Genomic DNA, 144,179 nt, shown 5'->3' with positions numbered 1-144,179 from the left:
ATACACTAGAGAATCAAGCATAAGCAGTGACAAATGGGCCAGACCCATAACTAGCAGCAGAACTAGTGATTTCGGGAGACACACACCCCCCATCAGTTCAGATCAGATAATAATTTGGCCCAATAATCTTATTCTTCCCTCTTTTCCTCCATGCAAATCCTGACCTATGACACATTTTAAGAGTCTAACTTCTAAGAGACTTTTTAAAATTATTTGGGCATCTTTATTGGCAATATACTGGAGGAATAACAGTAAAGCTTCACTTCTTACAGGACCATCTGAGAAAGGGCCTTTTCTGAAGGAAACAGTCCTTTGTTTCTCTCAGCAAACAAGAAAGCCTCCCTGAAGAGCTTCTGCTATTCTGCGGGGTGTCTGAAAAAGGGAATCACTGTTAACAATGGAGCCTGAAAGGCATGGTTATCAGCATCCAAGTTCTCTCTTTGCCCATTTTCCCCTCGCCTTTTGCTATTTCCTCAGGCATAAATTTATTGCTTCTTGAAAATGGAGACCTACCTGCCTCATGGGAAGATTTTCAGAGGTAGAAAAAAATTCAGAGAAAAGTCATCTCAAGTTTTACATATGTTAGTGTAACCTGAAGAAACAATGTGTTCACTTTTCTCTTGTATATCTACACCTTCATTTTACAATAGACAGACTCACAGTATGGGAGTAAGGCTGCATGTAATTCCCCTCCTTATTCCTAGCTCCCCACGAAGCCTTGAGACACACATTTAGCCTGTCTCATACCATATCCTCCCAAGGTGTCAGAAACCTTAGGTTTTGTTGTTATTAACACCCGCTCCCTGTCCATTCTCAAATGCTAAAATAAAGAGGGGTGAAAAAATGCAGGTAAATCCCACTGGTCTTAGTTTTCACCAGTTCAAACTGAGGTTTGTACCCCCATTATAATTCTTTGGACACATGAATTATTCCCATTTAATAATCACAGATGTGTTGATATTGCTTTCATATGAAATAGTAAAATAAAATAAGTCACAAATCCTTTAATTTGTCTACAGATCAAATTGAAATCCAGGTACAATGAGTTTTAACTTAAATTGAATATCTCTGCTCTACTTCCAGTATCACCAAACTCAGCTGAGTTACTAGCTGCTGCAAAGTAACTGCATTGTGTTAATAACTACAAATTTTCAAAGAAAGGACTGATAAGTACCAAAATTTCTCCTCCACAAGAGAAATGCTTCTGCAATCTGAATGACCAATTTCTCTGCAAATCCAAAACAAAAATAGTCTAGACATACTTTGTAGCTAGCATCCAACATACACATTTTCACCTTGGTAAAAATACAAGATCAAAAGAACATAGCCAAAGGGTATAATTTTCTCCTCCTTTGTCACATCCCAAAATGTTAAGTACATGTTCTTTTCCAGCAATCCCCACACAAAAGGATAAAATGAACAGCAGTGAACTTCAGTCTATTAAATGTCACCCCAAAATAGGTAATTACCATATGAACATTAAACTGATGCACTCCTCTCCTTACGAGGTTCCTTTTTACTAGCTAAAGATATTACCAGATCTTAATTGGTGTGGAAATGAAATCTCTTGGAGCTGCAATTCTAAGACCTCCAAAACTTCACCTACCAGCTTATTCTAAACAGTGTTGATAAAACTAGGCCAAAATAAACATTAAAAAAATAATTACTAAGCACACATACATGGAGCACATGTTAGAGCCGGAATTGCATGCAGAACTCTGAATTAATGTCTATACATATAATCTATATGGGTGACTTCTCAGCCAGTAATTGGTGGTCTGTTCCTCTATGGAAATGTTTACTCTGCGTCCTTACCCAGGAGCTTCACAGTGGAATACAGATAATGAACATCGGTATGTTGTAGACTAAAGGAAAATAGGATATCAGCAACAGGCATCAGCTGAGCAGTTCAAATCAAAAGCTCCAGGCAAACTTAGACTGCACATGAATCTAGCACTTCGTTCATTCACTGAGGGGAAGAGAGGCAAGCCATGTATTTCAGGTTCTTTAAAAGATTTATCTCTAAAATTCAGAGCTATTTGGAGACAATCTGATTTAGCTTCACTCAAAAGAAATACTTAACAGGGAATCTCTTTTCTATGATAGTTCATTCATCAGCTCTTTCCTAAAATATAGAAAAGGGAGAGAAACCCCTGGAGAGTTGACAGGAATTGTGAGAATGGCTGCATTCATTACATCAAGGCCAGCCATGAGAGAAGTCTTAAAATTAGGTATCAAAGGAGAAAGAATGGAAAGCACTCCAGTCCAGACAGGCCAAAGCATGAAGCCATGGTACATCACATTGAGTTCAGGATGTCCTAGCCAGTTTTGTTCCTGTATGAACAGACACAAAGTTTGTTTTTCTGCTTACATAGTACTTCAAGTAGAGGGTACATATAAAAATACACTGACGCTGAGAGGCTAAACAAACCCTGGCACATTTGAGAGAATGATCTACATTAACTTTCAAATAGTCATCTACACCCTTCCAAATGTAAGGTGGCTAATGTTTACTGTCCATGGAGAAATTTTTTGTAGAGGAGTTGAATCTGAGAAGTTACTTCAAAAGGAAGCAAACATCTGAAAAGCCATATATACACATAAACAGTCTGTTAAGGTCATGTCATATTGTTGATCAGTCCATGTAATCTCCATGTTAACATGGAGAAGTCACATATGAAAACATCTTCCACCTTTCTAATAAGGTCTCTAATAAATCCCATATCCTTCCATGGACTCAGCACTTTCTTTGATGGTCAATACTCAAAAGCCATAGCTGGTAAAATTATTCTCCCAAGCCCACAGCTTTCCACTTAACTACAAATTTTCCTTAACAAGTGCCTGCGAGTACCTGTGTGCTCAGCAAGAAATATGTTTCCTTGCTTCCTCACCGCAGATTCCCATGTAAGAAACACCACCACAGCCCAAAAACTGGGGGAAAACTAGGAAGGAGGCACGTCAAAGCTGCAGCTCTCCAAAAACTTTCAACACAGAAATGAGCTTTCATATTTCTATTCCTATTTGACAGTTATTTTCTCCATTTCTGTCAAAAGACAAGTGTCATTGAGAGTCTCACAGCAGACCCAGTCCAACTGGCACTGCTAAGCTCACACAGGCTTGATGCACTAAGCTACCAACTCTGACATGAGTTACTGTCCCTGCTCTACAGACCTGCTTTCTGCCAGAGCAGCGGGGGGGGGGGGGGGGGGGGGGGGGGGGGGACACAAAAAACCACAAAACCAAAAAAAAAACCAAAACAGGGAACCAGTCTGCTTGTAAGGGTTTTATTTTTCACTCCTCAGTTTTCATCACCTAGGCATTTATTTGTTGGGACAATCACTGTCATCATCGTGCTTAAATTGATAGAAAACTGGGATTGCTGATTCATACCCACAGCAGAAAGATTCAAAAGCAGCACAACATACAATTCAACAGCAGCACGTACCTTCTGCACCCAAAACTTTATAGAGAGTTGTCTCATCTTACCTCCCTCCCAGCTGCCACAGTCCTCCCCTCTCCAAGCTCTCTGTGAGCTCCTGGGCCCCCACTCCCTTCCATCTGCTCAAGCCCGTGTGAAGCTTGGAAGTCAACCCTGGACCAACACAGATCTCACAAGCACCGCTTCCATAAAGGCTAAGTTTTACAGCTGCTCTTCAGGATCTAAGCCACAGCTCATAGGCTGATTCATCTGAGAATACCTTGCCAGCTACTGTACTTGATTCTGCCTGAGGAGAGCAGTAGCAGCAATAAAAAAAGGTCATTACTGTCACTGTTCAGCATGCACATTTTACATGCTGAAATAGTTTTTGCAAGAGTTAGCACAGATAGAAAAAATTCCTTGCTCCGGGATGCTGGCAAGGAAAATTATTCCCTCTACCAACATGTTGGCAAGGAAAATTTTTTTCTTTTTTTCCCCCTCACACTAGTGCTTTCAGATTGGAAGTTTTCCTTGCATCAAGACGCTGGCCAGTCTAACACAGCCCACAAGCATCTTAAAGCTGACGTTTTTTATTTGCTTAATGGTAAGACTGAAATCTTTCAACACCAGCTTCATTAACCAAGTTAGACATCAGTAAGGATTATTTTTAATACATATATTTTCATCTCCCTCACTAGCACCTTCATACAGACATTTTTAGGTATCTGAGCCATTCTACCATAAGGTTAAGAGGTAGCCAAGAGAACATAGGTTTTATTTTGTGCTTGTGCAGGGAGATTAATTGCATACAGGGTCTGTCACTGGCACATGCTGTCTGTTCAGATGAACTTTCTTCTCCGATCCATATCACAGACTTAATTTTTAAAGGAAGAACATTCTCGGTTTTGCTACTAACATGCTACAAGCCTTTAGGTTCAGGAAAAAACAGCCTCCACCTTGCATTACTCTTTAAATACAGGAGGATTTGCAAGAGCTTACTCTCACACTCCTCAGACATCACCCGGCACAACAGGCACAGCTTCTAGTTTATAGTACATACTTTCTGCAGCATTAGAAAAGTTGCAGTGGAAGAGGGAACTAGCCTACAATTTTTCTCATCTTAGACCCAGAAACTGAGGCTCTTGAAGCCTGCCCACAGCTCCAGAAACTCCATGTTCTCATTATCACACCCCTTAAGTGTGCTATACACTGCTTCTCAGCAGGTTTTATTGGATTCAGTTCACTAACAACTGCATGGCTTTTAAACAGGAGCAGGCTTGGGACATGGGTACAGAGCCTTACGCATCTGACCATATTAATTGATACCTGGTTTTATAGGCCTTGCGCATTGCAGTATCTACCAAGGGCTACTTTTGACTCCAGGCAGAACAGAGTCATGGTGAGCTTAGCAGCAGCATTTCACAATCAAGGTCTTCCACAAACAGTTAGTTTCTGCAGGATGAAAGCAGGCTCCCTGGACAGCAAGTAACTGGCTCCCTGCAAAGTTAGTGCTCTATGCACTTCAGATTAGGGAAATTGCAGATTTGTTTTCATTATGAGAAATAAACTGATTAGCAAATGGCTATTCATTTTTCCCCCTCTGTCAACTCTAATATAATACAAATGGAAATCTTACTTCAATGAACATTCAAAGAGCTTTCAAAAAAATCAAAATTCCTGTACATTAAGTGTATGGTTTTTGCAAATGAAGTAAATTAATCTTTTAAGAAGGAAGTTTGGTTTTACGTTTGACTGATAGCATGCAATATCATTAAAATACATTGACCTGCAAGCTTTAAACAGATGATTGAAGATTAACTTAGACATTAGACCCACTTAGCTAGGTTTTACCCACTGAGTGGATATTCTTCAGGCTGTGTTAAGTGCCAGTTGTTGTCTTTATTTTGGCTCAGTATCTTTATCAACATGGCAAACCACAATAGGATGTTAAAGGACAAAAACTCAAGCAAGAAAGTCCCACTTTAGACTTGCCGCACTCTTCAGGGCCAACAACTCTGAAGCTTTTGCCTAGACTTTGGTTTCACATTTATGCAGCATGCAGTGGAATGTGCATTTGAAATATGCAGGAAAGAGCTTGTGCAGGAGGCACACGGGTATGTGCAGGGAGACCTGAACCCATGGCTGGAAGAAGAGGTAGAGATGACTTGTCACCCTGGATATGTCATTCCATGTGTCTTTTATCTCCCACCATTTCTCTGCCTGCTCTATTTTGATTATAAACACTTAGTTGGGGCTGCTCACAATAGCCCAAGGAGGCCTTGGCCGCAAGGGGCTTCCCAAGCACAATATAATGCGAAAACAAACAACTCTGGAGGGGATTTACAGGACTACAAAAATACAGAATGCTTTACTTCCTCTGTAAGCTGTTGTTCAGAAATCACTGCAAAAGGACAAAAGTCACCATTACACTGGTGCCCTTCCCTACCCGTTCAGCAGACGCTACTTTAATAACGACGTGATCCAGCCTCGCTATAAAGTTGTACAAAAAATACCACAGCATTTCAGCGTATTGCTAGCATGTTTTCACATAATTTATGCCTTCTTGATCCCCAGCTATCACCTATCCAAGGAATTGCCATCAGCAAATACATTCTCCCAGACCCAGGGATGTTAGGGAAAGCGCTGCTCCTTTGTTTACAATAGTTTCCTTCTCTTGCCCAAACCCAATAGTACACCAGGCTCCAACACACCACCAATCAAAAAATATGAAAAGTTACTGTATTTTAGTAGCAAATACAAATCTGGACCAAATAGGAGACCCATGGAGCAAGACCCATAGTCAATGAGTGCTTGCCTCTCACTGGGAATATACCTCTAGTCAATAAAGCACTTAAACATACATGTAAGTCACATTGCAGTCAGTGAGCCTTAAAATGATTAAGTGCTTTCCTGAGCAACAGCTTAAAGAGGAAATAAAGTATTCTCTTGTATTTTTATAGTTTATTTCAGAAGAAGGTCCCTTGATTGAAGTAATACTGTTTGTGTTGTAACTATTTGAGTCATGGCTTGAATTTCCTGCCATATAGAGTTTCCCCAAAGAACACCTGGAAATGATGAAATAAGGATTTGTCTTAAAGGCCATTTCCAATCTTGCAGTAAGGGCATTAATTATGTTTCCTCCTAGACAATGAACAATAAAAATTTATCTAAAAAAATAAGTCAGATATTAAAACACATTCTGTAGAGCAGCATAAGATCTAGAGCTGTCATCCTAACCCCCGGTCTGGAAAGGAACTGGACATGAAGTCCTCAGGGGCTCTGAGGGAGCAGAGAGGACCCACAGGGCCTCCCAGTTCCCCTCTCATTCCCAGTATATTCTTATTCCTTTGATTCCCTTGGTGGTAATAGTTGTATCTCAGCTGAAAATTCCACAGGTCTAGACCCTTTTCCAAAGCCAGGTTTACCTGCCATCCTTAAAGTGTTCAACTCCCACCTCAACTTGAGCTCCAGAGCTCTCCAAAAATTACAGAAGAAAGGCTTGCCACCGTAACCCAACTGCCATCCTTTGGGTAACTGTTTAAAGCAGGCAGGGCTGAGCATACTTCAGCCCAGTCTGTCAGCAACAGCACTCAATCCTTCCTCAGGAGAGTGTGAGCTCAGAGCCCAGATCAGTCAGACACAGGAAGGAGTGTTGGGTTACGGGACCCGACTCATGGTCCACACTGCAAAGCCTTTTCTTCATATGATGCAGACCCTCCAGTGTTACTTTATCACCAGGGATCCTTACAACCTTCTACAATTTGCATGGCTTCAAAACTTTAAGAATTTCCTTGTTATTTCACCCCAAGAGAAAGAGTTAAAGAATTTTAAGGCCAAGAGACTGTATTTTTACTATGTGAAATGAATTCAACCGAACACAGCAACCCAGTGGAATCCCCAGACCTCTTTAAATGAGCCCCTACAGCAGATAATCTTTTCTTAATCAGTTTGATGCTCTGATAAATCGGCTCCTGTTTCCTAGCATGGGGAGAAAAGGAACAACTGAGTCAATGCTTGTTTGAAACAGAATATTTTGAGATGGAAGCTATTTCTGTATGTAAATGCCAGAAAGCCTCTAATTTAGAAACACAGGCAATTCATTTCTATTTCAACTCCATAAGTCTGTTTATCTAATCCTGGGATATTTTGAAGGATTTTATGTTAGCCCACGTGCATATCATTCCACTTGCCTGCACAGCAAAATTTGCTTGAGTACACAAAACATATAGCAACTTGTTGGGCTGAGTAATAGTAATAATCCATCTAATCACAGTCAATTCAGCTGCTGGTTGCTTATGGGCATCTTTTACACATTAATTTAAAGACTGAATAAGCAAGATCAGAACAGCTATTTAACAAAAGCATGCTCATAAAGCTCCTCTAAGCACCCAACACTCATTTTCAGAGGCTTGTGATCTGGGAGCATGCTTTTAAAATAAGTTTACCAGCTTTAACCTTTCTGCCTGTCATCAGAAAAACACTCTCAAGTAAGGGAATTTTACTTAATTTGTTACTAAATAACATACATTTCTGATCACTAATTTGGGCATTGAGGAAAAAGGACACAAACAATGTGGTAGGGTTTTTTTGAAGTTGGGTTTTGTTTTGTGGTGGTTTTTTGTTTGTCTTGGTGTTTTTTCAGGTTTTTTTGTTGGTTTTGGGGTTTTGTTTTGTTGGGTTTTTTGGTTTTGTTTTGGTTTTTTTACATAAAATATTGTGTCCATTCCCCAGTCTCAACTTGCTTTACATAAAATATCGTGTTCATTCCCCAGTCTCAACTTGCCTTATTTTCAGTGAGTTACACTCGGTCAGTCAAAATTACCCCAGTGAGGTGATGGGCAGCACAGGAGGTCTAGGTGGCACAAGCAGTTTCTTTAAGAAATATTTCTTATTTAAATATGTTTGAGCAGGGATATCATGTGCTCTAACTGGCTGAGGTTGTGGCCCATGATGGGTTGCCGCTGTTGTTTCCAGCTGCCTCAGAGCTGGCTGGCAGCAGTGGTGACCAGCACAGAGCAGTTCATGGCCTACTTAAACAGGTCACCACTGCAAGCCCCCACTGCTTAAACCTGCTGATTTGTGTCTGATTTGTGTCCCTTACACTGTCATAACAGGGAAATATAGTCCACTAGCTTGTGGCTTCAAGGATGGATGTGGAAGAACTGAGGGTCAAATTCTCTCAAACTGGGTGCACATTCCCATGTGAAACAAGCACTCCCTGGTTAAGGTGTCAGGACGTGGTACTGCAAAGCACACCGCTAAAAAGCATGACTCCAAATTTCTGTCCAAACTTGTGTCAAAGGTTGTTCTAATCCACGGCACTGTAAACAGGATCCAGTCACTTGGACCATGATTCAGAGTTGGCTAGGGATGATACCTCTGTATCACTTAAGTCTACTGCAGGAGTAGCTGTGCCTCAGCCACAGCAACCAGATCATCACAGGGACATGTGTATTTCCTTGCACAGGTGTTGTCACAGGCAAAAGTATTGGAGAAGATCAATTAATTCCTCCCTCAAGACAACAGCACAGCAGTTCAACTGCAGGAGAAGGTGCACTCATTGCTTAAACTCAACTCTAAAGGTACTAGACATCAAGCATTAAGAGGACAGAAGATCCCTCTGTCTTTCCAGGAGGAATATCAACAATAAATCAGAAGTGGGTTCTGTGAAGACTTGAATATACGAGGGGCTAAGAAGCACTAGTATCCACTGAGAAAGAAACCTCAACATGCGAGAAGCAAGAACAGCTCTTCCTGAGAAGTTTTTCCTGGCTTTTGCTTTAAAGGCTGAGACACTGAATGCAGACAAAAATTCCAAGGATGAAAAACAGATACATAGCAAGAAGTGAAAGCATCAGCGACCACAGATGTCTCTACCTCAGCATGGCAGTAGTTTTTCTGCAGAGTGCCTGGAACACCCCCAGCAAAATCCCATTCAAGAATCAGGCCTTTTTGCAATAAAACTGTACCAATTGGTGATATGCTTCCCTACAGGCCACAGTACCATCACAGCAGGTGGTTCAGATCCCTTAGCCTGTGGCAGATTCAAAGTGTTCTTTATAGTAATGAAAAGAAAGGCTGCTTAATAGCTAAGCAGCAGATTGATACTTGGGAGATCTGAAGTCACTTCTTTCCCATACACCTTTTGTTTTGCGGCTGCCATGCTTCCAAATATCTCCAGGTTCATCCCTAGTACAAGTAGGTGAAACTAATTAGACAGGAGCAAGATCTGGGACTCCTTAGATAAGGACAGAAAGTGTCAAAGTAACCCAGCCACACACTTGTGCAGTAATGTTGTTTTCCACATGAAAGAAGGGAAAAATAATTCCTCTCTAAATTGCCAACTGATTAGTCTTAGACAATAGGAACTAATGCACAGGTTAATCCAAGGAGGTTACACACCACCTCTGGTGCAGATACACCTTACACAAGGCAGCTTATTCCACCTTTCCTTTCAAAGTAAAATCACTTCACATCAAGGCAGTCTTAGAGCCCCAAGGATGTGGGCAAGTTCATGTTAGTGCAGTGTAACTTCACATCACAACTTACTGCTCATGCCTATCAGTGCCATATAGGCTGCTCTGTGATCCTTTGTGATTGTGCAGCTTCTGTTTCATGGCAGCTGAGGCATCCAGACACACAAGTAATAAAGCAGAAGACTTTGGGGAAAAACTTGTAAATGCTCATGGGACTCAACTAACCTCTCCCAGTGAAGAGGAGAGAAGCTATAGAATAAGTACTCATTCCTGTGTGCTTCAGCACCAGTGCCACCACCCCATCTCACACTAACTGGGGGGGGGGGGTTGGAACAGTGACCTGCAATTTACAGAAGCAGCAATATGGATCTCAGTCATATGGAATTAAAGATGTGACAGCAGAGACATAATGGAGGGATGTTGGCTTTGACTTCATAATTCCTTCAGCTCTGTGCTTCAGTAGACTTATTTAAAAACTTGCTTAATAAGAGAACACACCTTATGCATGTGTGCTCCTAATATACTATGTTGATTTCAGCCTTTCTTTGACACATTCCCAGGGCCACTGCAGTACAACTCACATCACACCTTAGCTTCAACCTTTTCATTCAATCAGCTGTCAAATACATACTATATGTTGAAATATCTTTCCTTCCCTACCAGAAAGCAAAACTTAAGATTAACAGAAAAGACCCCTGGGTCAGGCTTAGAAAAAAGGTACAGAAAAGATTTGGCTTTTCAAGCTTTCCTCTATAGCCTGTGTATGTTCTTCTACAGCTCTCCCAGTATCAGTAAGTCTGCATCTCAGGGGAATTACATTTGATAGCATATTTAGTTCACAGGACTAGCACAGTTACATTAAACAGAGGCTGCTAATAAAACATTACATCTCCCTCCCCCCGGCACTCCATTTGCCATGATGTAAAAGGCAGACACCCCATAGAGAAATTAATCAGAAAGAAGGAGAATGAATCTAAGGAGTGAAAATTAAAGACCCCATGACATCTACATCCATCTACTACATACAGATGAAACAATGTCCCAAAACTCAAGGATATATTAAGATCCTTCTGAGAGATGGAAGTGGTTATAGAATTCAGCATATTATCATCAATATAAATTATAGTTATTTAAATGGAAAGATTTCTCTTTGCTCACCACTGAAACTCCACAGAGAACACAATGTCTTTTAGAGGAAAGCACACCTGTTTTGCTCTGCAAAATGATGAAAAAGACTTTAAGCTTAAAGACAGATCCTATAGAGGCAGTGTCAGTCTGACTTCAGTAAAGCCATGCTCCTTTACCTCCACTAAGGATACAGCCTAAGAATCTACCTTTCTCCCATAAAGGGAAATCTGAAGAAGTGTCTGTGTTCAAAGAAAGAGACATAATTGGGTGTCCCCAAATCCCAATTCTTCCCCAGTTGGTCTAACTGCACCAGAACTATTCCAATATAAGGAGTGCCTAAAACCATCTTAAGGACATCTTCATTTCCATTTAGCCCTTAACCAGATACTCATCTGTCAGCATCCCTACAAAAAGATGTTTGCAGAATCTATTGAGGCTGTATATGGGAAAGATCCCAAATGCCTGGGGTAACAAATTTGGGTGAAATAGATTAACCTGGATAGAACGCAAAAGCAGCAATCTTGGCTTTAAGTACACATGCACTACTCTAACCTTTATAGACTTGAACTTGTAGTGCAGAGGACAGCTTTAACCAGCAAGGGAAATAGTAAGATGTGGGCCAAAGTGCATGCATTATGCAGCACGTTTTAAGCAACATGGAGGTATACAGGTTTTGCAACATCCTAACTAAATGCTAGGATTTGAATTTATGACATATGAGCAAAAGTATATGCAAGAAAAACCTCGTGAACCTTAGCTCTTACAGACAGCGTACTAGATTTATGACACAATACCCAAATTAGAGCTTCCTCAAAAAGGAACTTAGTAGAGCAGGGTGTGAACTGCTACTTTCAAATCTGTTATGCCTAATTGGGGTAGAAGACCTGAACTTGGAGTGGGGAGCAGGGAGAGGAAGACCCACAAGTAAATCGCATCCCTCTCCATTACAGGATACAGAGCAAACAAAATCCTTGCTGTATAAGTTAAGTTACATCTCTTCAGGTGTTTGCAGATGAATAAGGCTGAATCAACCATGCAAGCCTAGTTTTTTACCAAAGGCTTTTTTGTTTACTAAAATAAAAGCTTAACCTTATTTTAAATTTAAGCTCACCTCTTCTAGACACACAGCAACTTTAAGTCACTTTAAGGGAGACTACAAAAATCCCAACAGGACAAGAATTTTAAGTATAAAGCTGCTTCTATTCTGAAACACCAAGATTATTCCAATCTTGGCAGCTTTGGGTCAGAGATCACAACTCGGCCTCGAGAGATTATTAAACAAGTATTAAAGTAGGATGAGGACTATATTACATGCTCTTACTAGACAGGCTCATACTTCCTGTGTCACAAAAGCTGTTACTTTTCAGCAAGTGGCTGCACACCAGAAGATAAGTAGGAAATGGTAAATTTAGTTAGAGCTGACTTTCAAAACACGTCAATTTATTCAGAGTGAAAAAAAGCTTCTTACCTCATGCTCTTGCAGACAGCTGAGTTGAGGAGAATACAATGATCTCGCCTCCTCTGCAGGAAGGATGGTAGTATCACTGTTTGAGGGTGGAACAGGTCTTCCCACATATTAAGTCCTGTCCATAGCCACACTCCAGTAAAAATCAGTCACGGTAAAGACTGCAACCAAATAACAGGACAGATAGTGCTCCCATTAGCTGCTATAAGTACAAGCCCACTATTTGTCAGGAACATCTTTTGTACAGTCTTGCCTAGTTACAGAAGACACAAAGTCCTGCCACCAAAGCACCAGAGGAACAAACAGCAGCAGGCAACTACTTTACTACAAAATACAAGTCTGCCTTTCTCACTTTGTCTCCCCAAATGTTCCTTCTGTTTTCTCCATCTTCACAACAGCTTCCTTACCTTTCTGCTGCTGCATATGCAAAAGAAAGCCAACAACTAACCAGTTGCCCAGGCCCTGTGTTTTTCAGAAAAGCCCCTCTGAGCCTCTTGGCTTAAGGAGCCCCCTGCTTAAATTTACAAGACAGCCCAGTGACCAAGCAGACTCCTAGTATTTCAGCTCTAATAACAGAATGCTACAGACATTTCGTTTAACAAATTTCACTAGATCATAGAATCATTTAGGTTGGAAAAGACCTTTGGGATCGAGTCCAACTGTTAACCTAGCACTGCCAAGTCCAGCACTAAAGCATGTCCCTAAGCACCACATCTACACATCTTTTAAATACCTCCAGGGATGGTGACTCAACCACTTCCCTGGGCAGCCTGCTACAGTGCTCAACAACCCTTTCAGTGAAGAAATTTTTCCTAATATCCAAACTAAACCTCTCCTGGCACAACTTGAGGCTGCTTCCTCTTGCCCTGTCACTTGTTACTTGGGAGAAGAGACCAACACCCACCTCACTACAACCTCCTCTCAGGTAGTTGTAGAGACCAATAAGGTCTCCTTTCAGCCTCCTTTTCTCCAGATTGAACCACCCCAGTTCCCTCAGCCGCTCCTCATAAGACTTGTGCTCCAGGCCCTTCACCAGCTTCGTTGCTCTTCTCTGGACACGCTCCAGCACCTCAATGTCATTCTTGTAGTGAGGGGCCCAAAACTGAATTGAGGTGTGGCATCACAAGTGCCAAGCACAGGGGCGCAATCACTCCCCCGGTCCCACTGGCCACACTATTTCTGATACAGGCCAGGATGCCGTTGGCCTTCTTGGCCACACTGCTGGCTCATACTCAGCCGGCTGTTGACCGACACCCCCAGGTCCTTTTCCACCAGGCAGCTTTCCAGCCACTCTTCCCCAAGCCTATAGCATTGCGTGGGGCTGTTGTGACCCAAGTGCAGGACCTGACATTTAGCCTTGTTGAACCTCATACCATTGTCCTCAGCCCATCGATCCAGCCTGTCCAGATCCCTCTGGCGAGCCTTCCTACCATCAAGCAGGTCAACCCTCCCTCCCGACTTGCTGTCATCTGCAAACTTACTGAGGGTGCACTCGATCCCATCATCCAGGTCATTGATAAAGATATTAAACAGAACTGGATCACTACTTGCTTATAGATCAGACACTTGATAGTAACAATTCCTCCCAGTATTACATTATAATAGGCTTCCAACAATGCCATCAATGGAACAGCAGCAAACCGCATGAAAGCGCCGTGGCTATGTCCAAGACTGTCCCAGTATTTTTCTAAGTGATGAAATTTATCTTGGGATGTGGCAACATCTGCAATACCAAGATATCTCATTCCACCACTGCAGTGGTACAAAGGTGCTATCCTGGTTACATGATAGGAGAGAACAAGTACAAAGGGAGTGTTCAAGTAACATCATTTAGTAAAATTATTTATGCTACAATGTCTTCTGGGAGTTAAAAACCACCCCAAACACATCCTATAAACCTTATGGTGCTGTCTTTGTAAAAGATAGGAGGGGAAAGGATGAGAACATTTGTAACAAGTGTTCATGACAGATTAAGTGAAGATGACTATCTATGCTTAAGTGTTATTTGGAGGATGTTGGTTTATTTACCTGGCAAAAAACTTAGGTGGACTCGATCTTAGTACTGATCAGCACTACACATGCAAACACTCTGCAAAATATTAACTAAGTGAAATAAAGTGAGTTGGAAGTTGCCATGTGTTTCTGACTTTGTGTAGTGCCAGATTTTTTGTAAGTTAACTCTCACTGGCTTACTCTTGCCATTTCCCTCGATTATTTTTCACTACAGCCTTATGAAACAATAGGCATTATTTTATTACTATGTTCAATACTATAGTTTCCTCTCTTGTTATGTTACCATCACAAGAACAGTAGAAGGAGGGCTATTTGCTATACCTTTTAAGAAAAAGCTCTGGCCTGATAGGCACTTGCTAAATAGAAATGCAGAGGGGTTTTTGCCCTTGGTACATTAAACCGTTCCCTAATACAGCAGGCAAATGATAATTAAGATAAAGGCTTAGGTATATGAATAACTTTCACTACATGTTAGACTGAAGTCAAAGGTAACTTCGCTTAAGGGTTAATAATCTGCCCAGGGTTGAGGCCTGTGTGAAATGTCAGGGTTTATCTGAAGCTGTAAAGAAGACTTGTTCTAGCTTTCAACACCAGCAAATAAAACACCTTATTTTAACAAGTTCAGAAAGCAAAGCAATGCAATTTTGTTGCTACCACAGTTTTCTGCCTGAATGTGTGTCTGTGCATATAATAAAATGAATCATTTAGTCCACATCAGCTTTCCCCAGGAATGTGACAATATCCAATTGTAAAAATATCAGTGAATTCCTACCTGAGGCAAGTTTAGCAGAATTCAGATTTGCTAGTTTTACAGTGATGAGTATCCTTTTCTCAGAAGCACATTTTTGTCCTGTAAATAACATTTCTGCATTTGATTCAAGATGTTTGGGCAGGTCCAGGCAACATTAGACTGGTAGCTCTGGGATGTGGTGCGTTTTCCAACAGCCAAAGTGAGTAACAAGGAGACAAGTCTACTACTTACTAGCCTCACTGACTTGTGTGCCTTTGCTCTTCCTCAGTCTACCCTCAATAACACTCTTCTAATAATAGCTTGCTTCAGTGTTTGCAGAACCTACTGAGTGCTAGGTACTGTGCACCTAAATACACATAATAATGATTTCTCTTCACAGCAGGGTGCTCAGCTCTGAAAGTATTTTGGGATGCCATATGAACAGGAGAAGAGACTTAACTGAAAACCTTTTCTCAGACTAAATGCTTCGTTCAGACTGACAATTTACATTCACTTCAGGCTAAGCTGTATTTCAAACTAACATAACTTTTTTGCAGTGCTATGAGAATAAGAGAACCTTGGTGGGAAATACACACATCAGCACTTTCTTCTCCCTTTAAGCACAGTGCAGGCTTTGAAGTAGCAACAAATGAGAACAGGTGTATTTTGTAAACAAATTTCTACATCAGCTTTCAAGATTACCATGTAAAGTGATTAAAAGACTCATCATCTTCCTTACTGTAAGGGGTAACATAAATAAAAAACCCACCTTTTTTTGTTTTTTTTTGCAAAGATATTAGTTTTATCAATTAGGCCTACTGCAGAAAGACTTGAACTAGTCTGATTAGTCTCAGCTACTTAAATTCAGAAACAGATGCCTCACTTTGCAAGGCTAGTGATTAAAGGCTGCATTCACAAAAAAAATTGGATCACTCACACTTAAGACAATACCTACCATTTTTCAGCCATCCCCCCCCCAGCAGATGGCCAATACAGTTAGTGACTTCAAAAAATTCTCACTAAAATGCCTCCGAAGCTGAGACATGAGTGCCCTCACTTCTAGAGACAAAGGTATGTACAAGCCAAGACTATTTTCAAATGTTCTCCTCGTATTAGGACTGATCACACAGGTCAAGAAAGCTATTCAAACCATTTACACAGTGGTGCAAGTCAAAATACAGTGCGTGCACATTCCCAAAAGTCACCCATATGGCTACTAGCAGCATGAGAGAGGCAGAATAATAATATAGGAAGCTCAGCAGCAAATAAAATCCACATCTCACCTTCATGATGCTCCAGCCAGCAGAAGCAAGAAAGCCAAGACTCAGAGACACAAAATGGCTCATTATCCACCCCAGAAGGCACAGTATTGCCAACACTGCTCTTTATCAAGTCCTTAACAGGTGTAAAATTAGCACTCGTTATTAAAGACAATGGAGTTACATGTATTGCCAGCAGCTGAAGAACTGTGCTAGAATTGTTTTCACCTCCAGTTAATTCGCTACCATTCAATAATGCACATGAAGACCGTAAATTAGAAAAGTGCTTTCTGAAGCATGACAGTGAGCTAAGCCAGTGTGTAAGAATCCTTTCTAAACACAGGTGCTTTCCTGAATGAAGGCCTAAGGACCAAATCCTCTTTTCATCAATACTGATGTAAGTTCAAACAAACTAATTTTACCTGAGTGTACTCTCAGGTAAAGCTGTGCCGATGTAATCTGTAACCAGAATCTGGAGCTGTAAGAAATGCTTGTAAGCAAATTCCAGGACAGAGTTATTTTCAGCTTTTCTAACCCCACTGAACGCAGATCGACCCGCTGCACCGATATCCTCTCTTCTCAACTACTTACAATTCATTCCCGGAAGCAGAGGAAGGGGTTATTTACTGAGAGAAGCAAAACCCTATTTCAGATGTATCTCATTACAGGAGATGACCTCAGGTTTAGGACTAGAAGTCACTGAATCACTCAGGAATGTGTAGCTTCATTGCGTATTTTTCTGTTTTAATACCATGTTCAGCTTTGAAAGCAAATTATTTAGATTCATACTGCACATAGGAACTCCTCTAACTGCTGAGCCATTTTTATTCAATAGCACTGTATATCTCAACACTCTCCCCCTTCTCCCCAGTAACTGGGAGGAGGGTTGGCCAACATCAAACAAATCTGACCAAGGGCAGAAATCTCAGTGATAATTACATTCCCACAGGGTTTCATGAAAACTGGCAGCGAGATAGAGGAGGAAATTAACTCCTCCACCAAGGGAAGGGCGGACACAAGTCAGGCATCATGCAGTCCCCGTGGCAGCAATTGGCCAGGCAGCCGGCATGCGAATTGCTCTGCACTAGCTGCAGCACATGCTGCTTTTTCTCTGCTGGGATTGTCACTGGGAACTTGTCAGGAGCTCGACTTTAGTGGGAGGGGATGGAAGGGAGGTCTTCATAAGTCCGTAAGAAACCATGCTCCCCTGCTTCTCCTGCCAGATACCATCACAGCCTAGAGTGCAAACCATGGGGCAAAGCTCTCTTGTATTAATATCGTTTATCACTAGCATGTGTGGGAATGGTACTGGTCTAAAATAAACTCAGAGATAGTTACTGATAGCCGCAGGTTCTCTTCTGTTGTAGTTGTTCTGCAGTTTTCCTATTGTCATTTTATGATGCAGTCAGAACATGTCTGAAACACCCAATATAAAAAGCAAACTGTGTTTCTATTCAAAGGCCTCTGGACAAGTTCAAGTTTGGACAAAATGGGAAAAAAAAAAAACTGTTTGCTAAGGTATGAAACATCTTACCGCTGTCCTTGGTTCATCACGCATCTTAGAAAAGGCAAAAATCAACATAAAGCAAATAAAAAGAGCAGTCTGTCTTTATACAGAGGAACTCCCCAGCTCTTGTTGGATTGCTAGGTGTGGTGAGTCACCAGCACACTGCCAGGGCTGTCAAGTTGTCACTTAAGCTGGCTACAGTACAAAACTGAGTCCTCCAACATGGTCACCGCTCCCCTCTCTGTGTGCAGAAGAGCTGCACAAAAAAGCTACAGCCTTTTCACTCCTTGTTCCAAATGCACAGTGAAATCTGTTGTTTCTTCATCAGTCTTACACCCTCTGGGCAATGGGCGTGATCATCATCTGATGCATGTAAATGCTAACAAAACTCCCATCTTGACATTAAGTGGTTTTAAACTTAAGGTACAAGAAACAGCAACTGCAGTGCAATAGACAAAAACTGGACGGGTTCCAGGTAGCCCACAGGGCCCTGCCGCACTGGCACTGACATTTGTGACATTGCTAAAACTAGACCTGGGACTTTTCAACGACTGGGAACTAGCAGGAGAACTTGAATTATAGTCTGGTTGCCACAGATACTTCTGTCAACCAGTGGAGCTGCACAGTCATGCACTGACATTCTCCCCAGCCTACACTTGCGCACTCCAGAAACGAAAAGCAGAAAAAGGTCCCTTAGAAGAGTATGTGCCAACGCGCTGCAGGCTGGCAAAACACATCAGTCATTCGCTCTGATAAGATGATAGCACAACAAAGGCGAGGCTGATGCAACACATTTGTAAACACAAAGCCACGCTGGCTTTGTTGAAGTATTGGCACATTTTTAACTTACATACAAATAGCAGAACTACTGCCTGTGCAGCTTGTTGCTGTGGGAGATTACAGTTAAATCACCCCTTGCAAAGTATCAGGAGGTCTGTGTAAATAGCAACACTGTGGAAGCCACCTGAAATGCATGCAACAACTTGCATGGGTCCTAGAGTGCCGGGAGCAGCCCTACATCTTCTCAGTTACCGCCAGCTGGAAAATTATTAACTAGCTGCATATATGCAAGGGGCAGAGAGAGGCTTTTGCCAGAGAAGGGAAGGCGGGGTGCTAGCATTTCCAAAGGTTCCCAGTTAGTTTGCATATGGTGCTGTCAGACTGCTGTGCTCGTTTCCAGCCTGATTATCAACACTGCTAATGGGGAAAGGCCTTGGAGGGCAAGGTCTGCACAGCTGCATGCCTGGTGCATACGGAGCCAAAATTCCTGGCCATATTCCTAACATACACAGGCCTATCTACTATATTCACTGATCTTATAACATCAATGACTCGAATATCACATCCATACCATAAGCACCAAAGGGGTAAATTTTATGAAGCTTTCAAACTTGCATATAAAATTTACACACCCGAAAAGGGATCTTTAGCCCCTATGGCAAACCAGTGAGTGTGTTGTCAGTACATCTGGAAGTCCTTCCTGACAGAGTTAATCAGAATAGCTTTCCTAGTTTCTGATTTTAAAGAAAAAGTAAATGAGGTGTGTCATTGAAGTTTAATGCTTCGATGCTATTTCAGAGCTTGGTTTGTGTTGGGTCAGCTGTCTATCCAACCCCATCAAGTAACTTCAACACCCAGACTGGAGAAGGGGATTTTTCCAAAGTCACAGGAGCTTTGAAGAGAGCTCCAGGGCACCCCAAGAATATACCAGACCTTAGCTTGCTGATCCACTGCATTTTGTTTTTTACAAATAGTAGATTAATAAGGCAACATAATAAGCGCTGAAGATGTAAACCAAGAAAAATAGTTGGTTTCCACATTTAACAGTTCCCTCAGCAGCCTACTGGTTATTTTATAGAGACATCCCATGCAAATGGTGGCTGTCTTTCTGGAGCTCTTTGGAGTATGGATATGTGGTGTATATGCATTATTTCAGCAGTAGCCTAAAAAAGAAATCTTAAAAAATCATAGCAGTGTGAAGTTCTATCTTTTGAACTTGGATTTAGTAATTATCATAGTTTAATGTCTATACCCAACAGTGTAATGAAAGTATGACACAAAACTGAGTTCTCAAATACAGGCATAGCTCAGTGAACTTCGGGCAGAAGAAATTCTGACCTAGTATATATGAAGATGACTAATAAATGTCTCTGCTGTGCACATTGGTCCAATTCTAAACGGAACTTCACTGGCCCCAACACAGCTGAGTGTTTGAGTCCTAGGTGTGAACTTCATTCCCAGTTTTTCTACCAGGCAGCTTTCCTTTACCAGCCCTTCTCTTCTTATTCTGTATCCTCTCCTGGCAGGGGCCAGCTCCCGTTGCACAACATCTAATGGCAAACTGCATTTACAACTGGAATATTAGTAAAGAAGAGCTGGAAGAAAAGGTGGAGATACTTTAGATATCAAAGAGCAAATCAGAGACCAAGCAAGGCATCCAAAGAGGCAATAGCAAGAAGAATAGATGATGCCCTATAGAACACTAAGAACTGGGAAAAGGAGAAAACAGGGAAATCTCGTGTTTGCAAAAGTGTTTTATAAAATTGCTGCCTCAAAGCTATACATAGGTGTTTTGCAAATGATTTGGTTGGTAGGAGACTGAGCAGAAATGTGACCAAGGATATAAACGGGGTGGGGGGGAAGAAGCACATGGCTGCCTTCAGTCTTCTCCACCTCTTTATGCCTGCCCAGAATGGACAGCTTTTGCAAAGAAGTGCACAGTCTGGGCGCTGGCATTTTCTTCCATTATGGATGTATTTGTATACATTATTACATTTTCTTCCTTCTGTTTCTCTCCCAAAAGCTGAAGGGAAAGCTTTGCTTTCCCTCATTTCCTATCATAAGTAAATAACGTCTTCACTTTGAAAATTGAGCAGTTTGAAAATGGCATCCCATTGGAGCCTGTCTGTAGTGTTTCAGCTCCTGCGGCTGAAGGTTTTGCTCTGTACTCAGCAAAAAGGACATTGTGAGAGACATTTTTTTAAGAACTGTTACATGTTCAATTTGGAGGGAAACACAGTAGTCCACTTTGTCCTTCCCTCTCATACCCTATCTATTTAGGCTAAAAAATTGTGTTTGTACAGCACTTAGCCCCATGAGACTGAAGCCTTTAGGTACAAATGTAACTCATTTAAATGGTAATGTACAACAAAATGAGTGGCACCCTTCAAAACAAGTGGCATTTGTAAGTATATCTGTGCCAGGTACTGACAAATGGAGGGTCACTGTTACAGACGCAGGGAAAGGTCTCGGTAAGCCAATATTTAAAAGTCAGTTTTTCCAGTCAAAGGCCAAACTCTAAAATGCCTGCTTATTTCTCTGCTGCCTGTGCCCTGGAGCACTGTGCCTGCCTCCCAGAGAGCAGCACATTAGGACTCCAAAGGTATTTCCCATACAAGGTCAGATCAATTAAAATGTGCTTTAAATACAGTCACGTGAGCTGTGTCAGGAGCTCCACAGCCTTGATTAGGTCCCTGACACTCTGAAGGGCAGAATCTAAGGCAATCTGCTGACCTCGGGTAGGAGAGCCAGATAACAAGGAGGCATGAACCTGCTTTTTCACTACTCTGGGACCGAAGGCTTTGCTGCTTCTGGCCACATAATATTGCTGTAATACCAGCGATGCCAGGAGTTAACTAATGATCTGGTTCGTCTCCTACTGAAGTCAACAGCAAAGCTCCAAAACCAGGTCTTTCAAAAGTCAGGACAAGCTCTTTCAGCTGTCCCAGGGAGAACAGGCAGCACAGTGTGCGCTGCTGCCTTCCTTTGCCAGTCCTGATAGGAAGCTGCCACAGAAATGTTTACATTAAAGAAATAAATGAAGCAAAACCTTTGCAGAATGAAGCTGTACTGGCTCACGCCAGGTCCTGGGCTGGCCACTTGGAAGACAAATCAACCAACAAATGCTGGCTCAGAGAGGCCTCCTTACCTGCAAGATTTGAATAACGTCCTAATCTCTATAGAATATATTAATATAAAAGTACAGAAAGTGAATTATGCTACTAAGTGTTCATGCAATGGAGAGAAGGCAGAAATGCTATTTTTATCTGCTGTAAGAGCATCTCTTTACTGTCCATCCCCCAGTGAGATGTAGCCAAGTGACAGCTGCCCTTCCCTCTCATCTGGGAGCCACAGGAATATACCCAGGAATGACCTGTCTCAAGCTGAATGCAACAGTCAGAAGCAAAAGACATATAAAAAAGGTAAAACCAGGCCACTGAAGTGTGCATCACCCGGAGTCCCTGTGTGGGTTGCTCTGAAAGATTCCCCTCCTTTTGCCACCACACTCCTGCTGTGTCCCCCCCAGTTTGTGGGGAGAGTCTTGGGAAGGGAAACAAGTGAAGTAATGGGCTCCTATGTAAGCTGTTGTAAGGTTACTGTCGTGCCAAACACACCCCATCATCAGGCAGTTCCCCTGCAGGTCTGATGATAAATCTCTGTGAACATCTACACTGTCAAGAGTTATGTCTTATTCTATGTGCGCCACAAACAGATTTCTGCAAGTCAAATTCTGCATAAAGCCATGAGATGCAACATACAGGAGCAGCCTGGGAGGCAGTTTCTACTTTCTAATTTGCACTTGTGATAATCGTTGCACATCAACAGAATTATTCTTTCCTTTCTCCCAAATAATACCACTAATAAGTGAAATATTTTCAGCAGGATCTTCATCTGGTGAAAGTCAGCGTAACTCCACTGAACCATTGCTAAAGCAATTTACACCATCTGAAGCCCTGGAGCAAAAAAATCCAAGTGAATGGGATATAAGCCAAAATTGGAGTGTTTTTCTGGATACAAACCAGATTCACTTGCTTGCTTAAACAGGTGCCTAAGTGCTCTAGTGAATTGGGGCCCAAATACGGCACCATTTTTTATTTGTGTCCACTTCTGCCAGCTTGGACATCTGATACAGAGGTCATCTTATAGCTAACATTTTTGCCTTAAACCCTGCCTATAGCCACAATATAGAACAGCTGCCTGTGGAGTTATGTTCCACACATAACTTTAAAAATAAAATGCAAGTGACTGGAAAACACGGGTTTATAACTAGAAACAGAATACATGGGTACCTTGAAATAGAAATAAATGAAACACTTTCCGCATGCTGAGAAAAGAACAAATAATCTCATATTTCTATTGCATTCTCTTTTAGTACTGATGTTTCAATACTACAGTTAGAGTGTCCTAGAAATGCGTTAGCTGGAACTGGTTAGACCAGAAGCACTGTAAGGAAAAAGGTTTTACGCGTACATTAAATGAGTTTGTGCCTACACACCATCCAATTTCTCTATAGGGAATCTATGTTTGTAATAACTGTATTTCCAAACACTTCTAGCAATGTACCCGTAGATGTACCCTGCTTAGTACATGGGTAGCAACAAGCACAGCTTACAGGAGTGGCTACTGACTCCTCCAACTCATCCATTGAACTTGCAAATTCTGACAAGTGAGTTGAAATCCCACCTCCCAGGAGTAGTTTTATATATTGGACCATGACCATTGGATGGGAAAATGCAAAAGTAAGCTTGGAGACCATGTCCAGAATGCAAGGTTCTCCTTCCTTTCCTGAGTCCCTGGTCACCAGATAAGAGTCCTGCTTTCTCACTGGATTTCTGTTCCAGTCCATACTTCATCTCTTCCTGAAAGATGCCTGACCATGAGACTGAAGCAGTGGGGACCTCTCCTCTCCCTGCCCCTCACACACAGGCAAGCTCACCTCTGGCCTCCTGGTTAGTGAAACCTGGTGAGAGGTGGGTTTTAAGGAAAGGGAATTTATGTTCCACTTCCTGAAATTTAATCTTTAGGCTTTATTTAGAGTCACCATTGCATTGGTTTAAAAAACCAGCAGCCATCCATACATTTTTTCCTGTTGCCAGGAAATAAGCGTGATGTGAGCTGCTTGGTAAACTGGGCCATCGAGGGACCTAGACAGGGTTGCCCCAGCAAGCAGAAGGTAAGGGATTCCATGGGAAGAGCTGCAACCAAGGGAGAAAATATTCTAGTGTGAATTAGCCCTGCCAGGAGTAACTCAGTCAGTTCTCCACCACCAGTGGGGTTCTAAGGTTTTGATACCGTAACAAACTCAACAAGATCAAATCTTTAAGTGTGCAATTTAATGGCTATTTTAAACCATTAAATCTCAATAGAAAATTAATGAAATAAAGCAACCAGCTTAACTTTGCAATTATCATTTGTAACCTTATATAATTAAGCCTTTTGCAAAATGGGCTTGAATCATAAACTAAAGCATATATTTGTATAAATTTTAACTGGACAGAACTGCAAAATTAACCAAAAAAAAAGGAATATTACAGGCTCTGAGGCCTTGAGATATGAAAGATAATTTACTATCCACAACTACCAATAAACAACAGCATTTGCACAGGGAAAAGTCTGCTATTTCATCCATCAGTGCCTCACCTTATTTTGCATCTCAGGCTTGTTTTGTGTCACCAAGCCAGAGGCTAAATGCATTTAATATGCATGCTATTGCCATGTTGACATGGAACCAAGCAGCCCTGAAATGTGTCTTTTGCTACTTTGTGGAAAACATAAGCATAGTTAGAAATTATGGAGAAAGTATCAAAGGATGCAGGCCTGGTCAGCAAACACTATATAGCAGAATATTTCAACAAATTGTCAGGTTTATAAAAATTGGGATGGATGATTAGTGACTTCATTTTTATTTCAGAGGATTATAATATTGCCAGAGAGGGGGAGAAACAATGAAGACCTCTGAGGAGAGGATGAAGTGGCTGGCAGATCAAAGAAACAAAAACTCTTGTGTCCATTCAAGAGGGGGTTACAGGCTACCTTGAAAAGACTGTGAGCCCAGCCCTGCTGTGCTCAGGGCTCAGAGGCTACCACAGGTCAACTCATTTTGCAGCAGCACTATTAAGATGTACATCTCCAAAGGACAGTGCAAAACCTAACACCACAGTGCAGAGCTCCCCATGAATATATTCTCATTTGGCCCTCTCATTTGGAGGTTTTCCCCTTTGCTAAGAAATACTTGTCCCTCGGGGTGCTGCTGCCTTTTTTATTTTGATTTTATTTATTTATCTGATCCTTGTTCTGAAAAAAACCCACAATGTATTGAATCACTACACGGTTTTGATTTCATCTTTGGAAGAACTGTGACTTTCTGCACACATACAGAAAGTAAAAATAGCAGGAATTTACAACTTAATAAATATACCTTGTATTCCAGAATATCAGCAAGCGGATCCTCTAGAAATTCTAGATGCCACATTCCCCCACATACAACCCAAGGCAGTGCCAAATGTCAGTAAGCAAACACAGTGCACCCTTTTCCAGGGATAAATCACGGAGAGGTAGATAAGAGCAGGGCACCCTTTGTAACCTATGCAAAGTCACAAAGATACTTAAGCGTCAAATTCTTGCTCCCACTCTCCCACTTCTCCAGCTGCAGAATGAGGAGGAAAGCGTTTACCCCCCTCTCACAGGCCTCTTGTGAGGGTAAGAGAACTTGGTGCTTGGATGCCATGCTATTAGGGCTACATAAGGAGAGAAAAAGAGGGAGAGGAAGATTTCACCCACTACAGGCCATTTGGCCACACAGCTGGAAAATACTCGAGGTGGTGTCGTTAGAAGCACTAGCTTTACATTAAACCTGCCTGGAGTTACTCCAGCCAGCATCACTGGAAGATGAGGACCAGGCACAGCTACTGTCTAACCAGAGAGCAAACACAGCAGTGTCAGAGAGAAATGAATGTAGTCGTTTGCTGTGATGGACCTACAGGGCCCAGGGCTTGATTTCAGTTCCTAAAGTTTTCTTTTGTTTTTAGACCCATTTTTAATTGCTTTGTCTCATCAGGGAAAACAAGTATGTGAGCCGCAGGTCTTTGTTCTGTAAACTATGAAGTGCTAAGAGAATTTAAGTATTATCATCGCTATTTATTTTACCCCTTGGTGTTTTGTCTCTCGCTCCCTATTGGTTTCTGATGACTAATGTCAAAACTCTGTTCCCAGTTATCTCTCTTGGGCAAAGAGGTAATATAATGTGACATTTAATGCAGTGTACCACAGGCCACCCGCTCTCTTCCAAACATTAAAATCACACACATAGCAAGAAGCAATCATAACAATAGATGTATCTTTTATTCACAGATAAAAACTGAAGCAAGCTGTTATAATACATATTTGTACAAAGGATTTGAAAAAACCATAAAAAGGAAGATGATTAGAAAATATGATCCATTATGAAATGTGGTATTACATACACTATTAAACCTTTTCAAAAGTATTTGTTTGGCAACAATTTATCAATAGTTTCCACACTTAAGTGGCCTCCTTCAAAAAAGCACAAATCTCATGCAGCATGTATAAACTTGATCCTGAGGGTTTGCCTTCCTTAGAAAAACTGTAAAAAGATATACTATTTGTCTTAAAAGTTCAAACTGCAAATGCTATATTTATAGTCAAAACTATATAAAAATATGGACCTAACTTAACATTTACAAAAACTTTTTGTTCCTTTTTTTTTGTTTGTTTTATGGTTTTGGTAATAAACATAATTCTCAATTCCTGCAGTCAGAGAGGAAAAAAGAAAACCAAAACAAACCACAGTGCCCTTTGTAGACTTCCTCACATTAAGTTTACAACTCCAAAAAGACCAGGTCTGTGATAAGTGAGGTTAGTAACCAAGGAAGTAGGTAAGCAGTTAATATATATCTATATATGTATATATAAAATGGAAAACAAACATTTATTTTGATCTGAAAAAGTAATAATACAAAACCTGAAGGTAAAACAATCATCTCAAAATGCCATAATACACCTTTTCAATAGATAAATGTTCATAAAAATATCTTGAACCCTAACCAAGAAAACAATTATAATACAATTTTAATTCTGCTACATAAAACAGCTTTTCTATGAAACAAGAAGGCAAGTTCAGGTATGAAAACATAATTTACTTATTGCTTTTGCTACAATGTTGTTTGTTTTTTACATATAGTCATAAATACACTATACAGTATAAAATATTTCGTAGGAATACATTTTGTGGTCTGCTTAGGTTTGCTGGCTTTAATTCTAGCACCAAATACAAAAATGAAAATCAAATTAATTTTAAAGGCACTTTCATTGTATGTTTGTTTGTAAATTAACATCTTGGTTTGTAATAAATTTCTTCGCTTCCCTCTGGTAGAAGCAATACTTGATCCTACTTTTATCTTTGTACAGTTCAGGTCACATTGAGGCACCAAATGATTTATGAACATTCCCATCCCTCAGCTGTTTCTTTCTGTTACAACGTTCATTGTTGCTTTTCAGTCTTCACCTTTCCTCCTTCACTTCCCAGCTACTTTATCTCTTTACTTCTTCATGTCGGACAATCCAGCTTCACTTCCTTCAGTCCCTTGAAAAACCTCTCTTCAAACCTCCACTTCCCTTACTCCATCTTGCGCATCTGTTATTCCAATATCAAAACACGTCACTATCATGATATGTGACTTGCACAGATTAACACACTGCTCCAGTTCCTCTGTCACTTGTTCCAGTGCCTCCAGGTACTCCTGTGACTCCTTATCGAGATCAGGATCCACTTCAACTGTCAGACAAAAAATTAGTAAGAGAAACAGCTCATAGCAAAACATTATTCTATCACAAGGGAGCCAATAATGTAGAGTACAATTTTATTTCTCTTGAACTAAGAAATTTTTTTCACTTTGTTCAGCAGATGCAAAACTCTCCTTGAGGCTCCAGTTAGGCACAGCGCACAGTCAGTGAACAAATCTCATGCCTCAGTTTCCCAGCTATAACATGGATATGGAAACATTTTTTTCCTTCTTTGGAAAGAAGGATAACAAAAGGTAATATAAATATTTAATATTAACAAGCATCACGGTGAGTCTCTGCATTGTTTTGATGTTCCCTTCTGGTTGGTTTGGAGGGGTTTCTTTGTTCATTTGTGGTACTACTCAGCACTGAACAAATACTTTATCACAGAAATACGAATGGAGTCACAGGGTATTTTACGGCTCAATTAGGCAAAATATCTTAGCAAGTGCTTAGCTTTTTCAGTGGGACTGCTCACATGCTGAAAATTTGTTACATGCTGATCATAATGCTGTTTTTGCAAAATACTTACAGTCTTCTTTCCACTTATTTGGATCCATCATCAACCTGCACTTTGTCTCTTCCAACTCTTCCTTCAAAAAGTCATGCTTTGCCTTTACTTCTCTGATTCGCTGCTGGCGCCTTTCTAGTATCTTCAGCTTGGTATGGAAATACATCAGACCCTTTTAAGACACAGAAGGACCATTTCATGAATTTGCCTGTTATGAGCTGACCTCCAACAGTTTGACACAAATTGCTCCCAGCTCATTACTTGTAAGAGTTAGCAGGTGGGTTGTTTTGTTTGGTTGTGGGGTTGGTGGTTTGGGGGGGGGTTGTGGGGTTTTTTTTATTTGAAGTTTACATTAATGGATTCTAATCTAGAGGAACAGCATGCTACATCACTCGAGCATTTGTTGCACTTCTCTGAATTAGCAGACATCTCTTAATACATTCTGAAATTACTACTGTTTGTACAGGGATTTTTTTTCAAGCAGTGCAAATGATAAACACAGCCTAATAATAACATTAGAGTTATAGTTAATCCTAAAACATATGGATTCTTATTTTCTTAAAAGCATTCCTACCTTCTCAACATCCTGGAAAGGCTATTATGAAAGAAATGGGAAAAAGGCATCAGAAGAATATAGAATTCTGGTCTCCAAAATAGAATTAGCTGAAGTGGTTTCCAATTACAAGTAAATTAAACTCAGTGTATCCCTGATTTAATAGAATCCTGTCATTTACATAAAGAGTTAATGACCCTATAGTTGAGGGAGCCTGTAAGGTTTCATCAGCCAGGCTAAGATTATAAAGTCTTCTCATAATGTATTCATTGGTAACTTCCATTTACACCATCAGTCATGTTAGACACAATTAATTTTAGACAGTAATCATTTTCATTTTCTGTGTTAGGGGTACCCCAACATATGAATTGTAAAATTAATAATTATAGTGCTTTAATTGCAATCAATTTTCTGAACACCATTCCGGCATTCAAGCAAGGACTCTGCCTGTATACTGTAATTTAAGTTGTCTACAGTTGTTGTAAAATATGTGCTGACCTCAGTTTCCTCTTGTCTGTGTCGCTGTAATCGTTCCACATCATCAATCTCATAAACTTTAATTTCAAATGGCTCTTTTAAAGTGCCTGGCAAAGGTGGTAGATCAACCCATTGGCCAGTGACGCTGGGTTTTCTTCCTAGGGAGGCAGCATCTGGTAACGGAGCAGGAATCAGTCTACGGCGCTGGAGGCCTAAAATACAGAAGACAAGCGTTCCTCAGACTGTAATAGACTGACAGACTGCAGAACTTACTGCAGTGAATTAAAGAAAGATCAAGGTTCTCAGGATACTTAGAAAGAAATGCTTTTCTTGATCTTTTCCTTTTAGTAAAATACCTTCAGGCTGCTAATTGAGTTACTGCCTTGACAAAGTATGTTTCACTTGGTTCACGAACAGGAGTAACAGCAGTTCTTCTCCCAAAGCAGACGTCTGAGCATCAGTTCTTTATTCTCTCCTTGCAAAAATATTTTGCCTGGATTAATTTTTCTTTGGTGGGCTACAATGGTATTCATTACCTTGCAAAGGCAATGAGATAGTAATTTCAAACCAATACTGATAATGGCAGATAAATCTGGAAATCTCCTGTTCCTGCAGTTAAAGCCAAGCAAGGGTATCTAAGATCCCTCTCATTGTATTACCTCTTTGCAAAGAGCAAACAGCTCTCTCCAGAACTACTACCGATGCTTTAAGGTGCTACATACCAGCAGTTTTCAATGACTTTGTGGAATTGGGAGGCACTCAAAAGGCAGCAAGCAACCAACCTGCAACTTAAGCCACCTCTAATGCTGAGGCCTATCACCACCCATTTGCACCAGCACTCAGAAGCTCAGAGCTTGACAAAACTCACCAATTCCTCAGCAGGAGGGCTCCCAGATTTACAGACAAACAGCATACTGCCACCTTGATGCATCTGCTAGGGCTCAAGTTTCATGAAGCAGAGACTGACTTATGTCCTTCAAAAATGCTGGTACTTTTGTACACAAGACTTGGCACTTTGGTGTCCAGCATGTTTTGCGATGATAAGTCTCTCTTCGTTCTCTAAAAGGCTGACCTTTACACTGCATGTGTCAAGGATGAGCACATGCATAGAGCTGGTCAGGCAATGTTAACAAGGCTGCAATCCAATCCCTAGGTGAATAGGACGGCTGAAGGCCACCAGAAACAAGCTGAAATGTCACATGGTAGCAGTAAGTATAAGCAGCTTTTGGGTGACTGGTAACAATAAATTTAGTGCCTAATTTCCTCCTCTTATTGAAAACCAACTCAGAGGTATGGAGTTTCTTATTTCTTCTGGTCTTACAAAAGGGAGCACATCAAACAGATGAGACAGTGCTGCTCAGAGGACAGTTCTCCCAAAATAACTTCTGGGCTGAGACCTCTACAGGAGAGTTAAATTCAAGTTAAGGCTGCCAGGTAAGCCCTGTCACAAACTTCAACATGAAATGGAGACAAAATCCCAGCAGGTACCCCCAAAGCAACACACCTCCATAGATACCTCGAGAGCTACCTGCTTTACATATTCTTAAGAAAAACATCCCTAATTCATAACTGCATCTTTGCTAATTTCTAAGTAACAAGAACAATCACAACAGGAATGTTTTGGAAAGGGGAAGACTTGATTCTACTTCTACAACACCTGTTCATCATTCTCACAACCCCTATTCATTTAGCCTGAATCACCACTATAGTCCTGCCTGCTGAAATCACCCGCTGTAACTCTGATCCTGTAACCACTCCGGTGACAACAGGATCCCTCTGAAGAGGACACAGAACAGATGCAGTCAAACACATATACTAAGCAGACAAACCTCCTATCCTTCCACTGTACCAGTCAGGGTCAACGTCATTTCTCCAAGGATGGAGTTAAAGGATAAGGGGACAAGGTTTCCAGTGACATATATGGGAGTAGGATCTGTCCTTAAATGCAGAGATGACATGACTCCAACACAGTTTGAAGCAATGTAAGCTACTCCAAGAATCTCTAACACTTTGCAAAGATTACAATATATTTTAGGCCAATAATGGCTCTGCACCAAATATTTCTTGTAAGAAATATTTCATGAACTTCCTAGGAAACCTCATTTCATGTATAAAACACATTATTGCCTTGAAGTCTACAGCACTCCAAAAAAGTAATACATAATTTACTGATATAGAGCAATTTCAATTGCAAAAAGAAATAGTTTGTCATTTTTAAAGACCTTATAAGCATTTCCTGGGGCAAAAACAAATACAAATCTATCAGTGGGTAATGCCTTCTCAATATGTGTGCAACTTATACAGCTGTTAATATTGATTTGTAGGAAAGGTTTAAGAGGTTGATACGCTATGGAAAGAGAACTGCAGCAAATGTTGCACCAAGTTTACAAAATGATTTATCACCTGCTGAAGCAACTCAGTTGCTTTGACCAGAAAGCACCATGAGATCTACATCAGTTTAACTCCCTTGGTTTTACTGCCAGAATCAAGCATCATGGGTGTCTACAGGGACTGCAATAATTACCGCTTTCCAACCAAAAGCTCAGATTCAGTGCACTGCTGATATTAGTTCCTACTATATTTCCCACAGTCAGTATGCTTAGGTTGCTGAATGAGGCTGCTGGTCATTAGCTACATGGCACTGACTGCCACCGATTCTTTACGATACTACAGGACTTCAACGTAGATCAGTAAAAATTAATATTGTAATAGCAGTCATGTGAGCCTGATTTTGAAGCTGGCTACAACTAGGGGCACTTACATGAGCACCACTTGCGAAAGCAATAAGGAAAGGCAGTGGAGAGCAGGAAGGGGACCTGGCTTTCATACGCCCACCTTTGCATGGCGTGGTTGAACATGTCTGCCTTGGCACAGTACGTGAGCCAGAGCTGCCTCTTCTGAGCAACTCCCCCAGTCGATTTCCTATTGCTTATAGTAACCGCAAGTACACTCTAAAATTTCTTCATAAAAACACTGTTACGGTGCAATACAATAATTTTGCAATTAGCTGGTACCATTAACGTAAGAGTCGTCGCACCTTACGTATGCACCCTACTGCTCTGCCCCTAAGCCTTACCTTTGGGTAATCTAATGCACATTCAGCAATCCTCATTAATTCACAAACATTATTCTCCCCTCCAGGCCTATTCCCTTGTTTCCAAACTACAGTCCCAGCCCATCTCTGAAATTCCCTCACAAACACCTGGCAGCAGAGCTGCTCCTCTCCTCGCTGCTCTTCTCTCACCAGCCTTCCCTGATACTCACTTGATCCTCACAAAAGCTCATCAGTGCCCACCCAGCCCCCTCACTCTTCCCACCCCACCCGTAACACCCTCCTATTTTGGGCCGCCCTGGTGCCGCACTCGCTGCCGACCCTGCTGAGGGAGGAAGGAACGTCCTCCTGTCTGCCGGCAGCCATCTGCTGCCTCCTCCCTCACAAGGAGGCTGCCGGCGCCCGAGGGCACCCGGCACCTCTCCTGCCCTCTCCGCCACAGCACCTGTGTCACACCTGCAGCTTTGAAGTGAAATAAATGACAAGTAGCTGCTGCAACAGCCATACGCATGCACACGCAAGCGCATGCAGGCAGTCCACCTCCCCGCTTTGAGCTTCCCCCAAACCTCCTCTCCCTCCGCTGTCAGAGATGCCATGAAAACCCCCCATCCTCAGGGACTCAGTGGAGCACCAGTGGACACGTGGCCACCTTCCCCTTCACTTCTTACCTGTTGATCGCTTCTTGGGGGACTTGAGGCTTCTCATCCGGCCTGGCGATGACATCCCGCTTTCGCTCATGGAGTCGTGCGCCGAGGAGGCGCTGCCGGTGGCCTCACTGTCCCGAATCATGCTCTCGTAGCCGCTGCTGCCCCCGCTGTGGTAAAACAGAGCTGTCCTCCCCATGGCCGGCGGCAGCTCCCCACTTAGGACGCTGCTGTTGTCACTGCCGTGCCCACTGCTGTACCGCTGAGGCCTCCGGGGTGCCGTTATCTTGCTGTATGGTGATGGCAGCACCGGGATTTGCGACTTCTTGTCGCTGAGGTTAATGCCGCTGTCGTTGCCGCTGTCGGAGTCAGTGGAGCCTCGGAAGTGGCCCACCTTGGCAGAGCCCCCTGACACCAGCTCGTTCACGCGGCTGTTGGCCGCCCTCATGGCCTGCTTGGTCCCCATGATGGTCCCTCGGCCAGGTTTGCCACTGACAGGCTGCACAGAGCGGGGAGCCGCCTTCCCGCCGGGGGCCATGCCAGAGCCCTTCCCTGTGGGCTGCGTCAGGGACTTCACAGAGGAACTGAGAGACTTTGACCCGCTGGCGGAGAGGCCCCGGTTTTTATTCCCATTCACTTGCACCTTCTGGTTAGCTGTGGGTTTTGCCTGACTGTTTTTACCAGGTGCAGGGGTGGTGAAAGGTGGTGGTAAACCCACACCGGAGGCAACAGGGGGGACGCCCAGCCTGGGGACGGAGCGCCCTGCCCGGCTGTTGCTGGCACTCCCATTCTCCCTCGCCACGCTTGCTTTGGATCCGACCGACGTCAGGCTGTCACACCTCTCCAGGGACATGTGGCTCCCGTAACGGTGCACGGCTTCACTCTTCGATGCCTTCACCTTTAAGCTGGATGTCATCTTGGGCAAAGAGTGGTCACCCTTCAGGTTCATTTTGCTGCTGGCACTTTCGCTGAAGTAAGACCCAGCTTTCAACCGCAAATCTGCTTCATCTTCAGCCTTTGGTGTGGCAGCTCTGGCAAAGTCCAGGCCAGAGGCTTTTCCCCCACCATTACCCAGACCAACAGGTTTCTGCTCCAGGCTCGATTTGCGTACAGGAGGTGTTGGAGGTGTTGGCCCACCTGGCCTGGGCAACATGGTTGACTTCTGTGGTGCGCTCTTCTTCCCCAGTGACGATTTCAAGCTTCCAGTGGCCAAGGGAGCATCCGAATTCCCTCGGGTCACGGCCTCCGACAAAGTACTGTTAGCATGCGACACTGGCATCACTCCCAGTGTAGTGGCTCCTCTCTTCAGCTGTGGCATCTTCATCGCAACTTCTGACTTCTTTGCTGCTCCGCTGGAGGATTTGCAGGCCATTTCGCAACCATCCACAACCCTCTGCGAACATGCGAGCATAGTCTGTGACTTCGTTGGCCTGGACGCTGCGCCAAAATACTGGGCAGCTTTTCCTGGCTGCTTCTCAGTACCAAACGCGTGAGATTTTGGAGACAGCAGTGAGTCTGCAGGTTTTGCCTCCAACTGATAATCGGTGCGCAACAGCCAGGGATCTTCAAATATACCATGTGGATTCTGCAGGTCTTTATAACTGAGGACAGTATTATTGTGGATTGGAGATGAGGTAGTTTTTGTTTTCCTAGGAAGACTAGAATGTATTGTTTCTATCACAGGCGTATCGCGAGAATTACTAAATTTTATTTTTATGGGCTGATCAGTGACACAAAAAGCACTTTTTATCTGAGATGCTTTGGTAGTTTCAGAGGTTTGAGGGCTTTTGCTGATGCCTGAGGAGAGCTTGCTGGAACTCAAGCTCTCACTCTCCAGTTCAGAGAAGCAAAATCCACTGTCGTTCAGAGCACTCTTCAGGGGGACAGATAAATGGGATGAATCCAAGTTGAAGGGTTCCTCGGACTTATTACAGCCGTAAGATGACTGTGCGACAAAACTGTCACTAGACTGGGCTCCATCACTTTCAATTGTACATATGCTGACTTCACTAAGCCACGAACTGATGGAGGAACGTCTGCTACTGGTAAAGGGATCCTTAGCAAAGGGCACAACAATATCAATATTTACACCAGTAGAAGTCTCCTGTGAGGTATAAGCATCAAACTCATCATTTATGCTGCTGATAATACTGACCGGCCTCGAACCCGATGCAAGGGCCTGAAGGGAGCAGTCGCTGTTAAAGCTAATGATACTGGAAGGTCTTCCATTATCCATAATCCCGCTAATGGATAGTTCTTCCACCACAGTGAAAACAAGCTCATCCTCTCCATTCAGCTCAACAGGCTGCTGCAAAGTCACTGTGGTGGTTAGTATATCCCGATCAAAACATTTCCCTCTGAACGCTGACCTGAAGCTGTGTACCTCTATCGCACCTGACTGATTCTGGGCATTGCTACCAACCAGGAATGTGCTTCCTATGGGGTTTTGCTCAGGTTTGTTTCCCATCTGCTTGCTCATTCCCACAGGAGGAGTCCGAACTGCGTTGGTATTGTCCAGCTCCAAATTCTCAGCTTTGGAGCTCTGTACATGCTCTTTCTGCTGTGGAGGTGGTGGTGCTGGACTTGGCAAGGGTCTCTTCACGTACAAGGGCTTTTCCTTAATGACACATTCAGCTGTGCCCTTATTCTGCTCCAGATTCCTTGAAGGGCTACACCTTGAGGACTGCAGGGGATCGGTGATTGTCTCTCTCTCTCCCTCCAGTATCGAGTCCATTATTTTGTTGTCAGCTCTGCTCTGCAGCTTGGAAAGCTCTGTTTTCAAGTGAGGTGTGCTCTTTTCATGACAATTGCCACTGCCACCCCTCGGTGCAACAGCCTGGAAAGGAAGGTTATGTCCTTTCTTGGGAGATGCAGTTTCTTGTGGAATTGGTTTCTTAAATCCTCCAGAAGGAGAAGATATTTTTTCCTTTATCAGCTTAGACTGTGCATTTTCTGTACCTCCAGCGACTGGACTACAATTGGACACAACAGAGATTTCTCCACAAGCAAATTTGATGGGTTCCTCACTTCCATCAATGCACTCTAACCTTTCTTGCAGTTCAGCAAAAGTGTTGCATTTAAAATGGTCCTTGTCAGAACTCCTACCAATAGCAGAATTGTCTTTACTTCTCTTCTTGTTTAGGGATGGGATTATTGGAACAAACTCTGGAGGACCTTCATTATCTGTCAATTCCCTGTCAGACAAAGCTGCACCATTGGGACCAACATAGATGACAGTATCACAAGACTGTTCACTGCTGGAGGAATAATCAGGATCACTAGATATACTCAGGACAGGAAGGTCAGGGTCAAGGGCAACAGTTCGCGGGTGGAACGGTCGCAAATGGGGCGGCCTTCGGACATGTCCTTCTTCACATGAACTCTCTCCTCCTGATGAGCTGGATGCATACTGAAAATGATCAATAAGGGGAAAGTTATTAATACTAATTGATATGTAAGTATATATATATGTACATATAATTGGTTAAAAGGTCAGGTTTGCTATATACTCTGTGCTTCGTATATACTATCACAACTAGATCTAGTGGAAAAATGTTGGAGTGTGAATCAAAATAACAAGGTCATGCCACATAGATTTTACTGTACTAGGAGTAATATAACAATCACACCTTTTCAGATAATTTCCATTCAATATCATGCATTGTCTTTCTCTTCAACAGTTTTCTGTTCCTTCCTTATTGTTTTTTATGAATACAAATAGGACCTTTTGAGATAGTTCCACATATAAGCAAAGAAAGAATACGTGTTTGGAACAAAAAGAAGGGAATTTCAGGATTAAGGATTGGGGGCGGGATGATGGCTCAGTGCCAAGTCATTTGTCAGTTCCTCTCCTGAGCTTTTATGCATTTTGTATTACTTCTTACCACTGAGAAATCCCATGTTCCCCCACCGAGAGGTTAGGAAAACTCATTTTCAAATGAATTAATTTCTGCTTGTTTGTGAACCAACCTTGGATTTCTTCTTTCTCATTCGGTGGATTCGTGATGCAAGCTGAATGGTGGTGAGAGTTTCTGCATAATTGGCTGGGGAGTCAGAAATATGCGCAATCATAGTAGTTCTGCAGTTGATGTTCCCAAGTGATTCCCTCAACAACATTGTCAACTTGTTGTCCCTGTTTAACAAATGAGAACGCTAGGATGGTTTAAAGAAATCACAATCTTGTTTTGCAGATTTTTACACCACAAGCTGTGCTTTCACTCTCATAGGATATATGCATGTATGGTACATGTAGATAAGAAATATGCTATTATCTGACCACACTTAAAATGTGTCTATAATGTACACATACCAAAGATACCAATATTTTAATTATTTATGTCCCTGTGCATTTGCAGTATGATAAGTAATTTTATTTGTTACTTAGACCATTGTAAAACAATTGATTGATAACTAGTTTAGTTATTTCAGGTTTAACTCATATTACCCAAAAAGCTCATGAGTGCTGTATTTTCAGCTGAGCAGACTTAGCACCTGGATAGCTAAGCTCTGTGAGCTCTATGCAAACAATTTTGATAATAAGAAAAAGATAAGTCAACAGAAATGGTAAGAAATCTCTAAACAAATATAACAATGTTAGATATCAGAAATATATAAGCAGTGCCACCCCAACTAATCTAGTTCCCTTTCTGCCTGCTGTTCCCTGCTCTGACATAGCAAACGGGAAGCAGAATTTCTCTCTGAAGGCTCTCCTGGTGATGCAAGTCCTTTGTCATGGACAGCAAAGCTGACAAGACAGGTGACATTTTCTCCTCCTCTGGTCTCCAAGACACCTCTCCCCAGGGCTCCCTGGAAGCTGCTTCCTATCGCCCCCCCAAGCTGGCCCAACATGTGGGTACTACCGTCATGTTGGCTCACTAAACCATGGTAGGTGAAAAAGCTGAGGATCTGCCCTTCCCTATTCTAACCTACTCATCCTCTACTCCATCCACAAATCTAGCAACTAGCCTGAGGAAATTATCCTTCTGCCTAATACAGAAAGAAAGAACACCTGTTTGAGATGCAGCACTAGATAAATATGTGAAATGACATGATTGATAACGGCACAAAGTTATAACGCATGAAGACAAGCAGCAATTAAATTTAAGGACTGAAGGCCAAATTCTGGTAAGGGTGTTTACACTGTGGCTGTTGTCTTTACGCTAGGCTCCCCTCAGGTGTGTTTGACATAATATTATTGTCAAATACACTCCACAAAGGAACAAACCTAAATGTTCACTTTGGCTAAACAAATGTGCAACATGGTGGTCTTCTTTTTTTTAATTGAAAAGATGTATCATCCAAAAAAGCATACAGAAATAACAACCTTTGATGACCATACTTGATAAAGTCTCTAATATTTTTTGAAATTTCAATACAATTTTTTAATTTGGAAAAAGGAGAGAAAATCCTACGAAATTTTGATGAAATTGTTCACTAATGTCCAGCTGGCTGAGATTGGTCTAAATTCCAAACCCAGGAAACAAAGAGGCGATAGAAGGAAAGAAAAATTTGGACCATTTTCCCCTGCTTGTTTCAACAATCAAACCCTCCCCAACGTTTCACCTAACTTAAGTACATACCAATATGCATCTAATTTTTGACCATGTAATTAAGAATTTCACGTTACTAAGTGACATTGAAAAAGTTGTGTGTAGTATATATACATATAGACAGGTAGATGAATAGATATATGTATCTGTAATATAGAAGTGACCCTAAAAGAAGACAGGCCCCTCTCTGACAGAACTTCCTTTAACTTCATCTTAGGTAAAGAGTAAATTGTTGATGGAATTCATTGCTAAGGTAACACCAGCCACAAATTTAAGATAATACAGACAATAATTCACTTACTTATATGGCACATGCTTAGCACCATTAATTAAGGCCAAAATTACATTGCCCAGGGCAGAGAGAGACAGACATAGAGAGCCTCCTCCATCTCGGCTCTTGCTCAGCACTTTTTCACAACTCCCTAGATCAATGAGATGCAAACGGCTGCGTCCTCCAGACACTAAAACAAAAAGGGGAAAAACAATTGTACATCACGTTCTTGCATGGACTCAAGCCAAACTTGGTATTCAAAATGTATTCAAATGAGGAAAATAATGAATACAGCATGGGATAATGACCAAATTAAATATTAATAGTAAGGAAACCAGATATTGGCCACAGCTACCAAAGTTAAAGGTGACTCTACTGGCTTTAGGGTTCACTTTATTTTTTCTTTTTAATTTTATTGCAAATTATTGTTTAAACTAACCCAAAACCATGTAATTAACCCAAAACCACGTAATTTAAAAATAAACAATATGGTAAGAAGATTCATACTTCCTCCTTTGCCACTCTTCTCCATGCGATACTGGTATATGTGTAGAGTGAAGAGCATATGTGAATTCCTTCTATCTTCTTCCTCACATTCAGGTTTGCTGGTACTTCTGGCAGCAATTGCAGCATCAAGGAAAAAGGCAGCTTTCTCTGCTGTCGGGGCCCTTAGCTCACTTTGGTTTTGAAGCTTGAATATAAACAAGAAAATGACTAATTAGCACAGGGGCATTTTTTTTTATTATTATTTTTTGCTGAACTGGCTAAATCTCTAGGGCACTAAAAGAAACAAATATGTACACCATGGGAGAAGGGCTTATGAATTAAAAGCAATAAATTTTTTTTACTGTCTTAAAAGTTGTCATAATTGTTGTCAGATAAAAGGAAATAAAAAGCAGAAGAAAGTCAGCCTCAGAAAAATCTATGTTGTGATATCCATTATACCTGGGTTCCACATATTGGATCTTCTCTCAGATAAACCCCGGGAGACTGGCCGTCTTGAAGGCTGCCAGTGGCTACTTCAGCTAACAAATCCTTAAGGTTTTCATCTTTGCCACTGATCTCCACAGCAGATACTCTAATAGAGAAACGAGTCCCAGTTTTTTCTTTACGTTCATTGATTAATTTGAAGAGCCAAGAAATTGCACAGGGGATGATACCAAGGCTTTGTGTGGAGTTATCTTTCCCAATCATGGTAAAAGATTTTCCTACAATGAAAAGACAAACATGAACTTAATTCACCTTTCTTGTACAAGACAGTGTCTCTTCATATCACCACTGTACATTACATGCAATGCCATGTGCTGCACAGATAATGGGAAAGAACAGATGCAAAAATGCAAAGTATTTAATTATTAATCCATTACTATTTATTCAATTAGTTTTGCAATTATTGTAACTCAGACCCACAGCAAATTAACGTTCAAAACATCTCTGATCTTTTGATTTTCATCACAATGCACCTATATAAACTTGATCTTGAATAAGCTAATCTGATGTTACATTTTACCTTTTCAAATTAAAACTTACAGTCCCAGTGTAGAAATAAACCATGATAAGTTTGCAAAGCTAATTAAAAAGAAATTCTAATCTATTCATATACTCCAGGTTTATTGTTCCAGGAGCTGACAGCATGTAATTACCAGACTGACATAGTAATTAACTGTAACGAATTTGGGAGCTCACCAAGCTTGACATGACCAAAGCAAAATATGCAACCATCTGCACCATTCACAACAGACTGGATTACTTCTGCTACTGTTCCAGAGCATACCTCAGCCTGAAAGAAAGATTGGAGACAAATAAGTAAAAGAGCATATACTGCTATGGTTTTTACTATTCTTCTGTAATGAAATGAATGACTCAATATTTTTGAGGCGCAATATTCTCCCCATTTTTATGGCATCAGTCCTATTATTTTAGTAACTATGCTATCTTAAAAAATAATAAAATATGTTACTACAGCCTAAAATAGTTTTCAATTCTATTAAACCAATTCTCTTGGAATATTGATTCTATGACTAATGTAGCAAACTGAATGCTATCCAACCAGGCTTCCTGCTGGTATAATAGCTTAGCCAAGGCTATTCAGCAATAGTAGCAACTCCACTGAAATTAAGCTACTCAAGAGTGCTCACAGGAATTAGAAAGACATTCATACTGGAGAAAATGCATTAAGATCCCTGAATAAGATTTCATAGTATCACATTTTCCTCTTCCAGGGGAAACATCATCATCAATAAAGAGAACTTTCAAAAATATTTGAGTGTACTAAAACCAGTTTATCCACATCAGTGAAGGTTTCAAATATACAATAAGATGATCTATTAAATACAGCAACTGGGGGCAGGGGAGAGGGTTGGTGTAAATATGTAACTACAGTGAAATGATAAGGCTCTGTTTGCAGGTGCATGGCAGTAAGCTTGCCTCAAGCAACAACACCTGCACAGAAGTGGCTGCACTGGCCAACATCACCCAGAAACACCACAAACAGGCCACCCCACGGGCCCACCACAAGGACCTGCAAGAGCCTAGCCAAACCAGGAGTCAACAACCTGAAGGACTGGTGCCAAAACCAGCAGAGAAGCAGGCTGTGACCGGCCACCCTGCAGCAGGGCTGGCAACACAAGTAAGAAAATGCCACTTCCAGTTCTGGACTAATATTGAGATCACTGTTGCATATTTCTACACAAAGATGCCATTTGAGCTTATGCAGGATCTTAAAAACAGCCTCCTGATGTTGTTACCATTGCTTTAGGCACTGATGTGTGTGGAAGGTTATTTTCCATCTTTAGTACTTGGCTGGAACTTGGACCTAATAGATATTTACATATCTCTCGTTTGGGACCCCAAAAATTAAACAAAATCCTAGGAGGAGATCTGAGGGTGGGATTCTGAACTAGATCTTGTCATGTTTTCTCAACATTAATATACCATTTTGACCTTGGATGTTTTGTGGTGTATTTTTCACCCTAATTTTTTTCAGCACTTCAAACTTGGAGTAGTTCTTCATACGCTGCTGAATTTGTTCTTCTTTTTAAAACTGTTCTAGGATTTTTTTTCTGAACTGAAGATTTTTCCCAGAAGGAAATTTCAGGTGTCCATGAGTCCATGTCCATCCCCGAATATACTGCAGCCCACAATCCTCTCAAATACCAGCCATCCTGTCTGTGTATCAGGTTTCAGGTCTGAGGCTACTACTGCACAAATACACTCTTCTGCAGGCCAAAAGAAAGGCATGCACCATCATCAGCACAACCATCAAGATAAAATAATCAGTCAAAACCACAGTATAAACAAACTGGAAAAGGCGAGGAAAATATAAAAGCTGCCTAACTGTTTCAGTATAGCAATCCCACAGGGATAGCTGTATCTCTTCTCCTAACAACAGCATTTAGTTTAACGTTAAACACATGTTCATTTCCCATTGAAAGCAGTGGGGAAGGACTTTATTTCAGTGACATCAAATGGGTTAAAACCTAACCGGATGGAAAAGTGCATTTCAAATTGGCTGTGTGTCTTTCTCTAACAAGAGAAAATGCAGGAAGATAATTTAGTCGGTAAATCCATCTCCCCAGCTATTATTCCTTAATTTTACATCTCGACTAAACTGAAAATGTAAGAATTTACCCACTTGTCTATTAATTACCATGTTTTTTCCAGGCATTAAGGCAACTCATTCAAATACAATTCCCCAGAAACAGAAAGAACTGTTCAGGCAATCAAATGCAGTGGCCATGAGAAGACTCTGGAGGTTTTTGCGAGTGACTTCAGTACCTGCGAAGCATCCTGGGGGAAAACCGCATCAAAGGCAAACATCTTTGGGACAGCAACAATGCCTCTTCTGTGACCTGCATTGGAAGGCCCACTTGCCGCTGGATCATAAAACGTGATTTGCTTTTTTCGTGGGTCTACCTTTAGGAAGGACATGGATTCAGATGTTTCATGTGCTCCTTGAAAGGGACAAATCCTTACCATCACTTTCACCTGCAAGAAGAAAGCAACAACTTGAGTTCCCAGCTACAGATAAACACATGCAAAGCATTCCTCCTAAGCCCACTCCCCTTCCCATGACACATTCATTTATAATATTTAGGTGTGTCAGAACAACCGTGGGACAAAACCAGAGCCAGATTTTCCAGCCTAGTTTCCACCCTGGGGTCTTCACTGAACTAGCTTTTAAAGGTGCACTTTGTCCCTTCAGTTGACTCTGTTCCAGTTTTACCATTTCAATTTATAAATGTCTGATCTGCAGGTAGGTGTAATACCATGCCTAAAGAAAAGGAAACTCTAGTCTTCTACCTTTCAAGTACTCAATGTAACTGCAAGCACAAACCAATCCACTCTGAAAATCAGTCTGAATAACAAAAGTCTCAGACACCTAGTGCATTCAAACCGAACTAAATCTAGAAACTTTCAATTCCTTATCAAATTCTTCTAATAAAAAGGTGCTTCTCTTATAGCTTTCCCAGGCAGATGCCTTTATGCTGTCATTGCTAGGCTCTTTGGTGGTTAGTTGCAGATTTAATGGAAAAGAAGGGAAGAAAAAAAAAAACATTAAAATGACAAAAAGCTTGAGAAGAAACCACTCACAAAGTACATCTCTACTGCAGCATTGCAAATGCTGATTTCCTACACATGGCATTTTAAGACAGCATTGTTAGAGAGCTCAGACATGTTGGCTGTGATTTCCAAAGCAGCTTATGGGTGCCAAGTGATTGGGTCTCACGAAAGTTCAGCAAAGGCTGCACACCTGCCTCTTCTAAGCTTCCTGGAAATCATACTCTTACTTTGAAAAACTGTGAAATACTGCCTCAAACCCGCTTACGACCATTTATCCTTATGAAATGCTCCCAGGTCAGAACCAGTGTGTTTTATACACCTTGCACTGAAGTAAATGACTATTACAGGCACAACTTCAACTCTGCACTGCCCAGCAGATCAAACTTAAAAAGAAAGCAATGCTCAGCCAAAGTGACTTTCCATGGCCAGTATGAAATGTTTCAACAACAAGCTGAACAACAGTATTACCTCCTTATCCAACTAGCAGACAACTTTCACAGCACCATTGTTAACCACCTAATTTCACTGGGTGAAGAGCCTCCATGGCTGTAATACACCACAGCCAGCACAGCTAGAACAACTTACACTCATACTCTCCAGAGCACCCATTAGAAGCTTCATCTTCTGCAATGCAACTGCTGACCCACAAAACACCCACTCCTTTTACAGCACTTGCACCTGATTTGGAAGGGGAGTGACAGATAGCAACCCCTCTGCTGCAAATCTGCCAGGTGAACCCTCCAAAGACAGAGCACACGCTCGCTTGCTGATGAGTCAGCACTCGGCACTGGTGAGGCTGCACCTTGAATACTGTGTTCAGTTTTGGGCCCCTCACTACAAGAAAGACACTGAGGTGCTGGAGCGTGTCCAGAGAAGGGTGACGAAGCTGGTGAAGGGTCTAGAGCACAAGCCTTATTGAGGAGCGGCTGAGGGAACTGGGGTTGTTCAGTCTGGAGAAAAGGAGGCTGAAGAGAGACCTTATCGTTCGCTACAACTACCTGAAAGGAGGTTGTAGTGTGGTGGGTGTCGGTCTCTTCTCCCAAGTAACAAATGATAGGACGAGAGGAAATGGCCTCAAGTTGTGCCAGGGGAGGTTTAGATTGGATATTAGGAAAAAATTCTTCACCGAAAGGGTTGTCAAGCACTGTAGCAGGCTGCCCAGAGAAGTGGTTGAGGCACCATCCCCGGAGGTATTTAAAAGACATGTAGATGTGGCATTTAGGGACATGGTTTAGAGGCGGACTTGGCAATGCTATGTTAACAGTTGGACTCAATGATCTTAAAGGTCCTTTCCAACCAAAATGATTCTATGATTCTATGAGTCAGGCCCACCTCTAGCCCTGAGCTGGGTGTTGCATGGGGAAGCTGGGTTGGAAAACATGCATCTCTGATAAAGAATGATCCTCCTTTTCAGTAACTTTTTGTTGCTAAATTTAACCTTAAATCTGCCAGAACACTTTGACTCCTACTTACTATGTTCTGAGAACATTATGTCAATAAAATGGTGTGCACTTATTACACTGGCACATTCTTTGTGTGTTTACAAAAAAACGCGCTTTGCAGTCAGCATCTCCCCATCACTCCTGTATCCAGAGAAATAATGGCAAAGGAAGAACCAAAATTGAAAAACTACTTCAGCAAAGCACAACATGGGAAATGCAGGCAACGAACAGAGACCAGAACAGGCTGAGCCACCCTCTAGGACTGCCCTTCATATCAGGTAAGATGAAAAGGTGACGGTATACACACCTGCACCCAGTGGGTGCAGTGAAATGTAGTGCCCAAGCCAGGATGATCCACAGCAGACGGGTGGCTGCAGCAGTAAGCACCATGCTGAACTGTCCCTGCCTTTATCAACTGGGGAGGGTGGGTAGTTCAAAGATTTCATTTAGGTCCTCAACTGTTTCATTTTTCCAGCTCCTCCTTTCTACAGGGGCTAAGCTGCACACAGACATCCCTGCACAATTAGTCAAGCATCCTCACAGAAAATATTTTCAACAAGGAGGCTATAAAAGCTTTTCCCCAACATTTTTTCTGAACAAAGAGGTTAAGAAACAACTGACCCCTCCAGTAAACACTGCAGGAGGCTCTACCAAAGGTAGCAGCAAATTCTTCCACCTATTGACTCAAGCAGTCCCTTGATTTCAACACGTTCTTTTCTTTCCCCTTTCATAGTGATATGAATATGAAAATACAGTCCCAGAAAATAAGCAAACCTTAGAATAAATGAAACAGCTGCTTCAAAAGCAAAGTGCATCAGAGGTGACACATTCAAGGCTGTTTCCCCATAAAAGCTCCATGAAGCCAGCTTTGTGTATTAGCCTGCTAGCTCAACCTTGACATGCTACCAAGGTGCTCAGAAAAATAACCTCCCTCAGGGAAAAAAACCCAAACAACAAAACACCTAAATATATATATATATATATATATATATATATATATAAAAAAGTACAAATGCCCACTTCAGGGTCACTTGATTAAAATGAATTTTAAAATATATGCTGTTTTCAAAGCACTCCTCTAAACAGTCCTTTATGTTCTCTCTTCCAACTATTATTAGATTATAGCAGCCAGAGCTTGGATAAGAGGAAAATTGGTTTACTCCTGACCTAAACAGCAAGTTACTCCATCAGAGCATTGCTCCCCCTAACACAAAGATGGCTTCACCCCCAGAAAAACCTTGTGTATCAAATCAGCTTTTTGAGACCACCTCTCTGAAGCAGAAAGATACTAAAATAGCTTCCCACAATAGATCAGATCCAAAAATTAACAGGCCTCAAGGGTCATCTTCATTTTTACAGTGGAAGTGAAGTTTCAAGACAAATGGGAGGGGGAAGAGAAAAGCAGCTTGAGGGAGTTCTTCTTTTAGTGTTTTGTGTATAAAAGCTGATTTGCAGAGTAGAAAAACACTGATTTCAAATTCAGTTTCTCTGCTCACTAAATCTATCTGTAAGTGATGCCTACCAGAAATTGTAGGGTTATAATGTGTCACAGTCATTCATGATGCTGAGCCAGACTGACTTCACTGGGAAATGAAGTGGAAATGCTCATGAAAGTACCAACAAGCACAAAGATTACTCAAACATATCCTTTCACGACAGCAAAAACTAGGTGCTGGCAGATCCTGGGTGCACGCACACACTTCTAAGTATGTAAAAGAAAGGTTCGGTGTTATGCTATTTATTCTCCTTACACTTCTTGCACTCCTGTGTCTCAGGACCAGTCTTAAGTGACAGGTTTATATTCTCAGCTCTGAAGTTTATCCCAGTACTCTTCTGGGATGACTACTGCAGAAAAAGCAGCGTACTATAGAGCCAGCATGGTTCCTGCCTTAAGGATCAATTTAACTGCATCTTCTCCTGGGTCTCTTTATCTAGTTCTCATACAAAAGGCATGCTCACCTGTAGAGATAGCAATGTGCAGTGCAGGAAATCATCCAGATACAAGGGCTTGCAGTGAGGGGAGGATTCAAGAAAACACAGGAACCTGTAAATCTTAACAAAACTTTGGCCCGTAACTAGGGAGCAAAGCAGCAATACCTGAACTACACTCTAATGCTTTTATTTGTTTATGAAAATGAATTACTAGAATTAAGTGCAATAACATATGTTTCAGGCCCACTCAGGATCACACCCTCTGTGGGCAGTTATTGAACAATATGGCCAGCTTTCTGGTGGTCAGTTCCGACTGCAGCGGTACCAGCTACAGGTAACACTTGTACAAAGAAACACAAGATAAGGAATTTAGAGGAGAATGAATGAAGAAATGGAAGAATAAGACAGGTCTAAAAGAGTAACAACACATCTGAGGGGAAAAAAGAAGAGAGCTAAAAGGAATGGCAATGAGGGGCTGTGGGGGTGGGGTGGAGGGAGGGGAAGAGAAAGAACACAAGAAAGGAAAGACAATACAAATATGGCAAATCCAGAAAAGTCATCTCAGACTCAGGGCATCTCTGCCCTGACCACTTTTAGACTCCTTAAGGAGAGTTAAGGTGGCACATCCATCCTGTGATGGGGGTGACCCTTCCTCCTAGAACTGGGGATATTTAGTAACTCCTTTTTAAACCCCTTTTGTGTATTTCTTCTTCAATGTCACAGAAAGATGCAGAGTAAGGAAGATAATTACAAGTGGAAGTTTATCATCATCAAGGATACAAGGATTTGTACATAGACATTCATACAGATATTGAATATTGGATAGAGGCTCCATTTTAATCAGGATGTTGATAGAAAAAGAGGATAGGTTTGTATTTGAGTTCAATTTCTTCAAATAAAAATAAAAGAAACACAGACATCACAATACTTGGACATTATTAACATTTTTCTTAGTGCCTGAAGACAGCCTAAATCATGCAAACCACTGAAGTATCTCATTAATTAACTGACTCTAATCTGGTGGATTTTGTACACTGGGGGTTAAAACTCCACTACTGAACTTTCCAAATTCATGTTTCTGCAGGAACCAGGATGTCAGCAGAATTGCCGAAGGAAACCCTATTAAAATCAAAAGTGTTTGGGAAAAGAAGATGGCAAATACATCCTGAATATGCCATTAAAAGATAAAGAATTTAAAAAATAAATAAACGAGCACATAATTTGGAAAAGCCCTAAAAACGGGCGGCATAAGGTCAGAGGCCCACCCAGCACAACAACGGGTGTAATTTTAACCTTCACTGGCAAGGCTGGGAGAGAGATTCATAGCAATAAAGAATTTCTTTTTTTTTTTTTTTTAAGTTTATCTGTCTGTCAGCCTACAGTGGAAGTCAGGGAAAAGAAAGACTACAAAAGTAAACATCTGCAAGCTAGAATTCCTTTGCTCCACCTATGTAATGGCAAACCCAGTGGATGGATGCTGAAACATAAAACCAAAAATCATACCACAATTTTATGCACACATAAAGTATTTAAAGGGAGATAAACTGGAAAAGGGCAGATTTCTGAAAAAAAAAAGACAGGAGAAAAAAAAAGTCCCCTGTGTGGAGGACAATGGCTATGTAGGGGACACGGGAGCTACACCCATACAGTTTTAGAAACACCTGATGACACCAGTAAAGAACCACAGATCCATATAGTACACTCAAATTTCAGTAATTTGTTGGAGCCCTGAGCCAAAACTCCAGACCTTGACATCTTTGACCCTTAAGAAAGTCAAATCTAGATGCATATTTAACAATTCTGACCTAAACACTGCAATATCTCAGAAACTGAGGGCTGTACATCCTGGCTCTTCCTCCTCTTGCAGCCCTCCTCCTCCACTGCTACTGTCTACACCATTTCACACCTAAACGTCACAAGGAGGGACCTTCTCCCCCATCGCCACACGGCAGTCGCTGTTCCCATGCTGTGACCTTCTCCAGTAGTGCCAGCCCGACATGCCCCCTTTGTGCGGACTCATGATTTCCAGACCTCCCCCTGCATACGGAACCAGCTGCAGTTGAGGAGAACAGGACAGAGGAGTCACAGCAACCAAAATAACGGGCTGGCTTCAGGACTGGTCAAGAGTGCAGAACATCAAGCATACGTCAGTGCCAGAAAGCAGGTTTGGAAAAAGTAAGAGACAGACCAAAAAGCCGTGAAACCCAAATTTCAAAGCAACTCTCTGACAGCAAGACGTGAATGTGAGACTGATGGCCAGAGGCAAGCTAGCAGTTTTGTCTACTACAGCCCATTTATTTTGGATATGCTCAGTTCAATGGAGCTACGGCAAAGCCACACATCAATGAACACAAAACTCCTCCAAGACCAGTGAGGCATGCGTCATCCCAGAAGAAAACACATCCAAGGCTGAATTTGTAGAGAGAAGAGCCAGCGATAACAGAGAGAATGACACAATCCTACACAATTTTAGACAGAAACAGCCAGGAGACTGAGACAGTCAGGTTCACATCGATTATTACCCCGTAATCAAAAGAGATGGAAGGGCTGTCAACTCTGAGACCAGAGAAAGAGGAAGGACCGTCTCACACTTAAAGAACCAGACGATTTGAATTCTGTTCCTAAGACTATCATGGACCTCTACTGCATGTTTTAGACAACAAATAAAAAAAATACTATATATATATCTCAGAAAGTTGGTCATTCATTTTTCAGTGGACTGAAGGGTGGCAAATACTCTATGTGGTTTAATTTGGGGCAGACATGTAGACAGAGAAGACTCCACTAATTCACTAAGTAATGACTAGACTCCATGGCATTTCGAATGCTGAAGAAATTAAGACCCTAACCCAGCCAAGTATGTTAGCACAGGCATAACTGGAACATATGGTACCTCCTTTGAAATCAATGGATGTGCAGTGTTCATATGTTTATAGTGATGGTTTGTTAAGCATTTGATGCTTATAGAGTTGTCCAGTTTCAAATTAGACAGAATGAGAAGGAAAAAATAGAAGGAATGAATTAAAAAGCATGTAAAATTTTAAAATACATGTGCTCAAGCCTTTTTTACTAAAATAAACTCTGACTTTATTTGTCTGTATTTTGGGAAAGTGCTGGCCCTATACTGGAATCCATTCTAAAAATGCTGCTCATATTCTGCATTACAGCAGCATCATAATCCCTAAATGAACAAGCAATTTGGTCTTTAGCAATAAATGTCATTATATCAAATTTGAACAGACACTAAATATTCCCTGGAAACACACATCCTTGACAGGCATCGTACAGCCAGGAAGTTAATTTTGTCCAGTGTTCACAAAATGGCGTATAACAGCAGGTTAATTAAATAACTATGTTTAGACATCCACCATTCTGAATTAAGATTTCTCAGCAAGAAATTACAAAGAATTCACATTCAGTTGAATAAAGGCCATTTTCCAATGAAATCACTTATTTTTCAACTACAGTGTAAATCAAATTACAAAAGTCCTAGTTCAGAGCCAATATTTTTCATGGATTTAATTGTAACTGACAGATATATAACCCTTGCTAAATTGGTTTACTGTGGGTAGTTCTTACAAGCCTTTCATATACTGCCGCTACCAATGGATGGCAAATTTATATGCAAAATTGCCGTGCTAGCATAGACCATCTAGCTCCCCTGGGAGAACCTAAAAAAAAAAAAAAAAATCACTTCTGTATTGTACTCTATTAAAGAAGAATTGATTCTCTGCTCCCAAAAGACATGAAGAAAACTATTTCATTTTTAAAGGTGAAAACAAAGTAGAAGAATATGTATTTTTATCTAATTTTTCCACGTTTTTGTTTAAGCAGTTCAAGGCATTTCGGCAGGGATCTATGTACCTTGGACGATACAGGACTACGTACATCGATAGAAGAGTACTTCATATGATACATGATTTATATCAGAAATAACACTCTAGTCATTACGAAACAAGCAGCAATAAAGATGACAAAATTAAGTACCTATTTGTTATCCGTCATCAAACCATCGTAAGAACCAGTGAATGGGACATACCCCACACTTAAGAAAACCCTACATGATCAGTAAATCATATTAGCAGTACCTTAGCTATGGCTTGGTAAAGCATAAATGAAAGTAAATGTCTAAAACACATAAATGGAGACCAGTATGTATATACCTGTCCAAGAAACATGTCTGACAATTCAGGTTCTCTTTAAATGCTCCACTTCAATTGTCTCACATAGGAGGATTCTGTCATTCTAACATAAAAAATTGACAGGAACCTTGGCAGAGACAAGCACTTAAAGTTGCTGTTGTAAGTGATGCAGTATTATAAAGAATGAGCTGAATAGAACCCCAGAAAAAACATTTTGCATTAAAAAGGCTTCCTACCATGCTAAAGAAAAATAGCAAATTAGAATGCTACACAGCAGCCACTGTAAAAAGGATGTCTTTTTTAATACCACAATATGATAAATTATCTTAAGTAGCACATTAATGTCAGAAATTGAGCATAATCTAACTTCTTTCCAGTGACAATATTAAATGGCTTTCAGACGTCTTTCCTACTATTCTGACATTAAATTTAATAACACCCAGAGAGACCACAAAAATGATTCAGTTACAAGAATCATACTGTACTGGATCATTGCCTTTTAAGTAGGATTCAGCTAAAAGATTTGGACTCTGATGTTTTTGGCACATTCAAGAGAAAGGTATGAAATTTGCTACGTAACATTTACCAGTAGCAGGCAAAACTCCTTTCAGAATCCAGTTTGCATTGGTAGTGAGATTTTCCTTTGTGCATGAGAGTTTGGTTATTGTTGATTATATGAAACACTAGTCCCAGAAAGACCTACAGTTCTAAAATATATTTTTTTTTTTTAAGCTTTTCCCTGCTTGGTATTCCTGAGTATTGACAAACCCTGAAAGCACCTGTGAGAGTGTAAAACATTTTGCACCCTTAGTAAAGAAAATTAAGCAAAAGGCTTAATTAAAGATTTGTATCACAGGGTAAGTCCACACGCTCCTGCTGAAATTATCATAAGGGGAAAAATTGGTATTTGTGAAACATAAAAGAAATTAATAAGACATTTATTTCCCACCCTCCAAGACAGTACTTGAAACAATGAGAAATTATAAACAGAAATTGCAACAGATACATACAGGCTCTCTGCTGTACTAAGTCTCTAACAGCAAATGTATTCAATCATAGAAGCCATATAGCAATTTCACCACAGCAGAACTGTATGATATGCATGGAGGTGATGATGTGAGATTAAGAACAAATGTAGATCTTGGGCTCAAATAATCAGTAACTGAGTTCAAGTGGCCATAATGATCTTTTCCCATTCCTGCCTCCTCCAGCAGTTCTCACAATGCACAGTTACTTCCTTTGCTATAGTCATGCAGCTTATGATAAGCAAGAATTCAAGCCTCTTCCCTTCCCCAAACATCCATCGAGCTCACAAGTTCAAGACAAGGTCCTATAACCAGTGACAGGACCTGTCCAATTCTAGACACCACAGAAACACCCAAGATAGTCCTGATGCTGCCTCTGCTCAATTCAATCAGTTCTTTAGATTCAGCTGTCCCTTCACCCAGTTCCAAATAACTCTCATTCATGTGTTTAACTCTGAAACCAATGAAAAGGACTTAATGCATGAGGAAGCTCTCCACTGAATTGGTGCTCTGGCCAAAGGGAGTTTCTTTGGCAGGATAAGCCAACAGTCATGGTAGGGCAGCTTTGAAAGTGCACATGAAATAAGGAAGGTGAAATTCCAGGTATGGATGTTAATTTGTTTGGTGAGGTCTTTTTTTCCAAAGGTTTAGGCTTACTGGGTCCAGGTCTGTACCAGCAGAAGAACACACCCTGCTGCTGCTTTTGCATGCTGCGGTCTTAGGATCCAGCCCTTCCCTCGCTCAGCCACGGCAACAGCTCCCCTCTGAGAAGGTAATTTAGGGATAAATACATAGGGGAGGAGGGGAAAACTTTACATTTCTTCAGTTGTTACCATACTCTATTAAACTTCTTTAAAGATACTACCTCAAGGAAGAAGGCCAGTAAAGAAAAAACATCAATGAGTGACTGTTATTTAAGCATTATGAGCCTGAAGAGCAATGTGTATTTATATCACACACTGTTAGACCCCCCCTCTAAAACTAAAGATGCTTAATCTTCTTGCCTCCTGAACAGTCAATAAGGCATTTCTTTAGAAGCTCAGACTCATGACAACAAACCTAATGCTGTAGCTTCCACAATGGCTGGTAGAATGGGTTACAGTCATGCCTGATTTCCTTACAGCTTATCGTTTGTGCATGCATAGTTAGAGCTCCTTTTCTTACGTACATTACCTTGTGTTAATCAATATGAAAGTTCATCAGCCTCTTTATCCACTCAGTAATTTCAGTGTCATGACATCTTTTTCCAAGTCTTCACAGTCAGTTTTAGCTTTGGCTGCTCTGAATACGCAGCTTCACCACCTCATCCAAACCATTTAGGAAGACACCGAACATCGCAGACCTCCATATGATGCCACCACTAACTTTGCTCCAGTGCGAAATCTGCCCTCTTGTTTCCTACCACTTATTAAACCACTAGAGAATACATGACAGCTTAGGGGTTCTTTAAAAAACCTAGGTCAGGGCACTTGTCAAAAGCTTTTTCAAAATCCAAATACACTCTATCAACCAGAACAACCGTATTCAAATGCTTGCTGACTCTTCCACAGAACGCTAACGTATGTGTTCCACCTGTAAAAGCTTCATCAACTGATCCCTACTATATCACATTAATCCCTGCCTGCTAATTTCTATCTTTATTATCGTTTCAACCACTTTGCCTGGTTACCTAGTCTGAGAGTCAGCCTTATGACACTATACTTCTAGATGCCCTCTGGAGCCCTTTTTTCCCTTTTGGCCCCAAAATGACACGACATTTTCCACATTCTGTTCCCACGTCTCTTATAGTGTATTGAATACCAACTAAAAGACAACCTTGAGCATCAGTGGGGGAAAAAATATTAAGAATTACCATTGCAGGGGAAACAGAGAAAGCCAATCATATTGGTCATTGTAAATGTTTCAACATGTCCTTTGCTCTAAGCTTTCAGCAGGTTTACAAAAGAAATGTGACTACCTAGAGTGTGTCATTACAGATAATAATTAGTTGTTGCAGTATTCAGGCCTTACTCACTTAAAATAAACGGTATTTCCATCCATTCACCTTTTCAGCTTTTCATAAAGGGAACCACATTGCTCCCATTGAAGTATCTTGGACACTTCATGAGTTTCTAGTTTATTACTCTATTCTTCATACTCTTAAATTTTATCTCTTCAGCCCCTTCACAGTAAGAAAAAGCACGTTTCTCTATGGAATCCTGTCCTGCTCTGAAAGACACCATTTGACAAGAAGGGAATTAAAACTTGTCAAGCTATCTGTGCTCAGAGAAATCACCCCCTTGAGGAGAATAATGACTGGTCCTCGATGGGTTATTCTCAGCTTAGTAAAGTGAAGTTACGCAGGAATTAGGCAGCCCATCAGCACTGCTAGATTCTTACCTGCACAGCAGAAACCAGCAAGGAACCACTCCTCCAGATCATAACTAACCATGAAAGATAAAACAGCAGCAAGCAGGGGTTGAGGAAGGAAAAGGCTGCCCCACCAGCTGCTTAACCCACTGTAACCACACAGCAGAAATAGGGTGAGGGACACCGCTGACCTGGGAACGATCACACAAACCAAGGAGAGCACCAGCCACAGCCACAGATGCTGTGGTAGGAAAAAGTGACTCCAGAATCCATCACTGATCCTGTCCCCTGTGTGTATCTCATACTTATTATTGGACAGGCTGCAAGAAAAAGCCAAGGAAAAAGATAACCAGGAGGAGTTTAAAGTAAAAAGCTGTTAGAAGAGGAGGGACTGAAGTTAACGGAGGACGACAGTGCATCTGCCAGTGTTTGTTGATTGTTCTCTCAATTGCTATGCTACTTAAAGTGTGAGGAAGAAAGGCAATGACTTTATTCCCATCATCCTCATAATAAGATACTAGCTGACTAAATCTTAATCAGCAGAAGCTGGTGAAGAGGAAATTATAATGGAGAATGTTACTGTACCATGGGCTAAATGCTACCAAAAGCTAATTGGCATTGCTCAGAGAAGGTGAAACTATGAGTGTTCAGTACTAAAAGAACACCTATATAGGACTGACACTTCTCCTTTGACCACAAGTTCTAAGAATCAGGATACATCAGATTTCAGTTCTGCTGACTCATAATTTTTACAAAAAGCTATATTGCTGGAGATTTTTTTTATGGGCAAACACTGTAATTTATAAAGTTGCAAAAGAGTAATGGGTTGAGAGAGACGTTTAATAGGTATTTCATATTTTAAACTGTGGATCAGAGAAGATGCGTAGTTACTTTATTTTTTTGAAGAGCATTAAAACTAGTAACTAGCACAATCCATCACCATTTGGATGGTCTAGATCTTAACTCAAGAACTAAAGGGCTGATTCAATTAGCAGAGAGCTCTTATCCTCTCCAGCACAGAACAGGATTCTTCCAAATTGTGGTCAACAAGTACATGGAGAGAAGAACACAGCTGCAACACTGGGCCCAAGCAAATATTATCTTCAATAATGTTTTCAGCTGAGAGCTAAACAACAGAGACACTTGAGGGTCAACAGCAGCTTTTGAACCGTAAAGTCTGGAAATTCTTGGTGTAGAGTGCCAGGCAGGAGAGAAACACCACCCACATTGCCAGCATGCTACATATATATCCCGTGTTGGAGGAGAAGCTCACACAGCTAAGCAGCGTAGCTGCTCAAGGTCCTGCCATGCCCCTTGGCATTTTGGTAGAGCTCTTCCCTTTGAAAGCCCTTTGAAAGCTGTGCTCACTAACGAAGAAAGTAGGTAGGCCTACTAGGCATATAATCTCCCGCCATCTGGGATCATGCACTTGATTGTTATTAGACTCTGTTGATCTGTTTGAAGACACCAGATAAACCAGAGCTTTCCATGAGGTGCAAGTCGTGCCAGTAAGCTCCACCAGCCACCCTCAAAGTGTAGGAAAAAGGTTAAAGCCTCTTGGCTACACATAGCTGCAGGCACACAAGTGTAATGAAGTGCAAAGACAGTTTTATTGAGCTGCAGGCACAAGGAGATACAAGCATGCTTTAAAGGTCTTCCTAAGGCAAAGAGACTCAGAAATGCCATGCTCCCTGTTATTCCTGGTGCCACGGCCAAGTGCTAAGCCTCACGGAGAAGAAGGAGGCACAACAAATGGGCTCTGCTAAAACACACACATAGAAAGTGTGTTCCTTAGCAAACCCTCTTCCACTTGGGAATCTCTAAATTACTTTGCCAGGTTTGCTGTGTTCCACCAATTAATACCACATCCTCTTTTCTAACACACTGGAAAAACAGAAGAAACCACATTTTCATCTGTGAGTTTCCACCTGCTTAAAATAGCCCCAATTACTCCTTTGTTTTCCATTTAGCACAAACTCACTGACTTAAGAAATACCGAATATTCTCTGTGAGCAACAGTGTCAGCTATAGGTATTTAGACTGACAATCTCTTTATGTTAATGCTGATTTGTATGGTTACTCAAGGTGCATATTTTAGCTCTCCTGTGCACATTTAATACTTCAATTCTATCTTCAAACGCTAATCTCTTGTAACCTATGTAAATAAGTATTCAGACTCTGCTGTGTGGGTGATTAAACAGTTATAAATATGAATAAAGCTCTAAATAACTGGGTTGTATTTCAATTAATTTTAAATAAAATCAGCATAAATTTTACAATTTGAAAGGTGCTGTATTTCCTAAGTTGGAGAGACATCTATTTCTCTCCTGCTACTTCATTTCCATACTCCTGATTTACAATGACATGTGAAGCAGAGGGAAACAAAGCCCCTTCAATGTATCTCCTTAACCTCAAGCAGACAGACAGCACCAGCACCAGTGGCTGAGCTTTGCTGGCAACACAGAGACTACTTCTGCCAAAGGTGAAGCCTGTACATGCAATGGTTTTGGACCAATGATGTCAAAGGAAAATTTGTCTCTTACTTTAATAGAGGGAGTGACAAAACAACCTTTGCCAATGTTGTTGTCAGTGATGTTAACTGGCTTCAGGGAAGTTGACGCTCTCGCACTTAATCTGCTCTGAGCCTGCCAACTCTTTCCAAAGTCAACAGGAGGTAACAGCTCTCAGGCATATTCAAATGGATGTGGCTATCTCTCTATCCCAAGACCCTTCCCTTGAGCCTATCCAACGCTGTTCTAGGCTGAAAGCTTCCAGCCCTGTTAGAATTCATCTAGAAAACTATTTTAAAAAATTGAAATCTGAAGTTACCTTTCCAATGCCAGGGTTGTCCTTGATTTTGGACACAGCTCTCAGAAGGCATGGTGGTGCTGGGGGAGGACAGAGCTGCAGGATGCCACTAAAGTTAGTAGCATATATAGAGAAGTCGTGTGTGTGTGGCAGGGGCGGATGGTATTTCTTTCTCTTCGAAGACAGGTTAAGCTTCTGTGCTGCTCTGTATAAAAGTAATAGCAAGAAAGGACAATGTTACTAGGTGTTAATGGGAATCTGGACCAGACAAACAGATGCTCATTGTCATCACTGCCTGCTTAACAAATCAAGTCATTGTGTTCTAATCTGATTTCATAAGGACAAACCATCAGGAGACTAATAGAAGGAAATATGGGTAGAAAAATTACTTGAAAAATATTCAGTTAATTTCTCCCCCAACAGAGTTTCAATTATAATCTAACTTTCCCCTCTTTCCACCAACAGCTTGATAGCTGAATCCTAAAATGCTAAAATCTCACTGACGTAATAAAAAGCTGAAATAATCCCCTTGTCACTGGCAGGACCAGATGGACTTTGCTGGTGATAACATTATGAAAGTGGTTCTTTGTACCCTCTACAAGTTACTCAAGGCAGAGGATAACACTCCAAGTCAGCTGAGCTCAAGATCCTCTCTTGCTGGCTGCACTGAAAATCCTTAGATAACAGAGAATTTCCTTCAAGACAGATTGGTTTTTCCTCCTCAATTCCATTCTTTCACATTAAAAGAGAAAGCTATTAAAAAGACATGCTTTAATGTTCTGAATGATAATGATCCTGCTTTTGAAATGCGGAATTTCAAAACATAAAAGATGAAGAAGAAGGAAAAATTAAAACGTACAATTAAAATTGTAACATTCTTCCTTTTGAATAAGAATAGGAACACAATCAGTTTTTCTGCTATTCCCCATCAGCAACAGCAAACAGTATAGCAAGAAACAAAAACAGAAACTCGACTCTATATCAAAACCCGCATGGGAAAAAAACCACCCTGCAGAGTTAAGTAGAACAAATATATGTGTTAGCGAGCACACACTGGGCAACTGGGAATGGCAGTGAGGGTGAAATCTCAGCTCTGTCAAAGCCTAGGAGGGCTTTGCCACCTGAGTAAGACGTGTGTGATCTGACCCTGAGACTGTCAGTATACAGCCCACCCTCAGATACATATCGTAAAAGCATCCAACATGCTATCTTTTAACATTACTTTGAATGACTGTTAAGCCAGAAAAAAGGAAAAGTGTTACACTGCCAGCATCTGTGGGCAACCTGAGACCATACTACTGATGCCAAAAGGTCTTCTGAGGACAAATCACTATTCTGGTCCATGCTTGCAATACAAAGGCTTGTCACTTTGGAAAAATTAGTTTATAAATATGTGACGACAAAAAGTCTCTTTATACAATGGCTACTTTATATTTTCATCATGCCTTTCAGCCCAGGATCTCCAAGTACTTTTCAGTGAGATCAAACTGGTACTAGCATCTATGATGTATTATAAGCAACAGAAATATGGAGAAACTAAGGCAGTTCTTTGCTGTCATACCTAATTTGGGGTAAATCTAGACCCCTAACCTTGCCACAAGCCTAGTCATCAGGGACCCACAGGCTGAGTCAGCTTAGTAAGCTGATCAGAGAAGGAAACTCTTCCTTTGCTTATATTTATGGCAGGTTAGAATCAAAAATGAACACTGAGAGCAGGAGGGCTGCACAGTTTCTTCCACCAGCAGTATTGGCTTCAAATGAGTTATAGTACAAAGAACTGGTTGTGTCTTGATGAGCAAAATTACTCACTTGGGTCAAGATTAGACAGCTAGTCAGTACAAGGGGCAGGACACTCAATACAGACCTCCAAAATTCCCAGTCCTATGCTCTACATTCCCAAACTTGTGTGTTAAACTCCTAGACCTTTTTACTTCATCAACTTCTAGAGATGCAGACCCCCTATGTGCTTCCTTCTCCCTCTACAAACACTGCAGGATTTAGAAAAAGACAAACACTCGTGTGATGAAAAAATGAGGCTCTGGTTCCAAACTCAGAGGGAGCCAGAAGACACTGCCTTGTGAGGGACAAGTTGGACTTTTGCCTCTGAGGAAAGAAGCAGCTTTTGACTCCTGCTGCATCCGCAAACCAGCAGGAACTGTGTCCCACAGTAAAGCAAAACACTGCAAGCATGGGTTTATACAGAACCTCAGGTTTTAGGTAGCAATGAGAACTGATTTAATTGCCTAAATCTCAAATCTCCTTGCTAATACCTCATTCGGTATGAAAACATATGCCTGAAATAGTACACCCAACAGTTGCACAACTTCACTATGGTTGCAGCTGCACACTAAAACCGTAATGCCTCCTAAATTATATGCAGCTTTATTGTGCAGAAAAGAGTCTCTACCTGTTGGTACTCTCATTGTGGAACTCAAGATAGTCATTACTCTCTATCTCCAAGTACCAATTAACAACTGTGGTTATTATTTAATCGTCTTGTTGATTAATATGAAAGATAGTGTTTATTTCCTTGTTTACATGCTATGATCCCTTGTTGAAATGATAAAAACTCATCAAGAGAATGTCTTCAAAGTGCAATCAAGATATACATTAAATCCTGATGCAATAATTATTCCTTCAATAGATCTGGCTGAAGGAGCTCCTCTGGGAAACATATGTGTAACAGAATGAGATACAAAGGACAAATTTACTCAGGAATTCTGTATTCAAGCACCTAACTAAGCACTAACACTCAATGAGTAAATACACCCAAACAGGTCAAGCTAAGCAAAGTATATAAACAAATGAACAGAAAATTCGGCCTTTTTAAAGTATAGCATCTCTCAAAATAGCTCAGCAAAACTAGTTACTATCCATTACTAGTTGTCTTAACTTCCTCACCAAGACAGAACAACCTTCAAAGTGATTCACTTCCAAGAGTATTCATACACTCTCTGCATCTCCACTATTCAAAGGACAGTGCCATATGCTAGCTAAAGCAATTAACTGCTATAGTGCTGATAAATCCTCTTCCTATGAGTCTGGAGTGCCACAATTTTACTAAGAAATTTGGCAAAGGGACTGCTGATGTCCATGCGAGATAACAGGAAACTGAAAAAGCAGAGGAACTAGAGTAGCTGTGGTAGAAAATAATCAGTGCTTTGATGGGCAACAGGCCAACTGCAGTAATAATGATGTATGTGGTTCACATTTAAAAAGCATCTCTTCTCAGGTAGTAGTGCACAAAGCTTAATTACAACCTCTCTGTGTCTGAATGCAAGAATTACTTTGCCCGACATTACAATGAGGTTGTTTGTGGAGTTGGAACATCACAGGCATCTTGTACCAGCAGCATCAAACAGCTTGTTGGGTTTGGTTTTGCATGTTTTGTTTGGTTTTTTTTCTAAGGGAAAAGTTAAGGATCTAATGGAAAGAATAGGGCAATTTAGGCAAAACGAAACATCACTATCAAACTGTAGACTCTGAATATTAATTCAAGTAATTGTCAATCTCAGCTCCTATAAAAAGAATGGTCAGTTCTTTAACTACTACAAAAGCCAGCTGGGCAGCAGCCTTCATATACTTTGCTTGGGCTGCTGGACTGGTCCAGGCAAAGAGCACCACACAAGGACTCATCAACCCTTATGCACTTCTTGCAGCACCAAAAATATACTTAGTGGCATCCCAGCCAAGTACTCATTAGGCCAAAATACAGGCCAAGCTGGTTTGGATATGGGCCCAACTAAATTAAACAAAATCCAACTTCACAAAACTCCTTACTTCAGTAAAATTCATGAGAGTACATACTTACAGGGAGCCACTTCTGAGACACTCCAGAGCACTGGATTTTTCTGTAGTACTTATCCAACAACCCATTACTGAATTTATACCTAAGTTTCCAGTTCTTTTTTTCTCCAGCATTCCTTTTCTCAGGGGGAATTTGTCCCATGAAGACAGGGAAGGCAAAGCTCTCATAAACTGGGCCCTTTTTGCCTAGTACCAGAAAGACAGAAGTCAGGCTCATACCAGATCACCTTCTGTAGGAGCCCAGTTGGGTGCCATGCCTATTTCCTGATTTGCTGGTTTTTCTCAAATTCAGTCTTGCACAGGAGGCCCTCACAATCATCTTCAGCACCACAGTGGGCTGTATGACCTTCTCCAATACCAACTTCTGTTTCCTCACAGAGAAAATTATGACCTGTAGGGAATACTATGCAAAACTTCAGCGTTACAGTAATTTCTTTTTCTGGGCATTTTCGAAGCATTTTGTCACAGCTTTGACACAGAGGTACACTTTCCACCTACCTTCGCTTTCCCCATTCAACCTCCACGAAGCACCCTTCTACAAAACATTCTTGCAAGGGAAACTAAGCTCCGCACTCTTATGCCGCTCTTCCAATTAAAGCAAGAGAGACACCCATGTATATTATTTTTACCTCCGGCTGTGAGATCTACTGTCTGCATTTTGCTTAACTCTTTCTATCTTTAATAGAAGATGTCTTTTAAGATGCTCTGGAGAGTTCTTTTCTCATAGCTAGGTGTCACAGTAGAAAATAAAACTAATATATGGCACATGCAGGGGCACTCAATATCAAATGACAAGGGACAGTCTCTAACCTGCTCTTTCCCCCACACAATTTACAGATTACTAGGTTTTCTGCCATGCATGGATGAGGCCAGTGAGGAAAACCATGGCCAGATCAATTACATAATGCTTAGCATCTAGGGAGTAAGACCGTGCAACAATAGTAGCTACAAAGCCTGCCCATTGAAAGAGCCATACGATTTTTTATTTTAAATTCTGCCTATGTCGTTAACATGACATTTCAGATATTCTGATGTACAGCAAGCTGCTTCTAGCTTACACTCACTGCACATGTTCTGCACATTATAGCTGTGAAAGTAAACAGCAGAATTTAAATCCCTAAAGAACAGTGTTCCTTCTGGGCATAATTTCTCCATGAAAAAGAAAACTAGATTTGAAATTTTTATAACTATGCAAAATTATAAAATTTTTGCTTAACACTTTGTGGAATGTATGAAGCTTCAGAAGGAAGGGTGATGTGAAATGTACTCTGGGACACATACTAGAAATGGGTCAACCGAGATAGATACAGAGGATTTAATTGACATGGTGGGTTTACTGACAAACCACCATAAGTCAGAAACAGAACTGGGAGTCCTGCTTCCCATTATTAAGCTCCGCTGACAAAAATAATAAACGAAAACCTCTGCACATTCATCTCAGCATGACTCATTACATATTAACAGTTTTAGTGTTATTAGCCAGCCTTATCTTTCAGAGATCACTGTCATTATTCATATTGTGAGAATGCTTAAGGGCTTCACTGAAAGAGTCAAGGCCAAAGAATCGTACAGTCCAAGCCTTAAACATCCTGAACTTTGGAGTTTACTCAAGAGTACGCTTACTCAAGAGTTTTGGTTTGACCTTGACAGACAGACATCACGGGAGCACTTTTTATCCTGATTCTGAATACTCTGCAAAGCTTGCAAAATTCTGGATGCAGGTTTACAGTGGAAATCAGTTTACTCTAAAGCAAGACTTTTCCAAACTTTCCCAGTTCCCAGCTCAACAAGGCGTCATTCCTCCACCACATAACCAATACCCCAAGCCTTTCCCAGTGCAAACCAGCTCCAAAGGAAGCAGTGGGAAAGTCACAGTCTGTCATTGTATCTGCAGTTCCAGTTATTGTTTCCTTAATTACTCGTCAATACAGACAACAAATAGACGGATGTCCTACAATACACCCTCCAGCACTCTGTCCCAAGCCTTCCGCAACTCACAGAATAAACTTTGGTTGGTATTATTACTTTTATTATTGCTATTACTGCTTGATTTGTGGTTCTAAAATTAGAAAGGTAGCACAATGAAACAGTGCAGTTGCTATGCAAAACCCCAAGCAAACTTAAAAATAAACAAGGTATCCGTTTCCACTAACAGCATTTGATTTGGAAAATAAAATCTGGTTCAGAAAGAGACATCTTTAAAGAGAAAACTGGGAATGTCTAAATCTGTCATGAAGGTTTGGGAAGGACAGGCACCATCTGTATTTCTACAGTAAATTTTGTCCAAGGAGTCACGTATAAATTATATGTTAAATTTTGAGGTTATTGTCTGTTCTTCCCCCTAGAACAAGCTTACTAGGTTCCTGTGATGCATATAGCTTCAGGAGGATACAAAGGCTTTCCTCACATTAATACCATTACACAAGTACAGCACCAAACCTTTGTTTGCTTAGCTGTCCCAGCAATGCTGTTGAGAAGCACTGCCAGGAAGAACAAACAATTAATGTTCCTTATTTCAGTGCTTCAACTTCCTCAATAAATAATTAGTTCATCTGGATCACAATGCACAGCCTCAAACAATAGCATTTTTATAATGGGTGATGGTAATAAAGTTTCAATAGAAGACCATTATTCTGAAACATTCCAAAATGTCAAACCACATCTAATATTGTGGGGATATTACCAAGCCAACATTTATGAGAGAAAGTATCTCCAATATGAGATTAAGTTCATGCCTTGCCTCTTGCACATAGCATAATCCTGCAATTCAGGCCTGAATTTCAGCCTTTCGCTTTGAGTGACCTCTTAATTTTCTCTTACTATCTCTTATTAAAATCAGCAAGGCAGAAATAAAAATCAGCTATGTTGACATATTAGGAACATCATCTGCTCACAGTTGATCAGAGAAGACGGGTCCAGAAGGGATTTTAAGAGGTTATCTACACCTTCCCAATGCTCCATGGTAGGATGAACTTTATCTAATACATTCCAGTATGTATTTGTCCAACTTGCTAGAAATCTCCAGTAAAAGCAAGTCCACAGCCTCCTGAGGCAATCAATTCCAGTTTTTAACTAGTCTTACTGTTAGAAAATTCACACCTCATGTCTCATAAATCTGACTTGCTGTTCCTTCTTTTCCCTCCACCTCCCCAGTAGACACGCAGAGGAACTTATTTCCTTCTCTGGCAGCACCTGTTACCTGTATGAAGACCACTACCACACCCCAGTCTTCTCTTTTACAAGTTAAAAAGTCCTGATCCTTCCAACCTTTCCTCACACGTCAAGTTTCCTTGATTTCTGACCATCCTTGTTGCTCTCCCCCTACTCTATTCCCATCCTCATAAAGTATGGAATCAAGGCTTCATGCATCAGTAAGCAACAATCAAGACTCACCTGAATTCAGGCACCATACCGAAAGACCAGGCAAAGCCACTTTGGAATAAACTCAAAAAGACCCCTGGAAGATGACAAGTTAAAACAAACCTGCAGGGTACTCCCGACATAAAAAGAGCTTCCTCATGCTGTACAGAGCCAGGAGCTGATCCCTCCTCTCAGCTACACTTTATTATTTAAACAGAAGCAACCAAACAAGCCCATCTTCCAGCATTCAAGTGATTTGCATACAGGAATCCAAGAAGGAATTTTCACAGCTCCTCTCTGTTTAAGAAATGGCAAAGGACAGATTTTCACAAGCCCTGTTGCACTCCAATCATTTTTTCTGTTCTCCCAAACAAGCAGTTTCTGAGGTTGCTGCTACAAAATTTGTCATGAGTGACGTCAGCTCCACATTCTCTTCAGCTTGCAGATTTAAGACACTTTTCTGGCCAAAGAACATTGCTTCAGCAGCCAGGACCAGGGTTCAGGAACTGACTTTTTTTTTTATATATATATATATATATATACACACACACACCAGAATAACAGCTAGTCACTGCAGCCTGCCACATATCATTTCCAGCTCTGTTCACTAATGACGTTAAACAAAGCAAGAGCAAATGAACATATTGCTGTACTTCCATACTTGCTGTTTACAATTGTACCATATGACAAACTGCTGAAAACCTGTGTAGGTTAATCTTTATGTAAGCCAGACTGTCAACACCTAATATAGAAATATGTCAGTTCCCGGGCTGCACACTGCATAGATAGCTATGTATTGAAAATACAGCTACCTGAATGCCAGCAATATTTCCTCGCTTTGTTTCATGAACTAACTGAGCTAAAGCAGGCAGAACCACATCAATCTAAGCACACTCCTTAGGCAAGAAAGTTGGACTTATTTGCCAGTGAGACATAGGCTCATGAAACAGTCAGGTTGAGCAAAATAAAATTCTAGTCTCATTTGTACTCTATCACAAAAAGTAATAAAGACATTTTTAAAACTACAAAGTAATGAACCAGAAACAATGGTTCTAACCAGCCCTTCATTATTAAAGTAATTACTTAAACAGATCACTTAAAATTTTGCCCTGTAATATGAGCTCCCGGTATACAGAAAGAAGCCAGTATCAAAATGACTTACCAGGCAATAAATTATTTTTGTTACAAAGGATATTACACTCCATGCTATTCATCAAAAACAATCTGGTAGGAAAAGCAAAAGCATTCAGCTCATTCAGGCTGCTCCAGGGAAGAAACAGGCACATTTGCGAGTGGAAAGGATGAGAGATAAAATACAGGACACGGCTAACGAGGGTTCATCTGAAGCACTAGATTCAGGCAAATATCAGACAGGAAAAAGAGGGACTGAATGAGGGAGAAAGTCAGTATTTTCACATTCCTGATCACATACAGCAGTCTGAATACAACTTAGCATCTGTGACTGTAAAGCCTCATTTACCATAAAAGCTCTGGGGTGGGTTACGTTTTCAGGTTACCTTCCTTTGCCCCAACACACCATCCCCACAGACATACCTTTCTCATCACCTCCAGCTCCCTCAGTTCCACATTTTAGTGCTCATCTACAAAATCCACAAAGGATCCATTCCCGCTTCAGCTGGGTTTTATTTCAGATGCTTAGTCAAAGGCTTGACACCTATACTGCCAAGCAAATAACTTCTCAGGGGGGCATTTACTTATTCCTACTGTTAAGCGAGTTAAATGGTCACTGACAGCATTAAATGATGCAGTGGAAATCACCCAAGTACAGAAGTCGTATGCCCACACAATGAGTATTTTTAAACAGAGGAGGTACATACGGGCTTCCTAAAGCCCAGCGTTCCTGTGATTTATTTAACTGACATCAGTTCTGAAATGATCCTTCTCAGAGGTATAATAGGCTGAAATTGCAGCACCATTTAAAATAGCACTTAGCAGGAAAATGTGAGATGCACGTTCTTCCACCACTGCAGACAGAGAGATTTGACTATTTCTGATCCAAAGATGGTAACTTCAAATTTCAGCAGAAATAAGCAACTCCTGAAGACCTGCTCAAGACAGATTATCAAAGAATATTCTGAAGCTTGCCCTGGACTCCAACTAGCTTCACTAATAACATTTAGATTAGATTCATTTTATGCTGATTAACTTCCACTGAGTCATTTCCTTCCAGTAAAAACTCCATAGGGCAGTGCTTCTTAATAAGTGAGCTCCACCACTGAGGACATGAAAAGCCCAACAAAGCAGAAAGCAACCCCAAGAACGTCACTCTGTGATGACCAGCAAAGCAGCACTAACTGATGCCGAGTGAGGTACTGGCTAAGCTCTTTGAAATGTCCTGCCAAAAGAAACATCTTCCACCCTCCAGCAGGAAGGATGAGGGAAGTTTTAAAGAGCCAAAATTCACTGCTATTTCACAAAGAATTTAAAAGTACCTTCAGAGCAATCCTGCAGTGGATCAAGCACTGCAGCTATAGTGCTGGTGCATTATTTTGGCTTGACATTTCATTTTTGTTATAAATGATAATGTGGGATGTCTTATTTTGCCACGAGCATAAACACGCAAAACAGTCTAGCTCAGAATAGAAACAGTGTCACTTGAAAGTCCATCTGCCCTGCAAACCACATCCTGCATGCAGTAAACTAAGTGTTAGAGTGACTGCAAGTCAGCCATGAGAACTAAATATTCAATATTCAATTAACTATCAGTCTGATTTTACTATTTTGCCTGCTAAATCTGTCTTAATGAAGTATTAAAATAGTTAAATACGTTATTGGAAGAGTCTGAAAGTCACTAATAAAGTTGCAAAACAGGTGCAAACTGTCAAATTACATCCCCACAGGGAAGTCACAGTTATCATTTTACCTATGGAATGCTCCGTTCCCACTGCAGCAAAACCACCAGCACAGCTGCCACTGCCACCGAGCTGAGGAGCCCCAAATAACGGAGTCAGAGCAAGCACTGTTGTTCAGGAGTCCAGGAACCAAAAAAGCAGGCAGACTGGTAGGGCTGGGGTGGGGGGGGAGGCAGGAGAAGTGGTCCTCTTGACAAGCTAGGAAGGGCAGAAAGAAGGGAAGAAGCCAAAAGGAAAAAGAGACTATGGTAGCTAGACAACAGTGAGATTCCATATGTTCAGGAAAACAGAATAATCAGGTGCGTTCAGCTATGGATGAACGAGAAATTATCGAAAGGATCATATGAAAAATCCTTAAATTAAGGGAGAAAATATTAAGTTCAGGAGAGCAGAAGATCAGAGAGACAACAAAGTAAGAAGAAATATCTGCACGACTCCAGTCAAGATTACCCATAAATACTTCAGACTTTTCCCTAGTTTAAAATCCCTTCCACTGGCCACCGTTTACCCCCACAAATAAATTCAAACTTGGGTGGCTCTGAAGCCACAGATTCTCCCCTCCAACATATCTGCGAGCACATCTGGTTTAAATTATTCTGCTTTGCTCTTCCTCCTGAGCATCATGAATGTCTCAGAATACAGAGCTAATCCAAGACCCAACTGCTGCAACAGCAGTCTCCACTGAACCACCTAGAGCAGCTCAAAAAGTCACCACATCTCTTGGGGGGGCTGCCTCTGGTACTCCAGAACCTCCTATATTATCATCCATCAAGGCACTCAGGGCTGACAAAAATCAGCCCTCCCCAGGGGTGGCCTCATATGATAAAGATCTTTAAGGCATCTAGTCAGCAGGAAACACTGCAAGTGTTTTGCTGTGCCCTAATTCTGCTTTTGCTATGAAGCTGGAGTAAAGACCTAGAACATCCTCTCCAAAATCCTGACCTCACTGCGCGCTACCCACATCCCTAGATCCGTTTTTTTCCCCTCTTTCACTGTTTCCTCCTTTCCACATGTCCTGCCAATGCGGTTGGCACCAGGCTCCCTCCTTTCTTCATTTTGGCACCTCCAGCATAGCCCAACCTGCTCCCACACAACACATGTAGCTTATGCTATCCAGGTGAGGGTTCTCCTTCCAAACATCTTCCTAACTTCCTAACTGATGCCTTGCACGATCTCTCCTTGGTTCGTACCACGATCCCTAACCCTCTATACCGGGGAGCTTGCTCTTCCAAGGCACTGACCCCTAGATGCCCAGTGCTGCTTCATCTGGTCACCACCACCCCCTCTTTCTCAGCCAATTCCCTTTGAGGCTCTCTCAAATCCTCACCATGCGCTCTCCACCTTGGCTGATCATTCAGTGCCTCCCCCCTCTAATTAAATAGCCATATCCTGATCACAGATCTATTGGCCTTTGTGACATTTTTCATGCTTTTAGCAGTGTTCTATCTCAGCAGTGCCGATGTCCAAAACTCTACCTTCCCTCTCCTCTCAGCTACTCCAATTTCTTCACCTCCTCCCTTTGCTGAAATACAGCTCTGTGTCTCATCTCTGTTTGCCCCGTCAGTCTCATAGTCATCACGGATGAGCTCTTCATAGCAGGGAGCCTGGCTTACCATATGCTGATAAAGCACTGGGTAAATGTATGATGCAGTATTAGCAATGATACCAGTAATGATGTTCTGCTCTTAAACATGCTGTCCTGAGAGTCATTCCTGTTTCCAAGAACAAAGCCTACTAAATTCAGGCTTATCTTCTAATTTATCCTACTTATGGGCTAATGTGAAATGGGATATACCTAAAGCATACACTGTTTTGTTTGTCCTTAATTATAGGCAGTATTATGCTGCCACAGCAACTAGGAAAGCTTAAGCTGCCCTAAGATGATACAAGATACTGCACAATGCTGCACACCCTGCCCCGTCTCCTGTCCCCGCACACGTTTACTCTCCGGGGACAGCTAGCGACCACATTCCAGCAGCCGCGGCATGGCACTGGCAAGACGAGGCAAGCCCTTTGGTGGCACCCGCTCCATCTCCATTTGCACATCTGCATGAGGGCTTTCTTGCTCTCCCTGCCTCCATGCAGAAAGGGAAACATGGCTGGGAAGGCATCCCCCTCTCCAGCACCACGCGGTGGGGAGGACACTGCAGGGACCAGGCTGCTCCAGCCCGCTAGATTCAGAGGCGGCATTCATTACAGGGAAAAGGCTAATTATATATCTGGCTCCCCCCAGAACAGCTTGATGCTCCCCTTCATCTGCATATCTGTAGCTCTCCCCAAGCCGCAGGTCGCTCAGCCACCTTTCCTGACCAGCTTCCAACAGTGACCCAATGGTAGCAAGAGAAAGTGGGGCATTGCGGGGCATTTAATGAAGAAGGGTTGATGCACCAAGCGGCTGTTGAGCTGCATTAACGCCAGCGAACCATCACGTCCCTGAAGAGCCCCGCAGCTCCTGTGATACTGCTACGACACTGCAAAGTAGGGACAAACCATGCATGGGTTTTGGACATATCTGCCAGCAAGGCAATCTTAATTAGGAAGAGCTGGTACCCCACTTTCCTAGGTAATTAATTCAAATTTAATATTCCCGCATCACCTCAACACAGGATTTCTTGGGCGTGGGTTATGCTTAATGAGGAAGCTTTAACAAGTGACTGCGCTTCTTCCCTTGACCAATCATTCACCAAGAATTTACTATGGTTATCTGTAGCTATAGCAAGCACTTCTGTTTCAACCTCACAGACTAGCTTAACTACCACAGGTCAGCACAGAAAGGTCTAACTCAGGATCCAATGAGTCACACATTTTCTTCGCCTTTCAGTGAACTACTACTTATTCATAACCCAGTTATCCACTTTATCTGTCAAAGAGATTTAAATTGTGCCAGCTCTGCACAAAGCCCGGATACCAGTGCATCCCAGCAGGGTACAGGGCAAAAGTTTACAGCTATTAAATACAGAGAACTGGTGAACTACATTATGAGCTTAGCAGAAATATAATTCTTGCTTTTAACAGGACAGAGAATGATAGGCTGAAGTGATTTAGCTAGAAGCATCTCTAACATGGCAACTTAAAAAAAAAAGGTATGTTTCATTTTTTTGTGCTTTTTTCCCCTGCATTAAATTCTGAAAGTACTGATAGTCATGGAATAATCAGGTTTAACAGGTTAGCAGTAATATATGCCTCAAGTGTTCCTAATACATCATAATCTTCTTTCACAAAATTTGCATCACTGTCAAACTGAACTACTGATTTTCGGTTGATGCTTTTAACATGTTTCTATGGTTACTTTCCAAGGTCGCATAACAGAAGCCTGAACAGCAGTTCAGAAAGACAAAAGGCATCTTGCATCCTTCACCACATTAAATAATTTATGAAAGTTAAGGCATCCTCATGGAAAAAAAAATTATAAAAGAATAGGTTCTCAGGTTATTTTCCCAGCAACAGTTTGAAGCACAGTAAAATCAATATCTCTACAAAAGCCTTCAAGAACTAGACTATTTGACTAATGTTCCATATGGTTCAAAATGCTAAGGAACATATTCTAAGTTTAGATCTATATGCACAAGCCTACATGAACTGCATGAATGGACCTTAAAGCAGAATATGTAGACATCTAATTTGCTGCTGTCAGCTTCATCTTTTAAATCAGGCACTAGGCATTGTCTCAGGAAATATTTTAAATCTAAAAAATGCAAAAATAAAACTGAAAAAAATGAAGTACAAATGGTAATGACAGCCTTTATTATTTCCATCGTTTTTCATTCAGAGCCACACAGATTTCATCTGTCCCTGAAACGTTACAAATTTTGACTAGTGTAATGAAAGCTTGTACACGAAATATCTGAATTCTCTGCCTACCACTACACTAGATCAGAGTTTATTGGAACTAATTGAAGTGTCTGAGGCTTGGAACAAAAACACATTAGTCATTTAGTGGTTGTGCTAATATTGCTATGCCTTTCCTGCAGTTTCATTAGATACAGACTGCTTCAATACCCTAATCATATGCTCAGTCACAGCACAATCAGTACACAGAGTACTGACAGGCTGTCCCACCATGCCTAAAGCTGATAAGGTGTCTGCTCTATGAGTAACCTCAATTATTGACTATATTTTATGGTCAATCTAATGACCAAATGTTTATCAGTGAACCATCAGGTGCCTGTAATAGGATAGTGACCCTTAGTTTATATGTACCATTACTGCTCATTAGTGAATAATTAGATTCTTTAATCCACAACTCACAGGCATTAAAATATGATGGAACATCCTGAATCTAGAGAAAGACGACTATGCTTATTTTAACTCCTAAGATGTTCAATTACATTACTCAGAAATTGTATGTTATATCTTGTTAAGAAAAGCTGCTTGTAAAAAGCATATCATGTGCAATGTTTTATATCATGTCTAAATTGACACAGCTTTCCCAAACATGCAGCAATATGACGAGAATGGAAAGATAATGGGTGTGATTCACCACTGCGATTCTCCACATTTATTAACTTAAATGGTTTTAATCTAGCAAAGCCCAGCAACACTGCAAATAATTTAGAAACCTGAAAACTAGTGAGTGCATAGTGAGTGCCATGTTTGGAAGACTAATTCATCAAACAAAAGCAGGCAGGTGCAAGGGAAAGTAGCTGCAACTACACAGCTATTTCCCTGCTTCAAAGGCAGCAGTCCCACAGCAGCAAGTGCTGTGACCAAATTAGTTCGAAAAGATGTGAAAATAACCCAACATCAAACAAGATTAAAATTTAAGAAGGGGGACTTAATACAGTTTGTCTTCTGCTCAACGTTGCCCAGGGTGGCTCGCTTTTATACCTATTTTCTTCTGAACAGCTTTGATTCTTCCTAGCTGTCCTGTCACTGCTCAAACCTTCCTTCCAGCTGGCCCTTGCGCACCGAGGCCAGACACCCATGCTCTCACCGAAACACCGTACCCCCACCCAGCAGCACAGGCGGTGCTGCCACCACCATCACCACCCACCCACAGGTGGAAATGGCGTGTTAATGGTGACAGCTTCTATTTCTCCGGGGGGAGCCTCGATTCTCCTCCCAAGGGAGTGGTACTTTCTTTTTTGGCAGATGGCCCATTAACCTCTTCCCAAGTGCTCGCCCATTCTCCTCCTCGCTGCCCTTCTCCTGCCTGTTCTTGGAAACACCATTTCCTCTTTTCCCCAGGTGTCCGGGTGACAAAAATCCCAATAGCTTATTACGGCTTTATACCACAATATGCCAATATTTACTTAGTTGCAAGCATAGCCCACAGAAGGGTCCTACAACTACCTCACATATTTTCACTTAGTAATATAAAGTTTGTTCAGGTTCCTCATACGAAAAAAAAAAAAACCTGGAAACAGGTATAAAACGTGAAGCACTAAGCAAGGCACAGCTCATGCCACACCAAGGGACAAAGCCCAGCTGCATTCTTCTTAAATCTGAAGAATGGAAGATTAAACTTCTCCTCCTGCATTGTAAGGGTAAACTGGGAGCCTCTTCACAGCCATCCATGCCCATGAGCTGCGCTTTTTGCTCTGGCTTTCTTCTTCTGTCAGTGACCTACTGAGAAGCTGCATTTTCTGCTAAATCCTCTGGTCCTTCGGTAACATGACCATTGAGTAATGTCTGGCAATTTGCTTGTGTGACAGAGTCAGATGTTAATCAAAGCTTTCCTCCTTCTATGACAGATCAGAGTGAGGAAAAAAGCTTAAAACTGATTTAATTTCTTAATACACTTCTGTCTGCTGGCTCTAATATTTGGCTTTGATTTTGAATACTTAGCACTTCCCATGCTAGATAGTCTGAATTTCTAGGTAACGAATAAAATACTACTTTTTTTTTTTTTAAAAGCAGAACATAATTAAGCTTGAAGAAATTAAATATGACATTCAAATGAGAAAGAGCTTTGGATGAATATGTAGATTTTGGCTGCACATGTGCTTAAGAAAATCAATGCATTCACTGCAAAGACTATCTTAAAGGTACTCATTTTAACCATCGGTCCCTCTTATCACCAGGTAAATGTTTTGCTGCAGCTCTTAGTTATTATTTTCCAGGTGAGGACATGAACTCTCTGTACGGTCTTTTCAGTTTGTGACCTTACAAATACAAAGCTATGACTCTCACCGAGGAACAAACTGGAGTAAAAAACCAACCAACCAACCAAAAAAACCTGCACAGACCTCCTCCCTTCCCAGGCACAAGACAGCCCACAAGCAAGAGTCAAAGGGTGTTATTTCACTGAATAGAGACTCTAGTTTTAATGTGAAAAAGACATTTATTTGCTGCCAGGAAACCATGCCACAGCCCAAAAGCTAATTGTGCTAGGACCTGCACAAACACAGTTAATGCTGTTTCATGAAGAACAAGCCTGGAATCCTTTATTCATGTGAAAAAAATCTGTATCTAGTGCTGTTGCTGCTAAGGAAATCACAGATGCAGTTTCCACAAGCACCCTATGAAGGCTTTGTCTTCCAAAGTAACTAACCCTGCACCCCAATACACTGAATGTTAACATACATGCGTATTTTTGCCTAGCTACTTTATTTCTGTGACAGAACAGCCCTTTTCCCGAGCTAAAGTCCCAGCCACAGCCCCTTTTACAAAAGGGCTTTTGTAAAAAGATGGAGGTACTCAGTAGATTTGGTCAAAGAGAAGGCAATGATTTGGAAAAAAAAAAAAAAAAAAAAAGAGTGTGTCTGTGTGATTATCGATATATTAATTGCATTTATTCCAGTAGAGAACAAGAAACAAAATGTGCCAGGCTCTGCATAACATGAGTAACACACTGGCCCTGCTATGAAGTTCAGAATTTAAGTGACTGAGGAGAGAAACACAGTAAGGAAAGAATCAGCAAATACAATGAGTAGGGACTACAGCATAACACTAGTGCCATGACTCCTCTTTCATCTGTAGGTGCTTGCTGAGGAAGGATTAGCTGAACAGAGAGACGAAGGACAGAGAAGTGGATGCTGGTGCAGAAGATTCAAGGCAGGGATGATCTTCTTCCTCAACATGCTCGAAGCTGGATGGTGCAAAGGGAAAGAGGAGACAGGACTGGAAAGCCTGGAGCAAAGCAGCCTGATATCCCATCAGTGCTGAACAAAACCAGCCAACACTGTTGATATCCCAATACTTGTATTGGATAAGCTGCTTCCACCCCAGTTTCTGCCAGTATCTGTCTCTCACTCATCCTTGAAGATTTCCTCCTCTTCCTCTCCCCTCCTGCTGAGGACTGCACAGCTCGAGGACGGGAGGAAGACTCAGCATGGAAACTTTGATCCATAAGGTCCCAATGGCAGGAGGAGTCGGAAGAGAAGAAGGAGCAGTGGGAGAGGGAGCCTCTCCTGAGGTTAATGCCCATGGTGGTGGAGCAGCCTGGCCACTGCTATGCAACGGTACCCACCTGAGGACCTGCTCAACTTACTTATGACTGCCAGGGATCAATAATGGATCTCTCTCCCCCAGCCTTTGTGAGATTTTCTGTCTTCCAATTTGTGTTTTTAATCACAGTCATTACTGAACTTGTTTCTTGAATGCTTGTTTTTAGGGAACCCGAGATTCTTAGACGGGCTCCAAAATACTGAAAAAATGAATGCTGAAGTACATTAATCAGCAGTGTGATGAAAGATCATGAAAATGCTACAAAACTAATTCAGATAACTGATAACTGTTAAAGGAAAACTTTATTTCTCACTTAAGTCTCTCTCTCCAACAACCACAAAAAAAGAAACAGAAGTGCTTTGTGCAAAAAAATTTCAACCAGCCCTGTTGTTTGGTTAAAAAAATTTGAAAAGAATCAATTTTGAACAGAGGAAACATGGGTAGGGAATAAGCAATGTACTAATGGGTTTTAAAATGTTTTAGCCAGCACATAGCTACTAAAGCTATAAAACTTTCACTCAAGGCAAAGACAGATTCATGAGAAGCAATTAGGGCCTGATCCAATGTACAATGATGTCATTTGCAGCCTTGCTGCTCACTTCAAAAATCTTTGAATCAAGCCAGCAACAATCATTAGTAAGGATATGCCACTTCACAAGAAAACCAGAACTCAGTTTTGCTGACCAGTGACAAAAGCATCACTGGGAGAAAAGATTTTGGGTCTTATTTCAGATTATTAGGCACTGATTTCTTTCTCTCAATTCCAAGGATGCTATTTTATTTTCTGGATTCCCTAGTGAAAGTGACAGTCTTTACAGCTGTTTATGACATACAGATTTACACTGTAATAAATCCAAAGTAGATTAAGCTAAATCACACTGTTCATACCCACAATACGAAATACAGTAACGAAAGCTGTGCTGCTGTCCAGTCTAGGTACTTTGGAGATGATTCATCTGACCTTATTTAGGTAACTAAACCAGAAAAGAGATGTCTGAGCTTTTCCCCTTACCTTTCCTCTCCACTCCCACTGATTTCAGACACCTGTCTTAAAATGAAACAAATCATCCTCTGTAAGCAACCGTTTCTCTGTGTTGACTTTAAACCTGCAGCACTTAGCGCAGAAACAAAGCACCAACCTACACACACCACTCTGGGCAGTCATTTCCCAACCTCTGTGTACAGACAGACTGTAATATGTAGGCATATAATGCTTAAGACTCATTGTACTGTGTTCTTCTAAAAAACAGGACTTGGGAAGTCGAGCCCTTTCTGAGGTCAGACTGTAACTTATAGTAAACATGGTGCAAAACATTTTAAAGATCAAGGAAAAGGAAACAATACAATTACCGTCATGATTACATGATAAGAAGGATCCTCACTCAGTGCATAAATTTGACTCTAATGCCATTCAGACATACGTTTTTCAATATTGTTTCAAAACATGTTCAGTTCTGAATTAAAAAAAGAGTTTGGAATGCAAGTACAAAGCCCTGAATTTTGTTGTTTTAAATACCATCTGCTTGACAGCGCATTGCATTTAATCAACATTGCAAATTACAACAAACATTTCACAAATAAAACTAACATACCATTTTTGTTATAAGACCCAAGAATGGAAAAAAAAGATTGTTCTGGGCTACTGCTAAAAAAAAGAATGTCTTAAACTGTTTTAACTGTTGCTACCAACTATGGAAAAACTTTTATTTGCATACATAAGCCATGCTACTGAATAAAAGTCTAATCTTTTTCATTTAAATCTGAGTGAAAAAAAACTTGCTACTTCAGTTTCTGCTCCAAGGAAACCTACAGAATAACAGACTTGCTACAGGTGGAAATGGCCATTAAGAACTAGACAAAGACCAACACACATTTTCTTGGGTTTTCGTCAATAGAGGTTCCTGATCAGGTCTCCGGAGAGAGAAAGGGGCATCACCATCACATCCCTGCTCCCCAGTGGCAGTGGAAAGCCACAGTCATGACCAGGTGACCAACTCCACCTCTCACCAACCAGCACCGCATGCTACACGTTCTACCCACAGCAAAGACTCAACAGCATTTCACAACTGTTTGAAGACCCGTGAGCGGTTACAGAAAGCAGAAAGGTGAAAAACTACCTTATGAAGAATGAAGCCGCAGCTGAGGTACCTGCCGAGACCCCAGCTGGAGCAACCATGGTCTGGGAGGCTGCTGAGCCACCTGCTCCCGCAGCGTCGGAGTTGTTCTGCCCTGAGCTGATCTGAACATTGGGACCCTCTCGGCCACTTTCTGGTGCTGTTTCTGTCTGAAAAAAAAAACAAAAACAAACAACACATGTACAGGTTAATACACTTGCTGAATGGCCATGACAGGGAGAAATCTCACGCAGCACTTCCAAAGAGTGTCTTTGCAATGGTGAAGGCAATGATCAGCAGTGACTGAGGAGCAATACAGCATACTGCAGTAGGTCCTGCAACATAGAAGGTAAAAACCATGACCGCAGCAGATGAGCAGAAAAACAGAGACCCTTTGTGATGGGTAATGCACACTTAAATAGTTTGACAGGCATGAAGAAATGGAAAAAGATAAGCAGAACCCTTTTGTTTTACAGTGTTATTTGGGAACTGGCAGAACTGTTTATCTGGTTCAGTTATAACTGTCAGGAATTATTTCTCAGTGGCACATCATCTGCAAGACCTATCTGTTTAAGAGGAACTAACCAAACAGTCACATTTGTAACACGTTTCCACATGAATAACCCCAAGAACTAAATAAAAAAAAATTGATTTTTTAAAACATATATACAGCCCTGCTTTTCAGGATTATTTATCTTACCAGCACAAGTGCACAGCATTTTTTTCTCCTGCAAACTGTTCCAGTGGAAGAACAGGAGTGACTGGAGATGCATCTTCTCTAGCATAATGCATCTGCTGTATCTGAGACAAGAGTTTGGAAGGGGCGATTGTTTTGGGATTTTGCCAAAATATCAGACATCTGTATTGTGAAATTCTGTCATGTCGAAATCTTCATGTTTAGGCCACCGACTCTTCCAGTACCAAGTTCAATTAAGCCCCATCAGTCAAATGCTCATTGACAGTGCTGGGAAGGCCTCCTTTTCAGAAGAACCTGCTCTATGTCTAGGAGTACTGAAAATTTAATTAAAGACGACACCACAATAAATATTTGTCAAAAGAGTTAATTGCTTCATGTATGATAAAATATGATGGTTCTGTCATCTGAAATACTATGTCGACATTTCCAGCTAATTAGCTAAAATAAATTCCAGAAAAGGAGACAGCCTTGTAATGAAGCACAAACGCAATTAAGTACTTCCTGGGATGCCACCAAATTTTAAATTTTGTGCTGCCATAGATCATGTTTTACTACTACAGATATGCAGACATTGTAATAGAGCCTTCTCAGTTACATACACACCCTCAATTTTCTCATACACTGACAACCCAAACAGAGTTTTTCTCATGAGAACTGAGGCAACCTGGATATTAGGTACCAAGTAAAAGAAAACTCTGCCAACCAAGGAGCACTCAACTGGTGCATGGAATACTGTGGAGTTTCATCTGGACTCATTCCCATAGGTTGAATGCTGAATTCCCAGTTCCAGAAAAGTCAACAAGAAGAAAGTGCACCCAGCTCTTTTGAAGGTCTGCTCTTTAAAGATTAATACTATTATCAGCATTATGGAGTGGCTGACTAATGCTTTACCATAGACTGCTACACAAAAGAGTACTTTCATAGAGCTCACCTAAGAGATGTGAGGCTGACACAGAAGAATACTCACACAGATTAACTTAATCCTAGTGAAGCTACTCGCACTAGAAGCCTAGCTGGAAACTTTAAATAACCCTCTGCAAACCCTTCACTTTGTAATACGGAAGTCTCATGAGATCAGATTTCTCAGCGATGCAGGCAGAAAGGCAGAGACCAAGCACTGCTAGAGATCAACACTGGAACAAAGAAATGGTATGGCAGGAACACATGCTTAAAAAGGGGAGTCTGTCTATCCCACCCATGGTCTACTGGCAATGACAGCCAGGAACAGAGATGCTTGGAAAAGGATGAGATCCGCTCATGTGGTTAATGGCTTAAAACTAAGTGATGGAGTAATGAGGACCTTCAGGTGGTCAATAAAGGACGTACTTGATCATTAATGAATTGAAGCAACAAATGTGTGGCCTTGACCTATACCGGTCACAGAAAGTATATGGCATGGGGAAAAACACACAGACTGGGAAAAATCCAACGTGATGTCTGAACTTCTGAGTTACATGAACTGACACAAAGTGCTAATAATAAGTGGAGCTTACTACGGACTTAGCAATTTACTAAGAAATCTACACCAGAAACTCTGGAGCCGGTATGTGGGGCTTACAAACTCGCACATCACGAGGCTGCCATGCCCAGTGGCCAGTGGCATGATGGCCAGCAAGAGAAGGAAACCCGACCAGCAACCACTGGCAGGCTAACGTTAGTGTTTGAATACTCCCCTACATTCTGCCAGGAAGACAACCATAACCCTCCGTCACATGAGCTGTTGTCTCAGATATAAAAATTACAGGGTTAAGATGAATTCCCAAGACATATTTTTCCATTCACTTTCAACAGGGACTACATGAGACGACAGGACTTTGAAACAAAGAAAATAACATTTAAGCAAAATAATGAAGAAAGAAGGCAGAAGCAGCAACGTGTTTCTAACCAATCGTACTTTAACTAATGCATTATCTAAATGATGGCAAAATCAAAGCTAAATATGAAATCTGTAGAGTTAGCATGGAACTTCAGTGAATTTTACAGCAAATTGTGACACATTTGTAAGAACTGACTGGAATCTGTTAACATATCAATTCCTGTAAAAGCTATTCACACTTAACAAAAATATGAGAAATGTATAACATATATTCCTTTTTCACCGCTTTTTTTATTTCTAAGAAACGTAGGCTTCTAAGTTCTCAAAAAGATCATTACCCAATTAGTATTCTTACACACAGAGGTAACATCAGTTTTGCTGCATGGTAAGAAGCTGAAAAAGCACAAAACAAGTTCTTCCAAGTTTGGGATTCATTTCAAGGACTGCTTGCACCATCCAAAGTGACGGGATTTTCCAGCACAACCATGTACGGCTCTCCCTGAGACAGCTACATCTCTCAGCTGATGACGAGGGCTCAGGTATGAGGAAATTTGTCAGGTCCGAGTCATTTGTCCTGAGGCAGGAAAATTACAGACAAGTAATGGGACCCTCCTGGGCACTCTGGTTTGTCACACCACAGTGTGGCTTACAGCTGCTGAAGGGTTATGAATAAGATAAAGGGGCTTTGTTTTTAAACTATATGCAGGAATTACTTTGTGCGCCTCCCTCATCCCAACCCATGCTCTTGTGGGGACCATGTGTGGAAAATATAATTCTCTAGAGGAATGGGAGCAACTTTGCATGACTTCTTTAAGCATGCAAGTCTGCACAGAGAGAAGACTCCAGTCTGCAGCTGACAGGGAACTGTGCTTCACCGTTTACTAAATTTTCATAAATCACTCATGATCAAACGCAGAAATCACAACCTTGTCACTATAAAGTGTTACCGACTGCACTGAATATTTAAAGTGTCATAGGCCTCTGCATCCAGAGATTAATGTGTGTTTTAATTTTCTAAGAAAAGGTTTGCCGGACAAAAGCCATTAACCCTCTGGAAACCAGCTAATCCTCAAAGGAAGGATTTCCAAAACTGCTCTATAGGACCCCCTTCCCTCCGCTCTCTCCAAAGCCACCTAAAAACTGGTAAGAGCACAGCAAAATCAATGCTTGAAAATGTCACGCCAGGCATTTTGCACATGCAGGAATGACTGATGTCTCGGTGCTTCATACCGGTGCCTGCGTCATGGATGGGAGGGTTTTGGTACCAGCTCCCACTGCCCATCCTGAGGACACGGGAGCAGAGCTAGACATGCTGCGTTTTGGCTGGCAGCATCCACACACGCAGCTGAGGTTGGCGGGGCCACAACAAGCAATGACAGCATGAGCTGTTCCCAGTTAAGATGGCCAAAGGCTGGGGGAGAGGGCAGGAAGGGACGGAGGCAACCCGACATCCTCAGGCTGTGGAGGTGTGCTGGGCAGAGCAGGGGCATCCCCTGCCCCGTCCCCGATCCCCAGCACACAGGTTCCCTGCCATGACCAGATGGCAGGAAACATCTGCCCAGGTTTAAACAAGTCAGGCTAGTCCAAAATTACACTGTAGAGAAGTTGGCCACAGATTAAATTTCCAGGTACACAGTACGCTGTCAGGCCATTACCATCTGAAGGACAATTACAACCCTAACAAGCTCTTTACAAGTTTGAAGTGCAAAGCCAAAAACTAAGCCATAATGTTTCCAGTTTCCTGAATATTTCCATTCTCTGGACACTGACCTTTGTCCAGGGATCCAAAAAAGCCAAGCTAGGTGCTGCCACTTTGTAACGCATGCAAAATCCGTGGTTGGCAACAAGCAAGAAAAACATGGGAATATAAAAATCTAGAGAAAAATAGATCAATCCCGGGATAGTACTGTCACAGTAAAAGAAAACCAGAACGTTAGAAAGAGCTGCAAAAGAAAGTAACCAGATATGATGTCTAAATGTAAGTATCAAGAACAGATTCACAGAAGAGGGAATGGAAAATTACAAAAGCGTCAACGAGTCTGACACATCTGTGTAATCAGAGTCAGAACTCAATATAATTTATTTTATTTCAAAAAATTGGTCCCATAATGAAAGCATTCAATAGGGCTTCAACAGTGAATTGCAGGTGAAGCTCTAGCAAGATCAAGCCTGAGTTTGTACTGGGGCTTTTTTTTTTTTTTTTTCTTTCCTTTTTAAGTTGTTTTTACCCCTTCCTGACCAGCAGGCAGACATACAGAATTTTGAGTATTTGCTTTAACTTACTATTTTCCCCTTTCAGACTAGAACGTCACAGCCAATTAAATTGTAAAAACTACTTAATCTAACGATTTTGTAATATATTAAATCTACTGTTTGTATATGATAAAACAATGATTTTCCCTCTAAATGATTCATGCTAAGAGTCTTATGACCTACTACCACTAACTGGAACAAATGTGACGTAAATCTCTATCTGGATAATACTCATACTGTAAACCCTTCTTTCCCGTAAGCATGGATAAGTCCTGCATATGTCTTCTATGTGAAATGTCTCCTCCTGACTGACTAGCATTACGTAAAGTTAACAGTGCAGCACATGCCAGGTTGAAGCGAAACGTGTTCTGGATAAACTTTTTACTGCCACTTGACAATGTTTCTGCCAGGGCTCATTATAAAATAACTAGGGCATTTTATAACTACAACACACTACTGTAGTCATTTTATAACTTGCAGCTGCGATGTGGTAACAAGAATACCTAAACCTGTAGTTTCAGGCTTCTATGTGCATCTCGTCTTCAATGTAAATCAAATGCAGAGCATAATATCCCTTCCCCCAAAACAGGTTTTCAGCTACAAGAGTTGCTAATGTCTGGCTTGTCATTGATCTCTGGAGGCAGAAGGAGAAAAATCAGAGAGAAGTAGAATTAAATAGAAATAGGAGGGCCCGTCTGCTGTCACAGACTGGAAAGTAATATAGGAGCTCCAAAGACAACCTTGAGGCCCTTGCTTTTTGGATAAATATCTGAATTACTAAGACAGGTTAAGGGTTTGGATCTTCACCACCAAAAATCACTACCAGTCTGTACTTCATGCACACAAAGGACCTCATCCTTCAACTGCAGGGCACAGGCACCCAGCTGCATCCAGCGCTGGTGTCCTTGGCACTACAAGGATGGAGGAGCAGCAGCTTGTTCCCCTCTGACCAGGGTCTCTTGATCTCACTCTGACTCACATCTCTCCTAAACCATGCGCCTTGGTCCCTGAGAAATTTATTAAGGTTTTGGGCAGGTCTTGGGAAGGCCTCCGTCATCTGTGAAACACTTGTTCCTTCCTTCAGCCTGCCCATGTTCTCAGGCTGGAAGGTATCTGCAGCCAGGGCTCTGGTAGTGCAGAGATGCCACCAGGCAGCAACGGACCAATTACTTCACATTTCAGCCACTCGGGACACGGGTGCCAAAGGAAGCAGCAGGCAATGCTCTTTCTTTCCTTCTTCATGGCTATCTGACCACCAGTCACACAAACTTCACCCTCCTATCTGCATATGTAAACCCCACCACCTGGAAAGTCAGGAGGACATGAAAAAGGACTATCAAGAAGAATGTAGATCCTGCTGCACATAAACACTCTTAAATAGGGACTTTTCACATGCCGTGGATTTAAAACAGCCAGGCTAGAGGAACTGATTCTTCTAATGCCTCCAGGCAAGCATCAGAAAGTGTTGCCCAGAGCCCTCCCTGCTGACATGTATTACAATAGTTACAGCCTCCAAAGCCAAAAAATATAGCTATGTACTGCTCAGGGTGTTTTAATTTACCATTGTGGTCAAAATTAAAAATGAACTGTTTATTCAAGTGGACAAATATACAGTTGAATCCCTGCTTTTTGTCAGAGGCTGATATGAGCAAGTGAAGGAATTCATTAACAAGCTCATAATAATGCAAATTTCTGTCAGCTTAGGATTGGGTTTCCTACAAGAAGACAAATGCTTTTCCATTAGGACTGACTTCCACAGGCCAGATGCGTCTCTAACAGCAGCAAAACACAGGACACTTACAGAGCTTTGAATCGGGAGAACTTGTATTGCCTTCCTGACTCTGCAACAAAATTTCTCGATGACTTTAGGCAACTCAACCAAAATCTTGCTGTGCCTTGATTACTGTCTATTCAGCAAAATGGAATAACCACGTTCCCAAGAATTACAGGTCTTACAATTTTAGCATAATCATTATATTGTTATAATGACTGACATACAAAGTCAGCAAATAAAGGCAAAGGTGGACAGAGACTGTCGTACCTAATTCCTATTTCAATCATGCTGAAACTGCTTGCATATTAGATGTAACTACTTTAAAGAGAACATCCCTTGGGATCAATTTGCCTGACAGCTACCACATGCAAGGCACCCATTGACTAGTATTTTGCTGGAAGAGGTACAAGCCCTCATTATCTGAAGGGAAAACTGGGTCTTTACTACACCCAAATCTAGAGAACAAGATTCAATAACAGGGCAAGCTTATGAAGCAGCATTAAGTTTGCAAACACAGGGACAGATCTGACTATGTGATCATTGTTGAAGGACACCGAGGTACCAAATTCAGGATGGAGCTATGCAGATGTTGCTCTCTTTTTCTTGTGGCTGTTCCTTGCTGACCTGCTGTTTACTCCCCATGTGGGAACCTTGTAACCCAGACACACAGTCATGATTCACCATGACTAGAATGAAATCTGCAAGCCTATAGATGTCCCAAAGCTTTTTCAAGTAGCCAAAATGCCATGACAGTAATGAGGAACTCCAGAAGAACTTCCCAAATGTGAGTGGACAAAGAAGTGTCAGGTGAGATTTGACATAGATAAGATCACGTGTTTAGGGAAAAATAACCTAAATGACTCCTAAACAATGCTGAACTCAAAACCTACAGTTACAACTTGAAAGATCTAAGGGTCGTTGACTGTTCCTCTGAAATCAAGATGTAGCAGCCGCCCAAAAAAAAAAAAAAAAAAAATTACCAAACAAATTTTGGACATCACAAGGCAGGGCACGAAGAACAAGGAGGTTGATAGCATATTGAGTACTTCAGAGTCATCAGGAGAGGTTGGTAAGACTCAACGGGATGTCTACACAGCTACTCTGCATGGACCAACTAAACGCAGACCCTTCCCAAGCCAGGCATCACAAGGACCACTCTCCCCTTCTTCATCCTTCCAATCCCGTTTCCCTGCTACAACAGCCAACTGCCTTGCCCAGCTTTACCACTGTCATTTTTGAGAAGCAGAAGGGGGAGGTTCTGAACGGCAGATCCATTATCTTTGCCCAACATCACCAAAAACACAGCAATGGACTCCTGCCTACAGCACCTTTCAAACACTTCCTTCAACTAAGGAATCAGAAAAGAACAACCTCATCCAGTTTTGAGATCGTGGCAGCTATGCAAACCCAGAGGAATTAACTCAGAAGTGTTTGGGCACCAAACAAAAGTAATAATAATAATAATAATAGGTCAGCTTTGGAAAATGCCTAACCACAACACCAGTTTGTATAATAATTTATATGGACTCACTTCCCTAGAAGTGTTTCACGCTTGAATCTTACAAGTACTACTTTCAGATTCAAAGCAAACCTCTAATTATTGATCCTTCGTTACACTGGGAAATTACCTCATCGTAGTTTTAAAGGTCTATTTATAAGTCTAATAATCTCATCATTGATTACGGTGACTGTATTCTAATTATAAATCCATTATCTCCTCAACAATGAAATAAAATCAATAATGCACGTAAATGGGAAAAAGGAATTTAAATGCATACATTAATGCCATTTCAAGTAGCGCTATTTTATGCACCATCTCTAACGAAACTGTGTCACATCATTAGCAATAATGTGAAAAATCTTTTTCAATTAACAGAGCTGATTTGATGCTATGTTCAGTAAAGTGGCAATCCATTCCATTAAACACACACATATGAAATGCTTGAAACATCTATGAACTCTATCTATACATCATAAATTGTCTCCCAAGTGCTGAAACAGAAAACTAGATACATTTTCTATTGATGCTTTCTAAACCTCCTTTCAGAAGCTACCACCCAGGGCATTTCAGTGATTCTAGCTGCAAGTAAAAAGAGCATCAATATTTGCCAGATGCTCAGCTGCTCATGCCACAAAACAACAGGGGATCCTTTTGGCAATGCTCGCACTGTGCACAGCTTGACTACCTGGAGGCCCATGACCTCAACATGCCACCATTCCAGTACACAGCCTATGGAGCAAATGTTAAATTCAAACCACTTTCCAAAAAATGTATGCTGTTCAATCCTATTTTACAGAAGCAGGACAACTGGGCAATCCAGCTGTGCAAATCAGTTCCTTCCATGGGGTATACGGAGACCACTGCGAGAGACTTTCTCTCCACCAGCCTGCACATGACTAGGACCTGAGATCAGCCTGAATTTATCTGGTTTCTCTGCTGCATTAACCTCTGAAACCAAAGGGCATTATTCAGCTGCAGCCCACCCTTAACAAGCGATGTAGCCAGTGCAGAGCAACAGTAGCCTCATAAAGGCACTTCTGCATCAGACATACAGAGTCTTTCTCAAATGTTGGATGACACTTCTGGTCTCCAGCCAAAAAGTATGAGCCTTCCTTTAAGGTGATTTCTAATGTTGGGGTGGCGTGGGATGCATTGATTAACAGTCAGTTCCTGGAGAATTCATAGTGGAGCACATGCCGAGTATAAATGGACCAGCAGTAAGCAAAAGGAGCTGAAGGTAACAAAGTGAAGAGAAAAGGCCATCCCTAAGAAACTAGTTCAAAGGCAAGAGTAGAAAATTTAAATATTTTGGGAAAAAAAAGGAGGGGATTTTTTATCTTAGTGTAGCTTATGGTACACTTGCTGGATGACAGAATGACCTGTGAGCCAAAGGTAAATACAGTGGATTATCATTTGCACATAAGCTCTAAAGTCTGCTTGTCTTAAATCTACCTCTGATGAGTACAGGTGAAGTCTGGGCCAACATTCTTTATTATTGCTTGTTGACTTCGATTGTCAACAAAGGCAAGTATGGACTTGTTTCCCCGTGCAAGCTGTAATAACAACTGCTTAGCCTAGAGGGGTGAAGGATCAAAAGAACCGTTTTCAGGTGGTAATCTGAGCCACAAGAGGGTCTGACTCCTGCGAATAGTTACCCTATCCCACAACTGTAAAACCAATGCTATGGCAGAAGTGTCAAACACACAATATGAAGATATGCAATTCACACCCTCACCTAAGAAAACACTCATTTCCATCTTGTAGCCAGTACCCTTTCTGTCAACTCTTTAACATTTTTCCTAAGCCACTCTGATACCTGGGAATTAAAAGGTAACCTCATTTTCACCTTGGGCATCCTACACTGGGGGCAATCTAGAAAAAGAGAGCACGAAGACCTTAGCAACTACACAAAACAGAGGGCTACGTTTTTATCTGTGTGTTTAAGGCTGGATTTCCAACCCGCGCTTTCTAAGCTGGTCTGCTCTCTGGCTGCTGGGGCAGGGTCTCGCTGACTCTGAATACACAGCGCTGGTAGAAGCGTCGTCCTCCCACATCACACACACACCCTGCATTTGCTAAGGCAGCAAAGTGCAATGCAAGGCATTACTGCTCAGCCTGAGACTGCAACAGTCTCAGGAAAGGTCTTTTCCATGGGGGCTATAAACTAGGTTAGTATGAGAAAGCATTTAGTAACTTGGATCAAAAGGTTTCCTTCTGCTGTTCAGACTTGTTACAGAGAGTGACCAACACTAACTTTGAAGCTTTTTTTTTTTGCCACCCCCTTTCCTTTATGTACTTCCTCTACAAAAGCAGTAACACCAGCACCACTAAAGCTAAAGGGAAAACAGAAAAGCCTCTATGCAGCCCCGGCCTCACCACCCGTCTGGGGTTTGCTATTGACTTCTGCAGAAGCAAGATGTTATATGTGGAGTCTGAGAAATGTCCCAAAGCTCAAAGTCATCCAGATGTCTCACAGACAAGATTTATGGTCAAAGCACTATATTTTAATTGTTTCGTTACAAAATATATTTCACGCATTGTATTAATAAAAGGTCACTGAGAAAGCTATCAAGGAGGATTTTAAAAATTAATTTAAAAATCCATTTGGTATGACATTTATCAAAGTAAAAAAGTAGATGCTGGAAAGTAAATCTTGTCATTCTCTTTTCCACAGTCAGATTTTTATTGCATCTTCTAAGCAAAATGTAAGTCATCCTTGCTATAAACAAACAAAGAGGATTTAAGGAAAGTCAACAGAGGCTGAACTACCCTCAGATGAATCCATCTGGTTCAGATTATGGTAAGCAGAAGACTTATTCCTAGGAACTACAGGAAAGCTTGAGCTGTGACTAAAATAACTCAGAGATTTTTCACATAAAACAAAGGAACATCACTCCTTTAGAGTATATGTACCCATTTACATGTGCTGTGGGTGAACCCTCCCTCTCTGAACCAGGCCATAAACTTACACCTACCTTTAAATTTGTAAATACTCTCTGGGACATACATTGGACTTTTGATAAATTTACCATTTTATATACATATGCTCTAAAAGTTTTACTTAAGTCACCTTCTGTTTTCCAGTGCTCCAACTTTTCCTAATTCCTAATGGTGCATTTTTTAATATATTTTTAAAGCAACTTAGGAACTGGTAAAGATTCAAGGAGCCACAATATTTTGCCTTATAACCAGTACCAATTGTATATATTCAAATTAGAAATACAGTGTGGCAAGGATTTCATTTTGCATAAGATAAAAGAAAAAGCAATTTGCAAAAACAAACTCTATTTCACTGTAATGTCTTTATAGCACATGGCATGGCTACTTTACCACTTTTATGCAGCACATAACACTGCATACTAATAACACAGTCAATTGAAAGCATACAGTAAGACCTCTTTTTTCCACAATACATGCAGATACTTCTAATAGATATACAAGGTATTTTCAGTGGTTTTAATGTTCCACCTCTCAGCCAGATTTCAACACATCTAGGAAGCCTAAATTCCCCTTGCTCCTTTGCTGCTATGTTAAACTGAGTGGCAATGCTGAGCACCGCTAACATGTTTTTTCATTTGAGCAGTAACCTTATATTCACTTGTCACATCTAGAATTAAAAACACCAATATAAAACTATTTATTAATTAAAGTTGTCAGTCGTCCACTACAAATCAGCTGTCTTACCAGAGTTATACCACCTCCCTCCCCTCCACGGTGCTCGCTGTCTGGTCAGACTACTTATCACTGCTACTGGTGATTATTTTTTGTAATTTTTTACAACAGGCCACTTGGGTAAAGCAGCTGATTGCATCTTCACCTTTTGCACCTTGGTTGCAATCCTAGTCTTCCCCTCCCTGGGCCTTCCTCCAGATCCTTAATTACCGTTCCTCTTCACGGCTCCTGAAGCCCACGGTTATTATTTTGGTTTGAGCAGGACCCACACTATGCTTCGAAGACACATTCCTGTTCAAAAAAATTTATAATCTCTATAATGGATTTTCACACTTGAACTCCAAACATATATTAAAAATTTACGATGACCTGCACTTCTGACCCCCAACATTCAGCCCAGAAGTGTTTTTGCAACCATAAGTGACATTACAAGGTAATACATGCGAGTTTGGGGAGGGAGATGAGAAGAGCAGAAATGAAGCAATTTTTTTTCTTTCCGCAGACAATTCCACTACCACCACTATTAAAACTAACCATAAATAAAAAATGTGGGTCCTGGAGAAACGTCTGTAGGTACAAGGTCTCCTGAGGTTTGGCAGCCATACGCTGGGGTGTATTTTCACGCCCGCAGGGCACTGGGCACACAGCACCCCACACCCCACACTGGCCGCCCATGCGAGGGTTTGCTCCGCATCACCCGCCTGGGCTCTGCCAGCACCAGCAGAAAGCCACAGGCACCTTTGGCGGACAAGGCGAGCCAAGACAGACATCCAAGATGAGAAGGACAAAGCATTTCTTGGAGGTGCCTGTTGCTCTCCCACAACTACAAAGGAAGCCTCAGTAATTAGCTTAGAATAAACACCTGTCTTTTTGGCAGCTAAAAATAGTTGAGATGAACCCCAGCCTTTATCTGTGTCCGTCCTCCCATCTTTAGAAAATTAATCACGCTCACTTCGTATGCAGCACTGAGTTAAGTCCCTGAGAGGTAAGGCGCTTGGGTAACAGTTTCTTACCAGGGAGTTCAGCACTTGTTTCAAGAACCCCCCCTTTAGTAAGAAAACAAGGCAAAAGTACAGATTCCCAGTGAAACAGGGGTATTTACAGAGTGGTCAAAATAACTCGTATCACAACTGAGAGTGTAAACCCCCCAGGAAAAGGGCCATCTTTTTCTTCTGCGTTTGTGCAGTATCTTGCTTAAACAGGGGCTGAAGACTCCAAGATGTAGTCACATTACACATAATAAATAGTACATTCAATTGTGTCCTTTCTACTGCAATTCTTCTTGCTCCAGAATTCCTCTAGCCAGACCAGCTTTGCCCCACAGGAAGATGGGAAAGGTTACTAAAGACAGACGTCTCTAAAAGGACGTATATCCACAGCTCTCTCCTTGGGTTAATCTTAAACCTAAACCCTGTCTCCAACTTCAGGAAAGAACAGACAAAATCATCTTGCTAACCAGGGTTTAAAAAAAAAGAAATAAATCAAGTAAACTTTTCTAATAGGAAAAGAAGTTCAGACTTCACTGGCTTTGCAAAATTGTAAGATGAGGTGAGATGAGCATTGGACAAGAATGCCCTGCTGTGGATGCTGTCCTAGGCAAGGACTATACTAGCTGATTCCTGAAATCCCTCCAATCCTATTTCCTTTGACACCTGTGATTCCTCAGGGAAAAAGCATAAGGGAAGCACTTTCTGCCTCACCCACTCAAATAGCTTCGTCAGAGACAAGGTTCTTAATAATACAAAAGGCAGTAGAATTCAGACAGACACAGAAAGCACAACCTGGGAAGAGATGCACAACACAGTCTTCAGTAACTACATTTAGGCTTAAATGAATTAAAAAAAATATAAAAAAAAGGGGGGGGAGGGAGAAAACAACTGAAGCCTAGCTTCTCTCCAAAAACTGCTTCTAAATCTAAACTGTCCTTGCAGATGACTGGATGACATCCAAGCAGCCTCCAACACTCACAGCCTAACAGTGTTTGTCCTTTCATTAAAGGTCACTGTTTTCCAGGCTACTGAGTTTCTTTGCACATTTCTAGATCACACTTAAGCTCTGTTGCATTATACACATTTTTCCTTCACAGGGGTTAAATGAGGCAACTCAGTTTCATCTTAGAATAATGCAGTGGTTAGGGAAAACCTCATCTATCCATCAGCTTGGTTAAGCAGGAAGAAATCTGGAGCTGGCTGTTAGTGAATTATTTAAGACAAGAATAAGGGCAAACAAGGAATGAGCAGAGAAATGGAAATATTTCTGCTTTCAGAGAGCACAGGCTTCTTAACCCAGTAGCCTTCCCTTTTTTTTTTTTTTTCTACATTTCTGTGATATACACAGAATTTAAAAGATAATTAAAAGGTAACATCATATGCCTTACGTTGGCCAAATTGATGCCTAACGCATGGAGCAGCATTTTAGAGAAAAGCACTCATAGCAGCAGTTCCTCAAACCACGAAGAGCTGAATGGACCAGTTTTTTCCCTTTTCTCAATGTAAAATCATCAGAGAGCTATCTGACATCAGTGGAGATTCACTGGATTTAAATGGGGAGCCCTCAAAGGTGGGCTGTATGTGCATTCACAAATTTCCATATGAGAGAGAAATACGGGAAGGAGGAATCGCATCTCCAAGCTTTTTCTGGAAGGAAACACAACAGCCACCCTGTAAAAGTAATGTTACACAGCAGCACTCTTAAATATTTATCTCTGATGATCTTGGAGCTCAGCCAGCTGAAGCTACCAAGCAATATTAGGTAGTGTTTATATACAACAGCGCATAAGGCATTATGTTAAATTTAAAGCTGTCTAGCACCAACATACCTGGTCTTGCAAGATCCGCTACAACGGATTTAAGTGAAAACCATGACTTCTATTTGTACACATTTCACCATTACTCACACTCCCCTGTTCACTACCCTGTGTAAACAGTTTAGGAATAATCTTAGTCAAGACCAGTCACTATATCCTTCTTAGCACGGTTCCATAGATTGTCACAAATCTGTAATGAACTTGCTTTTAAAGGTAACACGCACCTCTAAAGCTTCTTCATTTCCCACAAGAGTTCTTAAAATACACACAGAACACAGGAAATCAACATCAATGCTTAAAATTCCAGTGCAATGACATTTACAGGCATGTGGCTCTGAAGCAACCCTCTGAATGCACTCTTTTACAGCAAACTGTTTTGCAGCACATCTAACCTGAAGATTAATGCTCTCCATCACAGTCTATCAACAGCGTCCGCTGAACACAGCCTTAGAAGTTCAGCGCTAGACTTGAGGGTCAAGTTTATCTTTGATACAATCCCATGAAGCTCCCAGAGTTTCATATGTGACAAACTTGGCCTTTTATGTTTTTCTAAAGGGGTCACCAGGTATGTGACAGCCAAATAACATCACCTGCATACGTGAAGCTAAAATAGGTGCAAAAGCATCTGAGGAAAGGATCTCACCATCTGACATAAGAAAGCAAATTCCTTGTGACATCTGACAGAACATCGTTCAAAGCTCTTTTTCAGCACTTCAGCTCTTGAAACATGGTTTAGAATACCATTAGCTGATCCCCTCTAAGATAAATATGTATATATCTCAAGAAATTTTATCTTTCTCTCTATATATATCCACACACATGCAAACAAAACTCAAGCATCTGAATTATCGCTACTTACTAGACAAGCCTGAGGCAGGAAGCTGTTCACCCTGGAGATACTCCACATGCCCTCGAGGTACTGCTGAGCTTGGATGGTGACCGAGCTCAGAGCCCCGCTGAGACCGCTGGGGGCCACGGTGACTTGAACGCTGGAGTTGGGAAAACTGCCCCCGCCTTGAGACCATCCAAGTCCCTTCTTCCTCTCTGCCCCAGAGAAGAGATTCGGTGACTTTCCAGGCTGCCTGCCCACCTGACCGGCGATGAGCGGCAGGTCTCGCTGGGAAGAGACAGTGACCATCCTGGGTACCATGCTGGTCACCGCCGCGGCGCCGGGCGGGAGGTCGGGCATTTCTGGGTAGCTGGTTTGATTGAGGGTGTGCATCATCTGAATGGCTTCCTGCTTCAGCTGATTCAAGTGAGTGGCACAAGTTTCGCATCTGCTCTCTCCTTCATTCCTGTTTTTCTGTAAATAGTCAGGCACTTGAAGCTTGTCAAAAATTAAAGCTGATAATCGTGGGTCCTAAAGAAGGGGGGAAAGGCAGAAAAATAATACTGAGTTAAAACAACGCAGAAAGACAAAAAGAAAGAAAAAGACAAAAGTTCTCTGTCATTTGCTCTCCACCCATGGAAGCACTTTAAATCTGTTCTGGGAACTCTCAGCCTTTTTTCCCCCGAATACCCTAAAAGACTCGCAGGTCACAGTGGATTAATAAACCATACGTGAATTCATTTGTATTAGACCCAGCATGAAAATTATCATCCGAATTAAACAGTGGAGCTGTGGTGTACTTGACAACTACTCATTCCTCTAATTAACTCTCCTTTGGACACATCTAACCTGTCTGTGTTTCCCGGGCTCAGGAACAATGTTAGTTGAGATGCTGAACCTACAAATATCACAGTGTGTTTCAAAGGCATTCCGCCACCTTAAACACAGGAAAATTAGACTTTAAAGTATTGCAAAAAATTAGTGCATGACCTGGTAAACGGTTTGTTGTCCTCACCCTCAGAAATGATTAATCAAGGGGCATAAAAACCAGTTTACATGGTGCTGCCCACAGCTGGCTCCTCTGCTAGTAAGGACTGTTATTTCTGATCTTTGCAACCCAGATGGTCACAATATTCCCTTACGCTACAGTTGCTTTGATGAGAAATAGATTTGAGCCTACAGCCATGTGTGAAGGTGTGACAATGTGCACACTAAGAAGCTGATTTAAAAGCAACACCTATTTTGTTTCCACAGAGCAATTTCTTCCCCTCTCCCCCTTGCTAGTTCATTTTAAGGCTGCCCAGGCATTTTAAAACCCAGCTCTGTGTTTCCAGTTCAGAGATAGAGTTACCTATCTCCTGAAACACACAAACGCCTTCCCATCCCAAGCCTGCTACTGTAAAGATTAGTCAAGAGATTAAATCCAGCCCTGTTGTAAATCTGCTATCGAGGCTAATGCTGTGCAGTAAAACTGACCCAACTTCACACACTCTCATTGAGCTCTCTAAACAATTAAGGTTTTAATGAAATCACAGCACAGCCAAAGGTTTATTTGTATAATTATTTCAAGTGAAAATACTTAATTTGCTTGTTAATAATGAGGGCATGCAAAGCTACTAAGTCAGCCATCCAACATATGCTGGGGGTATCCCCAGATCAGTACTCATTTTTAAAAATGTATTACTTTATGCCAAGCTGCAATTGCTCTCTAGGAAATGAATGTCCTATTAGAAAACTAACTAATTCTGGTTTTAATTACAACACACATCAATAAAACTCTTTTAAGAAGTCTTGGCATTGGTACTTTGGCTTTGCTCATTCACTTTCAACTGCGCTATTTCCCTTTGCTCTAAATTCGGAAAGTCCTAAAACACTGCCTAACTTCTGCAGCAGCAGCATGGAATTTATCTCAATTTCAGCTGCTGGACTACTCCTGCAATAGTTTTTAATCTATCTCACAAGACACAGTACAGTGTTGATATGAACCATTGTGAGTATATCTAGCATCACATTGTTCCGCAGCCAAAAGCTATTAACAAAAGTTGCTCTTTCCGCAATAATCTAAATTATTGTTTATTTACTGACTTAAAAAAAATAAATACTTCTCAGGCTAAGGAAAGCTACTCCTGCTGCTGACTGAACAATAAATTGCATTCACATTAGTGAACCAGTTTACAAAATCAAGTGAAAGACACTTTCATTTTTGCCTCTTCTCTTTATCGAGGTTTAGATGCTGGTAAAAATGCCTTTGAAGTTGCACCATTTGCTTACCCTCATGAGCAAGAAAATTCTTTCCCTCCAAACCTCCCAGAAGACGATAATACTAAATTAACAGATATTACTCAGGAAAAAAAAAGTAATTAATATTTTAGAAACTTTTTTCTAACGCTTCAGCAGAAAGGGCTATTGGTTAGACTTAAAAAACATACTCAGTGCTGCAAGCACTATTAAGCCTTAGGCAAAACAAAGGCCACGCAGTCTATCTCCCAAGAAAAACAAACAGCACCACACTCTGCAGAAACCTTTCCAAGGGAGAGCCCTCTGAGCAAATTCTTGATGAGGCTGACACACAGCATCTATTCAAACAGCCCCAGAAAACAGCAACTTCCAGCACCGGGTGCCCCGTCCGCGGCCAGGCACATCCCTGGGCTCGCTCCTTTGATCCAAGTCGGGCACACAAGGAAGCACCTGCAGGTCCCGACTGCGTGAGCCTCATCTGGCAATGTTTAAATTGCTATCAAATGTCAAAAGTTTCAAATAAGCAATTAAAGCGAATTACTAGGTGAAACAGGCTTCTCATTTAAAAGAAACGACTTCTTTTGATGTAAAGAAAATTAATGACCCCAATTCTAGCTCCATAAACACAGTTTACAGCGTAAGGCAGATCAGAGTCAGGCCCGTCTTGCAGTTACAAGGAAATCCAGTGGATGCCATACTAAAGGGGGGAACAAAAAAAAAATTTTTATTTATTTAGAAAATTACACAGAGCAAACCATATAAGCACACAGTATGCCAAATTTAAACCGTCTAATTTATTTAGAGTAGAAAAGAAAAAAAAAAAAAAGCCATCTCATTTCCAGTGCTTGCATTTCGCCAAGCATTTACAAGGAGCCTTTTAACCCACTCATCCAGCCTCTGTGATCCCCAGTTTGCATCTGTGGCCATCCTCCTCCAGCACCTCACCGAGGGCCCAGCTGTACAGTTAGATTACTTTTATTTTTCCACTCTGTGCGACAAAAACACCTGGCTAATGGTTGGGCGTGACGGGCAGAGGAAACACAAGTTACTGTTAAAAACATTAACCATAACTTAAAAGTTAAGCCAGCCCCATTAAAGAGGTTTTACTACCCGGTGACGATGCCTGGTCCTGGGGAGCCCCCGCTTCGGCAGCTCGCACCCTAACAAGGCTGGGGTGGAAGTTACACTCTCATGTTTTACAGAGGGAAGAAATAAAACTTGAGTGACCAAACGCATTAGACGCACACATAGGAGGGGGGGAAGCAGTTAAAGCCATTCTTGTTACTGCTCTGCCGGCAGAGAGGCAAGACAGATAAAGACAGTGTGCAAGGCACTGGGGGGATTGGCACAAAATTAAATGTGGAACACACAAGCCTCTATTCCAAATAGTGCTCCAAAACCAATTTAGTCTGCTGTGCTACAAAGAAGATGACTCCTTCATTCCTGCACAGCATAAATAAACTATGCTGTCTTTGTCACGCCTACTTTCCAAATGCTGTTCTTACCTTCTGAACAAGCAGGATAAGCAAAATACTGCGATGCTGTAACATTCACAGCTTCCCCTCCCACTACAGAAACCAAGACCCTAAATTCAGTCTCAGCTTGTTAACTTTTGCGTACAAATTTTAGATATTCAAACATCACAGACTGTTAGAAAGGTAAAATAAATGGTCCCACAAAGGACAACTGCACTGGGGAGCCCAGCAGCCCCCAGCGAGGTCAAGGCACGAGATAATTACATGTATTTATAGGAGGAAGAATTTTCTGAAATGCCGGAATTTACCACTGTTTTTCAGCAAGCAGTTCTTACAGACACAAGCAAGCTTGCAAACTGCTACTGGAAGATTAAACATACACGTGCAAATTGCCCACACGAGGAAGAGCACACAGACATGGTCTGCAAGTCCTTCCAAGCTCAACTGGGCAAGATGGTAAACTTGGGAAATCAAGATTGTGCTCCCGCTAGAACACACAGCAAAACACCCATTTAGTTCAACGCCAGCTGCATTTAGCCTGGAGTCTGCCTTCAGGCTTTACCTCTGAACCAGGAGCAGGGAAAATGAGCTCAGATTTGAAAACACATCCAGCAACATACAACAGAAAGAAAGAAACGGACACTTTAATTCATACTTCCCTCTCTGATGTATACCTCAACTGCTGCTGCCTCCCCATGAAATGCAGCAAGGACCAAGCAGGGCTTCAGCTATGCAGGTAACACCGATGTGCTGCGTGTGGGGCACACAAACAAAACCCACATCTCACAACTGTAAAATGCTACGTCCTGAGACCGTTGCCCTTGAAACTACAGGCATACTCAAAGCAACTGGGATGTGGCCAAAGGCCAACAGCTCTGAAAAGCCCCTCTACAGCTTAGGCACCAAAATCACAGCCAAGTTTTCAAAAGCGTGCAACACCAAATGACCTTGCTGGAGCTGAACTCTTTTGAATACCTGAAGCAGTTTGTCAGTGATATTGCACTTAAAAAAATTAGATTCTTTTGAAATTTTAGCTCAATCTGTAATTTCCCAGGTATTTAAAGTTTGCAGTTAGATCGTTTGTTCAGTTAACAAGGAGTAATAGAGAGTTTTTCCATTGCAAAAGAGAAACAAAGATACAAGCTTTAAATCTTACCTGCAGCTACTGACTTGTAACTCCCAAACTAAGCAAGAGGCAAGGACGCAGAAAAGCATCTGGATTCTCACTTAAGAAGTCCCTGAAGTAATACCCACCCATCTGTAACCTAATCCTTTCAGCAAGGAACTATCCACAGAGTGCGAACAAATGATGACGAACAAATGATGAAAAGTCAAATTGCCAGCAACCGTCCTCAGTAATTACCTGCATTTCTGCCTGGCACTACTTTCTGCAATGCAAGTGTATCTGGAGCAGTATTCTGAATTAAATTAAATTCTTGATATAAAGATAATTAAAAAGAAAGAAGAAGAATCACCGAATGTCACACTGAAATATATACTTAAATACAGATCTAGGTAAACAACATTTTTAAAGGATGCTCTGGGAGAAAGGAATATATTTTCCCAGTGCAAAAGAATCAATGTTAATGATTTTGTGTCTTAATTGTCTTTCCAGATTTCTGCCGTGCTGCTTACAAATTAGTTTTTATCTTACATGACATTGTGAAATATCCACTAATATCTTCTATATTGACAAGTACTTTGAAGGCTGATGCTTGCTTTCAACTATATAGCAGTCATTGTCAGAAAAAGAGAAGAAAAAGAACACACTATACTCAGCAAAACCAGAGACTGCTCAATGTAATCAAGGAAAAAAAAAACCACAACAGTGCTAATGGTAATTTTTATTTTTTTTTTTTTAAAGAAAAGTTTCCAAGTAGCTATCTCAAGGGAGTGAAAATATGAGCTCTAAGTCTTCAAGTAACTGATGTTGTGAATTCATTCATTTACTGACCTAATCTTATCAGAATATAAACAATCAAGGAAAAACAAACACACAAAGCTTTCACAAAAACAGAATTCACCAGAAGTCCCATCTCCTGAGGGTTAGGGGTATCTGGAACTTGCAGTGTAACCATGCTGTCCTTGAAACAGCCCTCTGAATAAGCAGGAGAGCAAACCGCATTTCCAAAGTGAGCAAAATGCACATGCATTAAAAAACAAATAGATGCATTTTTAAGACTAAATTCCAGCTGGCCTCTCTACCTGAATGTCTCACTACATTTAGGTGGCAGATTAATTTAAGCCAATGGACTGTGGTCCTCCTCCCATGCTGTCCCCTAGCAGGATTTCTTCAAATCTCCAATCCCATTATTCTGTTTCTAACCACAACCTCAGGTACTGCACACAGACATATCCCACTGACTCTACCCAGCTGAGACTCAACCCCGTTTCTTTTCATCTTTGGCATCCCAAAGAGTTTGGGAAAAAAAAAAAAAAAAAAGGCAAGCACATTCTCTTACTTATATTGCATCTCTTCTAAACAGCACCCATCTTTCTAACAAAAGTCAAGCAATACGATAAATCTGCTAAAAACCGCATGACCCCACACTAAAAATGACTGCAGCGTGTTTAGTTATTCTGCAGCCTCCACTGAACTCTATTTATTTCTATTTCCTGCCCACTTTAATGTACTTCAGTGGCCCGCAGTAAAGTTAAAGCAATAGGTGTCTGTCATAAAGATGAATAGTGCTATTGGAATGCATAATACAGTGGAAAGAGGAAATGAGAGCAATCTGGTTTATTTACATCTCAGGCTCCCATCAGCACCTCAACCCACCTCCCAATGGTTTCAGCCGCCTTTCCTGTTATCTTGCTGTATAGTCCCCTGCAATGATTTGGCTTTTAACATCGCAGAACCAGAGGGTATGAGCTGATCACCCACATTTGCGTTCATGAGCTGGCAGAGTATTGGAGCAAACAGCCATGCAGTGTGTTCAGTGCAAAGAAAACAAAATAAAGGTAGTGGTTACGATTTAAAATAATTAAAGACACAAACAAAACAAAAGACCCCGAAGAGATCTGCTATCAGAGTTAAATTTAGATCAACACACAGGAACCTGACTACTTCTGAAAAGCAGTAATTACTGTATCACAAAATATTACTTTTAATCTCCTTTCTTTACGATCTAATTAAACAGATATTTTACTTGCCTTTGGAAAATGCTTTTCTTAATTTCATTCAATTTTAACATTTGGTGTATTCTATAAACTACACATCCAAACTAGTATGTAATTTTGTGCTTATTTTTAATAGTGTATGACTTCATTAAAAATAATGACTTTTAATTTGCATGTTTATTGTTGGTTTTAAGTAATCCTTTAATTTTCCCTCTTGGGTCTGTGGCTTACTGAAACTTCACAATGCAAATTCAGTACTGATTTTGTTCATACAAAAACACCATCTTCCAACACCCGTTGTGTCTTTTTTTCTTTCTCTCTTTTTTTTTTTTTTTTTAAACCTTCATCAAAGTATTATCATTTTGAACAGCAGCAAGTGTTTGGGGAAATAGTTGCGTACCCATCATCACACAATACTTCGGTGTCTGAAAAGCCTTTGTTTGACTATTACTTTCAGAAATAGCCACTTAGACAAAGTTGCCTTACAGAAATTCAGACAAAAAATTTGATAGAAATTAGACACTTTTATTTAAAAGATAAATAGCCTTCCATCCTTAATTATTTCTTCCTTGAAACCAGAGAGTAAATTTTGGTTAGCCTATGAGCATGGTAAATCAGATTACAGAAACTCTGCCTATTACACTGTATGAAAATCCACAACTTCTCTTTCCTCTTAAAAGCAAACTGAGTGCTTATGAAAAGTGTTAGAACAACTACTTGGGAAACCGATGCTCCCCGATACCTTCATCGCATTGAATGCTACCTACTCCACATACAGTTTGAGTTCAGTCAGGCTGCTCAGAATTTCAGCATAGGGATGAAAATCAGAGCGCAGCACCACTACACAGAAAACATGCTGCCTTGTCAAAATGCCTCGGAAACATCAACTCTTAATATCATCTTATTGGAAACAAAAGGCTGTTTCCACTATTACCATTATTTCGGCAATGGCCCATGTTTTCAGAATGACAAATTGCGATGGTAAGCCTTGTGAGAGGGACTGCTTCACTGATGAACTCTGGCCAGGGACCAGCAACCCAGCCCAGACAGCCCAATGGACTAAGAGAGGAGTCATGCCCCAGATGAGATCTTCAGCATGTTTAAATGATCGTAACTGCATTTGTCCCAGTCGAACCGTGCCCATTTGTATCAGACAGACCTTTAATGAGGGAGTTCAAGAACTTCTGGACACCAGCTGCAGTGAAAGCAACTCTGGCTTAGAAAAACTGGATAGGAGAAAAGGTGCTTGGAGCACTCAGCACATCTGTATACAAACCCTGCAACTGTTTCAGTCCAACCATCTGAATCCAATTAAAGGAATGCTCAGTGGCAAAAGTTAGGGAGTAGACACATTTTCCACATGAACGTAATTAGCATAATGTAGATTTAAAAGCAGCTATGAAAACCAGTGCTTGGCATTGGATCACACCCTCTTAGTGTCTCTTTCACTTGCTCATTTTATCAATTATTTGTTCGGTAAATGAATACTTGAGGACTGTACAGAAACGATTTAGCTTTCACAACCGAAGGGCTGCCCATTGTGCACTCCTCTTGCAAGCTACAAATTGCTGCATATAGTGCACAGTTAGCACACCAGGCAGTCTGTCTCCAGAAACAAAGTGGCTTACGCTTATTCTTCATCTTAATTAAAGTGCCACTGCCTCAGTTTAACTGCTTCACCGAAAACTGACTTGTTGGCTGAAAAATTTGGGGTTTACATTTGAATTTAAGCAGTACTGTAGTGGGTTAGAGTTTTTACTTTTTGTCCTTGCTTGGACTTAATCAAGAAAAAAAGAAAAAAAAACCCTCTAAGCAGGGATAAATAGAAAAGGAATGATGAAGTGTATTTCTAACTCCTCAACCACAAGCAGGCCACACACTGCCTGAAGAGTCTGATCCAATTCCTTTGCTTACTTGGTGGCACGAGTGTGAGACACCACCTCCCTCTCCAATCTGTTCATTCCACAGCAGCTCTTTAAAAAGGATTCGTGGGTGGCTTTTTTTAATACTGCTTTTCAGCAGAGCAACTTCAGCAAGCAAATTCACAAATTTGCTATCAGCTACCTGTTGGAAAGTGGGGTCCTGGCACCTCCAGTATCTCTGGACTTGGATGGAAATAAGGTCCATGGTTGCCCCTTGGTTTCAGTTAAGATGCTGGTGCATAGAAGTAATTGACCTCATTCTGCTGGCCCCCTCTTGCATTAGAAAGAAAAGATAAATATGCAGATCCTGAGGGACATCTGCAGGTGAGGGACACTGCCCAAAGAATCAAATGATCCTCCTATGGAATCTCATTAGGGTGAAGGATGATCTCAGCCATATAAACAGCAGATGGAGACAGACCATTTGAGAAGTGTCTATAGGACAAAAAGCAGTTTAGAAAACAAGAATGTTGTGGGAAGTTGAAAGGAGTGTGGTTTATTTGGTTTAGAAGAAAGAAAACTGAGCAGAATCGTCCAGTACACAAAAAGTAGTTACAAAGAGACTGGTGACCAATTACTTTCCATACCTACCTGGGAAAGGAAAATAAGAAATCATGCTACTTTTCAGCAAAGACGCCTTGAGAAAAACTGTCAAAGGTGAGTGAATAGTGGCAAGTGCTACAAAATGACATTGAGAAATCTTGTTCCTTCGTGACTGAAGGTTCTGAAGAGCAGGTGAGAAACATCCGTGGGAGGTATTGAAGAGATAGGGGATCCCATTTCAGTGGAGAAAGCTGGACTACTTTTTAAAGATCTGAAGATCCTTTTCTAGCCATACATTCTTATGATCTTAGTTTTGGAAAGATGAGTAATGCATCTGTAGACAGACTTGTTGCTTGGGTTCAAGTGCCACAGACAGACAAGGAATATAGACTTCAAAATACTATTCTCCTTAGATGACTATTCAGTAACCTATGCTACCTTGCAAACAGCAAGTTTTCCAATGTGCATCATTCCTGTATTAATTCCATTCCTCTTGTCCTAGTTGTGACACTCTCTATCACCTTGAATAATTCTTCTTTTGCTGAATACTCACAGCCCATCACCACGATACCCAAAACATTCTTTATCACTAACTATACTACATATATATTTCCTACTTTCAATCTACCCTTACAGATAAAAAGTACAGAATTGTTACATTTCATTCCCTACAGGTTCAGGGGATAATTTTAGGAATCCAAATGAGATGCCTAAATTAGATGGTGTAAGTCCAACCACTCCTAGCTGTCCATAACATTCTGGAAATAAATATAATAACCAAGATTGATTAAAACCTCAGAAATTAGAATTGGAAAAAAAAAAAAAACAAAAAAAACCCACCAGACCATAGTAGTTGCATTACAGTAACTAGACTATCTCCCTGCAAAGGTTCAAAAAAACCTCATTGCAAAGCCCACTAAAAGGAGCTGTGAAGGAATGCAAACGAGTCATTCCAGATTACAAATGGAAGATAACTCAGGGTTGCTGATGGTACACCAGAAATGTCTGTAACAGGATGGCATGAGAAAGATGAATCCATAGCTATCTAGAGACTTACCTGTCCAGATTTTTCTAGAGGCTCTGCCATCAACACATTTCACAGCATCTTCAAAAAAATTTTCTCAGTAAACCTGTTGCTCCTCTGACCCTGAGACATTTCTATCAGGTTTTCAGGAGTAACAAATAATCACAAAAAAAAAGGTATGGTTTCCCCCAGATACGCACACAAATGACAGATGGACAGAGATATCAAAAACCTAAACACATACACTGAAAAAAGAACGATAAGGACTAGTTACTTAAAGAGCTCCTGAAAACTTAAAATAGTCCAGTGTGTTCTATGGCTATAATTTACTTAGACTTGTATTTCAACAATTTATTTAGATGAGAAGTTCAGCATCTAGCACCACATCATGGACCATGAACTAGTAGCAGTGTCATAGTAAGACACTATGCAGAAACATAGCAAGAACGAGATTATTATTAGTAGTAAGATATTCTTGTTGCTGTTTCTGTTGATCCTGTTGGTCTTCAACAGCCATTACCTGAACAGTATTAGATAGTCCTTATCTACAAAACAACTTATTTCTAATAGTCATATGTCAGATCAATCGATTGCTTTGCATGCGAGTACTTTGTCTTCCCATGAAAATACCTCTTTCTGCAAGTTGGCTGCTATCCTTTGATCATAGAGTCTTGTAACAAGCCTTTCAATGGCTATACTGCATTGTGAACAATAAAACATGTGTCCACCCTTGAACCCTAAAAATACCAGACTGGGCACCAAAAGGCATTGTCCATTTTCTAGGCAACCTCAATAACAAGTAAGAATTGTCTTTGCCAGCCCAGCAAATCACACTCGTGTGAGCAGGACAACAACAGTCCTGTGATTAATACCCACCTGTAATCCTTATGGTGAGAAGCCCTGCAGTGGACCTGTGCAACTTGCAAGCTGTGCAACCTCTCCCCATCCAAAGGGCTGGTGTAATCAAAGAGAAGCAACTCCTTTTGCCTGAGGTCTCTCTTCTACGAACATAAATCAATGTGGCTATGCCCACAGGCAGACAAAAAACGACTCCACCCATGCTGAGAGCATATTGAAAGCCATGTTAAGAGGGTTTATAAACTCTGCTACAACAGGGGATACAAACATATTAAACACTTGGGCAAAGTGAGCTTGTATATGCCTATAACACACATATATGTAGACATGCCCACAGATGGCTGGTGAAAATACATCTGTAAAGGCTTTCAGGCTCTTCACAAGAAAAAAAAAAAAAAAAAAGCCTTATCTCCTGAGACACAGAAGCAATCAAATACCTGGCAACAACTTTCAAAACTCTTCAAGCCAGATCCTATTAAAACCAGCAACTAAGAGATGAAAGGCTCTAGCTCGTCCTACCAGTCACACTTACAAGGCTCTTAAACATTTACGGTATCTAATGTTGCTCCTATATTCTACATTCCACAAATGTAGACAATGCCTAACATCATAGGTTACATTTATGTTTCCATTCAACTGAAGGTACTACATAAAAGGATGTTATTTTAATTTGTGGTCTGGGACCTTGGAAAAGAAGCTGCCTCATCACCTGCTGGAAAAGGCCAAGTACAGAGAAGGAAAGGGTTCTTTTCAAAAGAGAAACTACAGCCCCAGAGTGAGACCCGGGCCCTAAAGAAATCCATGGCAACACTGATACTGAATGCAAAGTCAGTATTTCCCCCTCTCAGTTGAAGCGTCCCCATTCCTAACTTCAAATCAGCAATGAACTGTTTCACCAACCTGCCTCTCCATTTCATAAAATGCCCATGAAATGCACGTTTGTCATTGTTGGGTGATGAGTGAAGTTACATCTTAGTGTGCAAATTTTCCCCTTCATTTTAAAACAAGTTTCGTGGCAGTAGATAATGTGTCAAATTTCCAGTAAATCATTAAAAATAAACCACATGCCACCCAAGTTGCCTTAGTATTATTAGAAATATAAATACACATTTAAAACCAGAAAACTGTGTGCAATCATGCCTTGCTAACATCCTTATAACATGGGACAGCTTGTCAAACAGCTCCCGTTGTGGACAGTGCCAAAGCAGTTCTACAGATCATTAGAGTTAAAGGCCAGTGAAGATAACCATCTTGTCCAGCCTCCTGCACATCACAGGTCTGCTAAATTCAACCAGAAGTAGTAATGACCCCGATAGGCTTATTTAATGAAAATAGATTTTCTTTTTTTTATTTGAGCCTACATGTCTTCCAAAGCCACAGTACTTCTGAAGGAATCATATTTTTAAAGTACAAGGTATATGAATAAAAAACATACAATCAAACAGACAGGGACAGCACTTGAGGTGATGTAAATCCAGAGCTGAGACACACTATTCTTTGTTCCTCTGCTGGTTTATATCAGCTGGGCCAGAAACTCCACTCCCTATGGTCAACTTGAGAAATCCAAGTGGTTGGTTCCAGGACTCTCAGCACCATCCCGGACACTGACTGTGTACTGGCAGTATTTGATTTACGCTTGCAGCTCTAGTCTCAGAGAAACCCATTATGCAGGATATGCTCAAAGATGTGTGTTTTACTTCACAAGACTGATGCTGTGATTCACAGGGAAAACCTGCACAGAAGGCACAGAATGGAATGTTATTGCTCCAGCTCCAATCAGCAAATAGTCACTGAAATAAATTAACATCAGCATCTCATGGAAGTCCCTGCATGAGGAAGTTAGGCAAGATTTATTCAAGACCACAATCTCAGGAGCAATTCACCAGAATCAAAGGTAAGCCAAAAAATAAATAAATCAAAATGGGACCAGCTAGAATAACAAAGCAGCACGGCCAAGGCAGCAGCCACACAACAGCCAGAGGCACCTCCAGAGCGATCAGAACAACTGTCCGCAGATCTTGCCAATGAGCCAGATGCTGCTGCTGGAAGAAGGCTTGTGTTGATACAAACTCAGAGATGTGAGCTGCTTAACACCAAGAGCAATCAATCTTCACGATTCCCATGTGGCTGCCAAGCTTCACTATTATACCACAAAGAGATGAAAACAAACTTCATAAAACACATGTAGATTCTACATGACATCAAACTCCCCCCACCCTCCCCTTACTACTCAGAAACAAACCAGTGATTTGGGTGTAGCTATAAATGACCTGATGCTTTTCCTGAGTTAATAACAGAACCAGGAAAGATTATCGTTGGCTAAACAGCTCACTGTGCACACACTGCCAGAAAACCAATGAACTTATCACACTGTATAGGAAATTCCTATCTTCCACGCCAATTAGTGACCCAACAGTGATTGATTTTGTAATCCCAAACTTGACTTACAAAGTGACTTCCTCTGGGCACAACTTTCCATTACCCAGCAAGCGGAAAATTGCATACGGCCAGTGCACTATGAAAACCAAGGAAAAATAAGTACTATTTAAACCCCAATTCTACTGTGCCTCCACATTCTTGCTTTCCTAAGGGAGATGCACTTTTGACAGTTACTTCCTTTCCCTGCCCCAACATCCTATCTCCACCATACACCAGCTGGGCACTCAATCAAAACAGAAACAACAACAGGAACTAGCAGCTATTCATTACAATAGGATCAAAACATTTCTAGGCACTAGTGCTTCCCCAAGTCACTGTCCTTGAAGACCCTGCCGCAATCCACTTCTTCCCTCCCATCTCAGACACCATTACTGAAAGTGGCTCCACTTCAACCTGAAGCACCACGTATTAAAAATCACGTCTTTTTAATCAGAAGCCACACAGTGGCAGGTGGTCACATCTCAAAACCACAGGAGGCAATGAAACTGGGCAGCAGAAAGGTGAGAAAATTAACTGGCCAACACCACAGGCCGATGTTTATCCTTTATTTTAATCAAGCTAACATTAGCTCCAGTCTATAAAACCAGAACTGCACAGCACAATAACTACTAGCGTAATCACAGAAACAGCACCGCAATACGATTACTGGACGCTAATTATATCTTACAAAGAGTTAAAGACAATCAAGTACATGTAATAAAGATTTATATGCAGTTTTCCACTGACCTGGAAACAGCTTCATACATAAATAAGTTAACATTACTGCCAGGAACAAAGCAAACGGTTACATCTACATGACAAAAATACATGAAACACAAGAGCCAGATGTTGGGGCCTTTCATCAAGGAAGCAATTATTAAATTCTTGGGAAAGTATTTTCTCTCTCATTGTTTCATCAATACATAGCATCGCTCATAAAAGACCCAGTCCTGGCTCCATGGCCTGGTCTGGGTACAAATCTGCAGTACTGCACAGGGGCATGAACCAAGGGTCTCCTTTCCTGCTGCACAGTTGCTTCTGGGCAGTGAGCATGGGGCAACTGGAGACATCCTTGGACCATATCCACATCTCCCCATTCGCGCACAACAGCACAGACCCCAAAGCAGCTGCCAAGAGAGACTGTTCTTCCCCTCGCACCTCTCCAGGAAGGCCAGTTCTCCATGGGTAAGCATAACAGGGAATGCCAGGGAGCTGCCTACACTCTCCATCACAGCTGCTGACCTCCAGCTCCCAGACACGAGGTGTCCCTTGGCCACCAACCTAACAGCTCCCTGCTCCAAGCACCACCAAGAACTGCTGGTCTTTGGTCGAGTCATTTTGGCCATACCCTCCTCACCCATTCTCCCTCCTCCCAGATAACAACAGCCATCATCTCTCAATAGGTGGGCACCCAACAGCCATGATCAGCAGCCACCCAAAGATCATAGAATGGTTTGGGTTGGAAGGGACCTCAAAGACCATCTAGTTCCAACCCTCCTGCCATGGGCAGGGACACCTTCCACTAGACCAGGTTGCTCAAAGCCCCATCCAACCTGGCCTTGGACACTTCTAGGGATGGGGCATCCACAACCTCTCTGGGCAACCTGTTCCAGTGCCTCACCACACTTGTAAAGAATTTCTTCTTTATATCCAGTCTTAATCTACCCTCTTCTAGTTTAAAACCATTACCCCTTGTCCTTTCACTACAGGCCTTGTTAAAAAGTCTCTCAAGTACTGAAAGGCCGCAATAAGGTCTCCCTGGAGCCTTCTCTTCTCCAGGCCGAACAACCCCAACTCTCTCCTTTCTTCGCTGGAGAGGGGCTCCAGCCCTCTGATCATTTTTCATGGCCCATGCTCAGCCTTACCCCAGAGTGCTTACAGAGGCAATAAGGGTAAATATTTACACACTGGTCACATCCATAGGTCCAGCTGGGTCTAGGCTCCCCTGTGTCAAACTCACAACTCTAAAGCATTTAATGATTTTACCAAAAATCACAAATTACACAGTTCCCTACACAACAAGCAATTCAGCAGTTTTGCTAACTACTCTATGGGTATCGTAACTGGAAAAGCACATCCCTCTGCAAGGTTACTCTGAGGCTGTCACTAGATAAAATAGCCAGACTCAGCCTGAAAATACCATACGTAAGGTACGCTCTTGAACAAGACACAACAGATAGAAGCACTTAATGAACAGATCCATTAACTAGGAAACATCCCTGCAGCAATTAAAACTTTGCAAAGTACTACAATGTACACCTGGTTATTGCTCTGACATCTGCTTAGGCTTTCTATGTGTTTGTAAGTTGGACCAAAGAGAAAGATAATTGAGTTTATGAACACATCATGACAAAAATGACAAGAAGGTACTGTTAACTGTTCGGGAAAAATGGCAGAAAAACTCAAATAAAGCATGTGTACTGTTTGAAATGCTTAAAAGTTACCGCATTTTATAACAAACCATATACAACCAAATGGTGTTTATCCTACTGCTAAAGAATAATTTTATTCTGAACTAAGGATCCCATCACAAAATGAGAGGAAATTCACAGTCTGAACAACTGCAGTTGTGCTGAGCACATTTTTAGGCATATGGCAATTTTATAATGGTCATTGGGGATGAAGAGCTAAAATTCTGTTGCAGACTGTGAATTTAAGACATTTCACATAAAATTGCCTATCTCAGGAAACAAATAAATTGTTAAGTGTGCAACCTCATAACGTTACAGCCAATATTCAGCATATGTAAATCTGACTACCTCAAAATATGAATGCTATTTTCACTACAAGGACCCAATTACTTTATAAAGGGTCCAAATAAGTAAAAAAAAAATTGTGTGAAGGTATCATTAAAAGAAAACAAACACAATGAGATCTGCCTTAACTTTATACAGTCTCAGTTACCACAACATTATGCAGCTACAATATGTGATCCAGCGTTCGCAAGTAAATGCCCTGATTACTATTGTAAGTCTGTCATTTAAATAGTTCCTTCCTGTTTAAAATGTAGAAAGCCAAATGTGTTTTCCCACCACTAAGTATTGTGTAAGACTCTTTTCTCTTCCAGCAAGCTGGCTGAAGATGGATGAGCTTCCAAACTGATATCATTTTTAATTACGCGTTTTTCTCTCATTACTAATTTCCTAAACATGTCTCTAATCTTGCAGTGAAATCTCTGAGCGCAGTAGGTGTATCCACATACATCACACTCTAGAAAATTAATATGAGATAATGATCAGGACTGCCATCACAACATAACCTGAAACAAGCAAGATACACTAGAGGTGATACATGCTCATTAGACTCTGATCTTAAGCGTTTCTGGAAAGCAGCTGTTAATGGATAGTTTCCCTCCCTCCTACATCCTGGAGCCAATAATGCAGTTATTGGGGTCTGGAGGAAAGAGGTGCTTCAAGCAACCTCCCCTTTGCACTTTCCACCAGGCAGTTACAAGCTTGTGATGCCCAATGCATATTCACTCCCTTACCCTGAATCCTGCACCAAGAAGCACCATTTGCATAAGGGAGCCATGATCATCTGCTCCTCTACACAAGATAAGCCCAGGCAGCCCAGCTCCCTCCTGCCATCAGGGGTTCAACAGCTCCCTCGACCCTAGGACAAGGTCTCCTGGTGGGGCTGTCCTCTCCAAAAGCACAGAAGGAGCGCAAAAAGCGTTGGGAGGTAGCCGCACCCACCCAACAGGTAGGAAGGCACATGCCCACACTCGCCCCACGTACCAAAAGGGGTCACACACCCAGCAGCTGTCTGCATCAGATGCTTTTTTGGCGGGCAGGAATCAGGACTATGTATAGACCCGTCAGCTTAGGTCAACCAAGTGCCAGCCAGTTACACACACAAGATCTCTCTCATTCCTCAGGTATCTCTCACTACCTGAAAGGCACTGCACAGCTAAACCTGTTGCAGCATTCTTCCACCATTAAACCAACAGGGCAAGACAGCAACTTTTAGGGGAAAAAGAAAAAAAAAAAACCCAAAAGGGCAACTGTCACTGGGCTTTCTCCCCAGCTAAACACAACACACACCAAATTCTTAAGGGAATGATGCTTTCAGCACACCAGCTGCCTTCTTGTCAGCTGACACCTCCCAAATAAAAGAGGAAAATCCTAGGAACTGTTCAGAGTGGCTGACATTTAAGGACTCTAAAGCAAAACAAGATAAATCACAGGCACTTAAGTAAGTTTATATCTTTGAAGTGGTCTGAAAATATGTCTCAAGTATGACTCTGCCTACTTACTCAAAGAAAAGGTATCACTGCTGTTTCACAGTCAAAAACATGAAGGTAGAGAGAGATTAGAAATATAGTTGAAGTATACACACCAGATTAAGGCACATAAAAACCGGTGCATATGTAAGGAACACCAAGAGGAGGGCTCTGGTATATATGCATGCAACTTACTAGTCCGTAATCACATGCTGAGCAAAATGCATATGCTAAATAGGGTAAGCATATCTAAAAATGTAATGCTAGCTGACTTGCCCTACGTCCCTAGGGAAGCCTGTAGCACAGACAGCGCGAGTAGGCTGGATTTGAGATGTTTCACTCATGTAGTCACACATGCTGCTATGGAAGCTGGCTGATGGAAAAATTACACAATTTCACATTTTCTTCTTAAAAAAAAAAGTCAACAGTTTCCCAAAACTGCTACCAAAACTTCACCCTGTTTTTCTACCTGCTGCCCATCTACTGACCAAGATCAAAAGTTTTAAATCCAGTCTTGACTTCCTCAAGAATGTGATGAAGAAATGTGACCTCCTACAAGAACACTGGTTCTTCTTGAAAACAAATACTTCTCTTCTGCTAAACCATTCATTCAGCAAAGGGAAGGAAAAGCTGGGGGATGCCCCCATTTTCTCTTTCCCACAGTCTGGAAAGGACCATGAAGAGGACAGGTACAAACCCAAGGCTGTGCACCACCCACCCCCTTGACTGCAACCACTGCCCACATCGGACTCGTGATAACGCTAAGCGGCACAACACAACCCCCCACCTCAGGTGGGAATTAACTGGCCGCTGAAGTCAAGGCAAGCCTTTCAAGTGACTTTGCTGGGTTATGACTGGGCTCCTACTTCTTTTTAATTCTCGTTAGCATCTGCTGACAACTCCATTACAACCAGAGGGACAGGTTCTTTACGAGAAGCCATTTCAGCTGCCCCAGTTAATGCCTTAATCCACAGACTGAAGCAGGTCAGATTATCTACACGTATCAAAGACAACATTATGCTTCATAAGCTATTTTTCTGCTTCAGTAAGGAGTAAGCACGTTTTTATTTCTTACTATGTTTACCCATTACCTCACCAAGCAGCATTATTGTTAGTCTTTCTGAGGCTCTCCTAGAATAGGAACGTATAAAACAGGATTTCCTCCAGCTCTGCATACCTACTTACTCCAGTCATTAATGACATAGGACTGGATTGAACAAAGACTTAACATCAAATGAGCATTCAAAACAGCTGGGAACAAAAATATATCTGCCTGGAACACTGCATCTCTGCTTTGTCTCTCAAAAAAAAAAAGCCAATGAGGCACAAATTGGCTTTAAAGACCACTTTTACAGGAATGTTTTCATGAGAAAAATGGAAAGCTAAACACTTGCACGCAGGACATGTATCCTAGTGGGCTCCGAATTAAGTTTATAGCAGCTCTTACACAATCTGCAAATCAAAGTGTCCTTTTTACTGGAGATCAGAAGTAACTTCACTGCTGTCAAAGGAACTCTGCAGAAAAGATCCAGGTCCTGCACAAGAATCCTCCAAAAACCCAAACCAACTACATATTGTCTTCCATGTGATTACAAGTGATAGCTGAAATATCCAAGGGTAGGTAACACTGCTCAACTCTGAGATTTTTAAAATACCTCTAACCAATATTTTAAAGAAAACTTATAGATGTATTTATGTAAGAAAAATACAAGCAGTACTGCCCCAGGATTCGTAGAGGTTGATTCCCCAGGTTGTTACACCATTTGGGTGTCGGATGGGGACTTTTATCAGAAGGACTCATCCCCCTGGCAGAATGTGCTTCCCAGCAGAGCCAGCGCTGCACGGCAACACATGCCCCGCACCCACCACGTCGCACCCCGCGACAGGCTGCTGATAGCCCAGCACTGAAAAGCAGCACATGCTGCTCCCTTCTCCTTTCCCTCCCCACCGTTCCACAGACAGACACGCTAACTCTGGGTATGCTTTCAGAAACTACCCTGTAAGCACATCTCCCCTGAAAATTAGCAGGGATTTGGAAAAAAAATTATAGGCAAACAATGAAAAGCCAGAGGTTACAGACTGGCCATATAATTACCCTATATAGGGCCAAAGTCGGTAGGACGTGGAAGAAACAACCCAAAAGCTACAAGGATACTGCTTGGGTTCAGTGCTTAGCATCCAAAATTACCTTGGCAATCTCTTAAAGACCTCTGTACGGATGGTGTACACAAAAGCAGAGGCAGCCAGCAGGCTGGGAGAAGCACACAAGCAATGTAAGGATGCTTGAGGAGAAACACTACTGCTCTGTTTAACGCTATCAGCTCCTGCCTGCCTGAGGACATTTCCTACCTCTACCTACAAACACAGCGATTCCCCAACCATTAAGTAAACAGTCTTTGAAGATAAGGAAGCTTATTCTAAGCTCTCACTGATGTCATTCCTGTATTGTACTCAGCTGAGCTACAAGACTCCTGGGTTAACTAAGTCCTCTGTAAGATCAGGATTACCTTAACTCTTTGCTCTTGCACAGACTTAAGGAATCCTGTCGAGGTACAGAAAGAAGCAGATTTCTCACACAGTGGATCTACATTTTTTCTTGTTGAACAATCATACACATTTTTCAGCTCACTCCTTTAGATGCAGGTGAACTGCTTCTGTACCATTACGCTTAGTGAGACAGCCTTCTGTACCGGACCTCTCACCGCTCCCAAAGAAAGCAGAAGTACATCCTTTAGTAAGGAGGGGATGCCCTGGACTGCTTTCCAACACTGGCAAAAGGGACTGTTGCTCCAGTGGCAAGAAGAAAGAGAAATCTGATTGAACCCGTGCTAGCAAGACGAATTAAAATGAAAACTACAAAAAGAAAACACAGAAAGTAGAGAACTTCCAATGCATCACCTCAGAGAACAATGCCTTTGTGTTCTCAATTGTGTTCACTTCCCAGGGTCAAGTGTTTATTCTGCATTGCAGTTCTTTAGCTGTCTATTCCACGCTTTTCATTGTGCCCAATCCTGCAGGAGTCAAGCCCTCCCACAGCAATAAAAAGCTCAGGGAAGAACTCCGGGTGGGTCAGAAAAGCCAGCCCTGCATATAACATATCTTTCATGTCATCAAAAGACTTGGCAATAAGAAGCTGAAACCCAACTAAATTTTAACAGCACAAATCAGAGCTATTTTGCTCTTGAGCTGTGTGTGCTTAGGAGCAGCCATGACCGGAATAATAAAAGGATATACAGCACAAATCTGAGGAAAAGGGCTCAAGTTGTGGCTGAATATTCACGCACAGTGTCAGTCCCAAAGCAAATTTATTTTGGAAATTTTGAGTATTATCAGCCTGGATTGTTTGCCGCTTGGATAAACTACGTCTCAGTTATACCAAACAGATCCTGGCACTGTTTTTTCCCCCCACATACAGGTAATTATGTTCCCACTGAACAGAAAAATGAAGAGGATGTGCTGGAAAAAAGCAGACAGAGGTAATGATACCTACACAGAGAGACAGATTTGGAATATGGACATTGACCCAGTTCTGCAGTCTGGCTTCCTCTTCTGTTTCACCGGTGTAAATCAACTCAAAACACAGTGCCAACAGGCTTCATTTTCCACCTGTTAACACAGGTTTTCAATTCCACTGTCAATAAAAGAACCACGATGCAAACTGTTAGGAAATGAAAATCCAGTGCCATATGTAACTGAAGACTGAAGTAAAGAGATGTACAGCCAGATTCAGGACAACATATTGCTGAAAATACTCTTCCCTAAACCCAGTCATGGCTCCCCAAAGGGTTATTACCACAGACACGACTACTTTCCACTGCCAAACACTCCACTGGGAGCCAGTAAGGCCATAAGCCGAGGCCAGGGTGTTGCTACTCATGATCAACTCACAAACGCTGAGCACAAAGTCCACGCTTCCATGCAAACATCAGAGAAACCCGTTCACAACCTGTGTTTCACAGGCACAACATGGCAGGCTGAGAAACTCTAAATCACACAAGTATTTTTGTAATCATTTAGCTCTTTGTGGAGGTCTCAAATTTTAAACTCAAATAAAAAGTAACTTTACCAGAGGTCAGTCAAGCAGCAGGAAGACTGCACAAGGTGGCAGGTTAAAGCATCTCATATTTATAAGAGTATAAGCATGAAATTCAGAAAGGGCCCCCAGGGATCCCAATGCAAGACATGAAGGTGTAATTAAAAACCATAAATCCATCAAATGAAAAATATGTAAACTTAATACATTAACTCATATATTTTTCTTCCTCAACCACATTTGTCTTACTCTACACCCCTTTGGAGCCTACAAATAAAAAATTAACAATATCAGAAGAAATATTTCTTAATATGTGGAATGTGAATATCAATAATAAATGCTTTTTACTTTATTCTTACAGGTAATTGCTGAAGAAGCTCTCTCGGCAGACTGCTGAGACTCTGCATATTATAAATTACTTCAACTGTATCTCCTCTTTACAAAACCCACAAAAGGACAATATCTTACAGTGTTTCCATGCCACTCAATCATCTACACAAAATTATCCTTGTGAGAGCTTGTTGGAGGAATATCAAATGTGCTCGCTTTTCTTTCTTTGCAACAAAATCTTCAGAGAAAGACAGCAAAATAGCTCACTTCTGCATTCACAGTTACACAAGCGACACTAACACCTGAACATTTTAACTGGAGTTTCTGGGTTTAACTTTATCTTTAATTACAAGCTACAGGCAAAATAGTTATAGGCCAAATCCTGGCCTGTGTTTCACCCACAGCATAGTTTTCAAGATAGCTTACAAAAGCTCTGCAGCACCTGTAGTTCATATTGAGGCTAAGGCACTTCTTCTAAAAGTGGCATTTGGGACAAACCAGCCCTTCCATCTTCTGCCCACCTACCAGAAAAGGAGCACCAGCATTACCCAGAAACGACAGCAGCAATGACACGTGTGCCTTTCCTCCATCCTTCAAAGGCCAAATTTTGTGGAGCAGATTTGTTTCTCATCACTAACGGCTGTTTCTTTGGGACCAGATGGCCCAGGGCCAGGCAGCAGTATGGGAACACCTCTCTTCCTCACGATGCACCCAGCATTAGGGCATGCACGTGCGGATTATGTGACATATTCATCAAAGATTGAATTCTGTTTCCTCTCTGTTACTGGAGCTCTCGTTCTCACAAGTGGAGCAGCCAGGTCCCTATACAAACACACACGTGTACACATGTTCAACACAAAACTGACGCGCTATCACAACACGGCTAACGTTTCTCAAACAACACCCAAGTCAGCCAAACTTTCCTTCTCCTAATGTTCAGCAATCGCTTTTGCTAAATCCGGGCCAAAACTCTTAACATAACTCTGCTGCTCTGTCAACACAACACACAGTCCAGCACTGGCAGAGGTTGGCATGCTCTTTACACTTGTCCTCTGTCTGCTGAACAGAGGCCAGATCTGTCCAACTTTTGCTATTTATTGCAGCTGAAAATCATTTACTTGCATGAAACAAGCCATGTGGGATGTTCCCAGTCTGGGCTGGTGACTGGTCACCCACACCTGACAGTGGTCTTGGCTTCTGGAGCCACCTCCACACCAACACCTACCAAGCACTCCACAGATGAAGCACAGAGCACATTTTAAGGTTTGACTCTTGGCCTCTTAACCCTCCTGGGAACCGTACCACTGGTCACTAGAGCCTGGCTGCAGCTGGGCAGTAGATACAAGCAGTTGGTTTTACACCCCACACTAGACAATTTGGTGTTAAAGAGAGCGTCTGTTGCAACACTGGCATTTTTTGTCCAGAGGCACTCAAAGAGGACTGAACAGCTACCAAGGAAAGACCCGAATGCCTTCACCACACCCAGCAGCACAGAGAGCCTCTACAGATGACCTGAAAGTGGTAAAGCAATTGAAACAAGGATGGCCAGATTTCTTAATCGTACAAGGCACTTGCATGGTATTTCCGAGAGCCGCTGAAACTGCCACATCCCAGAGAGTCCCTGAAGATGGGTCACAGTCCAGGGATGGCAACAGCTCCTGGTGCCCTGTTTCGGGATCCATGAATCATGGATCCAGCCTGGTGCCATTGACCTCAACCACACCAGGAGGCTCACCTCCTCCAAAACACTCAGCAGTACCATTCTGCTGAGGGCTGCATGATGTACCCCGGGCACAGCCACCACCTCTGAACTGCTCAGGAGCCACGTAAGATGCAAAAGCAGCAGGTGATCACTGCAAAGAAATTTTACTTGATAAAGCTACACGCAAAGCTGTACTGCTGTACTTTAAAGTCCAGGAGAATAGCAACAATGCCAAAAGGAGTAAATACATGCTACAACACACAATACAATGAGAACAACACAAGGCAATAAAAAGAGTACAATAAAAACTGAGTACATCTAACTTCCCAAATGACTTAGAATACAAAGCCAAACACTGCCCATTTACAGTATAATCAACACTGATCAATATATACACACAGACAGCGACACAAACCATGCTGTAACAAATTGTATGTTGTGGTAAAACAGGAAACACATTTAAACATAATCTTTTGAATGCTGTGAGAACTAGGACTAATGCTTCACTTTCGCAGTTAATGCTGAAAGCCAGTCAATGCCCAGCCTAGCCAGAAGTATCACATTTCAGTTGTGTACAGGAGGCTTCCCATCCCATTCACTGAGCAGCGTAAAATCCCTCAGCAACGTTAGGGGAAGAATTGCTAATAGCTAAATGAAAATTGATCATTTTCCCACAGCCATCCGGCGTTCCAATCAATTCTGCAGAGGTATTGACGTATTGTTATGCTGGCCCAGCCCCAGCCGAAACTCAGAGCAGCCTGCCAAACTCCAGGAACGCTGATCAAAGACTGATTTTAAGGCTTGACTCAGAAAGAAGGATAATTGTGCGCACCTAAGCCTTTTTTTTGTGAGCAAGTGCTGAGATTTTGCTGATTCACTGTATGTTAGGGCAATGCATACAACAGTCAGACTCTTAGTGATAAAACAAACATGCAACAATGCCATTACGCTGCCTAAAATAGGTGGATATATTTATACCAGTTAAACCTTCTTTCTCCAACATGAAAACGAACATCTGCCAGCTACGCCTTAAAAGCTCATGCAGCTTCAAAGCACAGAAGTCAGCGCAAAGAACTGTACACCAAAAGTTTACATTCACTTTAACTTATCTTAGAGAAGAATACGTTACTCCTGCAAAGTGACATATCCCCACCAGCCCCCTTGCTTGGAATAATCATTTGAAGCTTTGCTCTTGAGTTCCTCTACAAAATTTTCCTTTTTTCCATTTATAAATAAAACATTTTTAATGAAAAACTAATAAGTAACACACTTTGGCATAAACTTCAACAGCAGTATGAGGGACTGAAGCTGCTGAAGGGTTCCCGACCTACAAGGCTGCACCAGATTTCCACAAGGCTGTTTTCTAGTTTCATCACAGGGAGGCACAGCGCAGTATGCAGATAAACCCCTTTTAGATAACATCGGCACAGCTCTAATCCATGCTCCCCGAGCTGATCTGATACCTGCTACTTCAGCAAGCTCCCCTTTGCCTGAACATACACCGCAGCACCTTCAGTCCCCTTCCAGAGCCTCACCACTCTCCTCCTGGTGAACTGGCAGATTTTCAGGACTGTCTACCTGCACAGTTTATCTGAAGTCCCTGGCTTTGTTTGCTGTTTCTGCTGTTGCAGAGACCCCAGCCCCAGAACCGCCTCCCCAAACACCTGCCTGGAAAGTTCAGTTGCAAGTCATAGAGTCTGCTGTTTTCTGTGTCCCTGTGTTGTTATATATTCTTCCTTATTATCCATATTACATGAGCAGCCAGCTCTACTAAGAACAGCAGTCAATGATGCTGAATGCCATACAAGCAAGAGAGAGTCCCCACCACAAAAAGAAAAGTTTTTACTGGAAATGGACAGAAGATGGAAGCATTTTCTCTCTGCTGAGCAAAGGAGAAGTTAAGCATGTGGATATTAAGCAGCTTGAACAAATTCACAAAGTCAGTGACAGATGTAGGGATTAAGTTCAGGTCCTGCATCCCTGCAATGGGGGACAATTCCTCCTGTTAAAAGCAGCAGAAGGCATGATTCTGAAAGTAAGGCCCAAGTTTTCTCCCATAAGCCACTCATCTGAAAGATTATACAAAATTAGCAGACACTTGTAAAAGAAGTCAGCCTGTTCCTGATCACAAGCACAGCCAGCGACAGACAAGACTCCCGCCTTCCTAAAGATGCCTTCCATTTGGGGATATACTGGAGACGTAAATATGAAATAGTTATTCCAGTGCTGCAGGTCTGAAGTCAGAGGACAGGGAGACAAATCCAGACAAATTAAATTCCATAAATAAAAAAGAGGATACAATACTCTCAAATGGACAGCTGCCTGCCATACTCAGTGTGAGCAATATCTGAGTAGATCTAGTTCCTGAAGGTAATCCAATTTTGAGAAAGGCAACAGCATCATCATAGAAAAATCTTCCATAAGACATGCACATGTTTCCAGATAGATTCTCCTCCTCTAGCCAGACTGAAGCAAAATCTCCGCTCACTTTTCACTACAAAACGTTCATCTGCCAGCTGAAAACCCAAGGACCAACTGGCTCTTCTCTACATCAGCATCCTCACTGTGGGAGGAAGGATTCACACCCACAGAGTGCAGTTATGGCGGGGTACCCAAGCAGCAGGAGACCCATGCAGCAACAGTGTACATGGTGGGCGATCCTAGTCTTGGGAAAGGAAAACCTCTTGGTGGTTTCAGCCGTCCCCGCTCCAATACCCTGCGGTGCCAGCTCCAGAGCAGCAGCCATTATCAGCTGCTGTGGGCCGGGGAAGAAGAGGATGACTACTGCCTCCTACAACCTCACTGTTAAGAAGTTAGAGGTTGGGATCACTGTAGGTGGAAACTCCTGGCAAAAACAATAAAGCAGCTACTACATATTTCAACAGGTTCAAAGTAACCTCAGATGTTAGGAGCAGATGCTCTTTTCCACCCCCTGGGATTTTGAAATGGTTTATGTTTCCTCCCTTTTCCCTAATAGGGCAGGGTGCTGAAGGAATTAGCTGGAGAAAGAGCCGGAGCAATACTAATTACCCTCAGCTACCCGGGAGACCGCAGTATCTTCAGCTAATAGCACAGTCCCTGCTCACCCACTTCAGATTCCCCAGTGAGAAGGTTTCTTGCCTCTGGCATCTGAACTGCAAGATAATCCCTCTCACCTGTATTTTAAAACGGCATGCCTGAAAATCCTAAATGTCTAAAGCAAACTCATTACAATTAGTTTCCACGGCCTATCATATAGCATGGGGACTACTGCACTGACTGAAACAAGGGAACTGCTCATGTCAACACATTTGACACGGTGTTGTCACTAACCCCGTTATTAGACTGCACACGTACCTGAAATCCACATCTGAGCTCATAGCCTGAAGCACTCCACAACCAAGTCTCTGCAAGAGTCTCTCTCACAAAATATTAAATGTGCATCTAAAAAAATGCCCCGTAGTTTCATATTTATTAAGACATTACTTTTCCACTTATGCATTTTTTAAATGTTAAATATAGAATGTTTTAAGGTGCATTTAGTGCTTGTAAAGAGCCCTGAAAACTGGGTTTCTCTATAGAGGCATCTGTAAATGACACAGTTCTCCCACTCAATTCCCCTTCTCCACATCAACCCAGTTGCAGCAAGGCCTCCCATGAAAAGAGCAAACAGCCCCTCAGTAACAGAGGATCCCAAAGTTAGGCAAGACAGCACAGGGTTTCTAAACCATCACCAGGACTCTCAAATTCCAGGTGACCATGTCACCCAGTAGAAGGGGCTGTCATGTCAATAGAAAACAATGGGAAGAAAAACTCCTCACAAAGTCAGGGGTTGATTCTAAAAGCTTAGACCTGTTCCACGTGCACCATGTGTTGTGAGAAGTCCCCACGTGCTCTGAACCCTTGCTCTTTCAGGGAAGCATGAGCCTGCAGACAAACGCTAAGGACACAGAGCCCTCTCCCAGGCTCCTCGGTGTGCAGCGCAGGCTCCTGAAGCACCCAACGGTGCACCCAACACTGAGGAGACAGGTACCAGCAGCCAGGAATCACGCACGCTCTCCTTGCTACTAGCCCTGCTGACACCATGCCATCAGAGTGGCCAAGGTGGGAACGACAAAGCGTAGCTGGCCCTCATGCGTCAAGAGCACAGTCCTCAATCCCATGCCTGTCCTCTTGGCCTGGTTTTCCAAAGCAATGAGAACTGCTGCATTGCCCTTCTTTCCACCCTCCTTGCTGCCAGCCCTCCCTTAACAGCTTTTGAACCCATCAAATGATCTGAAATTGAGGTAGAAGGCTCAGAGCAAGTTCCTACAACTTCCACAAACTGGCCATGAGAGAAGTTGGGCAGGACCCACCTGTTATTGTTGGGCAGAAGCCAGATGTCCAAGTACTAGCTTACTGTCAACCAAACAATACGTGTGCAGCTGCAGAGAAGGTGCTGCCTCTTATCAAGTCATCGGGGACAAGGAGGGAACAGCTGGGATTCATGCAGAGGGATGGGGAGAGCGGAGGCGGCAAGCAAAGCATCCATCCTACCAAACCATCCATCCTTAGTTCTGCTGCTCGTGGAAACGTGGGGGTTATTTAGCATACAGGAGAAACCCACAGGAAAGAGCATGCCCTTCCCAAAACTTTGTTCTTCATCTCCCCTTCAGGTGATGCAATCAGCAGCACATACAGGTGTACCAAGAGACCATCACTTTGATGAGAAGCAGGTGTGGTGGGAGTGCAATCCAGCAGCACTGCGTGGCATCTGCACAGCTGAGACACGTCAGTGCAAACAGCATGTCTAAAGCCACTGCTACCCCCACCTTCATTCCAGAGAAGCCGGGCTTCCTCCAGCTCTAGCTGGTGTAACACAGAGCCCTGCCAAGGACACGGCGGGCTAGGACTTGCTTAGCTCCCTCAAATGATTCACGGTTCATTAGCAACCAAAGGCATGACCTGTCCTGGTCACCAAGACTCTCTGTAGACCAGGGCTGGCAGTGTGCCTCTTCGTACCAAACCACAGCTTACTCGGTCAACTGGGAATATAGTTTTTTTACGTAGCAGAGAAAAAGCATTGTCCACCCCACCAGCAATAAAGAGCCCACACTTGCTCCTTTGTCCCTCAAACTCCCTGGAAGCCATTCAGTGCTGCGCCTCATGTAACACGCAGTGCAGATAATGCAAGAGGGAAAAAAATAAAACAGGGAAGAAAAGCAGCTCTTAAAAACTAGGATAGCAAGAATTTGGCTGAACTCAAGCTACAATGCGTGTGTTTCTGCCCCCTTTCATGCTGCCTCTGACACCCGCCTGCACTGGCAGTAGCTACAACATAAACTGCTCAGACTTTGGGGGAGGTGGTAGGGGGGGTGTGAGGGTGGATGGGGACAGGTGAAATGGGGTGTCTGAATCCCTGGGCTGAGAGAAACACAATCCTTAAAGCTAATCACTTCCAAAGTGAACTTTCTCTGGTCTTGGCCTCCTTTCAGTACTGATAAAAAAACTATTTTATTCCAGTATAACTGGGTCCGATCATTACTTTTCTATAACCAAAATATTTATACCAGTAAAAAAGCCTTCTGTGGATGCAGTTGCATCAGTGCGTGCGGTCCTCCTATCGGGAGAGTTTTCTTCCTCTGCTCATAAGGGATTAGCTAAAACCATTCTACAGTAGCTGTATATCCTTAAGGCTATTGCCTGCGCTAGAGGGAGCACAGAGTTTCCTTCCAGCGATGGAGCTGCAGGAGCACATCTCTCATGTTGGACAGTCCCTGCCCATCCCCTTCCTTTCAGACACACACCTCGCTCTGACATACACCTCTTTAGAAATGACAGCACCTTTGGGTTTACGGAACAGGGGCATCACGCAAATTAATTAATTAGCATTTGTGAAGCACTGTGAAGATTTGAGGTGCTAAGTATTATTATTACTAATTTAATCTGCATCCCCATTCAGCCCTCAGCCTCTCCTGTGAAACTGCCAACAGTGATGCCAATTAGCAGTAATTGTTGCGGTGGTTTTGTGACAAGGCTATTTGCCAACTGGGAGTGAGACAGAGACCACCAACTCATTTCCCGTGGACTGCCCCACAGCTTCCAACAGCAACAACTTCCAGGCACAACCACCTCCTCTCCACTCCAGCCAGAACCCTGGCAGTAGGACATCCTGTATCCCATTACCAGCTCTCCAGGGACACAGCCTGCAAGGCACATACAAAACTTTTAATTAGGGATAAACCAAGGCATCTTTATTTTTTTAACTCCTACACTAGTTCAGTACATGACCCGGCAACTGATGACGATACTGCAATACCAAAACGCTAATCTGGAATAATTTCAGATTAAATTTTGCTCGTTTCCATCCATGCTTGCCAGAAATCACGATTTGATTCACACACAAGCCTCACTGTGGTGGCAAACTGTAAAGGCAGCAGCAGTAAAAAGAAGGGAATCGACAGTGTAGGGTGCAGTAAATCTTGTACTTGGGAGAACTGTTAAAGAGTTTTAACATAAGCAAAGAGGTATATCTTTTTATCAACCGTCCACAGAGATTTGGAGGACTTTAAAGAGACACAAACAACTAACAGTATTCTGTAATCAATGCACAACATCTGAGCACCGAAACTTTAAATTATTTATATATTTTAAATACATCTAATTGAAAGGACAGCAACACATAAACTGTATGAATCATAGCCCTCTCAAGCAATTAGATTTGTTATCCCTGCAGACTGCAAACAGTACGTTGGCTTTTTATTCTAATGTGAATTCAATCCCTTGTCAGCTGCCCCACGCATGAGAATACACCTCCTCTCTTTCATCAGGAAAGATATCAACAGCAGGAAACTAGCCCTTCTTTCATCTCTGAGGCACCCACCCACCTTTCCAAAGGTTTTTCAACCAGGTGTGGAAATCTTTCTGAATCTGTGCTGAAAGATCCCTTAATTATTATGGCAAAGGAGGTAAATCCTTTGAGAGCACCATGCTCCAAGCAGTAGCCTTCTGGTGTTTACTCATCCAGTAGTTGCTTAATTTGACAGTATGTTAGAAAAGCTTATAAGAAACTCTTTGGACTTTTATTGTATGGGCACGAAACTCTTATGGAGAGGAGCTGCTTTTTCAGATGTCTTGTTATATAATTAAACAAGAAAGGAAAGGAAAAAAAAAAAAAAAGCAAGCTGCCTTTCTGGCACAAACATTACACAGTGCTCAACCTGCCAGCATATTGCATCAGATTCCCACTGCAAGGCCAATTCGCAGCAGCTGAGTAGCCAAACCCCTGACTGTTATCTCCCGCTAACCTACTTCACACTCAGAAGGCAGTAAGTAGGACTGTTTATTGCATCTTCCTTCCTGAGGAGCTGCTCACTACACCAGGATTAGTGGGGGGGTTGAGCTTGCAATTAGGCTAGAGGTCTCACAAGCATTAGAAAATGTATTTTCAAAAAAATTTAAAAACATCTAACTCTACTGTATGCTACTCAGTAAGTAAACTCCAGGTCTCTGTTACTCTGTGATCAGGCCTGTCGAGGTTCTGACACTGACGACTGCTATTTTATTACGTTCCTAGGCATGCTTTGAAATCCTGCAGAAAAGGGGGATTAATTTACCCATCATCGAGTGCTTATCAAGGAAGTCCCCTGAGACTTGCAGGAAAGAGACCACACAAACAGGCCTTTGCTCACAGGTCTCCTCACCTGAACACCTGGCCAAGGCCCCCTGACTCTCTTGCACCGGCGGCTTTTTTTTCTTCCCGTGACAGAGATCCGCTCCCAGATAGGACACTATTCTTTACAGCAGAGGCCCACCCCAACAACGGGAACAGGGGTTTATGCGCTCCCCACTGAAGCAGCCTATCGCATGCACTTCACAAGGGGAAATTAAACTTCTTTCCACTATTTGCAGCAATCCAGAAAACAAAAGGTCCAGCAGTCCTGAATTCAACGCGATAAGATACGTGACCTTTTACACCGCAGAAATAAGAGCCCGCTCCAAACCGAGTGAGTCAATAGGGAGACTCCTGTTGATTTCAAAGCGCTTTTGGATCCGGCCTGAAAATACAAACCTCACTGCGCATTCGGACACTGCTCCACAATGCACTTCCAAACAAAACTATATTTAGATTCAATGGGAATTCTGTAGATCATACAGGAACTCTTTGAATGAAAATGAAGGTCAGTAGGGTTTGGCTTCCTCTTCAGACCCTCCCCCTCATTCTTGCAAACATCCAGATAAGCATTGTTTAGAAAACAATACGTTACTTCCAAATGTTATCAAAAACCCAACATGCGTTTTGTGTGCCCTGAAACAGAATCTCAGGGTCTTCTGTTGCATTTTGCCCCGTCAAGCTAATCCTCAGGATCTTTTCAGGTGCCTAGGCAAGACTCTGTATCAAGACTGTGTTTTTTCACCTGTATCACCTTTTAGAAGTTTTGTTTCACATGCCCTCACCAAAGGAAAAGGAACAAGAATAATAAAGATCGCCGATATGCAGAAAACAGACACGGAAAGGAAGAACCGTGCAGACAACTACAACGCACGCAAATAAAGCTTCACATGCATCAAAGGTTGGAAACCTCTGGCATCCCCATGCACCTTCTCCATTCACTACCAGATACGAAGGGCCACTGTGAAGCACAAACCGGAGAAAAATGACCCAGCCCCGGCTTGCCCGAGTGCCACTAAGGACTGGAACGAGCCCATCGGCCAGGGAGGTACGCTCAGACACCCAGAGGGCGAAAGCCCAGCAAACCCATCCCGCTCAAAGTTTCCTCCAGCGCCACAAACACGAGCGTGTGATTTCCAGCTGCATTTTACGGGCTCCTCGTAAGGAGGAGCTGAACCGCTGCCACCGGCAGCTTCTCGCAGGAAGGATGAAGGCGCTGCAAAGCCCAGCCGAAGCACCGAGCCAGCATCCCCGGAACGGTGTCACCGGGGCTGGGAAGCACAGGCCAGCGGGAGCAGCCCCCCCCCGCAGAGCGGGCCGGGGAGCTCCTCTGGCACCGGGGCTCTCGGAGCCGCTCGCGGCTCGACCGACTGCGCGTCCCGGACGGCAGCCGCACAGCCTCTCGTCTGCTCTCCCGCTCCTCTTGTCCAACTCGCTGTTTTGTTTTTTAACTGTTTCTGGCAGCCGGTGACTGTAACGGAGGGGGAGCGTCCAGCCGCGCAGTTTCGCTTTTTGATAAAGCCCGGGACGGGAAATCCTTGAACTTCTCAAGAACCCTCCTGTGTTGGAAATCACCGGCTTTGCCGTCACGTTCTCCTCCCGAATCCGCGGGGATGTACACCTGACCCCGCCCGGGCTGGGGGCCAGGCTCCCGCGGCCCCCGCACCCCCCATCCCCCCCCGCCTCCCGCGACCGCCCGGCGGTGCTCGGCGCTGTACGGGCGGCGTGGGCGCACTTACCGGCGGGGCGTTGGGCGGGCAGCCGCCGGCGGCCAGCCGCGCCGCCTGCCTCCTCAGCTCGGCCAGCTGGGCCTGGCAGCTCCGGCACCAGCCCCCGGCCGCCGCCCGCTCCAGGGGCCGCGGCTCGGCCCCCGCGGCGGCCCCCGCTCCCTCGGGCGGCGGGCGGCTGGCGCAGCGCTCCTCCTCGGCGGCGGCCGGCGGCCTCTTCCGCGGGGAGAAGTCCCGCGCCGCGCTCCCCTCCGCCACCTGCGGAGAGAGCAGAACTCAGCGCCGCGGATCGCGGAGGTAACGCGGCTCCCACCCCCCTCGAGGGGAAGGAAAAAAAAAAAAGAAGAAAGGAAGGAAAAAAGAAAAAAAAAAAAAGCCCAAACGCGGGGAGGAGTGCTGTAACAACTTACCCCCGGCGCCCGGGGCTCAGGTCCCAGACCCTTTCTGCCGGCGGCCGCGATCATGATAGCGGGGGATGCGCCCCTGCCCCGCGCCGCGCTCCGCTAGTGCGGACGGCGCGGTGCCCGGCGGCGCGGGCGGCCCGCGGCGCCCATGGCGGGGCGGGGGGGTCGGGGGGTGCCAACAGTGATCTCGCCGGTTCCCCGCCGTCCGGGCTGCCGCGCTAGGTGATGCTGCCTCCCATGTTGAGAAGGGAGTGAAGTTTGGGTTTGGAGAGGGAGGCGGAGTGAGCTCCCCACGGCGGCACGGGGAAGGACCCGGAGTACGGGAACACGTCGGAAAAAAAAGCTGCAAAAGTGCTCGGAGGGCAGGGGAGGAGGGGCTGGGCGGGGGCGGGTGGGGTGGGGTAAGCGGGGCGGGGGAGACTCGGCAAGGGCGGGCTGGGGTTTAGGGTTGGGGGGGGGAGATGCCATTTCATAGTGACCCTACAGGATCGTCCCAAACCGGTGTGACTAAAGCGTGGACGCTCCCGCCGTTGCCTCCTTCACCCTCCAACACCCAGGTTCCTCGGGAGTGAGGAAAAAAGGGCCGGGCTGGGGGTGCTGGTCCCGCTGCGAAGCGCGGGGGCAAGAAAGCCGCGCAGGCGTCGGGCCCTGCCGCGGGCGCTGTGGGTGCGGGCCACCTGCAAACGGGGGTCGGGGGACCGGCAGGGACCCGCTCCCCCCCCTCCGTCCCCGCCGCTGGTGCTCTCCTGCGCGCGGTGCATCTCCCCCCTCCGCGGGCAGATGCGCAATGTCGCGGGGCACAGCCCCCCCCGCCCGGCCCCGACTCCCCAGCCCCTCGGCGGGCCCGCTGGATGTCCGTACATGCGAAAATTGACCTGACAGATGGAGAAATTAACGTTCGCAGCTAATTGTCTACTTGGCTGCCGCTCCGGCTCGTATATTTAGCACTTTTTTTTTTTTTCTTTTTGTCCCCGGAGAGAGGGATATGCGCCACTGTCTATCGCTACTCCCCCCGGCTGCCTGGTCCCGTTGCCCCCGCGGCGGGCGGCGGTGGGCAGGGGCCGAGCCGGGACGTGGCCGGGTCCCGCGGAGCGGCCCCGCGGGGCGCAGCCCGGCCGCCGCCGCCGCCGTCCCTGTGACCAGAGCGCCACCTGCCGGCGCCGCCGCGGGGCCACACGCGGGAGCCCCCGGTCCCACCCGGGACGGAGCCGCAGCCGCAGCCGGCACCCCGCGGGGGAGCGGCGGCGGCTTCCCCCGGCCATGCCAAACGCTGCTCCTTGTCTCCTTCCCCGCCACCGCGCGGGTGGGTGCTGGTGGCACTGAACCGTGGGGTGAGGTCTGCGGTGATGTGAGCAGCGCCGAGCACAAAGAGTGGGGAAAAACATATATATGGGAGGGGGGAGAAATCCCCCCACGCCCCAAGAGGCACCTTCCCCAGCCGCTTAAACTTTCCTGGCTCTCCCGAGCACGTGTCTGAAGCACACCCCCCACCCGCCGCCCCCCTCCCCAAATGGGTGCATGCCCCGGGGGAGGGCTGGGGCCATGTGCGCCCGGGCAGAGCCCTTGGGGGCACTGCGGCCGCTGCCCCCGCCCGCCCGCCTGGAGCCCCAGAAAAGTTTGGCTGGGGAGGTGAAGAGAAGAGACGGGGGGGGGGGGAGCGCGGGCTGTTGCCCGGGGGCTGCCGTGTGCCCCTCTCAGGGGCGGGGGGAGAAGCGGGGCTGGCACAGACACATGCACCCGGGCGGTGCGCCCCGGCTCCCTTCTCTCGCCTGCTCGGGGCTCTGCGGGTCTCCGGAAACTTGCTCCGAAATTTCATGTGCCCGAATAACGGCTGCAAAACCCTCCTGCCGCTCCAAGTCTCGGGTTGGATGGGGCGGGGGGGGGTAAAGGGGTGTGCTCCCCGGCCGGCGCTGGGGCTGAGGGCTGAGCCGCGCAGCCGGGCTGAGCCCCCTCCTTTCCTTATTAAGTTAAAAAAAAAAATCCTCCTGGAAATAACGGGACGCGGTGCTCCCACTCCCCATTTGAAGCCGGGGGCTCACAAGGCACCGCGGTGCCCGGCGGGGCGCCCCGGGAGCGGGCTGGGCGGTGCCGTTCCCCCCGCGCCGCTCCGCGCCGCTCCGCGGAGCCGCCAGGACTGTTCGTGGTGCTGAAACCCGACTCGGCACGGCCGCCGCCAACTTCGCTCCGCCAAGTTTGCCACCCCCTTCCCGTGAACCGGCCCGGGGCAGGACAGGCAGCCGGACACCCCCCCACCAACACCCTCCCGGCCCCCAGCCCCCCGGGGCCGGGGCAAGGTCCCCTTACCTTGGCTTTCCTCCGCAGGAGGTGGCTGGTGAAGCCGAAGATGATCTCCGAGTCCAAGCACAAGGCTCCTATCTCCAGCAGGCTGGGGTTTTTCCTCGTGGCGTTGGAGGCATCGGGCGATTTTTGAAAAGCCATAGTTTGGGATTGGAAATATCCGGCTCCCTGAGCGGAGGCGATGTATTTGTATACACACACACACAGAGGAAAAAAAAAAAAAGAAAAAAAAAAGGGATAAAATAGCAAACACCTCCCACCCCTTAAAAAAGAAGGAAAAAAAAAAAAAAGAAGAAAAAAAGCCAGGCGCGGGTGAGTTACTCCTTCATCTGCCAGGATGCGCGCTGCCGGGGTGAGATAGCCAGCAGCCGGGCAGACCCACCAGCCTCCCTGCCTCTCTCTGCCTCTCTCCGCCGCTCTCCCTCCCGTTTTATCCCCCCTCCAGCGCACCTTGCCTGACGAGCGAGCGCGGGTGCGGGCCCCGCTCAGCGCCCCGCCGGCGCCGCGGCCGGGGCCGCCGCTGCGCTGGGTGCGCGGGGCCGGCAGCGCCCTGCTCCCCCGCCGCCGGCCATCAGCTCGCCGAGCGAGGGGGCTCCCACCGCCCGCTGGCCAGGAGCCCGCACTGCGAGCCTCCTGCCTCCCCCCATCCACTGCTGGGTGGGTTTAGTGGCTGGGTTGGTTGGTTGGTTGTGGTGGGGGTGTTTTTTTTTTTTTTTCCCTCCTCCTTCTCCTCCTCCTCCTCCGGGGTGAGCGCAAGGAGGGAAAAGCTGCCAGTGAAGTCAGTTTAGGAGGGGAAAAAGACACGCACAAAAAAAAAAGAGGAAGGAGAAAAGAAAAAAAAAAAGAGGAAGAAAAAAAAAAAAAGACAAGCCCGAGGGAGCAGAAGTGAAGCACTTTCCAGAAGGGATCCGGCCTTTCACTCCCCTCAAAAGCTCCCCCTCTTTTTTCCCTCTGCTTAATTTTATTTGCCGTGGGAGAGGACGGCAAGAGGGAGCGAGCTCCTCCTCATCGAGGGGGCCGAGAAACAGGTCCCTGACTGCAGCCCCGGGGAGAGGGCAGCCCTCCCCGCAGGCTGCCTCTCCGGCCACCCCCCTCCGCCGCAGCACTGCCGTCCCCCGCGTACGCGTGTGCCCACGCGTGTCCCAGCTTGGGGGCCGGGGCAGAGCTCTTGGATCGGGGCTCCACGCCGAGGCGAGGCGCGGCCTGTCCCGTCGGGGTGGGCGGGATGGATCGGGCTCCCCGGCACAGCGGGGGAGGGGGCTCGGGGCAGAGCGCTAATCCCTTCCGTGTACTTTCCCACTAAACAAATAATTCACCCCCTGACAAAAGCATTATCCCGCTTCATAACGCCTGCAGTGAAAGTGAGTTCAATAATCTGTTTAGCCGGGCTCCGCGGGGGAGCACCGGCCGCCCTGCCCGGACACTGGGCACTGCTGTGGGGGGGAGTGGGCAGCCGCGGCCGGTCACGCTCTTCCCACCCACAACTGCGCCCTGGGCGGGACTGGGGCCCAGGCTGGCATTGGCCGGGGGCCGGCACGTCGGGGGGGGGAGCTGCGTGGCCGTGGGTGCTGCGGGGGGAGCGGGGGAGGGAGGAAGAGTGGGAAGGGGGAGGGAAGGAGGGAAAGAAGGGATGGAGGTGAGGAAGGGGGAGGGAGGAGGAGAGGAGAGGAGAGGAGAGGAGAGGAGAGGAGAGGAGAGGAGAGGAGAGAGAGAGGAGAGGAGAGGAGAGAGAAGAGAAGGAGAAGAGAAGAGAAGAGAAGAGAAGAGAAGAGAAGAGAAGAGAAGAGAAGAGAGAGAGAAGAGAGAAGAAGAGAAGAGAAGAGAGAGAAGAGAAGAGAAGAGAGAAGAGAAGAGAAGAGAAGAGAAGAGAAGAGAAGAGAAGAGAAGAGAAGAGAAGAGAAGAGAGAGAGAAGAGAAGAGAGAAGAGGTCTTAAGTTTCTATGGCCACAAAAGGACATCATAGCTCATTTTTATTCTGAATTTACTAGGTCGCCTGTTCTGGGCTTCCAGCTAATGATGAGCCTGTGTTTTAGATGAAGGAGGTGGGTTAGTAGGTGGCTCTGTATGATGGAGGTGGAATACAGGTGTCACAGCAGGTACAGGAGGGGTGCTGGGAGGGAGGAGAGGAGGACGGGAATGGTGAGATTCTTACAGCAAAGGTGCGAGGATTTGTTTGGCTCCTTATTGTGTCCATTCTTGATGTAGACATCTCAGACCAGAGATGTGCCAGCGTGTGAGCTGGTCCCTGAACCCGCCTGGGAATGGAGTCTGCAGGGACCCAGCCCCTGTCTCACCTTTCACACCCCCCCACCCCATCCCAGCCTCCTGCCTCCCTGTGCACCACTTTGCATGCAAAGTCTTCCACCACCCTCCCCTGCACAGGTGGGATATTCCCCTGGCCCAGAAGATCCCGGTGCTTGGAAGGGGCCGCGTTACCAAGGGGGTGGGAAGAAGAGGGTGAAGGAGAGGGCAGAAGGAAAATGGTGGTATGGACATCAGCCATCCACGTGAAGAGTGTCCCACACAGGCCCTCAGCCCAGGTGCTCAGCATGAGGTAGAACAGTGCCCATCAGCAGAACACAAAGCATCAAATGTCATTTCCCATGCACTGGGGAAAGAGGTTTGGAAACATCCAAGGGCAGCGACAAACACGGCCAGGCCAGGGAGGCCCGTTGCCCGCTTTGGAGATGGCCTGAGGCATCTGTCCCCATCCCCCACATCTTCAGCCCAACCCAAGTTAAGCACTCACATTGCGATGGTCTGGCCCCAAGGAGAGACCAGCTCTTCCCTCTCCCCAGGCCACCCCCAGCCCACCAGGTCTCCCTTCCCCACCACAGTTTGCCCCTCTTCCCAGGCTCTTGGCAAGGATCCTAGGAAAGTCTAGGTCTAAAACATGCCCTGAATGTCAGGCACCGAGGGTCCCTGTGCAACCCCAATCTCACCCCTAATCCTGGAAAGTCTCTCTTCAATCACCCCTATTAAAGCAAATATCTCCCCACCCCACAGCCCTCAGGTGTCTTGCCGATAAACAAGCTGAAGGGAAAGTTATTACCTTTTATTCATGGTGTCTAAACTAAAGTAAAACATCAACGGGGTGACTGTACATAATAATAGACTAGATAAAGTCCATTTTTCTTGGGCCCTCTGAAAGCGATCCCCGAGCATTAAAACGGGTCTCTTAATAAATATCTTATCTCCCTGCCACAGAGCCCTGGCTGCAGATAACCAGCCAGCCATTACTGTACCTCTGAAATAACCCCATTTCCATCAGGGCCACTTCAAACAGGCTCCTCTTTAAAGACCCCCTCCTTCCCCGAGGGGAGGCGGGGGAGGCTTGAACCTCCCTGGGTGGGGAGGGAGGCAGCAAGGGGTGGGGAATTTCATCCAAGTCCCCAAGCAGGGTGGGGGGTTAGTGCATTGCAATGCATTCCCTTCCGTAAGTAACCATGGAGCAAGGCTTTCCCTCTGCGAGCCAAAAGCCTAAAGCCATCCTCCCTGTGCCCTGCGTTGGGGCGAGCGGTGCTGGGCTCCCACAGTCCTGCTCCCCTGGGCCTGCTCTGCAAGCAGAGAGAACGTTGGGCGGGAGAGCAGGGACACAGTAGGCAGCTGCCACCTACTCGGGGGAAAAGGCCTTCCCAGCGTGCGCATCCCAGCTGCAAGGTGGTGCTGTACAGGTTGCACTGGACTCCTTTATTAATACACCATACAGGTGATAGTGGATTTATTAAGTATATTGCTGTGATTTCACATTTAATTTACTAAGAATACAATGGTTTGGGCTAGAGGACCCAAGGGAAATCTAGGCAACAGTGAGCAAAAATCCATGAAATTCAATGTAGCACACTAATCATGGAGGCATTATAGTATTAATTGCTATAATGATATACTTCTAATCCTATCTTACACCGCACCACATAATTTCATTGGGTAAGAGAGGAAAGGAATTAAATTTAGTTCAACACAGGCAACCGTGTAACTTAATAGAGTAGTTTGACTTCTGCACACTCGTGGCTTGAGGGCTAATGTCACGCAATGCGGTCTGCAGCAGAGAAGAAGGATGGCACGAGACTTTTGACACCCTCACCGAAATCTGGAAGCAATATGGAAAAGTGTTAGATTTCTGCTTTTCAAGAGGCAACCCGGCCATATAAAGGATAATTAGAATTCGTTGTAAAGATGATTTATCATGTCTATCATTGTGCTTGAAAAGGCTAGGTCACCCATGAATGCTGATGAAATTTCAAAGATCTACTCCCCAAGGACTTTCCGCATCTGCTGCCCTCTGAGATGGGGAAATAGCCCAGGGCAAGCTTCTCATTAATACCGCAGGAAAATATAAGCATTTTGTCCGACATAACATTTTTCTTCAGTATAATACCTGACACGACCAGACCTTTAAATAACGTGGTAATAGGGCTCACTTTAAAGTTCATGTACCTGGTGTCGTGTCCCCCCTCCGTTCACCCACACCCCCCGCCCCGGTTTCAGCTGGGTAGTAGCTCTCTAACAAGGCAGCGTTTCGACGCGAAACACACTTTCTCCCGTAACAAATATTGCGTGAGGTGGGCGGAGGTGGTAAAAGTAGCTTTTGATCTTGTTTGTATAATATGCAAAAGGACATCAAAGCGAGGGAAGAGGGGGAGGGAGAGAAGGAAAGCAGAGCAGGAATAGCCCTAGACACTGGAACACCAAATAGCTCATGAATAGCTAAATAAAACATAATTAGGAAAACACGATAAATTAGTGGTTCTTTAAAGAGATAGACGGCGGAGCGGGCTGGGATCGCGGCCAGGGGAGGCGGGCACGTCCCGTTTCAAAGCCGGCCCCGGGGGCAACCCAAGCGCAGCCCAAACCTCGGAGGGGGGACGGGAAAGCCCCGCGGGCACCTCCCGGCAGAACCCCGCGGAGACACCCCCCCACGCTGCCCCGGGAGGCGGCTTTCCCCGGCCCCGTCCCGCCCGGGGACCCCCCGGGGGCCGCGGGGCAGCGCGCAACGGCGGTGGGAAGCTGGGGGGTGGCGGGGGTAGTGCTCCGGGGGGGGTTGGGGGGGTCCGGACCCGCTCCCCGGGGCGGGGTAAAGGGGAGCTGGTTTCCCCGCGGGGCGCGGCAGGTTTCGGGGTGTTCCCGGGCGCTGCCCATCCCGGGCGGCGGAGGGGGACGGGGGACGGGGGGGGGCGTCCTGGGAGCCGCGGGGGCGCCTGTTTGTTTGGGGTTGGTTTGTTTGTTTGTTTGCTGTGTGGCCTCTCCTTTATTTTGATCAGGCCCTGTTGCCGGCGCTGGGTTTAATTGATTTGCGGGGCGGGCAGTTGAGACCATCAAGGGAAACTTCAGCCCTTGCAGGCTGCGGGGAAAATAACGATCGTTATCGGCGAAACCGGCGTGAAAAAGCAAACAGCCTCCCCCCCACCCCCACCCCCCCCAACGCATGTTCACACGCAGATGGGGATGCGGCCACCCCGGAGGCCTGGGGGTGCCCGGGCGAAGCTGCAGGGCCGGACCGGCTGCCTGGGACACCCCTGGGGTCCAGGGGGGAGCCCAGAGAAGCCCCTGGCCCTCATCCGGTGGCCAGCTGCAGCCCGAGGGCTGCAAGAGGGAAGACGCCGGCTCCGCGGTGGCTCTGTGGGCAGGATGCATCTGCACCAGAAGGGCCGGAAGGGACCCAGGGAGAAGAGTGGCCAAATTCACCCCCCGAGGCAGATTGCCTCTCTGTCGCCGAGGTGAGCCAGGCTGGCCAACTCCGTCCTGCCTCTGGGCAGCTCTCCTTCCAGCTCTGCGCTTGGGTGCTTCTTCCCCACAACACTGGGGCTCTGCCCTCTGCTCACTTCACTGGTGCTTCCATGCCACCCCTGTGGTCCTGGGAGGTCCAGCCCAGTCTGCAGGACCCCTTTTCAGTTCCCACCACAGTGACGGGGTTCCCTGCCACGCCAAGACCATGTCCCACCTGCACTTGGGGCAATTCAGGCCACGGAGTGGATCTCGCAAGTCTGGAGCAAAGCAGGGGCTTAAGCAAGCCCCAGGTCGTGACCTGCCTTGTAGGGGAGGGCTGGGTAAACCAGCTTGATGAAAGGGCTCTCCTGTGGCTGCCTGGGCTTGACAGCTCAGAGCTGATCTTGGGCCTGCTCTGGCTCGGCCCCTTGCCTCTTTGTGACCCTGCTCTCCAAGGGGAGACTGAAAACCCTCCTGTAAACAACTGGTGAAGGTCAGGGGAAGGAAAGCCTGACACCACTTAATGAAAGACAGTTGCAGACAATCTTTTGCTCAGTTGTCCGTGTCTGGGAGGCGTGGGGATCTCTGTGTTCAAGCTTTTTAATTTCCATTCTAATTTGCAAGTCATAAAGTGAGACAGTATGCAGTCCATGGTCTCCCATTTAATTTCTTGTCACCGTAATCATGCCAGTTTAACCCTCACTCACTTGCCTAGGGGCTTCTTATGCTCAGCCCTGGCTACCACCTCCTCTGTGAAAGAGCCTACCCACGCACTTCAGTGTCCTGTTTGCACTATGGATGTGTGGTTCTAATGCTATTTCAATGGCCTCTGCCCAGATGCATTTGAACAGCAGCAGCCCGGAGGAGAAGCGGCAAAAAAAACCCCAAACAAAACCAAACCCAAACTGTCTCATTTTTAATGTTCGGTTGGCTGGTTTTTAAAGGGGGTGGTGGGAGTGAGGATTACTTTTTCTGACCTCTCCCCGTCTGCTTAGAACCACCTTTTCCCTCCGTGCGGGGACACGCATCCGGGGAGTCCCTCGCCAGGCTGTGCAGTGCTGGGGGGGGTGGATGGAGGGGGGCACAAAGCCTGGTCCCCTTTCCGTGCTGCCGGGGGACGGGGACCCCCCCGGCGCCTCCCGGGGCTGGAGCGGGCCGAGCAGGGCGGCGCGGTGCTGCGCGGCGGTTCAGCACCCTGGACAGCGGTCCCGCGCCAGACCGCTCCCCTCCGCCCAGCGGCCGCTCCTTCCGCGGAGAAACAGGGCCCGGCAGAAGATGCCCGGACTCTGCCTCACTGGGCGTGTGGGGCAGATGTGTTTTAAAAAAAAAAAAAAAAAAAAGAGCTTCTGGCAGCAGCTGAGGGGCTGTGTGTTAGTCTCCTTCTGGCTTTGGCAGAGGGATCCCACGGGCTGCAAGGGATGGGTGGTGACGGACGCTGCCACAGGAGCAGGGGCTCTGGGGACTGTTCTGCTCTCTCCCGTGACAGGTTTGCATTACCGAGCCCACGCAAACAGCATGAGAAGCAATAAAAATCAGCTGTGCCTTAGACAAGGTAGCAGCCCTGCGCAGCCCACCGCTGCCGCGGTCCACGGGGTGCCACAGGCAAACCTTCACTCTGTTGCAGGGGCGCAAACTGGGATTAACCAAGTGTCCTCCTCTTCCTCCTCAGTGACTCTGGATGGCGGGGAAACTCTCTTGTGGGGCTGTGACCGCCCTGGGCAGCAAATGGGACCTAGGGGAGACTTCATGCATGGGGGAGGGCAAAGAAAGAAGGAACAAACCAGCCCTGGCTTCTAGCCTTCATGAAATAGTTCCTCCACCTCCCCAGTACAGCACACATGGAGGCATTCTCAGGGACACCCTGCGTTGAGACAAACGACTCGGTTAAAAAGCCAACATCAAGTTCTACGTGACCATATTTTCATCAAAGGTAAAATAGCATCACAACAAACAGGAAAATATCCAAGAAGTTGCAGCAAAAAGAATCAGCTTTGCTGGCCACACGCAGCAGCATTTACAGCTTTTGTGACTTGAGAACATATCGAGCACGGCCTTGGAAATACAGCCTCCTTCCCTCCCTCGTCCCCCCTACAGCATGAAGATTATACTGTAAGGAACAAAGTCAGAAAACGTGCTCCAGAGAGCTCGGTGTGGCGTCTCCTTGCATCTCCTCTCAGCTCATCCGACACCTTGTCTTACTGGAGAAGTTGCTGGTTTGTTTTCTTCGCCACATTGGATCTTGAGTGCATTTTTCTTACTGCCCTGGCCAAAGCCAAGCGCCTTATTAATCCTTTAACCAAGGAGAAAGACTCAATTTTCTAAATTCAGTTTTCAAATCTATTTGGTTGGAAAGAGAAAGTTGTGTATATCTCAACTGCTTTGTCAGTAAGAGACAAAGAACAGAGCAGGTGATTATTTTTCAACAGCCTAGTGGCTCCTCAGAGCAGATTGCACTCACAGGCAGGAACTTTTTGATTGAAAACCACCGGTAATCCTGAGAACTACACCAGAGGAGCATGAATCCCAAACCTCAAGCAAAGAGAAAAGAGTATTTATCAACGTTGAGGCAGCAAGCCCTTCCAGAGCCGCCCGGAGCCGCAGCAGGAGCAGAGGGAAGGGTCGGTGTGTGCGTCCCGCTCTCGGCAGATGGCACTGCTCCGCCGGGAACCGCCCCGGGGAGCCCGCACCGTCCCGCCGCTCCGCCGGCGGCAAGGCTGCCGCGCAAAACCTACGCTCCGCGTGGGAGACAGCCACCGAGGAAGAGGCAGCTGCCGAGAAGGACCGAAGTCGAGTGGACCGGGGAATAACCCGCGCGGCAGCTGCTGGAATTTAGCCACGCCTTTTGCACGTTAGAAAAAGTCCCAGCAAAACAAGTGTCACAATAAACAAATGAATCAGTGGACCACTGATGGTTCTCCTTTCTTTCTTTCCTTCCCCCCTCCCCCCATCCTGCATGAGGGTGCTTTATAAAGGAATTTTTAAAATCAAGTGGCTAGACCAACCAATTCATCAACTGGCCTTCTTCGGGAAACCTTCTTTTTCGAGTTGCTCAACTTCTGCGCTGAAGTTCAGCTGTATATTGTATATTCTCTGTCCTAGGATAGAAAGGATGAAGAGCCGAACCAGCATCAGGGTGCTGACAGCTTGAGAAGGCAAAGGAGAATTAATGCAGTTTTCTGTGAAACAAGGCAGAACGGGGGTGTGAGAGCATCAGTCTTGCACATGGAAAACATTGCTGGAGAGCCTATGACACAAAGAGTGATGACAGGTTCTTGCATAATATGACACTTAAAACTACAAATGGTTCACTAAACTGGAAAAGCATTCCTTCTGTACCCACTTGTACCCAGACATTTTCAAGCTACAAATACTTTACTGGTACATGAGGCTCCTGTGGGCTTACCAATGTTCTCGCATTTGTATCTCCGGGCCACCCTGAACCAGTAGGCAACAAACACAGACGAAATGAAGAGCAGGACCAGCTCCAGTTACTGGCAAAGCGAGCAGTTTTCTAGAGCAGCAGGCAACCAGACATAGCAAAATGACCATGAGCACCAGTGCCTCTATTCCATTTGCCAGAGCTGTAAAAAGCCCGTGTGGAAGCTACAGACCCTATGTGGGAAAAGGGAAGGTCTCTTTGGCGCTCTCATACAGCCACATGTCCCCCACAACAGTAGGGACACCAAGACAGAATCTCTCCCTCAATATTTTTCCCTCTAATTGCAGAAGACACCTGGCCCATGCCCTTATTTATAGGGCAATGTATCAAATTTTGGCTGCTTTGCCTGCATAGCTGAGAAGCCTTCAGTCGGCTCTGCTGAACACATCAAGCCGAAACAGTCCATCACATAACAGATGCAAATTGATCGTTCAAACAAAGGAAAAGTTTGTTTCCAGTGGGGGAGGAAAGAATTCAGAAATATCTTCTTCAGAAGACTAAAACAATGACTGGGAGAGGCAATCTCCCTGGTTCACTGGTTCTGCTAACTAAACCTTAACAGGGACTTACCTGGAAAAAACTAGTAACAGCTTTGAGCAGCAAAGGTTACTTTCCCCTCTGATGGTCCTTCTGGCTGGTGGGACTGGAGGAAGAGGTCAGAGTGAAACAGGATTTTGGAAATGCAGTCAGGAAGAAGAAGATGCATGAAGATGAAAGGAGACTAAAGAGAGGGAAACGGAGAGGGCAAGGGAAGGCTAAGAAAAGGCCAGAAAAAGTAGCATTCCCACACAGAGGCAGGCACCCCACTGGGAGAGAGCTAGGGAATCAAAACTTCATTGAAAAAAGCCTCCAAATAAATGAATACCTCAAGACACTCTCTTTTCTACCCTTTTTCTAATGCATTCATCCTAATCCTTCTCCTTCCTCAGTCCCTTCTTGCCTTCATTTCAGCTCACCTCTTTTATGAAACCCACCCAAAAGTGTGATCTTAGCACAGCACAATAAACACATTGCCTGGCTGCTTTCCTAAGCCAGTGCTTCACCACACTGATCCTGCAGCGAGATACCCCATCCACCCACCACCAATCCACCATTTCTCTACTTTGTGAGCAGCAAGAGCTCCCAGCTCCTCTGGCAACACAGCAGCTCTTCTAGCCTCACAATAGCTTATTTTTTTCAGCTCCTTAATAGATCTTGCTCAGTTTCCAGTAGAGAGTCAGGAATAACCCCAGTTTATACAAGGTTGCACATACTCACCCCAGACTCCCAACCACTCAGAAGTCAAATTCACACCTATAGGGATGGTGGCAGCAGTAGAAAAGTCTCCAGCTATACCGCTTGAACTTATCTTTGCAAAGATGATAGTTTCCATTTTGTCAACACCAGTGACCCAAAAGTTGTGACTGAAAGCACCCAAATGAAAGAGCTAAGCCACGAGGCTTAAAGCCTAAGCCACTGGGACTTCAACAGTTCTGTACTCTCTACAGCTTGGACACATAGGGTGACATGGCACATGCTGCCACCAAATAAATGGCCCTTTGCCTTTCTGTTTTTTTAAAACTAACAACCCACACATGAGAAGGAGGGGCACAGGAGTTGATGGTTTGCCATTACAATTATGTCAGCTCATAGCATTATTTTTTCTTAACTGCCTCAGTTATATTAGTGCTGAATATTGCTAAATGTGGCTAAACAGTTATAGACATGCAGGTCCCCAAAGTGTCTCCTCATGTCTCCGAATGATCTTCTGTCCCAGGACAGAGCAGTCACTACCAGCAATAAAGGATCTCTCTTGTACAATGCTTAGCTGTGCTGAAAAGTCACCTCTTAAAGGAAGATGGGCAACAACTTTTTTTATTATTACTATTATATTCAGCAAATTTCCCAAGAGACTTTATATAAAAAGCTAACTATAATCTTAACCTATGCTCTTTCTGGAATTCATGGTATATGGAAGACTATTGATACTTGCTCTCAGTAGGAAGCTATGTGAAGCCATGTTAGTTACCTCTCTTTCTGTCAAAAAAAATACAGTTTTATACAAACACATTCGGTATTTGTTTTTATTGATCAATAAATACAAAGAAATAATAATTCATAGCTTCAGGGAGCCATACCCACAGGCTGAAACTTCTGTGATAGAAACCCTGTTCGCTGATCTCTACAGTATCGCTAAATAGCATCTGAAGTCACAGCTGTATGGGTTCAGGCTGTGAATACTGGCAGTGCCCGTGTTCCTGGATGTTGACAGGCTGAAAGATGCAGTATCTTACATGTTGACTTTCTAGACCACTTACAATTAAGTCTAAATATGGATTTTGGAGCTAAGTTTAGGCTCTGGGGCTGGAAAGGCATGACTTTGCAAGATGCTGGCCTCTTCTGGGATATTAGATGTTTAATACACAGTCTGCACAAACATAAAAATCCAGTGCCTGTTTTCAAAGTAGTGTGGTGACTCTGTTTTTTCTTTAAACCCTCATTACAAAATGGAATGCATAAGAGCAGCCAGGAAAAATATGTTTGTATTTACTAGGGAAAGAAAAATAGGGAGGGAAGACGTGAACAACATTATTATATGTGATGAATCTCCTGTTTATTTTAGAGAGTCTGGAAATTGCCTTATTTTTTCAATTGGACCACATGTCTTTATAAAAGATGTGTTCCACTCCAAACCATAAATATTCCAGGGACATCCTATTAGCAGTGTTATGCAAGAGAGGGAACTAGCTTATCCCAATGGAAGGCAGTCACACTGCCTCCTGACAAGCATTTGATTTAAGCCTGTCTTCTATGCTCCCTCTATAGCAAAGGGAATTCTGTCCAGAAGCCTCACTACAGTCCTCTGTCCTCCCTTTGGAGATGTCTGGGAAGATAAGCCTCTCGCACATGCCATCTAAAATTAGTGTCATGTGAATATCCTCTTCTGGCCTTTTTGAGTCTATGAAAACAATAAAACACTATTCTTTAATTTTACATGAGCACAAAACTGCCTTTTACAATTTTACATCTGAATCTGGTTAGAGGGAGCCTGGGATGCCACCACTTTGACCTTTAGTATTTGGCAGTGCGCTGCTGAGGTATGAAGCCAACAGTGGTCCCCAAAGAAACCTGCACAACTCTGCTGAGTTCACATCAAGCTGTGTGAATGTGAGCATGACCTGATGAGGCACTTTATGTACAGGCTGCAATGAGAGTGGAAGGAACATGTTGGAATAAAAATCCTGTCAGACTTTCTCCTTCCAATTCTAAATCACCTTTTAGATCCCGGTCCATCAATGGGGGAGATTAAGGTGCCCGGGAACATGATCCACAGAAGTCAGCATACTCCATATGAAGCTGCTTATTCTGAGAGGAAAAATTCAGGAGGAAGCTCAAGACACTGCAAAGAGAAAGGCTACGGTGCAAAGAGCCACTTCTTCGTACTCCAAATCCTCCCTTGCCTGGAGCCAGGTGCTTATGAATTCTGCCCCCCGGGCAATAGAGGCATCAAGGGAACCTCTTTCCAGATCTCCTGCTGCCAGAATTTAAACTGCCCTTCTCAACAGCCCACCAAAAGTAATTTTTCCGTGCACCAATACAGCTTCACAAGCCTTCTGACCTGGTGGTAAGATCAGCAAAACACAGGTTGGGCCAGGCAGCATTTGGGATTGGGAATCATCGGTTTTACCTGAAATGACAAATGCACAGATCATCGTAGCAGTTTTAGTATCTTCTGTTTATTCTGTTCCATCAGTGTACACAAATAACTGGTGTTTTCCTGGTTTTAAGCCCATGTGAAAGAGAAAAGATTGGCTTTCTGTTTGGATGTCATAATATTAATAGAGAACATCTTTAGAGGCTTATTACAATGCAATATTGCCAATTCCAAGCATTAAGAAAATGAAGGGGGAAAAAAAGGACATAATGAATCATTCGTCCCCACCCTACAACAAAAATCATGAGAGTAAAAATGGCTTTGATTCCATTTGTTTACCAGTTTCTGAGCATTTCTGTGTCATCAGATTACTACTTCAAACCCTTCTGCCACAATGAGCACTAGGAATTGTCTTAAAGATTCACAGTTATCCTTAAATCACATGAATCCTGAAGCTGGAGCCTTTGGGGCAAAAAACATCTAACAAAACAAGCTAACAAGGAACAAAACCAGCTAACGAGGTACTCGGGATGAAAATATCAGAGCAATTAATGAATCACTGACACTAAACAGGTTCATAAAGCTGGCTATGCTACAAGACCCAGAAAAAGATGACATTTGCTAGAACAGATTAAAACTGCCTAAAATGAAAAAAGGGCCAATATACTACACTCTGGGTATTAATCCAGATCAACTATGCACAATGTTCCTGGGAAAAAAATAACCAAACAAACCCCCACACCCAAAAAACCAGTTGGGGCTTTTGGTTTGAGGCCAGTTCTCCCCCTCCTGATTTCTTATGGAGTCAGGAAAAAAGCTCCTGGCAAAAATAGCTCTGTGTAAGACTCATGAAATGTGGTAACTAAACATTATTATAAATTTATTTCATCTTGACACCAAAACCAGCTCTACAGCTGTTTTATGATACTGTGAAGGTTAAACTACTACAGAACAAGTACTCCTGCATGCGGCTACTATAAAAGTGTCACTGAATTATTTCTAATTTTAGTGCCCGTTGTTCTAAAAATTGCTTCCCGCTGCACTCCAGGAAGCAAGAAAAAAGGTGATTCACATAAACCTAGCAGCTGAGGAACAACATGGATCTAACTGATGGAGCAGAGCAGCTATGTACAGCTAGAGGGTTTGTATTGGACCAAGACTGCAGGGAGACTCACAAGGGGGTTCAAGTTGCCATAGTCCACAATGTGCAAGTCTCGTGGCTGATTTAGTGATGCTGCCCCACTTTCTAGCAAAGTAATAGAAACAGGTACTTTTAGGGTAGAATGAGTCTCACTTACTTTAGCCATCCAGTTTAAGATGATGAGATGAATCACACCTGAGAACGGCCATTTGTGTGCACTAACCATAAAGTTAGTTCAGGCAACTAGTTATTTTATTTACGTTTTTTCAGGTGAATCATATCCAAGTGTCCAATAAAAGGTAAACTGGCAGAACACTACTCCAGCTTCAAATACTGCTACACCCCCACCCCCTGGGACCCAAATTTGTCACAAAAAAGGAGGGAAAGAAACAAGCTCAAACAGTAGATATTACAAACTTGCCGGACATGCCTGTAGAAATTAGTGCTTTCAAAAGACATTCCCAGATACCAGTAAAAACCTGATTTTTTATCTGGGTGCTGGGTTTGTCTAAGAACATAAAAAAGATGACATGAAGCCATGTAAGCTAAAAGGAGATGTACATCACTGGTCTCTGCATCAGACAGAGATAGAACAAAAACTAGTTAGCGAGATTATCACCAGCACTCATCAGCTACCAGTATAAATTGCTGGATACTATGAACACCTTTAAAATGAAAGTCATGCAAATTCTACAATCACAGGTTGCCAGATAAACTTCTGTCAAAGAAGGGAATCAGAAACGAAACAGCCAGCAAAAAAATCATGCCTTCATTATTATCAAGCACAGACTTCGTCACCCCATTTATCATACAGAGATGCCATTACTGCAGATATGGACAATTAACTGTATTTGGAAAATACATTTTTCAAAAATTATCTGCATTCTCCATCATCCGTTTTGAGCACAAAATCACTTGCAGGGAGAAATAATTTCAAGACCTGCGCCTGAGTTTGGGTAAACTGGTATAGCTACACAGAAGTGGAAGACCATATGCCAATTTACATGGGCTGAAAGTACGGCCATTAATTCATGTCTATAGGATTGGCAGCTGCCAGCAGTGGGTGAGCCTCTTCTGCCCCCCAGGTCAATAAAGCAAATGGTCAGATCAGGCCTGAGAATTTCTGATGCTCAAAGTGGTGGACATCTAGTCTCTCGCCTTGGAAATTATTCTGTGAACAACATTACAAGTACCGTCCCAGAAACTAAGCATAAACCCTCTGTAAATGTTGACTACTGATGTCTAGAAATACCTCTTTTTTGTATTAGCTTTTCATAAAACAGCTTTTTACTGTTATTTTTAAGGACTTCTAGAGATGCAACTACCTCTTGTTCAAGAACCTAAGTGTGATGTCCACGTATGATGTCTAGGATGCCCTGATTACAGCATTACTCAATAGCTGAGAAACACCAATATCTAGATTGCGCCTACCCAGAGGGGCATTATTCAGTAGATGACAAAGAAAGAGCAACCTGAAACACACCTTTCTAAATTCAAATGTGAATTTGATTTGCATGCATACTTTACTAGGTGTTGCCACCCAAATCTCTGACCAATCAGCATCCCATCCAATGTATTTCTGTGTATACTGAAACTAGGAGATGCTGCCAAAGCATTAAGCAGCCTACAGAAAAGGGCGGGGAGGGAGGAATGTGCTTCTACTTCCTGTTCTTGGGCAGAGCAGAAAATGAGAAACACCTCTTCAGTCCAGGGGTTAGTCCAGGACCAGAAGGTTTAATCCACCTATGCTTCCAGTCTGGCCATAACACCTTTGCTATTCATTTTAAAAGAGAGTAAAAAAAAATTAAATGTTATTATCCAAAGGCCAAGATTCCAGTGATAAGAAACTGAAATATCGTCTGAGATGTTAATAGTAAGAGCTAAAGACATGCTCTGCAACTGCAGGGCAACATTTTACTAAGTTTGGCAGAAGAGTCTCCTCCCTTCATCCCCTCAGGCTTTTGCTTAGCTTAGACAATATCACAAGGAAGGGCTGTTTGCCCAGAGGTTTTCACTGCGTATTTGTTGGGGATTTTTGTTTGTTTGTTTGTTCATCCACGCGGCTTACTGCCAGCTCATGAAAACTACAAGCCTGTCATCAGGAGTTCACCCAGTCTGAGAGAGGAAAAACAATGGTTAGAAGTCAACCTGATTCCATACCTTTAAAATGTCACAGAATAGAACACACATAAAAGAGACATTCCAGTAACATCGTGACGCTCTCCAGCTTCAGCCATGGATTATAATGAAACATCGGTTTCTGTAAGTAATCAGCAGAGGTTTGTCTTGACGTGGAAAACCCACCACAAGAACATCAAGGTCTTGTCTTTGTGGAAGCAGAACTTCCCCCACAGGTTTGCTCTTCCAGAATGACTGACACTATCCTTAAAAAAAAACAACCTCTTTTCTTACCCCTATCAGACAGGTTTCTTTCAAACTTTTTCCGGGCACACTGCACTCAAACACAGGAAAAAAACCCAACACTTCCATCATCTTGAGCTGTACTATGAAAAGCAGAGGATTCCCTG

General features: G+C 43.2%; 1 protein-coding gene across 2 annotated transcripts; it reads right to left on the bottom strand.

Annotated features, from left to right (window-relative positions):
* Positions 1–26,098: 26,098 nt before the first annotated feature.
* KIF26A (kinesin family member 26A) lies at positions 26,099–125,759 on the bottom strand. 2 transcript variants are annotated; one of them, XM_052783337.1, is made up of 16 exons: positions 125,440–125,759; positions 125,042–125,287; positions 91,818–92,318; positions 76,443–76,609; positions 56,918–57,101; positions 42,413–42,622; positions 40,322–40,415; positions 39,581–39,843; positions 39,143–39,326; positions 38,666–38,825; positions 36,785–36,947; positions 32,840–36,224; positions 29,141–29,331; positions 28,664–28,684; positions 28,111–28,261; positions 26,099–27,570 (listed from the first exon to the last, which is right to left on the bottom strand). In XM_052783337.1, exons 1-16 carry the CDS (start codon positions 125,491–125,493, stop codon positions 27,395–27,397), a joined length of 6,150 nt encoding a protein of 2,049 aa, XP_052639297.1. In that variant the 5' UTR covers positions 125,494–125,759; the 3' UTR covers positions 26,099–27,394. The 2 variants fall into 2 exon arrangements, with proteins under 2 accessions (XP_052639297.1, XP_052639298.1); XM_052783338.1 differs by lacking the exon at positions 28,664–28,684.
* Between the last annotated feature and the right edge of the window lie 18,420 nt (positions 125,760–144,179).

Source organism: Harpia harpyja, chromosome 3, assembly GCF_026419915.1.
Source record: "Harpia harpyja isolate bHarHar1 chromosome 3, bHarHar1 primary haplotype, whole genome shotgun sequence".
In the NCBI taxonomy this organism is placed as follows: Eukaryota; Metazoa; Chordata; class Aves; order Accipitriformes; family Accipitridae; genus Harpia; species Harpia harpyja.
The sequence above is the reverse complement of the archived record's forward strand: the minus strand, read 5'-3'. Positions and strand labels throughout refer to the sequence as shown.

Excerpts from the sequence above, each read along its gene's own strand:
- KIF26A (XM_052783337.1), bottom strand. The coding sequence starts at position 125,493 with ATGATCGCGGCCGCCGGCAGAAAGGGTCTGGGACCTGAGCCCCGGGCG. Across the intron at positions 76,610-91,817 it reads TCCTGCCTCAGGCTTGTCTA|ACAGAAACAGCACCAGAAAG; the intron begins GTAAGTAGCGAT and ends TTTTTTTTTCAG. Across the intron at positions 29,332-32,839 it reads CCCCAAGAAGCGATCAACAG|GCCTCCAGCGCCGTAGACTG; the intron begins GTAAGAAGTGAA and ends TCTGTATTTTAG.